Source organism: Myotis myotis, unplaced genomic scaffold, assembly GCF_014108235.1.
Source record: "Myotis myotis isolate mMyoMyo1 unplaced genomic scaffold, mMyoMyo1.p scaffold_m19_p_63, whole genome shotgun sequence".
NCBI lineage: Eukaryota > Metazoa > Chordata > Mammalia > Chiroptera > Vespertilionidae > Myotis > Myotis myotis.
Genome location: NW_023416372.1, coordinates 7,675 through 151,419, shown reverse-complemented (window position 1 = coordinate 151,419; position 143,745 = coordinate 7,675). Strand labels below are relative to the sequence as shown.

Sequence of the window (143,745 nt, the reverse complement as noted above, 5' to 3'; positions counted from 1 at the left end):
AAGGGACTGTGGGTGAAGAATGGACAACTGAAGCACAGCTTCCCAAAGGGGTGGTTCCTGTGAGGACGATGCCTGAGACCTGGCGCAGCTGTCCCCATGGTGTAGAACTCATTTAGGGGAAGACAAAACTGTGGTCCAGATGCTAAAGGCCCCAGTGAATGAGAGGAAACAGGCTTGCAGCAGAACGTGGGTGAGGAGGAATGAGGGCTGTGGGTGTGGGAGACACCCTGCTCTACCTGGAGGCAGCAGGGAAGAAACAGCAAGACCCTTTTACACTCCATGGCATTAAAGCTTGGCTAGACCAGCCAGAGTGGCTCAATTGGTTGAGCGTTGTCCTGTGCACCAAAAGGTTGCTGGTTCAATTCCCTGTCAGGGCACATACCTGGGTTGTGGGTTTAATACCCAGCTGGGGAGCATATGGAAGGCAACTGATCAATGTTTCTTTCTCACATCAGTATTTTTTCCTTCTCTTCTCCCCTCCCTCCTTCCCTCTGTCAAAGCATGTCCTCAGGTGAGGGTTTAAAAAAACAACAACTTGACTTAGAACAAATTCTTCTATATTAAGAATAGGGGAAGTCAGTTCTTTAAAGTAATTTTGTTTCTTACTGCTTGGCTGAGAAATCTGGGAATAGAAGGGACTTTGATGCAATAGAGGGGAGAAAATAGACTTGAAGGAGAGAACCATGTCTCATCCTGGCATCTCAACAGAGCCTTCTACCTTACACTTGATTACACATTTATGTTAAAATAAAATTAAAGTAACCTTAATAAAATACAAATTGCTATTTCTCTAACATAATAATTTACAATATAAATATCTCATCCCTAAGCCAGTATCTTAATAAACAGGGAAACACTAAAAGTGTTCCCTATAAAGTAGGAAATAAGACAAGTATGCCTACTATCTCTTATATGTTTTTTAAAATTGTGTTGGAGGTATTAGCCAATACAAGTAGACAAGACAAATCCATTAGGCAAGAAAATAGGTATTGGGGTTGTTTTCTATGTGTGGATGAAATGATTAAATAACTGATGGATCTAAAAGAATCAATGAAAAAATAAATATAGTTGGGGAAAGTAATTACAAATTATATCACAGACAAAGGGTTAATATCCTTATGTATAGCACGGCTGGTGTGGCTCAATGGATTTTCAGTCATTGACCCATTAACCTTGAAGTCACTGGTTTGATTCTGGGTCAGGGCACATGCCTGGGTTGCAGGCTCAATCTCTAGTAGGGGGTGTGCAGGAAGCTGCCGATTGATGATTCTCTCTCATCATTGATGTTTCTATCTCTCTCTCTCCCTCTCTTTTCCTCCCTGAAATCAATAAAACTATATTTTTAAAAACATATTAAAATATCCTTATGTATAAAGGATTTATAAAAAGAAAAAGAAAAATGCAAACAACCCCATATGAAAATGGACAAGTGATATGAACAAAAGTTCACAGAAAAAGAACTGCAAATAGCTCTTAACCTATAAAAAGATTATCAACTTCACTTGTAATAGAGAAATGCAAATTAAACTTGCACTCTAATGCCATTTCTTAACTATTAGATTGGCATAAGTTCCCAAACTTGTTGGTAGCGCTCTGGTGGGCAAAAGGGCATAGCCCTGTGTGTGTGTAGCCGGGGAGAGGTTAGGGGGTGATTTAGCAATGTCTAATGAAATTATACACCCATTTTTCCTTTACCCAGCAGTCCATTTCTTAGTATCCACTCCGGAGGTACACTGGCAAAGATACATGAAGAAATTGCAAAAGATTCTAATTGCAGCATTATTTGTAATAGCAAAATTGGAACTAACCAAACTGCCCATCAAAAGTGAGCTGGGTGAATAAATTAGGATGCTTTCACACAGTGAAGTATTATACAGGTATAAAAACGGATGAAAAACAGCTGTATATAGTACTATAAAGTTATCTCTAGAATGTATTTTGAAAAAAACAATGGATGAAAATGTGTAAAATGTGCTCTTTATATCTAAAAATAGGGAGTGAAGAGGGGAGGCAGAGGAGAGTGGGTGGGAAGAAATCAACCAATGAACTTGTACTCATATATGCATAACCCATGGGCACAGATAATGGAGTGGTGGGGATCTGGAGGGGGGACAGGAGCCAGCTGGGAGAGGTTAATAGGGGGGAAGAAGGACCTATGTAATAATTTTAACAATAAAGATTAAAATAATAATTATAAATAAAAATTAAAAAAAGGGTATGAAAATGTGATATATATACTAGAGGCCTGGTGCACAAAATTCGTGCATTTGGGGGGGTGGTGCCCTTAGCCAGGCCTGCACTCACTTGCAGTCCAGAAGTCCTTGGGGGATGTCCAACTGACAGCTTAGGCAGTTAGATATCCTTAGCGCTGCCGTGGAGGTGAGAGAGGCTCCCGCCACCACCCCTGCACTCACCAGCCATGAGCCCGGCTTCTGACTGAGAGGCATTCCCCCTGTGGGAGCTCACTGACCACCAGGGGGCAGCTCCTGCATTGAGTGTCTGCCCCTTGGTGGTCAGTGCGTGTCATAGTGACCCATCATTCTGTGGTTCAGTCGATTTGCATATTAGCCTTTTATTATATAGGATGTATATATATTATGTATCTTCATATTTTCAGAAATGAAAGGAATCACTATAAAGTTAGAAGATTTGTCAATAGGGAATAGGGTGAAGATGGTAGGGCTCAGACCACTTAGTAAAAGAAGCTGTTTGACAGATTTGACTTTGGAGCCATGTAAACATGTTACATGTTATAAAACAAAATGAAATGTTAAAAGCATTCCAGAACGAGTGTGTGATTCAAACCCTCTCACCATCCAGCCCTTTCACCATCCCTTGGCTCTCCACACATGGGCTCTGTTCCATCTCTGGGGGTTTGATTCCCAGAGTGCATGGTGCTTACATTATCATTTCAGCAGACTCAGCTGTGGAGCTTCCCAATGCTGTCCCTCTCAGATTATCGGCTAATAGGTCCCAGTGGTTAGTGATATCTATAAGCAAGTATCTGTATAGAATCTGGGGGGATTCCTTTTTATTGCAAATGCCAAATAGCCCTCATGTGTTTAGTCCATCACATTTTAAAACATACATTTCTTCGCTTGCTTATACATTTTCTGATAGGAAACTCTGCAGGGGTCATTTTGCAGTTAATCAATGTTGAAGGCGCTCATCCTAAAAATATTGCTGGAGGCTCAGAGATTAGGGTGAGGTGAGTACAGGGACATAATTCACTGTCTTAAAGGACTTGGCAACAGAGTGCAAAACAGAAATGTCAGCAGATGGTTGTGGTTAATGAAACCTCACTCTGTACCCATTTAATTCTCTACTTGAAAATGACACAATAGGCTCATTTTTGAGGGCTGCCTGATTCCTCCAGGGGATATTTGGATTCTGAATCAAGTCCTGAGCCTCATTCAGAACTTTCTACCACAGCCAACTTAGAAGCTTTGGTGCCAGGAATACTGATCTATACATGTCCCCAGTGCCAGCAACCCAGAAGCTGCGCAGTCTAAGCTGACATTAATTATCTACTACAAGTGTGCCTGAGGCCCGCTCTGTGCCGCAGGTCCGGGAGGCCCAGCCCCTCGTGGACACCCGTGCCCCGCTGTTTCTCAGCCACTTCCACCTGAACCTCAAGAAGCTGAAGGTATCTTTCCATTTTACTTCTTAGCTACCATCATAGCTAACTAGAAAATGTCAGCTTCAAAACCCAGGAAAATAGAAAAGGCAGGCTCAGTGAGGAATAAACAAGTCACTATCAAAGATAAAATGCTGTCTAGGCAACCAATTAACCTTGTCACGCTCCAAATGGAACTGGCGGGAATTGCACCAGGAATCTTTCTCTAGTCTTCATGTTGATCCATCATGCTTTGAGGAAAAGGGGGAGGGGGAGGAGAGGAAATTCACAGTGGTGATTTAGTTATTCAGTAATTAAGTAATTAGCATCATTTCTTTATACCAGGCCATTTCATGGCCACCTCAGAATATATATTTCTTGATGCTTAAGCCATCAAGTGAAACTAAGAATCACACAGGTTATGCTGATAATAATGCCCCCAAAAGCAAACCACTATGTGCTTTTTATGTTCCTGTTAAGTAATACTATCCTAAATTAGCAGAACAAAAACTATGTAACCACTTTCTAGCAAATCAACAGATCAATCAATGTAAAAACCTAAAACAAGAGGGCTGTTGTTTTCCCTGGGCTTAAATCTTTTCTTCTGAGCAGTATAAGATATCTTTCTTAAAATATAAAGTGATTTCCTCAGTAGCATCACTGACACAGGTCAGAGTTTTAGAGGATGACATACTTTCACAAAGAATCATATCATCCTTTCTGTGACTTTCACCCTGAGCATATGAGATTTGGCTCCATCCTAATGGTTTCCAATTCAGAGACCAAGGAGCCTGCACACATCACACTCATGCTGGAGCTTGGGGGCAATGGGAAACCCACAGGGTGCTCAAGTCTAAGGGGTTGAGGGATCCTCTGGATAACTCTGTGCACAGTAATAGCACAGATGCAGCTGGTGCTTGTAGAGCTCCTGTGTCTGCCCACAGCTGGAGGAGGAGAGGCTCTCCATCATCGACAGGGACAACCGCCTGCTGCTGGAGAAGGTGGCCTGCATCATGAGGACCAGGGGACAGACTGACAGCAGAGATGACTACACACACAGGAGGTAACTGGGGCCCAGAACCACCCGGAAGAGTTGCCCATGAGACAGAGTGAGGCATTTCCGTCCTCCCTTAACCACATGCCAGAGAATGAATGGCCTTTTTCTCTGTGGTCCATGTTTTACCTGAGACGTGACTTCACTCAGGAAGGTTTGGGGCAAGTGGAGTCGGCCTGGGTGTCAGGAACATCCTGTGCCTCCTAGTTGCACCCCACTATCCAGTTGCTGTCATTAAAATCTGGAGCTATGGGTCAACCTCCATTTTCCTTGGACAGTTTACATTAGATCTAGCATCACTTTCCACTTTAAAGACAGATATTTAATCTGAGTGTAAAATCACTGTTCAGTATTGATTACCTTAAAGCTGTGATGAAGGGGCCTAGTCTAACAGTTAATCCCCGGTATCACTCAGAGAGAAGCTTACCATTGTCCCCACTTCAGCTCCAGTGCTCTGAGATTTTACCCAGGGAGAGAAGCAGACCGGAGCACAGAGAGCTCCTGATCTCACCCCAAAAGGAAATAACATCATTTGCAGCCTAGTGTGGAGAAGTCCAAGCCTTATTGGACATGAAATAAAAGGCATCCCAACTGGGAAGAAAGAAATAAAGCTGTCTCTATTCACAGATGATATGATCTTGCATATAGAAAATCCTAAGGAAACCACTAAAAAAATAAGCTATTAGACCCAATACACAAGTTCAACACGGTAGCAGGATACAAGATCAACATATAAAAGTCTCTTGTATTTTCATATACTTGCAATGAACAATCTGAAAATGAAATTAATATAATTCTACTCACAAAAGTATCAAACAGAATAAAATACTTGTGAATAAATTTAACAAAGGAAGCGCAAAATTATATTCTGAAAAACTACAAAATATCATTGAAATAAAGTAAAGAAGATCTAAATAAATGGGAAAAAATCTCATGTTCATGGTTCAGAAGACTCAATATTGTTAAGATAGCAATATTCTCCAAACTGGCCTACAGATTCAGTGCAATTCCTATCAGAATCCCAGCTTACTTCTTTGCAGAAATTGACAAGCTGGTTCTAATCAGATGGAATTGTAAGGGACACCAAATAATCAAAATACTCCTGAGAAAGAAGAATAAAGTAGGATTTCAAACTGACTACTAAGCAATGGTAATCAAAACAATGTAGTACTTGCATAAGTGCAGACATTTAGAATATATTTAATAGAACGGTATAGTATTAAGAGTCCAGAAATTAGCCTATGTGTCTGTTGTCAATTTATTTTCAACAAAGGTGCCATGACCCCTCAATGGAGAAAAAATAGTACTATCAATAAATGAAGCTGAGACAACTCGTTATTCATATGTAAAAGAATAAAGTTGGATTCTTACCTCATCCCATATATGGATCAAAGCCTAAATGTAAGAGCTGAAACTGTTCAACTCTTAGAAGAAAACATAGAGGTGAATCTTCCTGACCTTATATTGGGCAATGATATTAGGTCTGACACCAAAAGCATGAACAACAAAGGAGAAAATAGATAAGCTTAATCAAAATTAAAAACGTTTGTGCTTTGCCCTAGTCCATTTGGCTCAGTGGACAGAGCATCAGCCTGCAGACTGAAGGGCCCCTGGTTCGATTCCAGTCAAGAGCATGTGCCTGGCTTATGGCTCGATCCCCAGTAGGGGTTGTGCAGGAGGTAGCTGATCAATTATTCTCTCTCATCATTGATATTTCTATCTCTCTCTCCTTCTCCCTTCCTCTCTGAAATCAATAAAGATATATTTAAAAATATAAAAATAAGAAAAATGTTTGTGCTTCAAAGAACATTATTAAAACAGTGAAAAGACACCCCACAAAATGAGAGTAAATATTTGCAAATCATATACATATATGATAAGGGAATTGTACCTAGAATATATGAAGAACTCTTACAGACTAATGATAAAAAGACAACCAAATTTTAAAAATGGGTAAAGGACCTGAATAGATATTTCTTCAAGGAAGATATACAAAAGACCAAAAAACACATGAAAAAATGCTCAATGTCATTAGTCACCAGGGAAATGCAAGTCAAAACCACAATATGATACCACTTTACACCCATTAGGTTGGCTAGAATAAAAAAGGCAGATAATAGCAAGTGTTGGTTAGGATGTGGAGAAATTAGAACCCTCATTCACTGCTGGTGGGAATGTAAAATGGTGCAGTCACTTTGGAAAGAAGTCTAGCTGTTCTTCTAATAATTGAACATAGAGTTGCCATATGATTCAATAATTCCACTCCCAGTTACATACACAAGAGAAATGAAACATGTCCACAAGTAAAACTTGTCCATAAATGTTTACAACAGCATTATTCATAATAGCCAAAAAGTGGAAACAACCCAAATGCCCGTCAACCGAAGAATAAACTATAAAGATGTAATTTTGTGACATCAATAACCAAAAAGATGAAGACAGTTATAACGGAACAGTTTTTGTATATCGCTGAAGTTAAGCTGGTATAAATTCAATTAAGAGTGTTATAACTTTAGGATGTTAAGCACAAAATCCCCATGATTAAGGACAAATCAAACAGCTATTGAATATACACCAAAGGAAATGAGAAAGGAATTTAAATGTTTCACTGCAAAAAGAAAAAAATCCAACACAAAAGAAGACAGTAATATGGGAAATGAGGAACAAAAAACTGTACAGCATATGGAAAACAAATAGAAAGATGGCAAAAGTTCCTCCTTATCAGTAAACGCCAGTGCCTCTCCTGTACCCCTTCCTTCATTTCAACACGCTCTGATGCTGCAGATTTCTTCACACATCCACGTCTTTAGCCCTGTTGTCACCCTGAGCATCAGCTGAACAGGTGACTTCACAAATCGTGACCTAAAAGGCATATGTGACTGTGGTTTGAAGCCATTCGATGACTCTACATTGCCTTCAACATAGGTCAGAACTCCTTGAGCTGCACACGAGCCTCTGTCAGCTTCCCACTGCCCTCTTGCCAGGTGTGCCATGCCACCTGGGATGGCCTTGCTCTCCTTGCTTGCCGGGTGACTCCCACTTTTCTTCCAAGCCTCTGTCCCAGCATTACTTCTGATTGCACCTCTTCCCACTACGGTCAGGAAGTCCTGAGCATTCCTCCCTCTGTGTCCCCACCTGCATCTGTAACATTGCATTACATTTTCTCCCCTACACCTAATCTCCCTTAATTGGGCCATGAGGTCCCTGAGTTCAGAGCTACTGGTATGTTAGTTCATCTCTGAAACCCAGCATCTCCCAATCTGGGCACCTGGAGAAGAATGGGCTATTAAGTGTTTGCCACCAAGAGCGTACACTCCCTCTCTGAGAGCCCCTCCTGCCCTGCTGGCGCTCAGGCTTCCCTCATGAATGCAGAATGAGAACTCTGTCCCTGGCTGTACCTCTCTCACTACTCCAAGACATATCTATGGTGTTTTTGTTGTTGTTGTTGTTGCTGTTTTTAGTCTAAACAGGGGGAAAAGAGAACAGAAACTTCGCAGAGTTCAAAGGAAAGCAATGTGCTGCAAAGAGAAAACAAAGTCAGTCTGGGAAGGATCACAGACTTGGAGCCATTGTATGGAGCTAAAAAATGGCAAGAAGACTGGGCAAGGACTGAGAAGTACCGGCACACCCTCGAGAAGTATCCTGGGACTGGGCAGACAGGCAAGGGAAAAGGTAACTGTGGTTTCTTTTTCATTTTAAATCCATAGCTATTTCAAATCTCCATTTATTTCCTCAGATTTATCAAACATACGGCCTCACTTATTCTTTGCTTGTTTAGGGCATTTTATTCTGTTGTCAACAAGCCTATGCCAAATGGTCATACCCTAATAATAGAAGACACGGAACAATGACTCAACTGATGAATTCCTCCACACAAACAAAAACTGTGAGGAGATAAAAATGAGCTCAGTTGACTGATTATAGGCTGTGGGAGAAAGATTTAGTGAAAAATAATAACTTAGCAGGATAGTATGCATAAAATCTCATTAAGAAATCAAGTAACAATTCTGAATTAGCTGCCACACACTGCTAGTACAGAAAAGCAAAGAGTTTGCATCCAGAAAAGCAAAGAAAACCAGTAATTTGAAAGAGCTTGCCAGATAATTTAAACTCTAAACTCTCCCTGTTCATCTTATCCTTTCTGGTGACACAACCATAATTCTGAATGGAAAACAAAAAGAAATTTTAATTTTGTCATTAATTATCCTGCTCATGAATGTCCCAATAAATCAAATGAAAGAGTTGTAAAATCTCTACTCACTCCCCATCTGGATATATAGCCATTATGCAGTGGAACATTTCAGCACATTGCTTTCCCTTGAAATCTAGTCCATCATAGAGAAAAATGCGTGATATCAAAGTTTAAACACACTCCTAGCCCCCACCCGCCACCCCCTGAACATGCTCCAGGCCCCACAGGCTCCCATCCCATGCTCCTCCCTGAAAGGGACTGCTCCTTTAGGTCCTTGCTATTCCCACAGGCATTGGAGTTGTTGGCTCCACCAGCACTTTTTTGCTTGCCTGGTAGGGACGTTGAGAAGCCAAATCCTTCCTGCCTGCTTGCCTTGGACATTTCTTATAAAATCTTAAGGCACAGAGGAAACAAATATCTTTTGCAAAGAAGCTTAACTAATAAGCAATTACTGATCACTAAGGCATTCAGACAATTAAGTTTGTTTTGCAATTTACATTGAAAACTCGAACATTTTGTTTCAAATCTTTATTTTTAATTTCATTAGTTGTTTGTTTAAACAAAAGTGGGCCATACTCTATGTAATTTTCTGTAAATTTCTCATTTTGTTCAATAACACAGTGATTTTCAACCTTTTTCATCTCATGGCACACATAAGCCAATTACTAAAATTATCTGGCACACCAAAAATAAACATACATGTTTTTGCTGATCTAACAAAAAATGGTATAATTTTTATTCATTCACACCAATTGGCTATTGTTGTGTTGGCTACTGTCATTTTTTATTTGACATTAAGGGAAAAGAGGTCAGTGCCCCTGACTAAATAATCAGGTATTGTTCCCTTCCATTTTCTAAAAATCAATGGAGGCTTCTTAACAAGATGGCTATGTAGATAAACTCGGTACTTGCTGCCTCCCACAACCACATCAGAATTACAATTAAAATACAGAACAACCATCATTCAGAACCACCTGAAATCTATCTGAAGGAAGTCCTACAACTAGAGCAGTGGTTCTCAACCTTGGCTGCACATTAGAATCACCTGGGAATCTTTTTAAAATCCTGATTTGCCGGGAGCCGGTCCATGCTTGCTGTTTCAAGGGACCTGGCATATATGGCATACTGTTCTTAATAATATGTTTGCTCACCTTCTTGGCACTATGTGTTTTAACCAAGGTCTCTGAGAAAGGTTGTTTCCCCAGGTAGGGATTTTCCCCTGAAGTTAGGGAGGGAATAAAACCTCTTAACTAAGTGCCAGGTGGGTAATTAATCACTTTAACTATGAACAATCATGCTTAAGCTACATAATCTTTACTCCCTGGAATGGAGATAAGAAACGCCCTAACCTTTGTAATAGAGATTGATAGGATTGAATCAACTGGTATAAATACAGATGTAATAAGACAGCAAGACACAGAACTTAGAATACAGAACCAAGAGAGATAGAACCTAGGCACAGAACCTACACAGAACGATCTCTAGAGACAGAAGAACTTTGCTGGAGAGAACATGGCAAAAGATCCTGGACTGAACCTGACTACAGAAATTGGCAAGAGAACCTGACTAGAACCTGGCTACAGAACCTGGCTGGAGAACCTAGCAAGACAACATGGCTACAGAACCTGGCTGGAGAACCTAGCGAGGGAACATGGCTACAGAACCTGGCTGGAGAACCTAGCAAGACAACATGGACACAGAACCTGGCTGGAGATCCGAACCAGAACTTTGCTGGAGAGCCAGACCAGAACTTGGCTGGAGATCCTGGCTAGAGATCCTGGCTAGGCTGCTGATCAACTGAACGCTGTCTCCGCGTCATTCCTTCTTCACCAACTCCGTCCACACCTTTGGGGACCCCTGGACCTGCTGGGGTTGGACCCCAGCACTGATTTCTGGGCCTCATCCTCTGGAAATTCTGTTTCTTTGTTACTAATGTTGTGGCCCCACCCCATAACAAAGAAACAGAATTTCCAGAGGATGAGGCCCAGAAATCAGGATTTTAAAAAGATTCCCAGGTGATTCTAATGTGCAGCCAAGGTTGAGAACCACTTAACTAGAGAATTAAAGAAGAAGCACATCAAGACTGGTAGGAAGGGCAGAGATGCTGGGTGGAAATCAGGAACTGCCTGGTCCCACACCCACGTGCAGTGGTTTAAAATTGGGAGGATACCTTGGCTTTGGAGGTTTCCTTGAGGAGCAAAGGGTCCCAACCCCACACGAAGCACCCCAGCCCCGGGTTGCAGTGCCTGAAAGAGAATTCCCTGAAAGTTCAGGTTGTAAAAACTTGGGGGGCTTGTGGTTGCTGGAGCCCAGGCAGTTCCTCTTAAAGGGCCGGCACCCAGACTTACTGAGCCCCACTCCCTCTGTGCTCCAGTGCTGGGATAGCAGCTTGAAAGGAACCTAGGACATTCAGGGAGGAACTAATTTGTCTGGAATCAGGGCAAGAGGTTGAGGGGCAGCTTTTTCCCAGACAGAGTGCTGGCAGGGGCCAGTGTTCCTTTGCTAATCCCTCCCTGCCACAGAGCCAACAGGCAGGGGCCATATCTGAATCTCCATCAACCTGGCTCACATTCCCACCAACCCTCATTCCCTAGACCCCACTCCTCCCTACTTGCAGGCTCATCCAAGCTATTTCCAGTGGCTTTTACATACAATTGACCTCTCTTTCCTCATTCCTCTGACTTTCCTAAAATCTCTCAAACAAGAAGCAGCTGGCCTCAGCATGCCCCTTATCTTTCTCGGGCTAAGATTGGAAAAATATTTTCCTAATGCTTTTACAGTTTTCTTGATTCACTTTAAGTAACAGAATTTAATAAATATGGAATTTTTATACATTGTGTAAGTTAGAGATCAAAGTTCATTTCCTCCACAAATTTATTGCAAGTTAAATAAAAAACAGTTTACATTATCAGAAACCTATCATATTCTTCATACTTCCTGCAAACTGGTTTCCAGAGGTTTACAGGGGCTTACGTGCCCCAGCAGTACACAGGGCATTCCTAGATCCTCGCTAGCAGGAGTCGCCTCCATGATAGCCACTGAAGTTGTTCTGGTCAAGTGAGCTCTCCATGTCCTGGCACCCTTTTCCACTGGGATCTTGTTATTTGCATTGCTATCTCTGCTGCCCTCCTTCAGTTTACATCTGTTGAATTTGTTTTTTGACATTTTTAAAATACATATATATTAATTGATTTCAGAGAGGAAGGGAGAGGGAGAGTATAGATAGAAACATCAATGATGAGAGAGAATCATTGATTGCCTGCCTCCTGCACACACCCCATTGGGGATTGAGCCCACAACCTGGGCCTATGCCCTGACCGATATCCACCACTGAGCCATTCAACCGCTAAGCCACGCCAGTTGGGTGACATTTTATTTTTTAGTATTTTTGTGTCACTTTATTTCAGGTTTGTGTCTTCTAAGAACACTGTGATTGTGCTTTTTATTCTAGTCTAAGAGGCTTTTGTCCTCTCCATTTTATCCAGTTATATTTATTGACATATAACATAAAGAAAAAACATTCAAACCTGTAAAGAATTGTTGTGAGTTTATTTGAGCCAATCTGTCAAGAATTGCTGGGAACCAGAACCTCAACAAGTTGAGATAATGCCCCGGAGAATGGCAGGTTACATCTATATTTATACACTAGTGGCCCAGTGCACAAAATTCGTACACATTAAAAGAGAATTAATTAGAGGAAATAATTTAATATTGCTATTTGCCTTTTATAATAGAAGTGTCAGAGATGAAAGAAAATCAGTAAAATGTACATGAAAATCTCCCTCCTGTCAGAGTCTGGGTCACGCCACAGGACCCAGAGTCAAGTCCCCGCCCACCCACGTGCACCTCAAAATTGCGTAAGACCCAGACACTGCAACCCCACCCCTGTCAAGCCCCGTGAGGCAGGGGGCACAGCCTCAGATCCCCCGTCAAGCCCTGCTGGGTGGGGGCACAGCCTCAGGTCCCCCGGCCCCAGCACTGGGGTGGGGGACATGGCCTCAGGTCCCTCAGCCCAGTCCCAGGTCCCCTGGCCCTGTCGTGAGGATGCGAGGGTGCAAGGGTGTGAGGGCACGAGGGTGCGACAACCATTTGCACATTAGCTCTTTATTATATAGGACTAGAGGCCCAGTGCACAAAATTCATGCATGGGGGGGGTGTCCCTCAGCCTGAACTGCACCCTCTCCATCTGGGACCCCTTGGGAGATGTTCGACTGCTGGCAGTCGGACATCCCTCTCACAATCCAGGACTGTTGGCTCCTAATCGCTCACCTGCCTGCCTGCCTGATTACCCCTAACCGCTTCTGCCTGCCAGCCTGATCGCCCCCTAACTGCTTCCCTGCCAGCCTGATTGATGCCTAACTGCTCCTCTGCCAGCCCAATCGCCCCCAACTGCCCTCCCCCGCAGGCCTGGTTGCCCCTAACTGCCCTCCCCTACAGGCCTGGTCACCCCCAACTGCCCCCCCTGCTGGCCTGGTCGCCCCACACAGCCTGCTGTTTGGTCGTTACTGTTACTGTGATGGCATCATGGACAATTTGCATATTCCTCGATTATTAGTAGAGATTGCAATCAAAGGAGGGATGAAGGTGGGCTATATAAAATCCATTGGTAGTGATAGACTAGAGAGGTGGGAGAAAGCAAAGGTGTAGGGGGGCGAGGAATCCTGGAATTGGATAAAAAGTAAAATGATAGACACATACTTAGGTAGGATCAGAAACAATTAACATGATAACAACTAAGGAATTTGTGGTATCTGTCCTGGTGCCCAGGCACATTAGATTGTGCCCCAAGGGGTCCAGAAAAAGGGAAGTTACAAAGTTACCCAGGCATTTCAAGGTTATGTTATTATAGATGCAAAAAGACAGGCTCAGTTAAGGCAAAGGTTGACCTTGTCAGTGAAGATACCGGCCTAGGATGTAACTACCCACCATCACTGCTTTTAGTTAAAGTTTAATTTCAGACCATCCTTTGTGGTTACTTTAGGTCTCTGAGTTTGTAAGACCACCATGCAGGCCTCCCCTGAGCTTGTCAGGTTAGCATGTAGCCCCTTTCGTCCACAGACATAAGTATTATGTTTGTGCTCATTTCTGATTTTTTTGTTTTGTTTTCATTTCCTTACTTCTTTCCCATTTATATTGTTTTCTTTAACAGATATCATATATATACATACACTCCGAACCTATGCTTCAAATCCATCCTTCATTCATTTACTTTGACTCTCTTGAAAGTCTCCTTTTACATAACAGGAAACAGATAAAGCCCAAGAGATGTTAAGATAAAGCAAAACAAAGAAAGGGAAAACAAGCCTCTAGAAACGGGGTTTCCTGCAGCTGCAGCCCAGAGACTGCATTTATTTGCAGTGTCACCAGCTTGCTGAGTGTTGCAGGTTTGGCCCTTGTGATGCAGCCCTAAGGAATGGTGCCTCGACAAAGAGACCTTGAGAAGCACTCAGTTCTGACAAAGACCACAGGCAAGCAGCCAGGGTGGCAGGCATCCCAGCACTGGGCCTGGTGAGATTATCGCTGCTCTGTGCTTTCCTTCCTCATGAAAAGACAAGCATGGAAAGCAGAAAGAAACAACTGCCAACTCATTGCCTCCCAAGTCGGAATTGTGATCTGAGTGCCCCAAATCAACAGGCAGCTCTGTCAGAAGTGACGTGATGTCACACCCTGCTTATAAGATTCCAGGGCCTTCTGCTTCAGGGTGTTCCTGAGGGAGGGAGGTAGTGACAAACACATAGGCAGAGAGCAGGGCTATGGAATTCCTCAGTAGAAAACCCCTTTTCCTGCTGTCAGGTCTGAGGGCTTTGAACTAGCCCTGCCTCCCAGCCTTTCAAACATCAGGCACTTAGTCAGCAGGAGGTGGGGGCGGGGTAGCAGGACATTTTTTATGTAAGGCTCTTCCCTTTAAAAAGAAAAACAAAATCAGCTACTTAAAAACTGCAGGTTAAGGGAGGAAAGAACTGTTTTATAGGACAAGAAAGTTGGAAAGTGGCCCAAAGAAACCCCAGTAGCCGCCCTTTCCCAGCCGTCTGAAGACCAGGTGCCACCTTCCAGGTCAGCTGAGTCTGGGACCTTGGCTGGTCCCGGACAGGCAGGATATACACAGTTTACCTTTAAATTTTCAGAAAATATGCCCTCTCTCATTGACTTGCCCTTTTTCCTTAGAGCCTAGATTCCTTCTCTCCCTGCAGCATCTCCTAGGCAGCGGTTCTCAACCTGTGGGTCGCGACCCCTTTGGGGGTTGAATTACCCTTTCACAGGGGTCGCCTAAATACATCCCGCATATCAGATATTTACATTACATAACAGTAGCAAAATTACAGTTATGAAGTAGCAACGAAAATAATTTTATGGTTAGGGGTCACCACAACATGAGGAACTGTATTAAAGGGTCGCGGCATTAGTAAGGTTGAGAACCACTATAAGGGAACGCTGTACGTTTCTTCATTTGCAGAAAGATTAAACATTGCTCAGCAAACAATTTCCGATCGTTTACAAGCAATGGGAAAGATTTTAAAGGACGGAAAATGGGTGCCACATCAACTGAACGAAAGACAAATGGAAAAGTCATCAGTAAAATGTTGCTTCAACGGCATGAAAGAAAGTCTTTTTTGCATCGAATTGTGACTGGTGATGAAAAGTGGATTTATTTTGAGAATCCCAAATGCACAAAATCATGGGTTGATCCAGGTCAACTATCAACATTGACTACAAGGCCAAATTGCTTCAGAATAAAGCATTTTTGATGTTTCTCTTGAAATTATCGTGTTTTCTTTGGATTACAAAATCCATATTATTAACCGGTTAATAATTAATCCACACTATTAACTGTTAATCATTAATCCGCATTATTAACTGTAATAATGTGAATTTTTGTAATCAAAGAAAACACGATAATTTCAAGAGAAACATCAAAAGTTCTTTATTTAAAGTAATGTCCATCGCTAGCTCCGCATGTCCCCCATCTTTCAGATAATTTGTGGATACCGTCCCAATAGAACTTTCCTTGTTTTGAGACAGACCTTTTCCACTTCTTCGTATGTTTTGAAGTGCTGCTCAGAAAGTGCGTGTGCCATCGATCGGAACAAGTGGTAATCTGAAGGAGCAATACAACAAAATAACATACATATCAAATCGCATATATATCAACATATGTGTAACTCCATCTATTGAAAATAATCAGCATTATTAACTGGTACATCTAGTATGTATTACTCTAATCTAGTGCCTCAACCCCAAATAACCCACATACCTGAGCAGGAAACAAAAATAAAACACAAGTGATCTCAAGGAGCAACAGTTGAATGTTTACTGATGAGTGCAGAGTGGCATGATGAGATGCAGGGGACGTGAGCTGCCTCCAAGCTCACTCAGCCCCTTGAACCTCCATTTCTAGTTTGTGGAGAGGATACGAACCCTGTCCCAGAACTCAAATCAGGTTTAAATAAGTAGTGTTTGCAAACATGACTATAAAAGTGCCTGGCATTTACTTGGCAAGCAATCTTTTTTTTTTCTTCTTTACTGTATGCATCTGCCACACAGAATAAAAACAAGAATAAAAAAAGTAACTAAAAAAGATATCTGCACCCCAAGTTTATTGTAGCACTATGAATAATAGTCAAGACATGGAAACAACCTAACTCTCCAAAGATGGATAAATGGATAAAGAAATTGTGGGGTATATATATATAACTCAGCCATAAGAAACAGTGAAGTCTTGCCATTTGAGACAACATGGATGGACCTCGAGGGCCTTATGCTAAGTGAAACAAGTCAGACAGAGAAAGACAAATACAACCTGATTTCCTATATGTTTAATTTTGAAAAACAAAACAAGTTAACAGATTAGTGGTTGCCAGAGGCAGGAGATGGGTGAGAGAAATAGGTGGAGGAATTCAAAAGGTTAAAATAAAAAAGTGAGGACAGTGCCTTTAATGTTTAAGCAAACCCTAAATTCTGTTTATCAAAAATCATTTATTAAGAAGATGTGGGTACAATAGCTAAGATTTGGAAACAACCTAAGTGCCCATCAGCAGATGAGTGGATTAAAAAATGTGTAACATCTACACAATGAAATACTATCCTATCTAATAATAAAAAAAACATGGTAATTGACCATACCTTCGCTACACCTCCCATTGGGTAATCAGCGAGATATGCAAATTAACTGCCAACAAAGATGGTGGTTAATTTGCATACGTAGGCACGAAGCAGCGGAGCTAAGACTGAAGGCGGCTCTGGCCGGAGCAGCAAAGGCTTGAAGGTGGCTCCAGCTGGAGCGAAGGCCTGGGTCCCGGGTGCCAGAGGAAAACTGGTGCCGGCAGCCAGGGGAAGGGAAGGCCTACTGCACGAATCTTTTCGTGCAACAGGCCTCTAGTGCCACTATAAAAAAGAAGGAACTTTTACCATTTGCAACAGCATGGATGGAACTGGAGAGAATTATGCTAAGCGAAATAAGCCAGTTGGAGAAAGATAAATATCACATGATCTCACTCATATGTGGGATATAATGATCAACATAATTTGATGAACAAGAATAGATCCAGAGACAAACGGCAGGGGAGGTGGTGGGGGGGGGGGTTAGAGAGCAACCAAAGGACTTGTATGCATGCATATTAGCATAACCAATGGGCACAGACACTGGGGTAGTGGGGGCTTGCCTGGGGTGGGAACCGCCTGGTGGGGGGGCGGTCAACCTGGGAAAAAAGACATATATGTAAAACTTTAGACAATAAATAATAATAAAAAAAGATGTGGGCAGGCAGTACCTTAAGACATTTACCACCTCAAGGATTTAGTGTATGTAGTGAGCATGTGCACATGTGTGTGTGTGTGTGTGTGTGTGTGTGTGTGTGTGTGTTGAAGAAGGGGATGTGGAAATAAGTGGGATAATGAAAAAGTAGAGATTGTTGTTAAAGTTATTTCAGTTACTGTATGAAACTATAGAACTAGGAATAGGTTGACATTTTTACATAGGTAGTTGGAATCAAGAATTTAATTATTAAAATATTCCTGTGTCATCAGTCACCAAGTGCTCAGTGAGAGCCTACTATATAGCAAAGACTCAGCATAGCTCCCAATAGGGATTTGTTGTTTCAGGCTTATAAAGTTGAAGATAATCCAATAGGTTCTATTTAAAGGTTTTAACCATTTAAGATAATGGAAAAAAATTTAATGTGGTTTATTTTAAGCCACAGGAACCCATCATTGTGTTTATTGAGGTGGCTTTTCTATTTACCCCTTGAGCTATATAGAAACTTTGGGAAAATTTTGTGATTATATTGGCCATGCCTTGGTGGGTTGTTTGCCTGATTATATCTTAACTCTATTGTGCAAATAAATACAACTCTAAGAATTCAACTAGCATTTTAGATGAAGCACTGATATGTACATTGTAGCCCCACACACTATGGAAGGTCAGGGTAAACGGACACTCTTCAGTGGAGGAAATGGCAGTGAGCCTTAATTTTCCCCGTTTCCAAGTCCAAATGATTCCATAGCAGAGAAGGAACCCCGTTCCACCTTTCTCCCCGAGAGACCTGCACACTAGGTCCCACTACTCCAGACTTTATCCACAGATGGTTCCCAGAACAGCCTTCAGGGAGGGATGAGGAAAATAAAAAAAATAAAAAACTCTGGGGTTTGGGTGACATCCTGAAGGCTCTGCACATCCAATACCAACAAGCAGACAACATTCAAAGTGTACGTGTAGATGCACCGGTTTAGTGTAAAAGGACTTTGATGCATTTTAGAAAGATATTTCAACACCATTATTATTATAATAAAGGATTACCTGAATATTTGAATAGACGTTTCTCCAAATAAGATGTATTGATGGCCAATAAGCCAAGGAAAAGATGCCCAATATTATCAGGGAAATATAACTCAAAACCACAAGACCTCACTTCACACCTACTAGTGGGAATGTAAGATGGTACAGCCACTTCGTAAAACAGCCTACTGTTCCTCAAAACATAGTTACCATAAGACCTAACAATTCCGGTCCTAGGTATATACCCAAGAGAACTGAAAGCATATGCCCACACAAAAACTTGTACAAAAATGTTTATAGCAGCATTATTTATAACAACCATATAGTAGGAATAACCCAAATGACTATCAACTGAGGAACAGATAAACAAAACGTGATATAACCACACCGTGATATATTATACAACCATACAAAGGAATAAAAATTCAGACACATGCTACATCGGGTAAGCTAAACCTTGAACACATGATGCTGGGCGAAGGAAGCCAGATGCAAAAGGCCACATATTGTAGGATTCCATTTATATGAAATGCCCAGAATAGGCAAATCCTTGGAGACACACAGTAGATTAGTGATTGCCAGGGTGGGAAGGGGAATGGGGAATGATAGGTAAGGAGTATGGGGTTTTGGGGGGAGGGGTGATAAAATTCTTCTCATATTGGATTTGCTGATGATTCACAATGCTGAATATACCAAAACCACTGACATAAGCACTTTAAAAGGATGAATCAGAGGAGAACCAAGATGGCGGCATAGGTTAACGCCGGAGTTTGCTGCTTTGAACAACTACTTCAAAAGTGAAACCAAAAAACAGAAGGGACATCACCCAGAACCACAGGAACGCTGGCTGAGTGGAAGTCCTACAACTAGGAGGAAAGAGAAACGCATATGGACACTCAGAGGAGGCACAGTGCTGAAGTCAAATTCTGAGGTGCGGAGTGCGCGAGCGGGCTGGCAGCGGAGGGCGCGGTTGGCGTTTTCAATCGGGAGGGAGTCGCAGACTCTGAGCTCCAGATACAGGGGAGTCTTTAGGGACCCAGACTCAAACGGGAGAAGCGGGACTGTCTGGCTTCGGTCAGAGCGAGTGCAGCTTTCTCTCTGAGCTTTGCAGCGGGTGCGGGGACTCAGAGAGGCAGAGCACCTGGGGACAGGACTGAGAGCCGCCATAACTGCTCTCTCCAGCCCACCCTGTTGATCCTGTGCGACCCGCCCCGCCCAAGCCCTGCACAGAGGCTTTTGCCGGATAGCCTCAGGCAAAGGCTAGATTAGCACCTCCCTAGAGGACAGAAGTTCTCTCACTGCTGACACAGCTGATTCTCATAGCCACTTGGCCTGGAGGTCAAACCCTCCCTGGAATTAGCTACAACAATCAAGATTTAACTATAAGACTGCGAACAAAGACCACTAGGGGGTGCACAAAGGAAGCATAACAAAATGCGGAGACAAAGAAACAGGACAAAATTGTCAATGGAAGATATAGAGTTCAGAACCACACTTTTAAGGTCTCTCAAGAACTGTTTAGAAGCCGCCGATAAACTTAATGTGATCTACAAGAAAACTATTAAGACCCTCGATCTTATATTGGGGAACCAACTAGAAATTAAGCATACACGGACTGAAATAACGAATATTATACAGACTCCCGACAGCAGACCAGAGGAGCGCAAGAATCAAGTCAATGATTTGAAATGCGAGGAAGCAAAAAACACCCAACCGGAAAAGCAAAATGAAAAAAGAATCCAAAAATGCGAGCATAGTATAAGGAGCCTCTGGGACAGCTTCAAGCATACCAACATCAGAATTATAGGGGTGCCAGAAGATGAGAGAGAGCAAGATATTGAAAACCTATTTGAAGAAATAATGACAGAAAACTTCCCCCACCTGGTGAAAGAAATGGACTTACAGGTCCAAGAAGCGCGGAGAACCCCAAACAAAAGGAATCCAAAGAGGACCACACCAAGACACATCATAATTAAAATGCCACGAGCAAAAGATAAAGAGAGAATCTTAAAAACAGCAAGAGAAAGAAACTCAGTTACCTACAAGGGAATACCCATACGACTGTCAGCTGATTTCTCAACAGAAACTTTGCAGGCCAGAAGGGAGTGGCAAGAAATATTCAAAGTGATGAATACCAAGAACCTACAACCAAGATTACTTTATCCAGCAAAGCTATCATTCAGAATTGAAGGTCAGATAAAGAGCTTCACAGATAAGGAAAAGCTAAAGGAGTTCATCACCACCAAACCAGGATTATATGAAATGCTGAAAGGTATCCTTTAAGAAGAGGAAGAGGAAGAAAAAGGTAAAGATACAAATTATGAACAACAAATATGCATCTATCAAAAAGTGAATCTAAGAATCAAGTGAATAAATAATCTGATGAACAGAATGAACTGTTGATTATAATAGAATCAGGGACATAGAAAGGGAATGGACTGACTATTCCTGGGGGGGAAAGGGGTGTGGGAGATGCGGGAAGAGACTGGACAAAAATCGTGCACCTATGGATGAGGACAGTGGGTGGGGAGTGAGGGCGGAGGGTGGGGCGGGAACTGGGAGGAGGGGAGTTATGGGGGGAAAAAAAGAGGAACAAATGTAATAATCTGAACAATAAAGATTTAATTAAAAAAAAAAAGGATGAATCAGTATAGAATTATGTCTCAATGAAGCTGTTATTTTTTTTAAAAGATAATATGATTAATTCTAAATAGATTAGAATTGTCAAAGAATTGAAATACTCCATTTCCCAAGCATTCTAATATAATTATATTTTACTGTCCTTGCCTAAGGAAAGTATTTATTTCCATTGTATATTTTTGATTCCAGTAGGAAATTAAACTGAACTTTAAGCAAGGCTACATTCAAGCCTGGATCCAAAATGCGAAGCAGAAAGGAGGACTCAGAACACAAACTGGGAGAAGAAGATAAGTACGAGAAGCAGTGACGAGGAAATGGCAAGGCCGCCATGGGCTCCCCGATGCCCAAGCCAGCGCTGGTCTGGGGGAAGCTGGCCAGGTCCTCTCCACTGTTATCACACCGAGAACAGCTGTAACTGTGCATGAGGCAGCACCCTACAACTGTGCATTTACACAATGTGCTTGACCGGATGATGCAGCAAAACTATTTTTTGTGCTTCTTAGACTGATAGCTGGAAACAATTATGCACAGGATTATTGGGAGTTCAAAAGGGTTTTTCTGTGTTTTGTTTGTGGTTGTGCTGTTTTTTGTTTGTTTTTTGAGGACTTGCTTTTATTGATTTTTAGTGAGAGAGGAAGGGAGGGAGAGAGAGAAACATCAATGTGAGAGAGGTTGCCTCCTGCATGTACCCCAACTGGGGATGGAACCTGCAACCTGGGCATGTACCCCAGCTAGGAATCAAACTCACAACCCTTCAGTACATGGGACAATGCTCCAACCATTTGAGCCACACTGGCCAGGGCAGTTCAAGGGTTTTGTATTATGTTTTTTTCTCTAGCTATTAATACTTACTCTGTTATGATTCCCAGGTGGATGTGTATAATTTACCCTGAAAACTGTGACTGTTACTTTAACAAATACCTACATAAATCAGATAAAAACTCCTCACCATGATGAAACTATAGCATGACTCCTGCATACATAACATAAGATGTAAAGAAATCAGCGGGTCTTGATTAGAGTAAGAACATATCTGGGTAAGTATGATTGTACCTGGCTGGGCATGACAAAAAAGAACACTTAGTCTCAGAAATGGTTCTTGTTTGTCATGCCCAGCCAGGTACAATCATGCTTACCCTGTTCCACAATAATCTCATAGTTAGGGCCTCAAAAAATGATTTAAATACTCGGTCTCACATTCATTCATTTATTTTACAAACTCTGTGTATGTGCCAGATACTAGGGCAGCCTGGGACTCAAGAGGAGGAAGACATATGTGGTCTCCACCTCACAGAGCTGGGCCCCTCCTTAAAATCACAGTATCTAATTACTTTTCCTATATTTAATTCATGCTATAGATTTGGGTTGAATTCTCTACAAAAAAAAAAAAAGAGAGAGAAGAAGAACGTACTTTTATTCCTTTATACACAAACCCTTTCAAGCATACTTGGTGATCAATAGCGAGTCTCATTTCAGGTTTCTGTATCTAAACGGAATCAACCCAGGTCTGTTCTCTTCCTTGCAGGCAGGCCTGTTAATCCATGGTGTTTAATCTTGAATCTGGAGTCAGATTATTCAACCTCTCTGAACCTCTCCTCGTAGAGCAAAGCGGAGCTGGAACCTGGCTCTCAACTGTGGGCTGGGCCTTCAGTGCATTGTAGGGGCCACCTTCAGAACCTCTCCTAGTTCCCCCGGTAGTAAAGTTTCCCTTTCCTACTGTGAAACTTCAAGCTGGGCAAAGTGCTGTGTGAAGAGTCCAGATCAGTGCTAAATTTGATAGAGAGATGGCCCTTTAGTAGCGATTGCTGACTTGATTTACAAGCCTTCATATATGCGCCTCCTTTTTAATGGTGGCAATTTTTGAGTTGACACCAGTGCACTTTCTGACTACAGTCGGTGTTTTTCACGCCTTGCTCCTCACCCCAATGAGCACATTACTCTGAGCTGTTTTTTAGTACCTTGGCTTCTGCGACCTTGTTCCAAAAAACCCCAATGCTATGAAATTTTAAAAATCTATCACAGAACTGGAAGCATTGCTATGTAGTCATGAGAACATAATCCTTTTTTTCCACCTGCCACTGCCCAGAAAGCTGACAGTTTATAAAGACGGTCCAATTACTACACGTGGTCAAGAAGTAGCTCTCTCTACTGGAAACCAGGCTTTTTACAAGTCTTCCGGTTATGAGGTGACTGCAGCTCTTTCCTCTCTGAACCTTGCTCAGAGAGTCTTTAGTTGGCCATTTGCCAAATGGATCTTATTCCATACACACCCCTTAGGGTGAAAATGGGTTATCCAGGAGCTCTGATTTTAAAGATAACTTGGAAAAGTAAAGTACATATCAGGTATGTTTTCACGTGAAGAAATGGGTTAGTCCTATATTACACTGTGCATCAAATTAGTTTAAATGTATAGAACTCTGAAATACTTTTAAACCACCATAAAGATAATAAACAGAAGCAGTGAGGGGGAGGGATGGGAGGAGGAAGGGGGAAGAGGAGGAAGAGAAGGGAGCCATGCCTGGAAGAGCCATACCATGCTGGGTGCTGTGTCCCAGGAGGGCACCGGGTGAGGCAAGGAGAGGCTTCATGGAGAAGGTGCTCCCCTCAGGGCCTGACCCTGAATTTGGGGGGCCCTCCTATATAACCCAGCCCCCAGTGCGAGTGCCACAATGCAGTGGCCACTCTCCCTCTTCTCAAGGACAGTGAGATATGGCCCTGCCAGAAACTCCAAAGTCTATTTGGGGCCAATTTTGTCAAGTTTTACATTACTCACCCTCTTGCTTGCTGCTAAATCAGCCAAAGGTGCCTGAAAGGACCATACAAGGCTTCCCTGGGGCTCCTATGTCCCCTGTCTCCCAAACAGAGAAGAAGGAGATCACGATCCAAGGAAGTCTTGTTTCTTTTGGCCTTGGAGTACATGAAGACCTCTCTGGTTGCCAAGTAGATACTAGTAGAGTCCTGAATGTGAGAGAATATTCTGGAAATGCAGGTGTGGGTGGCCCTTCCAGTGCTGAAGGTCTGTAACATTTTACTTCCAGAAATAGTGGTCTGGCCTGACGGTTAGACTTGCCCAGCAGAGGAGCAAACTCCTCTGAGCTAAAGTGGATTCCACAGGAGAGAAACCAAGATGGCGGCATAGGTAAACACCGGAAATTGCTGCCCCGCACAACCACTTCAAAAATACAACTAAAAGACAAAACGGACGTCATCCAGAGCCACAGGAAGGCTGGCTGAGTGGAAATTCTACAAGTAGAAGGAAAGAGAAAAGCACACTGAGACTGAGAGGAGGTGCGGAAGTAAAGTGCAGAGGTACGGAGGCGCACCCGGAAAGGGCTGGCAACTGAGGACGCAGTTGTCTTTTTCAATCTGGAGGGAGACACAAGCTCCCGACTGCTCTGAACTCCAGTTCTGGGTGAGTCTTTGGGGACCCAGACTCATATGGAGAGAAACTGGACTGTCTGTCATCGGGTGGAACTTGAGGGCAGCTTTCTCTCAGAGGTGCTTGCAGCGAATACCGAGGAACACTGAGACCAGGGGCCTCTTGGGGCAGGACTGAGGATCAGCCATAGCTGTTTGCTCCGCCCTGTTGATTCCCTGAGACCCCGCCCCACCCAAGCTGTGACAGAGGCTTTTGCATATGAATGACCTGGCCCTTTGCAATCTGAAAATTACCTAACAAACTGCAGCTGGGCCAGACAGATGAAGAACTTCCAAAAGAAGGCCCAAGACCCCACAGCAGCTTGCATTGCTTCTCAGCTGGGCCTCATCTAGGCACCTCCAAACCCCAAACAAAGAAGAGGACTCTGCAGATCTCTCCATAGCTCCTGCTGGGTAGCCTCAGGAAGAGGCTAAATTAGCACCTCCTTAGAGATCCAAGAGCCAGTGTACCCAGTGGTCAGAGTGGGAACATCCAGATTACAACTCCTCAGATCCATAAGGGACACACTCAGGGGGCAGACTCAGTGAGCACCAAAGCCCCACTGAAGCAAGTATTGCCCCATAAGGGTGTCTCCAGCACAGAAGTTCTCCCACTGCAGACACAGCTGATTCTCATAGCCAATTAGCCTGGAGGTCAATTCCTCCCAGTGATACCTACAACAATCAAGGCTTACCTACAACAAGACTGTGCACACAGCCCACAAAGGGGTGCCCCAAGAGTGTCCACCTCAGGTAATTGGGGAGGCTGAGCCACTGGGCCCTATAGGACACCTAGCACAGAAAGCCACTCTATCAACACAGGGAAGCAGCCAAAATGAGGAGACAAAAAAACAGGTCACAAATGACAGAAATGGAGGAAAGCAAACTACTGGATATAGAGTTCAAAACCACGGTTATAAGGTTACTCAAGAATCTTCTAGCCCTGACCAGTTTGGCTCAGTGGATAGAGCGTCAGGCTGCGGACTCAGGTTCAATTCCGGTTAAGGGCATGTACCTTGGTTGTGAGCACATCCCCAGTGGGGAGTGTGCAGGAGGCAACTGATTGACGTTTCTCTCTCATCAATGTTTCTAACTCTCTATCCCTCTCCCTTCCTCTCTGTAAAAAATCAATAAAATATATTTGTTTAAAAAAAGAATCTTCTAGAAACCGCTGATAAATTTAGTGAGACCCTCCATAAATCTAGTGAGACCCTCAAGGATATGAAAAAGGACCAACTAGAAATTAAGCATACACTGACTGAAATAAAGAATATTATACAGAGATCCAACAGCAGACTAGAGGATCCCAAGAATCAAGTCAAAGATTTGAAATATGAAGAAGCAAAAAACACCCAACCGGAAAAACAAAAAGAAAAAAGAATCCAAAAATATGAAGATAGTGTAAGGAGCCTATGGGACAACTTCAAGTGTACCAACATCCGAATTATGGGGGGTGCCAGAAGAAGAGAGAGAGCAAGATATTGAAAACCTATTTGAAGAAATAATGACAGAAAACTTCCCCTACCTGGTGAAAGAAATAGACTTACAAGTCCACGAAGCGCAGAGAACCCCAAACAAAAGGAATCCAAAGAGGACCACACCAAGACACATCATAATTAAAATGCCAAGAGCAAAAGACAAAGAGAGAATCTTAAAAGCAGCAAGAGAAAGACAGTCAATTACCTACAAGGGAATACCCATACAACTGTCAGTGGATTTCTCAATAGAAACTTTGCAGGCCAGAAGGGAGTGGCAAGAAATATTCAAAGTGATGAATAGCAAGAACCTATAACCAAGATTACTTTACCCAGCAAAGCTATCATTCAGAAGTGAAGGTCAGATAAAGAGCTTCACAGATAAGAAAGAGCTAAAGGAGTTCATCACCACCAAACCAGTATTATATGAAATGCTGAAAGGTATCCTTTAAAAAGAGGAAGAAGAAAAAAAAGGTAAAGATAAAAATTATGAACAACAAATACATATCTGTCAACAAGTGAATCTAAAAATCAAGTGAATAAATAATCTGATGAACAGAATAAACTGGTGAATATAATAGAATCAGGGGCATAGAAACGGTTGGACTGACAATTCTCAGGGGGGAAAGGGGTGTGGGGGTGCAGGAAGAGACTGGACAAAAATCGTACACCTACGGATGAGGACAGTGGGGGTGGGAGGTGGTAAGGGTAGAGGGTGGGGTGGGAACCGGGTGGAGGGGAGCTATGGGGGGAAAAAAAGAGGAACAACTGTAATAATCTGAACAATAAAGATTTAATTAAAAAATAATAATAAAGTGGGTTCCACAAACTGGGTTGTATTAAGAAACCAGGGGTGAGTATAGAAACAGAAGTGAAACTGGATCTTGCGACACGGGCTTAATCCACCAGGAAACGAGAGCGGCTAAGTTTAAAGATAAGTTGAAAAAAGCAAATTACACTGTGTTTTTCAGGTCCGTGGATGAGCCTGTCCTGAGTCACATTGAGTGTGAGCCATCCGCTGAGGCCTGGTTTTCTTCACGAAACTGCAGAAGCTCCTAGTATTTATCAACTACATCTGTTGTGTAGCGTTTAATTGTCTTCTCCCCTCAACATTCACTATAATATCCTAAAACACTGCAGACAGTAATACATTTTTAAGGACCACATTAATTTTTATGTAACCCTTAGTAAATTAGGGAAAACCACAAATAGGACCAATCTTCAAAACCCGACGCGTTTTGTGCTGTTGAGTCGGCTTCAACTCCTGATGACCCTGTGACTATGTTATGTCCGCTGTGTCCTGTCCTCAACAGCCTGGCACAGCTCCTGGAGACTCATGCCGACTGCTTCTGTGATGGAGTCAATCCATCTCATATTGGGTCTTCCTCTTGTCCTGCTGCCTTCTCTCTTTCCCAGAATTCTTGTCTTTCCCAAAGAACCCTACTTGATCATGATGTGCTCAGAATAGGCCAGCTTCAGTGTTGTCATTTTTGCCTCCAGAGATGTTTCAGGCTTAATCTGCTCTAGGACCCACTTGTTCATCTTTCTGGTGGCCCAGGGTATTTGTGGAGCTCTCCTCCAATACTGAATTTAAAATGAATCCATTTTTCCCTACCAGCCTTCTTCACTGTCCAACTTTCGCATCCATGCATAGGAATATGAGGGTGTGCACTTCTTTACTCCTGTCAATCTTTCCAATTCTTTCATTGCTGCCCTTCTGAGTCTCAGCCTTCTCTCGATTTCTTGGCTGCAGTCTCCATTTAAATTGATGACTGCACCAAGGTCAGAAAAATCTTTTTTTAAAATATATTTTTATTGATTTTTTACAGAGAGGTGGGGAGAGGGATAGAGAGTTAGAAACATTGATGAGAAACATCGATCAGCCGCCTCCTGCACCACCCCCCTCTCCCCCACTGGGGATGTGCCCGCAACCAAGGTACATGCCCTTGACCAGAATCGAACCTGGGACCCTTCAGTCCGCAGGCCAACACTCTATCCACTGAGCCAAACCGGCCAGGACAGCAAAATCTTTAATAATTTCAATTCAAATTCAAAAGAACCCTAGTAGTCCTTGTTGATTCTCAAGCTCTAACCTGGGCCTCATGACAAACTTCCAACGTCCCTAGCATGACCAAGCACCTGTCTGGCCAGGGACTTGCACAAAAATTGTATGTCTCAGGCCAGCTGTGGTCCCCCATAGAGGTTAGGGAAAAGCCAATGGATTCATGGAGAAGGGGCACCCACTAGTGGTGGTTTCTGGAACTGCATAGCCAACTTGAAGATGTTCCGATTGGTGGAAGAAGCAAACCACAAAGCATTTCCAAATCACTCAAGGACAATTTAAAGTTTTCTCTCTTTCTACAAGTTTGATGAGGAATTTTAAGGAGCCCACACTTCAACTCCTCTAATTAACATCTATTTTTTCACATTTTCCTCAATATCTTCATCAAATTGTAAATTGTAGCAGCAGAATTGATTGTTCTCAACCAATATGTACCAAGTAACCCAGGAAACTGAGACCTGATCAAGAATGCATCCAGTCACCAAGTGCTACTTTCATTGAAACCAGCAATTCCTCAGCACAGTTTATGGACTGTTGTTTTTTTTTGTTTGTTTTGTTTTTGTTTTTGTTTTTGTTTTTAAATATATTTCATTGATTTCTTTACAGAGAGGAAGGGAGAGAGAAACATTGATCAGCCGCCTCCTGCACATTCCCCACTGGGGATGTGCCCGCAACCAAGGCACATGCCCTTGATCGGAATCGAACCTGGAACCCTTGAGTCCGCAGGCCGACGCTCTATCCACTGAGCCAAACCAGCCAGGGCTGGACTGTTGTTTTATACGAAGTTTCTCCAAATTATGAAATTCAGTTTGGGGAAAAAAATACTTGATTCCCCAAGAATCTTAACAAAATCATGTGTAAAGAGCAGTAGGAGTAAGAAGGGGGAAACTTCCTTTTACCCTGCTAGATTCTGCGGCTGGCCTAAGAGCTGAGCTGACATAAAACAGATTAACAGGAGAAGAGCACACAAATTGATTTACTATTCTCACGTGCACATGGGAGTCTTCAAAAGGAAAATGAAAACCTGAAGAAACCATTAGACCAGAAGCTTATATATATTTTTGAACAAATAATGATAAATTGTGGGAATGTCACAAGACAAAGGGGCTTGAGCCAGGGGTGTGACATTGGATAGGAAATATATGGGGAAAATTATGGAAGTAAGGGTTAGCTTAGTAGGTGTGTTTGTAGAGATTCATCTTGCATTGCCTCCGTATCTGGTGACAATAATGTTCTCTTTTTCTTGGTGCAAGGAGGGCATCTTTCTCATTGGAATTTATCCCTCCACCCCCCCTCCCCCCACTCCACACCCCCTCCAGACATGGGCCTTGTTCCCGGAGCCCACTGCGATTCCTTCATGAGGCTCCACACTCAGAAACGTGCTTCTTTCACCACCTCTCCTCATTGTTTTTACAGCTCTGTCCTTTCCCTCTTTGTCATCCCAGCTCCTGGCTCAGCAGTGGACACATGAGACTAAAATAAACACGTGAATGAAGCAAAGAGAATACTTTATATTAAAAGATGCTTTCCTGAATTTGAAATTCAATCTAAGACTGATGACCACTCCTTAGCTAATCGTGAGGTTCGTGTCTGCTTAACACCACATCGGAGATTTAGTCACTTAATTTGATACATTTAGACAGTTAACAAGGTAACCAGCTAGAGAAGACATTTGTGAATTGGGTGTTTAACCTGATGTAAAAGCCTGGTCAGGCCTGCCACCTTCACATGACCAGCTGCCCACATCCACAGACTGCAAAGCTGCAGTGGGGCACCCGTCATTGTTTTGTCCTGCAGACAGTGTGGCAGGATGTGCTGATTGCTGGTTAGAACTAGATGCTCTGCCCAGGTGACGTAGCTTGCTGCAGGCAGCTCTGCAGTCATGCGAATGCTGCAGTTCCAGGAGGTGATGGTTGGAAACACGGAGACACGGTAAAGCCTCTCCAGGCATCCCTTTACCTGGCAAGACTTTACCTGCACAGGCCGAATAAGATCACTCCCCGCCCCAACACGAAGGCATTTTCTCTTGGTCAAGCTATCCCCTACACAAAGCAAACACCATGCTGATGTGCTCATGTTCCCAAGCCTCAAACCCCAGCAAGACTCAGTAATTCCCAGTGAGGACGAAGGAGCCATTTACTAAATCTGACAAGCTCAGGGGAGGCCTGCAGAGCAGGCCTTACAAACTCAGAACTGAAAGTAACCACAGAGGATGGCCTGAACATAAAATTTCCTAACTAATATACGTGGGATATAAAACTGAAACTCGCCGAAAACCGGTTTGGCTCAGTGGATAGAGCGTCGGCCTGCGGACTGAGGGGTCCCAGGTTCGATTCCGGTCAAGGGCATGTGCCTGGGTTGCGGGCACATCCCCAGTGGGGGATGTGCAGGAGGCAGCTGATCGATGTTTCTCTCTCATCGATGTTTCTAACTCTCTGTCTCTCTCCCTTCCTCTCTGTAAAGAATCAATAAAATATATTTAAAAAAAAATACTGAAACTCGTAAACACAGACAACAGTATGGTGGTTACCAGAGGGAAGCGGGGTGGGGGGGTAGTAAAGGGTAAAAGGAACCAAATACTAGTATATGCTGACAAAAGATGATTTGACTTCGGGTGGTGGGAACACAATGCAATATACAGGTCATGTATCATAGAAATGTACACTTGAAACCTATATCATCTTATTAACCAATGTCACCCCAATAAATTTAATTTTTTAAAAAATTCCTGACTAAATATGGGTCATGGTGGTTAGTCATGTTCTAGGTCTGTAGCTTCCTCGACAAAAGTCAGTCTTCAAGTGAGCCTCTCTATTGTCTTTTTGTATCTAAGATAAGGTATCTTCGAAATGTCAGAGTAATCTTCTTTTCCAGACCCCTCAAGGCACAACCACTGGCACCAAACCATGAGGCCCCAGAAGCCCCCTCTCCCCTGTTGTTATCTTGTTCCCCACACCACATCCATGTGCTATACATGTTCGTTGCCAACTATCCTGGACCCACCGACGTAAAAGAAGGATGCCTTTTCTACTTAGCTATTTATCCAGTCCGAGAGACTCCCCCATCCTGCTTTGCTTTCTCCTGCCCCCTTAACCTACCAATGAATTTCATGTAATCCTCCTTACATTTCCTCCTTTGATTGTGATATATAAAAAAAAACAAAAACAAAAAAAACTGCCATTCTCTGGAGCATTTTCTCCATTTGCTGAGATTACTATAACCTACTTCCCAGCAACTGTCATCAATCTTGCTTCCCAGCAATTGTCATCAACTCAGCTCAAATAAACTCAGAAAAATTCTCTACAGGTTTGGATGTTTCTTACACCGACACTGGTATTCCTGTAAAGTCCCATGCAAATGAGTTAGCTGTGACTCTCACTGACAAGGGAATGCCCCCAATCACGTGCCCTAACTTTGACCAATTGAATAAGTCAATAGGATTCCATAATGGAAATATGCTCAAACTAATATACCACATTCATTCAACTGTGAGAGGCCAGGTGAAACAAAGAAGTAATCAATTTTCCATTGCGCTAGTGAACACAGGGTCACAGAAGCAAGCAGTCAGTAATACTCTGAAGATTCGGAGATGATTATTTACCCCCAAAGACTTCCCCCAGAACTTGCATTTGCCTTAAAAACCCACAGTTAGAGCCACTAATGAGTCAGACAACAGAAGTCATTGTTGGTCAAACGTCCGAGCTTCCACTGTGTTTGGTACTGACGGGCTCTATGACATTGCACAGGCAAGCGATCCTTGCAGGGCTCACTTTTCATAAAGTATCATAAGCTACACACTTATAAACCAACAGATGGCTCCCATGTAAATGAACACGCATTTATTTCTCAAACATTATTTATCTGAATAGAGTTAATTCAGAGGACGGCTATTAATTGAGAAGATTCTGGGTCTTTCCTTATTAAGGGCCTCCGATCCTTGTGTCATCAGACAAAGCCTTTTTGTGGTGCTGGTGTTCGAACAGGTGGAAGGGCTTGCGCACTGAGCTTCCACCGCCTGCCTCTGCGGGAGACACTAGCAACCCATCAGAGCTCAGATGGATCCAACTGGCCAGTTTTTAAGTAGGTGTTTGGTTCAGACCCTTAGTCTCATGCCAACAGCAAGCACATCAAGACATGGAGAAATGCACAGTAAATTGAGATTTAATGTTTGGATAGAAGTTATTTCCAAATTTATAGAACTGTCATTGTAAAATGACAACAGACGTGTTTGCAAATCATTGATTTCTGAATAGTTATTTCCAGGGAGAGGGGAGGTGACCCAGAAAAGCACAAGATGCAGAACGAGTCATCTTCCTGGTGCTGTCTCAGCAAACCTCTGAGAGTCAGAGCCCACCCTGCACAACATGGCTGGCGCCCACAAAACAGGAAGGTGCGAGGTGAAAGATATGCTACACAGGAAGGGACTTAGAAGAGGGGGGAGTCTCATATGGATATTGGTTATTCCTTAAAGCTTGTTAGGACTTTGAAATGAAGTGTTCCAAGGTTTAGATTCTTCAGATAGTCGAATGTCACTGAGTCGTCTTGATTTGAGTGCTGTGGAGAGGATTCTGGAGCTGCCGTCAAGAGCTGAAAAGAACAAACTGGGGGGAAAAAAGAAGCGATAAATTGTGCCCTCAAGGGTATGTGTTTACATTATTAAATCTTTTGCAGCAAAGATTTTAAGACATGAAAACATTTTGAGAGCTTGGCTGCACAGAATGAAATAGAAGATGTATGAACTTCAAGCACATCTGGGTAATGTCAACATGATCAAGATACCAAGAGCTTGTAATTCAAACTAAATTCACTATTTTATTTTGTCTTTTAAAAAATAAGTTTGATGAAAAGAAAATTTAAGGCTATATTTGTGATTTTACTAATTACTCATCTCAAACATAAGACTTTAACTAGGACATTTAGGTTAATTAAAAAATGCTCAGTAAAAACTCTAAGCATGAAATCAGCTATGACAAATTGCCTGGCCACCTTTACTACAATAGAGAAATTCTAGGCCTATCTGAGGTCCCAGAAACTTTGTTTGGCAAACCTGCTTTTTAGTCATCCCATAGAGTTAAGCAGGCCAGAAGGTAAATAAAAACTGTCTTGGCACAAGGACCTCAAATGGAACTGGACAAACTGTCTAAATTTTTTGTGGTTAATCCTCATCTGAGGGTATTTTTTTCATTGATTTTTTTAGAGAAAATGGAAGGGGGAGGGGGAGGGAGAGAGACAGAGAGAAAAAAATGTCGTGAGAGGGACACATCAATTGGTTGCCTCCCACACATACCCCAACTGTGGCCAGGGATTGAACCAGCAACCCTGTGGTGCACAGGCCGAGGCTCTAACCACTTAGCAACCACTGGCCAGGGCAAATAGTCTAATTTTGAAGCAGACCCTGAGAAATAGCTAAGACAGATTTTCATGCTGCTAATTTGTGTCTCTTAGAATTATTAGCAAAACTTCTACTACTACTATCATTACTAATAAGTGCAATTAATAATATAATGTAGGGGCTTCTGGTCAAGATGGAAGAGTAGGTAAATGTGGTATTAACATCCTTCCAAAACCATACCAAAATTACAACTAAACTAGAATGACCATCCGTGGAAGTCCAACAACCAGAGATTTAAAGAAGACACCACATCGAGACTAGCAGGAGGGGCGGACATGTGGAAGGAGCTGGTCCCACACCCACTTGTGGTGGATAAAAATCCAGAGGAATATCTCAGTTGTATCCCCTAAGGAGTGAGGGTCCCTGCCCCATAACTTGCCCCCCAGCCCAGGGTTCCAGTGCCAGGAAAAGAAGTCCCCATGACTTCTGGCTGTAAAAACCAGCAGGGATTGTGACTAAGACAGCAGGCTGCTGGAGTCCCAAGCAGTTCCTCTTAAAGGGCCTGCACACGTACTTACTTGGACTCATTCCCTTTGAGCTCTATCACTGGGGCAGTAGCTTGAAACAGGGTCATATGGGGAGAAACTGAATTGGCTGGCATCATGGTAAGAGCTGGGGGCAGGGGCAGCTTTCTGGCAGAGGCCATTATTCTTTTTCTGAGCCCCAACCCCCTCACAGAGCCAGAAGAGGGGCACCATATCTGAGTCTCTATCAACCAAGTTCACACTGTTCACCCCTGGTGATTCCCTGAGACCCTGCCCCACCCAACCTGGGAGCCCACCCAAGCTGTTTTCAGTGGCTTTTCCATATGAACAACTTGTCTTGGCTCATGCTTCAGGCTCTCCTAAAATCTCTCAAACAAGCAGCGTCTGGCCTTAACATGCCCTATACCTCACAATCAGTGGCCCCAGGTCCACCACTATCAGCAGCCAACCTTGGTTCACAGCTATCATTTAAAATGGAAGGACATATAAAAGCTTCCCAGACAAGAAAAAACTAAAAGAGTTCATCACCACCAAACCAGTATTACATGAAATGTTAAAGGTTCTTCTTTAAGAAGAAGAAAAAAAATATTAAAAATATGACAATAAATACATGTCTATCAACAGTTGAGTCTAAAAAACAAAATAAGCAGAACAGAAACAGACTCATAGATACAGAGAATATTTTGACAGCTGCCAGATGGGAGGGGGGGTTGGGAGTATAGGTGAAAAAAGTGAAGGGATTAATAAGTATAAATTGGTTGTTACAGAATAGTCATGGGGATGTAAAGTACAGCATAGGGAAGATAGTCAATAATATTTAAATAACTATCTATTGGTGCCACATGGGTACAAGAATCATTGGGATGATCACTTAGTAATTATATAATTTTCAATCCACTGGGTTGTACACCTGAAATGAACATACTAATGTATGTCAACTGTAATTAAAAAATAAAAAATGATTTAAATTAAAAATGTATAATGTAATGCAATTCAATATATAGATAGACACAGTATGGGGCAAAAGTAGGTTTACAGTTATTCACATGGAAAATAATACAATAATAAATAATAGTACAAGAATAAGCTCTTTCATGTATTCACAACTGTAAACCTTCTTTTTCCCTACCCTACATTATTTATAATTACAAGAATATGTTTCTGTATTATTCTAAGCACTTTACATTAATTATCTTACATGCATCAATCCTATAAAGCAGGGGTGGGGAACCTTTTTTCTGCAAGGGCCATTTGGATATTTATGACATCATCCATGGGTCATACAAAATTATCAACTTAAAAATTAGCCTGCTATATTTGGTCAAACATTTAATTAACTCACCCTTAATGCCTTGCCAGGGCCAGACTAAATCATTTCCCAGGACTTACATGGCCCACGGGCCGGATGTTCCCCACCCCTGCTATAGGTATGAGCTATTACCATCCCCCTTTTACAGATGAGGAAAATGACACACAGAGAGGTTGAGAAACTTCCCCAAAATCTGAACCAAGGCAGTTTAACTCCAGTGCCCCCTTTCTCACCAAACAACACACTTGTCGCCCCCATGGTGTGGCCCTGCAGGATGGTTCTGTTTTTTCATAGGTCTTCCTTGGCCTTCATTTTTATTACACTTGTGCCTCTGGCTGCATTTAAGAGATTTTCCCTCCCCACCCCATAGCAGTCCTCGAATAAGGAGTAGGTAAATCACTTGGCTACAGTGTTGGATAGAAAAGATGGTCCTGGAAAAGGTTGTCCGTGTACTTTGAGTTTGTTTCCAGTTGGAAGGGTGAATTTTCTTTGATCCGTATATATACCTAGTTGTAATAAAGACATTCCTTTGGGTGGCTGACATGGTTAGGTAATGTGGTGGGAAGAATAACAGCCCCCAAGGTGCCCACGTCTAGTTCCTGAACTTGTGAATATGCTACCTCAAATGGCAAAAAGGACTTTGCAGGTGTGATTACGGATTTTAAATGAGGCGACCATTCTGGGTTATTTGGAGGAGTGCACCATAATCACCAGGTCCTTGTAAGAGAAAGAGAGAGGCAGGAGGGAGGCTCAGAGTCAGAGAGAGACTTGAAGGTGCTACTCTGCTGGCAATGAAGTTGGAGGAAGAAGCCACGAATGAATGCTGATGGCCTCTAGAAGCAGAAAAAGGCAAAGAACTGTACTCTCCACTGGAGCCGCTTGAAGGAAAACAGTCCAGTCCACACCTTGACATGAGCTTGGTGAGATCCATTTTAGATAGATCCATTTTAGATCCATTTTAGATTGAAGGTTAGGGCCACCCATGGCTAAGAGAGTGCCTCGGAACCAAAATGAGAACTCTGCCAAATGTTTACAAGCTCAGGGGTGGTTTGACTAATGGAGGAAATTCTATTTATGTTCCTCTTCTCACATTCTACCCCAGCATTTGCCCTCAGATTCTGTCTAAACTGATCTCACAGAATTCTTGGGGAAGGCAGGCCAGGGTGATCAGACATCATCTGGGGAGTGGAAGGGGGAGAGGCATTTGTTGACGTATGGGAGGGGAATTCTGGCTAAACTGACAGAATTCTTAGTAAAATTGGATGACACATAAAAGAACATGCAAGTCCAAAAGTCAGGCCTGTTGGTAAAGAGTTCAGCCTTTTTCCTGATAAGGGAGCTTGCGTAAGGTTTGGTGGATGGGAGAATCTTTGTCCGTGGAATCATACAGCGTGGGGCCATTGTGACTGGCTTCTTCCACTAAGCGTGCTGCACGTGTCAACACGTAATTCATGTTTATTGCTGCATAATATTCCATTGTATGGATCCAAAGTTTGACTAGATCAAGTTTTTTTTAGTTTTTGTTTTTTTATCACAGTGTTCTTTACCTTTCGGGTTTGTATGCCAAAAGACAATCTGAAAGAGACACTTGGATGCGACAATAGTAAAAGTTTATATACATCAAGTGAGCGCTTATTAACCCTCACGATCAGTCTCTGCGGTGGGTACCGTTAATTTTCCACGTGAGAAAAACGCGGCACATCGGAACCGGGGAACTTACCCAACACCAGGGAAACGAGGCTGAACTCAAAGCCAGGCCTGGACCCCGGGTGCCCGCGCCCCGCCGAGAACCAGTCACCGCGTGAACGATGCGGGGACATGTAAATGGGCTGCACGGGCTCGGGCACCCCAGTCGCAGAGCAAAGGCGTCCAGGTCACCCACAGACCCCGGCCACCCACGGCTCAGAGAGCGCCTCGGAACCAAACAGCGCGACGCCAGTTTCTGGCGCCGGAGGGGACGCCTTTGCGGAGGACTTCCGGGGAGCGGCCTGGCCGGGAGCGGAAAGACCTCGGCGGCTGCAGCGCGGGTCCTGTCAGTTCAGCCGGGGTTAGGGCGATCGCGGCGCGGGGCTGGGCTCCGGGTCTGCTCCGCGGGCAGCGGGAAGGAAGGCGCGCGGTGGGGGGCGCTCGTCCGGACCCCCGGCAGCGGCAGCGCGGCCATGAACCTGGAGCGGCTGCGGAAGCGCGTCCGGCAGTACCTGGACCAGGTGGGCGGGCCGACCCGGGGAGCGCGGGCCGCGGGACTCGTGAGGGGAGCCCGCCGCGGCCCTTTTCCTCCGGGGGAACTGCGGTCTGGGGTTCGGTGGTGCAGGGCTCGGCCGGGCCTGGGCTGTCTCTGCAGCCGGGAGGACCAGGGACCCGGAAAATGGAAGAAAGCCCCCTAAACGCAGGGGGAGCCTTACCGGCACCCGAGGCCCGGCCGGCCGCCGCCTGACTCCCGGGCACACAGTAGGTGCTCACTGCCGACTTGCTGCCGAGTGGAAATTGAAGCATTATTTTAGGAGGAAAGCTGCAGGGTGGCCTTTGAATTTCGCTAGCTAGTAGAAAATGTGGGAGAAGTTGTCATTCTCATGGGGCCGAATTTAAGCGAAATAAAGATACCGACAAGCCCGTGGCCTCAAATCAGCGCCGGAAACTACATCTGTGTTCCCTGCACCGCCCTGCAGTGAGCAGCCAGCAGCGCTTACGGACAGAAGCGTCTCCAGAATCAGCAGCATCAGTTTAATAATCTAGGTCCTAGATTCTAGGATGTCACTTAAGTTTTAGTAAAATGCACGCTCTCCCAACAGATTGGAAGCCACGGGAGGGAGGGAAAGCCTGTTCAGTGAGACGTCCAGGTTGGGTTGTGAGACGCTGCTGCCGGGTGTCCGCAGGGCGCCGTTCGGTTACCGGGAGCCAGTGAGCTGCACACATGCTCCCGAGCACTCTCCGCTGGCGCCCGGGGTGCTGTGCGGGATGAGACAGGCCTGGGTCCCGCCTTAACATTGAGCAGATTTGTAACCATCTACCTGGCAGCATTCCTCCTCCCACTTGGGCAGCTGAGCTCCTGATTTGAATCCCGGAGGACTGAGGCAAGGGTTGTAGAGAAATTGAGAACCACTGCTAGTGACTAGCTGCTGCAAAATAATCACCTAAATGTCCTACTGTTTTAAGATACCTGCTCATAATTTTGTTCTGTTTTTAAAACTATTCTTTCCCATCCTCGCAGCCCCCTCCTTTGACAACTATCAGCTTGTTCTCTATATCTAAGGGTCTGTTTCTGTTTTGGGGTGTGTTTTTTGTTTTTTGTATTTTTTTGGATTCCATTTACGAGTAAAACCATACGATATTTGCCTTTCTCTGTCTGACTTATTTCACTTACCCTCTAGGTCCATACATGTTGTTGCAAATGGCAAGATTTCAATCTTTGTTTTTACTGCTGAGTAATATTATATACATAGGGTGTCCCAAGGAATGGACACACACTTGAGCAGCTGATAGCTCAGTTCTGAAAATGAAATGTATTTTAATAAACACAGCCTTTATAATTATTCAGAGAGTGTGCATACATTTTTTGGGATGCCCCCCCCCCCCCAACCGCCCCCCACCACACACACCGTATCTTCTTTGTGCACTCATCTCCTGATGTCCACTAGGTTACTTCCATATCTTGGCTGTTGTGAGTATCCTGAAATGATCATAGGGGTGCACGTAACTTTTTGAATTAGTGTTTTGGTTTTCTCTGGATAAATACCCAGGGCTTGGCCAGAAGCAGCATTGCTGGGTCATAAGGTAGTTCTGTTTTTCATTTTTAATGGAAACTCCATATTGTTTTTCACAGTGGCTGCACCAATTTGTAATCCCACCAACAGTGTACAAGGGTTCCCTTCTTATCCACATTCTCACCAGTACTTTTTTGTTGATTTATTGATGATATCCTTTCTGACAGGTGTGAGGTGATATCTCATTTTTATTTTAATTTGCATGTCCCTGGTGACTAGTGACCTTAAGCAGCTTTTCATGTCTATTGGGCATCTGTATGTCCTCTTTGGAGAAATGTGTATTCAAGTTTTCTGCCCATTTTTTAATGGATTGTTTGTGTTTTGGGTGTTAAGTTGTATGAGTTCCTTGTATTATTTTGGATATTAACACCTTATCAGATGTATCGCTTGTGAATACTTTTTCCCATTTAGTAGGTCGTCTTTTCATTTTGTTGATGGTTTTCTTCACTGAAAAAACTTTATTTTGATGTAGTTGAATTTTGTTTATTTTTTCCTTTTGTTGCTCTTGTCCAAGATATATCTAATAAGATATTGCTAAGAGTGATGTCAGAGTTTACTGCCTATGTTTTCTTCTAGAAGTTTTATGGTTTTAGCTCTTAAATTTAAGTCTTTAATCTATTTTGAGTTTATTTTTGCGTGTGGTCTGATGTCTCTCTCTTTTTTTTTGGCATGTGTCTTCATTTTTCCTAGTACCACTTATTGAGGAGACCATGTTTACCCCATTGTATATCCTTGCCTCCTTTGTCATAGATTAATTGACCATATACTAGTAAGTGAGGATTTATTTCTGGGCTCTCTATTCTAGTCCATTGATCTTTGTCTCTGTTTTTATGCTCGTACCTGCTGATACATTTTTGCAGTATGTAAGTTTATTTTTAAACATTGCCTTGTTGACCTGTATATATAATGATCTTACAATAATTTTTTTAATTATACCATTGAACTAAAACTTACCTAGCTGAGATATAAGATAAAGATATAATTGATAGACCCCTACTACATGTAAAAAAAGAATCATATTCTAATAGTATTAGATATTTGTTTAAAAGTTGAAATAACAGGGAAATTATCACTTTTTTCTTATACAGCAACAGTATCAAAGTGCTCTATTTTGGGCCGATAAAGTAGCTTCACTCTCTCATGGTAAGTGACAAATCCTATTTTTTTAAAATTTCTTTATCTTTAAAAATCTTTCTATTTTACCTTGTACCTCTGACCAATTATGTAATTTTTCCCTCCAGAGGAACCCCAGGACATTTATTGGTTGGCTCAGTGTCTTTACCTGACAGCACAATATCATAGAGCAGCTCATGCACTTCGGTCACGAAAACTAGATAAAGTAAGTGATTGTATGAACGTTAAAGCTTTTCAAAGCTTTTTAAGAATAGTATCCTTAAATTAGTATCATAGGTGTTTGTTTTATGTGAAAATTATTTAAAAGGATTTAATTTGGCTATTCCTAATCTCAGTCACTTTGTTTTTCCTTCCCCATCTTTAGTCACCAAGTTTTGAAAATTCTGTTTTCTAAAATAGCTCTGAAATTATGGATAGTCCTTTCTACCTTGTTACCACTCATACATGTCAGGCCTTTAATTTGTCTGTTTTGTTGTTTTCGTCTCTTCTCTTGTCTCTTTTCTCCAGTAACATCTTTCCCACTCCCCACCTTCCGAGTCCAGTTCATTTTTTAAACTCTCACAGGGGTGGTCTTTCTGAAACACAGATCTGGTGGTGCCACTGACATTATCGTTCAGTGATTTCCCATTTCCTACAGGATAAGATCAGATGCATGAATAGACTCCTTTATGATTGCTCACCAGTCTACTTCTAACCTCCTACCATCATCAGCATACGTAATATGCGCTGAATACTTGTACTACCTTGTACTAGTGGCGATTATTCAGACTCAGTGCCTAGAATGCTGAGTAACTCCTCACTTACCTTCTCCCCTGCAGATGTTTTCTTCCTCAAGTGGCAAGTACTCTTTATGCCCTCTTTCCGTTTGTGAAAGAAACTGCTGTGTTTGTGTCTCCCCTGCTGTAACCTCCCAGAGGGCAGGCCCTCGCTCCTTTTTGACTCTTCAGTGCCTAGTAAACAGTAGGTTTATGGTGTGTAGGGGTTAAAAAAGGCTGGATTTTTTTTTCTCTCTACAAGAGTAAAAGGAGAAATTATGAAAATAGCGTTATTTCATCCTCATAATTTTCTTTTAGAGTGAAGATGCACAGTATCTTGACCACTATTTTAATAGATTAATTTCTTTTCTAGTTGTATGAATCTTGCCGCTACCTTGCAGCTAGATGTCATGTAAGTATCCTATCAGTTTCCTTTTTATTTGGTAAAAGTTCAATTATGTGAATGTTATGCATTCCTCACATATGTGTAAGAATTCTAATGACAGAGTTTGGCAGATTAGTATTTTGTGAGGAAATGTTCTTTTCTTTAATATTGCTTGCTATAAAATATTGATTCTCTGCATGCATGAAGATAATTCCACTTTAGACATTAAAGTTTTTTTAAATATGTTTTTATTGATTTCAGAGGGGGAAAGGAGAGGGAGAGAGAGATAGAGGCATCAATGATGAGAGAGCATCATCAATTGGCTGCCTCTTGCCTGTAATCCAGGCATGTGCACTGACCAGGAATTGAACCGTGACCTCCTGGTTCATGGGTCAGTTCTCAACCACTGAGCACACTGGTTGGGCTAGACACTTTTCAATTTAAGTAATGAATGGGTATAATATTCATTAACCTTTTAAAATCTACCAGAGGTCCAGCACATGAAATTTGTGCACTCAGGGTGAGGGGGGTCCCTCAGCCCTGCCTGCGCTCTCTTAATTGCCTCAGGAAGCCAGGGAGCGGGCCTAAGCTGGCAGTCGGACATCCTTAGCGCTGCAGCAGAGGTGGGAGAGGCTCTTGTCACCGCCACTGCGCTCGCCAGCTGTGAGCCCGGTTTGTGGCTGAGCAGTGCTCCCCCTATGGGAGTGCACTGACCACCAGGAGGCAGCTCCTGTGTTGAGCATCTGCCCCCTGGTGGTCAGTGCGCATCATAGCAACCAGTCATTTTGCTGTTCGGTCGATTTGCATATTAGTCTTTTATTATATAGGATAGTATTGTCCTGGTCAGATGGTTCAGTTCATTGGAGTGTCATCCCATACACCAAAAGGTTGTGAGTTCGATTCCCGGTCAGGGCACATACCTAATTTGCAGATTCAGTCTCGGTCAGGGCAGATAGAAGAGGCAGCTGACCGATGTTTCTCTCCCATAGTCTCTTTTGAAAAAAAGTCCATGAAATCTACAGTATTTGTGTCTATATTTAGTGTTTGAAGTCATGGCTGACGAACGGTATTTCTGTTTTCTACATAGTATGCTGCGAAAGAGCATCAGCAGGCTCTCGATATTCTTGATATGGAGGAGCCTATCAACAAACGATTATTTGAGAAGTACTTAAAGGATGAAAGTGGCTTGAAAGACACCCCCAATGACTGGGAAATGTCACAGTCCTCAGTAAGTAATACTATACCAAAAATGCTTCAGTAACATCAGTAAGAATTAGCAAGCATATTGGTTGCCTACTAATTTGCCCACCGAAATTCAAAACGATTTTGAGACCTTTTTGAGCCATGTTGGAAGCAGTAATAATCATGTTCTCAGATGCTTGAATCTGAACTGACTTGAGATCTTCCTTCCATTTGATGCCTTAAACTACTCCCCACAGGTGGCATAGTCTTTACCTTACTGAGTTTCAACAGTGTTTGTACCTACTCCCAAGAAACTTCGGTGTTTTATTTATGACTAGAGGCCCGGTGCACGAATTCATGCCCACTGGGGTCCTTCGGCCTGGCCTGTGGGATTGGGCCAAAACTGGCTCTCTAACATCCCCCGAGGGGTTCCAGATTGCGAGAAGTCACAGGCCAGGCCGAGGGACCCCACCGGTGCACGATCTGGTCCGGGGAGGGACTCAGGAGGTTGGCCAGCTGGGAAGGAACCACGGGAGGGCTCCAAGGCATGTCCTGCCCGTCTCGCTCAGTCCCAATTGGCTGGACCCCAGGAGCAAGCTAACCTACCGGTCAGAGTGTCTGCCCCCTGGTGATCAGTGCATGTCATAGCAATTGGTTGACTGGTTGACTGCCCCCTGGTAGTCAGTTCACGTCATAGCGAGTGGTTGAGTGGCCTTAGCATATTACACTTTTATTATATAGGATACTTGTGTATTTCAGTTTGTATACTTTCTATTTGCATGAAATTGCAAATTCCTTGCTGGCAGAGGTTATATAATAATAGGTGACATCCATATTCAGATTACTAATCTGGACTGTTATTCCTTTTTTTTTTAACAGTTTTCTCGATAAATAACCCACATGCCATGTAATTCATTCATTTAAAATGTACAGTTGCTTGGCTTTTAGTATATTCACAGAGCTGTACAACCCTCACCACAATCAATTGTAGAAAGAAACCCTGGACTGTGTAGCTGTTACCCATCACTTCCCCCATTTTTCCAGTTATTTTTTATAACTGTTAATAAGGAACTTGTAAGTCACCTCAAAAATGTATTAATACTATACATTTTTAGGTGTTTCTCTCTCTTTTGTATTGTTTGTCTATTTTATGTAGTAAGAGTGCACATTCATTTTTCTGCTAAGAAATGCATTTGTGAGAGAGCTTGGTATTATTATCATCTTTGGACTTCTTATCCATTAACTTATCTGCTAAGAAATACATGATTTATTTGTAATGTATTATTAAAATACTTTTTTAAAAATAACTTATTGGACACTGCATAGGTCTAAGATTCTCTCATAAGGTCCTCCAGTGTTTTTTAAATTTTGATCTTATGATGAATGTTCTTCAGTCCTGTACCAGTTTTAACCTTTAAGCTCAGTTGTGTGTTTCTTGACATTCAGATGGAACATCAATCAGATTTTTACATTCTCTTGTTGATGATGATAGTGAGGTAACTACTGTGTAAGCACCTTACCATGTGCTGGCTCTACAGAGACTATCACCTCTACTCCTCACAGAGCCCTTTAGATGAGAAAAGGAAACGGAGGCCAAGAGAGGTTACATCACTTGTCCAAGGTCACTAAGTGTCAGAACTGGAATTTGAACTCAGGTTTGTTCAGTTCCAGAAAGCCATGCTCCTAACCACTATGCTACATTGCTGCCAGTTTTCTAATAGTTACTAAGATCCTTTCATTGAGATCTACCTGTTAAACTGTTAAAGTTTGATTCAGTATATTGGTGCTGTTTGCTGTCTCAAATCCTTACTCTATTTGAGAAAAACAGGTAATGAAAGAAGTAGCAGTGACACGTTCACTATAAAGAAATGCTGAAGTGAGGAGAACCTAGGGAAGATGGATTAGAGAAGTTTCATTTGCCTTTATGTTTCTATTTATACTATGTCTGACAGTGGGGTGGAAAAATCCTTTTAGATTAAAAAAAAAGTCCTGGGCCTTCAGATTATATAACATTTTTGATAAATTAAGTTTAAAAGTATTGGCTTAGTATGTGACTCATCATATTTTTCCAACAGATAAAGAGTTCTATTTGTCTTTTACGAGGGAAAATCTATGACGCTCTAGATAACCGAACCCTAGCTACCTATAGCTATAAAGAAGCTTTGAAGCTCGATGTCTATTGTTTCGAAGCATTTGATCTTTTGACATCACACCACATGTTGACAGCCCAAGAAGGTTTGGAAACTCAGGTGTTTGTATGTTTAGCACAATTGATATTCTTTTTGTGTGTGTTTTTCCCCTGAAATCTGTGAGTCAACAGCAGGCTATGTACAGATTTAGATTTAAACAGACCTATTAACTTCCTTACTGTCTTCAAATATGAAATGCATGACAGAATACAATACTGGGCAGTTCCTGTTGCAGTCAGAATCTTGAGGGATTGTGATGTGGTGAGACCATATTTTTGAGAAGTGATTTGAGGTAATATAAACAAGATTTCAGTATCTAATTACGTGGCTCTCAACCTGACTGCATTTTAAATCCCGAGGAGCTTTAAAAACCTCAATGTACAGGTCCCAACTCCAGACCAGTTGAATCAGAATCTCTGGTGGGGAGGCTGTGGCATGGTTTAAGGCTTCCAGATGATCCTAAGGTACAATAAGGGCCCAGAACCATTGACCTAGAGCAGCGATTTTCAACCAGTGTGCCACAAGAAAAATTCTAAAGTAATACCTATTTAGTCCTCTTCTTCCTTAGATTGTCAAATAAGAAAATGACAACAGCCGGCAAACACAATAGCCATTTGGTGTAATGAATCAAAACTTAACCTATTTTTTTATCAGATCGGCAAAAAAAATATATTTTTTGGTGTGCCACAGAATTTTAGTAATTAGATTGTATGTGCCATGAGATAAAAAAGGTTGAAAATTACTGACCTAGAGCATCGGCAGTGATGTGAGGTGGATAAGCAAGGGAAACAGAGAGAAAATGGGGTTCTTACATTAATGAGATTCAAACATATTTTAGCCTAGTGCAGTGGTTCTCAAACAGGGTGATTTTTGCCTCCTAGGGGACATTGAGCAGGATCTGGAGACATTTTTGATTGACATAACTTGGGCATGGGGAGGGAGGGAGGAGGTTGCTGCTGATTGCTAGTGGGCAGAGGCCAGAGATCGTACTAAATATCCTGTGTGCTTAGGACAGCCAACACAACAGAGAATTATGCACACAAAGTGCAGTGTGCTGAGGCTGGGAAATGGCCTGGTGGTAGCATAACCCACCAGGTAGTCCTCATCACCTGGGCCTGAACCACTGTCTTAGCTTTCTCTAGTACACGTTGATCTTGTTATTTTCTTTTTTGAGTTTGATTATTTAGACCAAGAACTATAGATAAATATTTTTTGTTGCTGACTCAGCCCCCCCATAAATATTGTGATGACATTTTTTCTCAATGTTTTTAAGAAAAAGAACTTCTTGAATCACTACCTCTTAATAAGCTCTGTACTGAAGAACAGGAATTGCTACGTTTTCTATTTGAGAACAAATTAAAAAAGGTAAGTGAAGACACAAAGTTAGTATTTGCATTATGCAAGTATCTTATTTCTTTCATTCAATTTGGCCTCTATTCTTTTACTAGTTACATTTTTAGAAATTTTTATTAATCTAGCACATTTGCAAGAATAGATTTAGATTATTTAAAATATATGATTTTTTAAAAAACTTCCAAAAATATGTCTTCCTCCCAGGTACTCCTTACACTAAAAGACTGAACTATCACCCTAACTCAGTGGTTCTCAACCTGTGGGTCGCGACCCCTTTGGCAGTCAAACGACCCTTTCACAGGGGTCTTAGGCGACCCCTGTGAAAGGGTCGTTTGACTGCCAAAGGGGTCGCCTAAGACCATCCTGCATATCAGATATTTACATTACGATTCATAACAGTAGCAACATTACAGTTATGAAGTAGCAATGAAAATAATTTTATGGTTGGGTCACAACATGAGGCTGTATTTAAAGGGCCAGAAGGTTGAGAACCACTGCCTAACTGGTTTGGCTCAGTGGATAGACCGTCAGCCTGCGGACTGAAAGGTCCCAGGTTCGATTCGGGTCAAGGGCATGTACCTTGGTTGCGGGCACATCCCCAGTAGGAGGTGTGCAGGAGGCAGCTGATTGAATGTTTCTCTCTCATCGATGTTTCTAACTCTCCCTCTCCCTTCCTCTCTGTAAAAAATCAATAAAATACATTTTTTAAAAAAAGATTGAGCTATCAGATAAATGGAATGATGTTGCATGAAAATGAGGATTTTTTTCGTATGCATCCTGAACTTCTACTTTGTAAAATACTTCCTATCATGGAATTCTGTGATAAAATTGAGAATAAAATTAAACTCATTGGGAGGAGTACTGATGAGTCTTGAAGTTAAAAATGTTTCCAGAGGCTCACATGTGTCCTTATGTAAATCCTTTAAACACTTGGGTCAAATTGAATCTGCCTTTTGACTTGGTATAGCTCACTGAGTTTACGTTTACCTTCCTCTGTTTCAGTATAATAAACCGAGTGAAACTATCATCCCCGAGTCTGTAGATGGTTTGCAAGAGAATCTGGATGTGGTAGTATCTTTAGCTGAAAGACATTATTATAACTGTGATTTTAAAATGTGCTACAAGCTTACTTCTGTGTAAGTATATTCGCTTATTTTTCCATAGAACATTTCATCTAAGATATGCATGGGGCATGCTTTCTAAGTAATCTTGAACTAATTGATGGTAATTAAGTTGCCTTTATTACTTTGCAGAATACGAAAGAGGGTTATTCCATTAACTGTGGGGTATACATGTCCCTTGTTTCACTCTTTGATAGTCTGCAAGTTTGAAAATACCATTCTGGAACTAGTTTTATAAAATCTCTTCTTTGTTAGAGACTAATAAAATCCAGTAGGTACTAGTGTTCAGTCAGGCTCACTGACTAGCCAACCATCTTACAAGTTTTCCAGTGTACATAGTTCAAACATGTTCTTTTCTAAATCACATGTACCATTTTAGTGGATCTTTAGGGTTGCATAAATCCTTGAATTCACAAAAATTTTAATTGATAAATACTTGTGATCTATTTTATATTTCACATTGTTTTTTATTCTAAATAATTGGACTACTTATTTAATGTTACAGTTCTGTTGATTTAAAGTAAATGTAGGCGATATTTATTTTTATTCCTTCCAAATTGGAATTTTCCTTTTCACTTATAACCTAAAATGTGTTAAGAAAGTAAAAGAATTATTATAATTCACAATATTGTACATAATGCTATAATGACTACTTAATCATAACTAATTATGAGTATTGTACTGTTTCTGGGTTAGTAATGTGTTACTTTAACTTTCAGAGTAATGGAAAAAGATCCTTTCCATGCAAATTGTTTACCTGTACATATAGGGACACTTGTGGAGCTGAATAAAGCAAATGGTAAGAATTTTTCTGTTAACTCTTGAAATTCTGTCTTACAAGTCCTGGATAGTTGAAGTCATAGGTCATAACATAATGAAGTTCTATAATAAAAGTAACAACTGGAAGAAGAAATGCTTATCAAAGCAACCAATGGTGTATTCTGTTATCTCAACAGAACACTCTATTTCTTTATCCCTGCTTTCTGCTCCCTTGTCTCAAAAGTAATTTGTGGTTTAAGTGTTAAGTGGCAGTTCTGCCTTTTTTTTCCTTTTTTCTGTAAAATTCTTAAGCAAACTGATATGGCAAAATTCAGTAACTTTTTAGAAGTTGGAAGCAGGCAGATTTTTTTGCTTGGGTTTTTCATATCTTAACATTTAGAAACATTTAGTTGTGTTTGGACTGCATTCGCCTTTAAATCTTTTAGGCTGAATAATGAGTCCTGTCAAAAGAAAGAGCCAGCCACTCTTAACTCCAGATCCCTGCCACTTCAGTGAGGTCTGTGACCGACAGCATCGCATCTCCTGGCAGCTTGTTGGAGATGCAGGTGCTCCAGCTGCCCTGGTCTAATGAATCCAAGGCTGCATGTAGGAAACACCATCGTGACATGCCAAGGACTCACATATTATTCAGGAGGAAATCATAAACTTGAAAGTTTGGTCAACCAAACTGGTTGTGGGTGATTAAGATGGTCCATGATAGGCCCCTGGAGTAAGAGACATGAGTTGTTAAGATAGGTAGGTGCTTTGAAATCACCTCTTAAGGACCATGAAGTGCTTTACCATGTGTCATTCTAATTTTCAAGTCACTCAGCAAGTGCTCAGTGCCTACTTACGGGTCGGGCACCAGGTAAAGAATTGTGTCTAGGGGTGGGGGTTTGGATAAAACAGCCATAGTATCCTACCCTTGAAGTTTTTGTATTTTATTGGGTAAATTAATTTTGATTCTAAAAAGAAAAAAAAAAAAAGAATGAAATCATTGCTGTGAGAACAACATTTATATGATTGTGAAGAGTTATGACTGGGGAAAGTCATGTCTTAAAATTCATTTGATGTGAATAATTTTTTTCTTTTTTTTTTCCTAATGTAGAACTTTTCTATCTTTCTCATAAATTGGTGGATTTATATCCTAGCAACCCTGTAAGTAAATATAAACAATTTTTTCTTACAGTGTTTTTTCTTACTTGAATTTAAAGAAAATGCTTAACTAGTATTTAGACAGCTTATATTTAAATGTAACCAAATGTTTTATTTTGAAGTGTTGGAGCAGAATCTCCTAATGCTTATGATAATAGAAGCAGCATTAACTTTCTCAATCCATGAAGGTATTTTTTTTAGTGTATTGAAACATAACTTAAAACAAAGATCTTTTTTTATTAGAGAAATTATACAGTATATGCTTATTATTAAAAATACTCAACATACAGAAAAATAAAATATTAAAAGTCAAAATCACACTCCCACCTCTCATAAGTAATGCTAGTAAATGCTTGGTAGCTTTCTCATGTTGCATACATAAGGTACCTTACTGGATTGTGCACTGATTTGAATCATCGTGTCTTCCAAACTGCCATGGATCAGAACTAAGACCTAGAAATTGAAAGTGGAATCAGAAACTGTCCTTAAAGACAAAAGTCAAGAATCAGGGCCCAAGTCTCAGTTTACAACCTAGACCAGTGTGAAAATAATTTATAAAGAGGCAAAACTAGTGCAAGAGATGTCAGCTAGCAATATGGAACCAGAGTTAGGGAAGATTCATAGTGCAGGTGAGAGGTCAGGACTCAGAGTGTGTTTGAAATAGGAAGTATTCAGTAGCCTCCTCTTGTGTTCAGTGCTTCAGGGAAGTGATTGAAGGCCTCTTGAGGAAGGGCTGTGGAGATTTGGTTCTCCTCTAACTTGAACTAGAATATGGGATGGAACACCTAATCCACCCTCTGGCGTAAGTTGCTAGATATTTTTAATTTAAAGTTCAGATCTTTGGTCATGGTAAATTTTGAACTTTGTAGGTTTCTTGGTTTGCAGTGGGATGCTATTATCTCATGGTTGGTCATAAGAATGAACATGCCAGAAGATATCTCAGGTACGAATTTATTGTCTTCCTCACTCTGTAATGAACCTGTAGAGAGATTTTTTTGCTCATCTGCTTTAATGCAATAAGTAGAAAGTGTTTTAAAACTAGTGTAAAAGAAAAAATGTTTTCTTTGGCAGATTTAGTTCAGTTGCATTAGTTATATACCTTGCTTTTATATGATGTCATGAGGGAGACAAAAGTAATCAGTGGTGTAGACCTTGTTCTCAAGGAACTTGTAACATATTTAAGTTTTTATTTATAAATGAGAAATGTGAAATAGTAGAGAACATTATAAAATAGTTTGAAAGGTTCTGTTTTTCATTTACAGAGACACTATTAACTGCTTACTTTTAGAACGTCTTTTGTTAATTAGTCGTGAAGTTACATAAAACTTTACATGAGATTAGGATCAGTAAAAGTGACTATAATACAGAATTCTTGGCATAGTGAACTGGCTTATATAAAGATCTGCTGTGGTTTTAGTTTAAGGAACTCCATGCAGCCCAATCAAACTACTTAACCAGTATTATTCAATTATTCAATTACAGGAAAATGTCTGTTTGTGAAAAATTAATTACTAAAGATTAAAAATATAAGGATATTTGTGATTTCCTCCATGTAAACAAAATAGAAAATGGATCTAAGAGAAAACGTGTGAACTTTGGACACTGACTTGAATGCTCATCCAAGTTCTATCACTTACTAGCCACAGTCTCTTGGGAAAGTTAATTCCTCTATTTTTTTTGTAAAAATGAAAATGATATAATACTTGTATCCCAGGATTGTTGGGAAAATTAATAAGTTGACTTGAAAGGATCCTGCTCTAGGAAGAAAATAGGGAGAGTTCTCTGGTTAGTGGTGTAAAGTATTTTAGAAAACCTTACTTGTGCTCTTTGCTGGAGTAAGAAGATGATGTGTGTTATAATTGTTCTTTGAGCTATGCTTCTTTGAATTACTGTGCTTCTTCAGTGATGGACTCTACATGAAACAGGGAACATTTGGGTGAAAGAAAACTTAGAAAATAAAACCTTAGGAAGTGTGAATCTCACCCTTTATATTTTCCATGTCTTGTAATGTTTGTTTTATTTCCTGTTTTGGGTCACCAATGGGCCACTGATTGAAGACTGACCGTTTAAGACTATATAGTCCTGTTCATGGAACCACGGTGAATCTCCTAGCACCTTCTGTAGGATGTCAGTCTTCCAGCCTCAGTATACTTGTCTTTAAAATATAAATAATAATTTATCATGCAAGTTATTAGGATTAGATGATGCATATAAGGCATCTATCATATTGCCTGGCACAAAACAGGCCCTAAATGGTTGCTACTACCACCATTTACCTACTCAGTTGTGAAATGAAGCTCCTGGATTAAGTAATATTTATAAATTCTATACAGAATGCTAATGGGTTCAACTATAGTACCTAAAAAGTGTGGACCTCTCCTAAAATTTCTTAAAATTTTGCTTGGTCTAGTAAATATTTTTTTATCCTATATAATAAAAAGGTAATATGCAAATCGACAGAACAGCCGAACGACTGGTCGCTATGACGTGCACTGACCACCAAGGGGCAGACGCTCAACACAGGAGCTACCCCCTGGTGGTCAGTGCACTCCCACAGGGAGAGCACCGCTCAGCCAGAAGCCCAGAAGCAGGGCTCATGGCTGGTGTGTAGTGATGAGCCTCTCCCGCTTCCATGGCAGCGTGTTAAGGATGTCCGGGAGCGGGCCTAAGCCATCAGTTGGACATCCCCTGAGGGCTCCCGTACTGTGAGAGGGCACAGGCTGGGCTGAGGTATCCCCCCCTCCCCCGAGTGCACAAATCTCATGCACCGGGCCTCTAGTTTCAAATAAATTAACACAAATGTTACATTAGTGTTTCATGTATTGACAGCTCATTTATTTAATTTGAATGTCCTTGAAACCATCAGCTTACATAAAATTGACAATTTAAGAATAAATATTATATTAATTTTATGAAGTTTCTTATTTTAGTAAAGCTACGACACTTGAGAAGACCTATGGGCCTGCGTGGATAGCATATGGACATTCATTTGCAGTTGAAAGTGAACATGATCAAGCAATGGCTGCTTACTTCACAGCCGCACAGCTGATGAAAGGGTATGGCAGAGCAAATTGATCAAACTGCACGAAAAGATTTTTTGCTAACAAAATGAAATTTCTATTATTATTATCACTGTCATTTGGTTGGTAAACTAAAGAAAATATCTTCCTTGCATCTAGCTAAGGCTTGTGATTATATAATAACTATGGAAATGGAGGGAGGAAGCAGCTGGTGTAGTGATTTTGCCTAGCAGTTTTATCTTAACCAGTACAAAAGGGAACTAGGAAATTAGGCTAAGGCAGTTCTCAACCTTCCTAATGCCGCGACCCTTTAATACAGTTCCTCATGTTGTGGTGACCCCCAACCATAAAATTATTTTCATTGCTACTTCATAACTGTAATTTTGCTACTGTTATGAATCATAATGTAAATATCTGATATGCAGGATGTATTTTCATTGTTACATATTGACCATAATTAAAGCATAGTGATTAATCACAAAACAATATATAATTATATATTTGTTTTCCAATGGTCTTAGGTGACCCCTATGAAAGGGTCGTTCGACCCCCAAAGGGGTCGCGACCCACAGGTTGAGAACCGCTGGGCTAGGGAACAAATGAGGAAGGAAGCTCTCTTTCACATGCTCATTTGAGAATGAAATTATTCATTAGCAAAATTATTTATATTTTGTTTATGTCTAAAAGGTATTTGATGTGGCTTAATGGTAGTATAGGACTATATTTGCCAATGTTCTAGATTGAAATCAACATTAAATATATTTTATTTTACATGAGATTAGGATCACTAATATAATAAGTTAATGTAAGTGTACCCTAAGAGTGTGTTACTTTGGAGAGTAAAGTATTGTTATTTACTCCTGTTGACTTTTCTTGGATTCAAAATTAGTTACACCTTGCAGTGTTCTTTCTGTGTTCGCTGTTCTCTGCCTCCATCTCTGTTCAGAGGTCTGGGCTGGAATCAGACTGTTTGGGGATCTTGGCAAGTTATTTACCCTCTTGAAAAATAGGAATAACAGCAATACTCACTCGTAGGCTTACAGTGAGGAGTAATTGAGATAATACCAGTTAAAGACTTAGGACAGTGTCTGCCATGTAGAAAGAACCTTGATAAAAGTTAGCTACTTTAATTTGTTTGTTTGTATTCAGGAGCAGGATCACATATTTATCTGTTTTGAATTTCATCTTGTTAGATTTGATTTACCTTTTCAGACTATCAGACTCCTTTTGGTACCCAGTTTGCATCAAAATTATTTATGATCCTCAAGTTATTTATTTTTTTTTTTTAGTTATATTAAATTTGATATATGACTTTTAAATCTAACTAGTCATCCATGAAAACATTGTAAAGGAGATAGTTCCCTAACTATATTAGTTTGCTTAGGCTGCCATAACAAAATATCGCAGATTGGGTGACTTAACAGAAATTCATTTTCTCACAGTTCTGGAGCCTGGAAAGTGTAATGCCCAGGTGCAGATAAGAGCTCTCTGCCTGGCTTGTAGATGGCTGCCTTCTCACTGTGTCTTCACATAGTGGAGAGAGAGCTTTGGTGTATCTTCATTTTATAAAGGTCCCAGCATTATGATCTGATGATCTTATTTAACCAATACAGTCATGTTGGGTTGTTTGGTCTTAACATATTAATTTCGGGAGGGATACATACATTCAGTCCATAACACTTATAACTAGAAATAATCCTCCAGATTAAAATTGTTCAGTTGGTTATTGATCCTCTAAGTGATCCAGGTTTCTCCATCCTGTCCACCAAGATGTGTGAAACCTCTTCCAGTGCTTTGCTGAAGTGTGGCTCCAGTGTCTGCATATACCCTTAGTCTGTCAATCTGTTAAGTTGTCAGAAAAAAAAAAAATCTCAATAATTTACTATGAGTTCTTTCTCATCAGCACATGCTAGGGTCTGCTATTTATGTATTTTTTTTATATTCTGGGTTCTCTAAAACCCAGACTAGTTATTATGAGTTGTTAGTTGCTAGCTAAGAATAAAAACCAGTGATAACTAATGATCTGATTAGTACTTTTAATGTTCCCCAATCTAGGCAAACTTTAATTAAATTTTCAAATCAGCTTCTCAAGATAAGCATTACTTTATTTTACTTCCCTGTCAAAATAGCGTTGCATTCTCTTAATTTGCCCTGTGTCTGGGTAAATGAAATTGTGTAAATATTTTAAAATGTCCTTTATGATTTCTTTTTTGAGCCATTAGTTATTTAAGAGTGTGTTGTTTAATTTCCACATATTTTTGAATTTCCCAAATATCCTTGTTATGATTTCTAATTTAATTCCATTGTGGTAGGAGAACATACTTTCTGTGACTTCAATCCTTTTAAATTTATTGAGGCTTGTTTCATGACCTGACATGGTCTATTCTAGAGACTGATCCAGGTGCACTTAAGAATTCTCCTCTTGTAGGGTGCAATATTCTATAGCTGTCCCTTAGGTCTAATTGGGTTATGGTGTTGTTCACATCTTTGATTTCCATGTTGATTGTCTGCCATCATTGCAAGTGAGGTACTGAAGTCTCCAACTATTATTTTTGAATTGTCTCTTTTCCCCTCTAATTCGGGCAGGTTTTGCTACATGTATATTGGGTCATGCACTGTCTCTAGTAATAAATTTTGTCGTAAGTGTACTTTGATATTAGTCTAGGCCAGCTGTGGGCAAACTGCAGCCCGCGGGCTGGATCAAGCCCGTTTGAAATGAATAAAACTAAAAAAAAAAAAGACAGTACCCTTTTATGTAATGATGTTTACTTTGAATTTATATTAGTTCACACAAACACTCCATCCATGCTTTTGTTCCGGCCCTCCGGTCCAGTTTAAGAACCCATTGTGGCCCTCGAGTCAAAAAGTTTGCCCACCCCTGGTCTAGGCACATCAGCTCTCCTTTGTTACTGTTTGCATGTTGTATCTTTTTCCATCTTTTTGCTTTCAACCTGTTGTGTCTTTGAATATAAAGTTTGTCTCTTGGCAGCAGCAGGGCCAGACCCGGTAGTGGCAGTGGCAACAATTGCCTGACCCCTCCCCTTCCCGCTCCCTGGCAGCTTGCTCTTTCCCCTCAGTCAACAATGAAGGGGATAAATGATCCAGAATGCACTGTCCCTATCAAAAAACAGGAGAAAAGAGTTGCAGAGCTTAGCCTGAACCTCAGCTCTACATCCGAGGATGAACTTCCCTTCTCTGTCAATCATGCAGCAAAAGTATCTACTACAAGCCTGACAGTGACACCAAGGGGAAGCAACGCAGCTCTCTTGGTGATGCATTCAAAGCAGACTCTTTTGTGGAGGGAACTTTTTCCCGCTGTTCCATGTATAGCAGCATCTCCCAGAAGCCAAATGGGCTTCAGGAAAGTGAAGGATTGGGTAAATACAGTCAGCGTAGGAAGGACATTGTTGAGGCCTCTAATCAGAAAGGCTTGGGTCTGACATTGCAAGGCTTTGGCCAGAGGTTGAATCTGGACTGGCAAGATGAGCCAGAGCCTAGCGCCTATGAGCAGGTGTCATGGTTTCCAGAATGTACCACTGAAATTCCTGACACTGAGGAAATGAGTGATTGGATGGTTGTGGGAAAGAGAAAGATGGTTATTGAAGATGAAACAGAGTTTTGTGGGGAAGACGTGCTTCACAATGCGCTGCAGAGTAAGAGTGTGTTTGATGTCCTGGATGGGGAGGAGATGCAGAAAGCTCAGACCGGGCCAATCCCTATGAGATGATCCAAGGAGTCTTCTTCCTAAACAGGGCGCAAGGAGGATGGCTAACATGGATTTTGTATTTGGTCACATTTTTACAAATCCGAGGGACTCTTGTGGGAAACCACTGGTGAAGGACTGGGAACAAAGGCATAGATTTTGAGCTTCTGTACTGTGCTGACATCTGTGCAGGCCCAGTTGTCTCCTCAGAGTATGTGCTGTGGAGGAAGAAGTGGCACGCAAAGCGCTCTGGAATGGCTCTGCAGGGCCCGAACAACTTTAAGCCGGAGGCCTTCTACTCAGCTTCCAGGGAACTCTTTGAATCTTACTATGGCGAGAGTGGGATTGATGGAGACATCACCCGTCCAGACAACATCACTGCTTTTAGGAATTTTGTCCTGGATAACAGATCGCAAGGGTGTCCACTTTTTGATGGCCGATGGGGTTTTCTCTGTGGTGGGACAGGACCTACAAGAGATCCTCAGCAAGCAGCTGCTGCTCTGTCAGTTCCTCGTGGCACTTTCTGTGTCTGGACAGGAGGCCACTTCATCTGTAAAACCTTTGACTTGTTCACACCATTCAGCATGGGGCTCATCTACCTACTGTGCTGTTCATTTGAATGAGTATGTCTCTTTAAGCCCATTACCAGCCGTCCTACCAACTCAGAGAGGTATGTGGTGTGCAAGGGCCTGAAGGTGGGCATAGATGACAGGATTACCTCTTCTCAGTCAGTATTAAACTCAACCAGCTGCAGAACACTGATTCTGATGTCAACCTTGTGGTTCCTTTGGAGGTGATCAGGGGAGACCATGAATTTACTGACTACATGATACAGTCCAGTGAGAGTCACTATAGTCTGCAGATCAAAGTTCTGGCCAAAATCTATGCCTTTGTTCAAGACGTGACCCTGAGCCTCGGCAGGCAGAGATCTAGAAACAGTGCCTTCGTCTTTCGGGGTTCCCAGACCAGGCTTGAATCGCTCCTGCTTCCTCAGACCCAAAATCTAAGTTCTTTGACCTAATACAGGGCACTGAGATTGACATCTTCAGCTCTAAGCCCATGCTGCTCACCTCCAAAACCTTGGAGAAGATCCGCCCAGTGCTCAACTACTGCTGCAGGGTGTCTGGCAGCGAGCAGAAATTCCTCCTCGGCCTGGGGAGGTCACAGATCTACACATGGGATGGCCGCCAATCAGACTGCTGGGTCAAGCAGGACCTGAAGACAGAGCTACCCTGGGACACTTTGCTCGCTGTGGAGATTGTCCATGAGCTGAAAGAGAGGGGAAGGCCCAGCTCGATGTCCTCGTGCTGAATGGCAGTGATGTGCAGGAGCAACACTTTAACCAGTGAATTCAACTCGCTGAGAAATTTGTGAAAGCTGTTTCTAAGCCTAGTTGGCCTGACATGAATCTCATCAGGATGAAGGAGGTGTATAGGCTGGAGGAAATGGAGAAGATTTTTAGCAGGTTGGAGACGAAGATCATTAAGGGCTCCAGTGGCAAACCGAAGCTCAGCTACACCTTGTGCCCACTGGTCTCTACATTGTTAGGACAGTGACTGAGCCATGGACTATGGGATTCAGCAGAAGCTTTAAGAGGAAGTTCTTCTACAAGAAAACCAAGGCCTCTACCTGTGAGCTCCCTGCAGATGCCATTGCCCCATTTCACATCTGCCACTATGGCTGGCGCCTCTGGGAGTGGGGAGATGGCATCCGTGTACATGACTCCCAGAAACCCCAGGACCCAGACAAGCTGTCCAAGGAGGATATCCTCTCCTATATCCAGACACAGCGCCTGAGGACGCCCACTCCTGCTGAACACAGTCATTCAGAGTCAGGGTGCCTTACCTAGGCCCCACAGTACTGGTTCCTTCCCCATCTTGAAAGGGACAGGGGAGCACAGTGATTGCAGCCTGCCATGGGGGGTGGGTGGTCTCCTCTCCATCTCCCCTGAAGAACTCAGTCAGGGGCCTTCAGAGGACACTCACATGTTCCTTCTGGAACCCCTTTTAGACTTCCCTTCCCAGAGACCTGCCTGGGAACTTTCTCCCCTGCCAAAACTCAGCCTGAAAGAGCTGCTCCTACAGGCGGTGTGGAGTCAAGGCCCAGGGCATGTGGGGCTAGTGGAGCATGTGTCAGTGAGCAGCAGGGCTTTAGCTCTGCTGTTGTCTCCTGTATCCTGTAAACTCACTTTTCTGAGTTCTCTGCACTGCCCTGAGGGTGGCCATGCCTCAGCTTTGCCCAACTTTTTACTGTGCCAACTCTAAGTGGGTGAAGGTCTACTGTCGTGAGCTGGCCAGGAGCAGCTGCTATATAAATCAAGGTTTTGTTTCTTTGAACTTGCTCTGTTTTGATGCCAAGTTTGGAGAATTTTCTTGTCCCCCCACTGCCTTGGTCTTCCCTGGCGTTCTTCTCAGCCTAGACCTCTGACAGTCCTGCAGACTGGGAAGGGAGGTGTGTGGGCTCACATCCCTGACAACACATCAGGATGCAGGTAGCACTGTCTGTGGTAGTGGATGTGACCACCTCCTGGGGTGATAGAGCCTTTCAGGGCTGCATCCCCTTTTGACCCAAACCTTGGGCAGCTCTAGAAGAGGAAACACCCTCGAAGCCCTGCCTTTTTCTGTGTCCCAGCAGCAGTGGCCCCACTACAACAGAGGGTACCTCTGGGGTAGGGTTGCACACAGCCCTCTGGCAAGCATGACACCCTCATTTTCCACAGCCACCTTGCTACCCTTTACCCTCTTATCTTCCCCAATAAAGGGCATTCACTTTTTTGTTTAATCCTCGCCCGAGGACATTTTTCCATTGATTTTTAGAGAGAGTGGAAGAGAGAGGGAAAGACAGAGAGAAATATCGATGTGAAAAAAACACAGCGATTGGTTGCCTCCTGCATGAGTCCTGACCAGGGCCTGGGCCAGGGAGAAGCCTGCAACCATGAGGTACATGCCCTTGACCAGAATTGAACTCAGGACCCTTCAGTCCGCAGGCCAATGCTCTGTCCACTGGGCCAAACTGGCTAGGGCAAGGGCAGTTACTTTTGTCATTTTATGGTCACTCTGTTTCTTCTATGTGGTGGCTGAGGAGGAAGAAGGGAAGCTGGGCATGGGCTTTGGGTGGGGAGGGCACTCATGGTTGTTTTTGATGGGAAATACCAGTCAGAGACATGCATACAGGCTCTTTAGAGCTCCATCTCTGTGCTAGACTGGTTTCCATGGAGATAGGGCACTGAGGTTCCCTGTGCGGTTGGTTGGAATTGGCCCCACCTGGGGAGTAGTGTCTCCAGCAAGCATCCACCGGCTTGGCAGCAGCACTGCTAAAATGCTGTATTTCCACCCAGTTCAGGGTATATCAGTGTGTCTTGCAAAATCTTGGGTCATTAAAGATAAACATATTTTTAAAATAAATGAAGTTGTCTCTTGTGAACAACATATAGTTGGACTGTGGTTTTATTATCCTGCTGGTTTCTTGTCTTTTGGTGGAGTTTTATATATTTATGCATAATATAATTACTGATAAGGTAGGGTTTATTTGCCATTTTGCTCTGTTTTTTATGTCTTTTGTCTTCTTTGTTCTTCTGTTTGCCAGTATTGCCTTCTTTTGTGTTAGATATTTTGTAATGTACCATTTTAATTCCCTGTTTTCTTATAATTTTGAGGAATTTTTTTTGTGTGTGTGATTATCTTGGGGACTGTAAGTAACATTTTAAAACAATTTTGTTTGGATTAATAACAACTAGGGTTCTTTCCAACACCAACAACCAATTCTCTGATTCTCCAGACACCAACTGGAACCTCCAAGTCAATTCATTTCTCAAACTGACTATCCAGAGTTAGTGCACACCTCACAGGTTAAGTAAGGGCTTAGTCCTACAAGACTGCCCCTCCCCACTTCAGGTGCCAATCACAAGTCCCAGGCCAATGATACTTCTGACTGACTGGCTACAAATCTGACACACATCTCTGTGTGTTCCCTTACAGACATCTCATTCCCCGATTTCCTTTTAAGTTTTTGGCCAGCCTCTTGTTTGCCTCAACTGGTATGGCTGCCTCAGGTTAATATTAAACAGTTACCACTGATTGTTTTCAACAACTGCCTGGGAGAGAGCTTATCTCACTGAGTTGGCTATGAGTCAGGTCAAAGAAAATCAAGCTATGAATGGGGGTTTTCCAGGGAGCTGACAGATGGGTGACTTATTAGTGACAGTTCTCTGTGGCACATATCAGGATCTCCAAGCTCATTCTCCTCCAGGGGCTGCTGGGCTGCTGATGTTCTAGGCTAGTGTGTGGAGCTGAGAAAAGGGAGACAGGAAAGGAACAAGTTAAAACATCATACAATCCGTTGTTCTTGCTGAGACTCAGCTGTTTCTCTAGAATAAACACTCCTCACATTGTTGTAAGCCTTTGGTTAACTTCCAGAGTTCTGAAAAAGTTTATTTTGATGATTTTTGGCAATGCTTTTGTTGCTTTCATGGAGAAGTAGATTGTATTCTGCCATTTCAGAAATACATCCTCCAGGTAAAAATTTTTAAAGCATTCTTCCTGACCTTTCTGTAGAACATAGATTCTTGAGTCATGATTCTAGATTTGAACCAAAGCACATACCAACCTTTCAGTCAGTATTATTGACATTCTTAGATCCATCTGCAAAGAAAAAGTATGTTTTCTCTGCTTTAATGTAATCACTGTACTTTGTATGTAAAACTATCTCAGAGAACATGAAAATGGACTAGACATGACATAATTCAGAACTCTCTGCAGTGGAACTGATAATAACTGGTATATTGGAATCTACACAGGAAGAGCCATTTCAGTTAGAAAGTCAGAAGCAGCTTCATGAAGGGAAGCAGAACTTTAACACAGTCATGAAGGATACATGGTACTGAGTCCATAAAGGAGAACGAGGAGGACAGTCTAGAATAGGGCCATGACATTAGCATAGTGTAGGAAAACAGTGAGCATAGACCCGTTTTTCTGCTTTAGAGGATTTTGGGGGTTTACTGTTGAATAATGAGATATAAAGGCTAGGTTGCTGAAAGGTTCCAGAAGTGGCAGCTGATTAGACTAAAAGTCCATTTGACATTCTTTAAATATTAGTAAACCAAGTAAATGCTCTGTTTTTGCCTATATTTAAGTTATTTTGCAGACAGGATTTGAAGCCAATAAATTAATTTCTACTGGATTATTGTTTTTGGTGTTGAATATATGAAAATTTCCAATATTTTTAGGTGTCATTTGCCAATGCTCTATATTGGATTAGAATATGGATTAACCAATAACTCAAAATTGGCTGAAAGATTCTTTGGCCAGGCTCTAAGCATTGCACCAGAAGATCCTTTTGTTATGCATGAAGTTGGCGTGGTTGCATTTCAAAATGGAGAGTAAGTACTGAAAGGCCAAAAGCCCTTCTGTTTCCTTTTTATTAGTATAATAAAACCTCAATCACTAGAGTTTAACTGCTCAGAGTGACCCTTCAGTAGATTTTTAAAAGTGTATTCTTTAGGAGAAGGGGGTGTATAGTTAAAAAAAAAGAAATAGAAAGTGTTATCTTGGATTTCTTTAAAAATGCTAAACCTCTGGTTTGGTCCCCTTTAATGTGGGCTATTACAAGCTCCTAAGTTCTGAGATTGGACTGTTGTCGCTGTCAACTCACTTGAGCCCTGCAGGATGGCCTGGGCACTGCAGATTTCTCAGTCATCTATCTCCTTGTTGATTAGGAGTTGGAGTCATGCATTTGAGAAACATTCTCTACAACTTTGGAATGAAAATGTTTTCTGTTTAGCTTCCAGTTAACCTCAAAATTAAACTAGGATGGCCTAACCTGAGTTTACTGGTCAATTGAGGCATTAACTGTAGCCTTGAACATTTATAGAATAAGTAGGTCAATGTCATTCTCAAAGAGAAAAATATGTATAGCTCTTTGCATTAAATTATACATGAATTTAAAACAGTAAATTAGTACTTCTGTAATGGTTTGTTGTGGCGTGAAAAATTGGGTTACCTAGTATTTATAAAAGAAAGTTTGGAGATTTAAAAATAATGTATAATAATATTTTAATATACAGTCAACTCATTTTTACCCCCAAAGTCAATCAAGGTGCTTTCACATTGTGCGGACATGTGCGTTTTCCCAGCTAAGGTCAAACAAATGATGTTTTGCCTTCTTATTTCCACTTTCCTACTTAAACAAGTGTTCTTTTTTACATTCAATTTTGTGACACGTTTTTGTGCTTTTTGTTGGTAATTTCACTGTTTAAAATGGCCCCCAAGTGTAGTGCTGAAATCTGTCTAATGTTCCTAAGCACAAGAAGGCTGTGTTGTGTTGTGCCTTGCAGAAAATACATTTGTTAGATAAACTTTGTGAAGGCATAAGTTACAGTGCCTTCAGTTCAGTGTTAATGAAGCAACAATATATGTTAAATTAGGCATCACTAAGCACAAGCATATATAAAACGGGTTATAGGTTGAACATTTGGTAAAAAATGTGAGCAGAGGTTTGGGAACCTAAGCCCTGTATTTCCACTGGGAGCAGTAGTTCTGACTGCACTAACAGTGTGCATGGTGGGTAGAGAACACAGAGAATAATGAGAATCGACTGTATCTCCTAACATCTTGAACTCCAGTGATATTAATGCCATAAATTCATCATCTATTACAATTGCTATTGCAAATAGTACATTGTAATGTACTACTTACAGAGGTTTACCTCATTTCATTTTTTATATTACTAAAAAGAGAATCAAATTTTTCTTAAAATGTTTATTAAGTTTTCTAACTTTGAATAACCTGCAATCTTTTTTCCTTCTATTTTAGATGGAAAACAGCAGAAAAATGGTTTCTTGATGCTTTGGAAAAAATTAAAGCAATTGGGAATGAGGTATTTTATGTAATATCTATAAATACGCACACTCGTAAGTATGTGTACTATTGAATGAGGAAAATAATATAGATAATCTGTCTTGCTTAGAAAAAAGTAACCTAATATCATATAATAACCTAATATTTATCATAACAATTGTCAGGCAATGAACTGTTTTACTTCATGGTACAAAATGAATTTGTTTCTAATGGAGAGGAGGGTAGGTGTTGGCTCTGTGCTCTAGTTTTGATAGGTGGGAGTAATCAGAATATATTTGATGATTATTTGATACAAGGAATGTGTGATGACTCGTGGAAACTGGTGGGCACTGCAGCACATAACATAATATGTCCTCTAGCACCCAAAAGAGCCTCATCTTTGATAAATGGTTAAATATAGCAGCTGATCCCACTGAAATGGGGCTAAGTGTCATTCAAATTCAGACTTATTATTGTTTTTTTGTTTGTTTGTTTGTTTTTGTTTTAATTGCTTAAAGTATTACAAAGGGTATTACATATGTGTCCCTATTATTGTTTTTCCTCACCTTGTACTTAACATATATTTAGACTATTAACTATTTGAAAAATTTACTAGGTTCTATTGTATGAAAGATGTACCCCATGAATTTGCACTCATGAATTAACCTTCCATCTAGCATGGATGTGTATATACTATATTATTTTAACAGGTTTAGATATTGTAAACTTCTGTAGATAAGGAATTTGCATGTTTCTACTCTCTGGTTCCTGAATCTTTTTACTTGTACCTATTTGGTTTTATTCTATTCTGTTTGCCACTTGCCAGTTACATACTTGGGCATACTTGCCCACAGTCCACATCTTCTTTGGTTGTAGTTCCTCCTTGCTGAGACAGATACAGCTCCCTTGGGCTTCCTGTCAGGTGGCAGTTCACCTGTCCCCATAGACACCGCTTTGTTTATTTTGGTCTCTTCTTACTTGTCATATGAACTTAAAAACACTGTATTTCTGTGTGTTTGCACATGTATGTATATAAACAGGTTCTTCCACAGCACAGTCTTGGATGGACTGGATAATACATGTGTTTTTGTTAATATAGGGTTGCTTCTTAGCACCTTGCCAGTTTTCATACAATTGAATACCTTAGGACCTTGGTACTCAAACTGGACCAGCCGTATCAGCATTACCTGGGAGCTCATTAGAAATACAGAATCTCAGATCTACTGAATCAAAATCTGCAGTTTTAGCAAGATCCCCAGGTGATTTCTCATGTACAGAAAAGTTTGAAATGCACTGTCTTAAATGACACTTAAAATTTAAACTATATTCTTTGATGATCAGAAGGCATTTTAGGAGTCTACAGAAATTTGAAGTAATGATTTTAAGTACAAAAACACAATACCATTAAACTCAGAATTTCCATTAGAAAGTTATATGAAAAGGGGAAAACATTGTTTGACCTTAGTTAATCAACTGCTAAAAATGTCAAAATAGCCACAGGAAAGCAGTCATGCTGAAGAATCACAAAGGGGCCCTAGCTGGTTGGGCTCAGTGGATAGTGTCAGCCTGTCAATTTTGGTCAAGGGCACATACCTCAGTTGCAGGTTCACAGGAAGCAATCAATCGATGATGTGTCTCATATCGATGTTTCTCTCTCTTTGTCTCTCCCTCTCCCTTCCACTCTCTCTAAAAAATTCCTCGGGTGAGGATATTTTTAGTGGTAGTTAAAAAAAAAAAAAAGAAGAAGAAGAAGAAGAAAAAAAAGAATCACAAAGAGTTTGTTTTCATTCAAGTGGGCTGTGCCTCCCAGTACCAGGCTCAGGAGAGTTAGAGAGAGTGGCTCAGACCTGTGTATTCATTTACAGATCAGACTTACTTAATGCATATTGACTGTGCCCTAAGCTCTAAGCTAGGCATTGAGAGGCAAGAGGGAATTTGTTTGCTATTTCCTGCCCTCAGATCGATTGGGGAATTCAGATAAGTAAATTGGCAATAATTTTGTGGTACAAAAGGGTTGTGATTGCGGAAATAAAGAAACCCACATAGAAGGGCAGTTAACCCAGATTTGGGGGTGGATCAAGAAAGCCTGGCTACATCATACACCTCAGTCCTAAAGGATGGTTGATGTTAACCAGGCAAAAGTAAGGAATAGGGTATTTCAGGAATAGGGAACGGTGTGTACAAAGTTGGAGCTAATTTAGTATGACTTGGATTTTGAGTTCACAGAGAATGTCAAGAAATGGGGCAGAAGCTATTAAGGGTCTTGAAGGTGATGTTAAAGTCTGCACCTTATCCTGAGGGGGGTGGGACAACAAAAGGTTTAAGAAGGGCAGCATGGTCAGACTTGTCTGATTGGGGCCCAGACAAGACTTTTTAATGGGTGGTTGTAATTATACCAAGAAGGCTGATAAACAAGCCTTGGTGATTCCTTGGAGGGGTCAGGTATGACATGGGTGCCATGTACTGTGAGGGCACTCAGGAGGAGGTGTGGTTAGGGAGCTGGGATGGCAAGAGAGCGACGATAAGAGTTTAGCATGTGGCTCATTGAATTTGAAGTGCTTGTGAGATGTCTAAGTAGAAATATTTAGTAGACAGAATATAAAGCTCTGAGCTGGAGATATAAAATTTGAACTTCTTCAACATAGATGGGCCCTAAGACAAATTGTGCTAATAAAATAATGTTCTCGGGGCCCTGGCCAGGACACCTATAAGAATCAAACGATGAATGCAAAGATGGGTGGAACAACAAATCGATGTTTTTCTCTCTCTCTCTCTCTCTGTAAAATCAACCAATCAGTAATTTCTTTTAAAAATGTGGTTTTTTTAAATTGATTTTAGAGAGAGAGGGAGAGAAAGAGAGTAACATCAATGTGAGAAACATCAAGCGGTTGCCTTCTGTCCCTGTCTCTCCCCCCATCTCCCCAACCCCCTCACCCCAGTCTGGGGACCCAACCCCCAGGGACCAAACCCTCAAGGACCAAACCCACAACCTGGGCATGTGCCCTGATCAGGAATCAAAATGGCGACCTCTTGGTGCATGGGGTGATGCTCTACCAACTGAGCCACACCAGACAGAGCGATACATAAATATTCAAGTAAAATAATAATAATATCCTCAGGAAGTCTCAGTAGTAGTAAAGAAAGATGGAAAAAACAGCAAATACTCCTGCTTAGTGCTGTGCAAGCACCAGGAGAGAGTCCAACTCGCATAGATGAATGAAATAATGCAGTGCAAACAGGTCAGGCGGAAAAGTGACATCTGGAAGTCATGGGTTTGATGTTGCTGTGTTTCAGGTAACTGTTGACAAATGGGAACCTTTGTTGAACAACTTGGGGCATGTCTGCAGAAAACTTAAGTAAGTGAAGTATTTTCAGAAATATTCTTGTGACTGAAAGTGAACTTAATTTTCATTGTTACATTCTTTAGCCTTTTCCATATTTTTGTGGAAAAATAGTTGTTTTTGTTATCGTTAATTTATAATAATATATAATTTTCAGTAATCTTATAATTTTTAGTAATAATTTTTAGTACTATATCAAGAATTATAATCACTTTTATTTTCTTAGATTAAATAATTTTTAATGTTCAAAATTAATTTAGAAGAACTGGTAATTATACCAGTTAGTATAAAACCACTAGAGCCCCAGTGCACGAAATATGTGCACGGGTAGGTTCCCTAGGCCTGGCTGGCGATCAGGGCCAATCAAGTTCCCCACTTTCCCACCTCCCTGCCTCCTTCCCTCACTCCCTCAGCACCCTGCAACCACTGGTTGCCTGCCATGGTCCGTGCCGTCCCCTGTCAGTCATCGCACGTCATAGCAAGCAATCGGAACTCCTGGTCAAACTCCTGAGGGGACAATTTGCATATTAGCCTTTTATTATATAGGATGTCTACATTCTATCTCACTGTTTTCCGCTTGATAACAGTTTTGTGGTGTGAGAAACAGATGGCAGTTGAAAATAGATTCTTTGGTCCTAACCGGTTTGGCTCAGTGGATAGAGTGTCAGCCTGCGGACTCAAGGGTCCCAGGTTCGATTCCAGACAAGGGCATGTACCTTGGTTGCAGGCATATCCCCAGTAGGGAGTGTGCAGAAGGCAGCTGATCAATGTTTCTTTCTCACCGAGGTTTCTAACTCTATTCTTCTCCCTTTCTCTGTAAAAAATCAATAAAATATATTTTAAAAAAATGAAAATAGATTCTTTAGTTAAATGAATTTGGTAGACTCTAGGTTACTCAAAATTTAATGGGTTTTCTGTTTCAGGATTTCTTGGGAGTCTTTACTATGTATTATGAGCTGCAACATTTCCCAAACTTTATTGAGCACAAAACCTTTTTTTCAGAAAAGATTTTACAGGGAAAGTATTCCAGAGAACTTTTGAAAATGCTCTTCCAAGTAACTCCTTTTGACCTTAAAGCAAACCTCTTGAGTTGCCTTTCACCACCTCTGGTGTAGGAGGTTTGACTTCACATAAGGAGGCCTTGCCGTGTGATAGGGCACAGGCCTAAGTGTCAGGGATTAGGTGCTGGCTCCAGTCTCCTATTAAGCACCAGGAGGAATGCAGCAATACCCCTGCAGGAGCACCCTCAGCTGGCTGAGCGAGCAGGCAGGAAAGTACATGTCAAGGAGGTGTTAAGATACGCAAAAGTGGATATGAAGTACCGTTATCAGTTAACAGTCTAGACCAGTGGTTCTCAACCTTCCTAATGCCGCGACCCTTTAATACAGTTCCTCATGTTGTGGTGACCCCCAACCATAAAATTATTTTCGTTGCTACTTCATAACTGTAATTTTGCTACTGCTATGAATCATAATGTAAATATCTGATATGCAGGATGTATTTTCATTGTTACAAATTGAACATAATTAAAGCATAGTGATTAATCACAAAAACAATATGTAATTATATATGTGTTTTCCGATGGTCTTAGGCGACCCCTGTGAAAGGGTCATTCGACCCCCAAAGGGGTCGTGACCCACAGGTTGAGAACCGCTGGTCTAGACTGTTATTCTAGTACAGTGATGGCGAACCTATGACACGCGTGTCAGAGGTGACACGCAAACTCATTTTTTTGGTTGATTTTTCTTTGTTAAATGGCATTTAAATATATAAAATAAATATCAAAAACATAAGTCTTTGTTTTACTATGGTTACAGATATCAAAAAATTTCTATATGTGACATGGCACCAGAGTTAAGTTAGGGTTTTTCAAAATGCTGACACACCGAGCTCAGAAGGTTCGCCATCACTGTTCTAGTATAGGAAAGTATTTATGTTTTAATAGGTATTCTCATCTTAGACTTAGAATTTACTACTTTTACTGTACTCACTAATTGTTTTATCTCTTTCTTCCCATTCTCCTCCCCTCCCCAACTCCCTCTCTCTCTTCTCTCACAGAAAGTATGCTGAGGCATTGGATTATCACCGTCAGGCATTGGTGTTAATTCCGCAAAATGCATCCACCTATTCTGCCATAGGGTATATCCATAGTCTGATGGGCAACTTTGAAAATGCTGTGGACTATTTCCATACAGTATGTCTTTTGTTTGTACCTAATTTTAAATCTGGTTAACATTTACCACTTTACAAAAAAAGAGATCTTTTCTAGGCAATGTTTTGATACTTTGCCATTTTAAAATTCTTTAGGTGACCTTATATTTTATTCTTTGCAGAGAAAAGTATGTTGTGCAATATTCAATAAATTAGAAACAAATGTGAGACTTGTCTTATGTGTGCAGTGAGATATAGTAGTGTCCAGTGATGTCTGTCAGCCCAGTCTGAGCCGGGCGTTATTCTAGGCAGGGAGTTTGTGTTGCACAGTGAGAACCCTTTGGAAATGCTAGTGGGTTTTTTTAGTCCATTTATGAGTTATAATTAATTTCCTTAGATCACTTAAACATATGAACAAAACAATATGCATTTATTACAAGGAAAGAATCTCTCCTTAATCTATATGCTGTGCTTCATCAAATCTAAGATGCCATTAATAAGCAAGTTGACCACAAAAATAAAACAATCACTGCCACTTAAACTTTAACATAATTATTTCCTGTCAACTGTTTTGTACTTAAAACATGCTCTATTGGATATATTAGCATATAGATTTTTTTCAGGGATCACTCAAGTACCAACATAAAAAGAAAATATAAGGGAAATAAATAGTTAAGATATTCAGTTCTTCACATTCAGAGTGTGGTTCTTCTAAATCACTTTTGTACCAGGTGATAACCCTGTTTTCCCAAAGTAGTGTCGTGGTGCCAGCACACCCTGCTATTGACTCAGGTTCCTTCTCCAGGGGTGGGGAACCCTTTTTCTGCCAAAGGCTGTTTGAATATTTAAAACATCATTCATGGGCCATACAGAACTATCAACTTAAAAATTATCCTGCTATATTTGGTCAAACATTTAATTAACTCACCCCTAATGCCTTGGCAGGGCCAGATCAAATTATTTTGTTGGTCTAATATGGCCCACAGGCCAGATGTTCCCCACCCCTGTTAGCTAAAGACATTGACTCTGCAAATTTTATGCTGTCAACAGAAAGTTTTAGACAACAGCCACAAATCATATATCTTCTGTGTCTCCCCTCACAAGGTTTGTGATCTGGCCTGTGCCATTAACTTGGCCACCAAATCACAGGGCTCCATGTGGACATAAAGTTTTTAAAAATTTTTTGGAGGAGGGGAATTTTAAACATAAAAAAATACAGAGAATAATGTAATGACCCTTCACATACCATCACCCAACTTCAACATTCATTAACTCATGGCTACTCTTGTTTTAGCTGTATCCCCACTAACAACCTCCTTCTACTCACACCTGAGATTCCCTAGAGTATATTGAATTCAGTTTAGCAAGAATATTTTAAAATAAAAGAGAAGAAAATATTTTTTCTTGTAATAACCATGCTGAATCTTTTCTGGCAGGCCCTTGGACTTAGGCGAGATGATACATTTTCTGTTACAATGCTTGGTCATTGCATTGAAATGTACATTGGTGATTCTGAAGCTTATATTGGTAAGATTACAATTATTATTATTGATTTCATAGTCCATTTTATAGATTGTTATATATCTCTGTTTCGGTTTCTCAAAATTTTGTGTGAGGTTCTAGGTTTATTTTTCCTACCATTCTAACTACATTAATATCAAGAAACTCCCTTTTTTTTTGTTAGAACAATGCTGTGAGAATTAATGACTTATTAAGTATTCATTGAGTTTAAAGTTGGATATTTGCTATATGCAAAATACTATTACAGAATTTGTGCAGAGCACTGTGATATATAAGAATTAATTTAATTGCATAATGGAAAAATCTTAGAGACATTTTTCTGATAAAGGGCTCTGGCCTTAATACTTTATAATGCAGGATATAGCATATTTATATTTTAGTAGAATATTAAGTTGGTTTACATTCACGCTACAGTGCTCATAATTCTTTAAATTATTTTTTAATGACAAGCAAGTCATAAATTTGGATGGCATTGGTGTACTTGGATACTCATTTATTTATAAACATTGTAAGGTAAAGAGGGTACAGTGAGGTTAAATCTTGAGATGTGGACTTTGGAATAGGCAAATATTTCTTTAACAGAACATAAAATCATAAAGGGAAAAATGTTATTTGGGCTTCAATACAATTACAATCTATTTGTCAAAAACACAAATATTAAGAGAGTGAAAAGGCATGTGATATACTGAGAGAAGTTATTCATAATACATAGACTTGTCAAAGAACTTGTGTCTAGAATACAAAAAGTCCTACAAATCAGTAAGAAAAAGTTTAATCAAAAACAGGCAAAATACTTGAACAGGAGCTTCACCAAAGAGAATATCCATATAGTTACAAAGCAAATGAAGATGCTTAATATCTTACTTATTAGGGAAATGAAATTAAAACCATAATGAGATAACACTGCCCATCTGCCAGAATGGCTAAAAATTAGAAATACTGATAGTACCTAGTGTTGGTGTAGTATAGATACAGTACAACTAGAACTCTTGTATGTACTTTATTATCAGGAGGGTTATAAACAGATAAAACTGTTTAACATATCTACTAAAGTTAAACAGGCCTATTATATCAGTTATCTGTTGCTGCTTAACAAACCACTCCAATAAAAATGTATTATTTTTCAAAGTTGGCTCTTGATGGTCTCATTCAGTTATGCATCTATGGTCTGCAGGCATTTGGCAGGGCTGATGATCTGAGATGGCTTCATACACAGGTGGGGGGCCTCAGCTGACACTGCTGGGCCTCTCCGTGGTCTTTTATCCCAGTTCTTCATAGCATGGTGGTCTCAGGGTTCTAAAGGACAAGAGGTAAAATTCCAGCCCTCTTTAAAGCTGGAAGTTACACAAAATTACTTCCATCACATTCTCTTCATCAAAAGGAGTCATGTGATTAAGTGCAGTGTCAATCTGGGAGGGGGTTATTCAAGAGTGGCAAAGGTGTCAGGAGGTGTGACTTATTAGGGCATTACTGACCTTAATATGTAGTGTTCTACTCCCAAGTATATGCCCAACAGAAACAAGGGCCTCAGTAAGCCCAAGTTCACACATAAGATTGTTCTTAGCTTTATTCTTTTTTTTTTTTTATAAAAATATACTTTTTATTGATTTCAGAGAAGGGAGAGGGAAAGAGAGATAGAAACATCAATGATGAAAGAGAACCATTGATCAGCTGCCTCCTGCATGCCCTCCACTGAGGATCGAGCTCGTAACCTGGGCATGTGCCCTTGACTGGAATCGAACCTGGGACCCTTCAGTCCACAGGCTGATGCTCTGTCCACTGAGCCAAACCAGCTAGGACCTTAGCTTTATTCTTAAAAGCATCTAATTGGAAATTACCAAATGCCCACCAATAGGTGAATGGAGAAATCAATTATGGTATATTTATACAAAAAAATACTACACAATTAAAATTAAAAGGACTAACTACTGAATCACGTAATATAGATGAATCTCACAGATTTTGACCAAAAAAAACAATATTTACTGATTAATTTCATTTATATGAAGATTAGTAATAAGCAAAACTAATCATTGATGATGCAAACATCAAAGCAGTGATTACTTCTGGCTTAGAAAGGGAAGTATTCACTGGAAGCTGCATGAGGTAGTTTTCTTGGAGCCAGCAGTGTTCTGTTTGGGTCTGGTGGTGATTATGTGGATTTATACATATGTGAGAATTCATCCAGCTGTGCACACTTTGTGGTTTGTAGGTTATGACTCAGTTTTTTAAAGTTAAAAAAGGAAAAAAGAAGCTTGACTTCTGGCATCCTGAAGAACCTAGGTTGAAATCTCAGTTTTGCCACTCAGTAGCCCTGTGGTTTTGGGGCACATCTGAGTATGTTTCTTCATTTGGCCAAGTTGTGAGGCTTAAATGCAAAATTCCTATACAGCTAAGTGAGGTCTGGAGATACAATACTGAGTAAGGCAGATATTTTGCCTGTGTTCACAAAGGTAATGATTTTACAGAGGAGATTTCCAAGTCTACCATTCACTACACTTAGAAGTCTCCTCTATGATTTTATGTCCTGTACTACTTTTTATTTTATTGAGGTATAAGTGACATCTAACATATAAGTTTCAGCTATACAACATAATAATCCAATATTTGTATGTATTGCACAATGAGCACCACAATAAGTCTAGTTAACATGACACTGTACATAATTACAGAATTTTTTTCTTATGCTGAAATTATTAAGATCTACTCTCTTAGCAACTTTCAAATATATAATACAATATTATTAACTACTAGAGGACTGGTGCACGAAATTTGAGCACTCGGGGTGGGGGTGGGTCCCTCAGCTTGTCCTGCGCCCTCTTGCTGTCCAGGAGCCCTTGGGGGATGTCCAACTGCCGGCTTAGGCCCAGGGCTAAGCCGGCAGTTGGACATCTTTAGCGCTACCACGGAGGTGGAAGAGGCTCCCACCACCACCACTGTGCTCGCCAATCATGATCCTGGCTTCTGGCTGAGCGGCACTCCATCTGTGGGAGTGCACTGACCACCAGGGGGCAGCTCCTGTGTTGAACGTCTGCCCCCTGGTGATCAGTGCACGTCATAGTGAGCGGTTGAGCAGCCTTAGCATATCATTAGCATATTATGCTTTGATTGGTTGAACGGACGACTGGACACTTAGCATATTAGGCTTTTATTATATAGGATAGTCACCATGATGTACAAAATAGTACAAAATAAAAATATATTTTTAGAAGGCTTATATGTCATTATCAAAACACCTATTAGTTTGTACTGTGTAAAATTGTCATGTTTTTATGTCAGAAATGATTGAATGTCATACATCTGTTGAAAGTCCTTTTTTCATTCTAAAGATTTTGATATGTGGAAAATATATTTCCCTTCACTGTGGCTTTTATATGCATAAGACTTGTGTCTATATACCAATGCCAAAATGCCAACAGGCAGTTCTTATCTACCAGTCGAGAAAAAAACGCCCACAGGTTCCTTTCATTATGTAAGTGGTTTTAGGAACGGGATGGCTATTGAGCCATGCTAGAGCTTGAAACTGCATGTACTTCTAGAAGCCTTCCCAGTTGTCTCTTGTGATAATAAAATAAAAAAGGAGGAAAATGATTGAAACATTTTTTCTTTCTGAGCTTTACTTGTACTCTTAAAAGTACCATTTGACTTAAATGATAAAGGCTGTGTTATGTAATAATGGAAATGATAGTGAAATAATGGAATTTCTTATTTTGTTCTTATTATGGTGTTTCTTTTTAGGAGCAGACATTAAAGACAAATTAAAATGTTATGACTTTGATGTGCATACAATGAAGACACTAAAAAACATTATTTCACCTCCGTGGGATTTCAGGGAATTTGAAGTAGAAAAACAGACTACAGAAGAAACAGGGCTTACACCACTGGAAACCTCAAGGAAAACTCCAGATTCCAGACCTTCTTTGGAAGAAACCTTTGAAATTGAAATGAATGAAAGTGACATGATGCTAGAGACATCTATGTCAGACCACAGTACGTGATTCCAAATGGGTCCTGACTTTGTTTTGTCCTAGCGTAGAGTAGGTCAGTCAGTGTTCTTCACATCCGTGTCATGTCTTAAGAATTTCCCATTTCTTAACATGAATCCAGACCATACTTCTACATTTAGGAACAGAGACCGGCCTTAAGAGACTGCATAGCACACCTTTGCAGCAGATATTTTCTGATCCTACAAAACAGTTATACATAGTGGAATAAAGAAGGTAAAGCATCTATTATGTCTTTTTTTTCTTTTTCAATAAACTTTTATTTTGGACTGGTTTTTTATTTAAAGAAAAACTGCAGATAGTACAAAGAGCTATATACCCTTCACTAGCTTTCCATTGTTAACATCTTACATTACCATGGAACCTTTGTCATAACTAAGAAACCTACATTTTTATGTTTCAAGTGACTGAACTCCAGGCTTTCTTTGTATTTCACCAGTTTTTGCATTAATGTCCTCTTTCTGTGCCAGCATCCCGTCCAGGGGCCACACTACGCAGCTGTCCTGTCTCCGTAGGCTCTTCTTAACTCAGACAGTATCTCAGACACCTATTGTCTTTCCTGACGTGGAGGGTTTTGAGGAGGACTGATCAGATATTGTGTAGAATGTCCCTCAATTTGAGTTGTTTCGTGTATTTCTTATGATTGGACTGGGGTTATGGATTTAGGAAAAAAACACCCCAGATATAAAGTAATTTTCTCATCACATCATGATTGGGGTACACGATATCAACTTAACACAGATGATATTAACCTTTATCTCTTGGTTATGATGGTGTCTGCCAAGCTTCTCCACTATAAAGTTACTGTTTTTCCCTTTCCAGACTCTATTTTTTAGAAGCAATCACTAAGTCCAGGCGACCCTCAGTGGCACCAGGGGGTTTTAAGCTTTACCCCCTGGAAGCGGGTATATTTGCACATATTATTTAGAATTTTTCTGTAATGAAAATTTGTTCTCATTTATTCAGTCATTTACCAGTATGGACTCATGGATGTGTATTTTATATTTTAGGTTATGATCCCATGCAGTATTTATTGTTTGGCTTTAATTATTTCAGCTTTGGCCATTGGAGATCTTTCAGCTTGGCTCCTGTGACATATCCCATCCAAACCCACAACCTTGGCAATCAGGATGCTCTAACCAACTGAACTATTTGGCCAGGGCTAACCACCAAAACTTTTTATTTTAACCTAAATGCATCCCAGATATTTCTACCTTCTCAATGTGGAAATACAATGGCTAAGGTAGAAGAAAATATCCTATATAATAAAAGGCTAATATGCAAATTGACTGAACGGATGAACGCCCGGTTGCTATGACACGCACTGACCACCAGGGGGCAGATGTTCAACGCTCCACGGCAGCGCTAAGGATGTCCGACTAACGGCTTAGGCCCACTCCCTGTGGGCTTCTTGACTTTGAGAGGGTGCAGGCTGGGCTGAGGGACCCCCCTGAGTGCACGATTTTCATGCACTGGGCCTCTAGTATATAATATATAAGGCAAAAAAATACTAGCTCTCATTTTGTGAGGCCCCCCACCAATAAGGCCTTCTATAAATGAAACTGAGCACTGTAATAAGGCAGCCAGGCCCCATTCTCTCTCAGTTCATCACAGAGAATGTCAGTTGAATGCAATGATGCACTTAAGAGACCATAGCCTGCCCTCTATTTAGACTCAAATAGTGTATTTTTTTGCTTCAAATATATTTTTATTTCAGAGAGGGAGAGAGAGAAACATCAATGAGAGAAAATCATTGATTGGCTGTCTCCTGCATGCCCCTTACTAGGGATTAAGCCCACAACCCAGGCATGTGCCCTTGTCTGGAATCAAATCTGGGAGCCTTCAGTCTGTAGGCCGATGTTCTATCCATTGAGCCAAACGAGCTAGGGCTTGAGTTTTTCTTTTTAATCGACTTTCTACCTCTGTCAGGCATCATATGTACCTGCCTTTATGCCTCCCCTTCTCTTTAGCTGAGGTTAGAAATTCAAATGACTGAACTTAATATAATCATTTTAGAAATAAAAATGAAGGTACTTTTTAAACAGTTTGCTCACTAGACCAAAATATTCATTTAGTTTCTTCATTGTTCATCTATGATTTTTTTAGGTTTCTGGAAAAGCAAACTCCTGATAGTGAGCCATTACAACATTGACTTTAAGACACAAGAGGCAAAAGCTTAAAGACATTTGACTAAGCTGCTTTTCAGATCAGCAACACTTTAATACCATGATTTAGACTTGAGTGTGTCAAAAAGGCAATGTGTAATTGTACTGCCAGGTATTTTTCTGTTACTACCCAATTCTCTAGTATCTCATAACGATGCATAGTTTCCTAAAAAAGCATCCTTATTGCCAACTTTAAAGTGGTCATGCTGTCATCTTCAAAGGAAAATGGGAGTGATATGGTCTCCAGCTGCCGTAAGCCACTATCATCCATCAGTTAAGACTTCTCCCAGTATAACAGCCTTTCCTATGACAGACATGTACCTCAGGACTACATTTATGGGTGGAGTATTCAATTAAGCCAGTGATTTTCAACCTTTTTCATCACATGATACACATAAACTAATTACTAATATTCTGTGGCCCACCAAAAAATATATTATTTTGCTGATCTGACTAAAAAAATAGGTATAATTTTGATTGATTTACAAAATAATATTAGTAAGTACCTACACTTTTTGCTCCAAAGTTACTTTTTAAGAAATCAGGTGCCTATACTTGGATATAAAAATTTCTGGTACCAAGAATTAACCAATCAGATGCAACCATATAGGACATGACCAATAAGATGCAACTCTATTATATGACCTATATATTTATGGTTCAAGATGGCATTCACACTGAATGGCTATTTTTTTTTTGGCTGTTGTTATTTTTAAAAAATATATATTTTATTGATTTTTTACAGCGAGGAAGGGAGAGGGATAGAGAGTTAGAAACATCGATGAGAGAGGAACATCAATCAGCTGCCTCCTGCACACCCCCTACTGGGGATGTGCCTGCAACCAAGGTACATGCCCTTGACTGGAATCGAACCTGGGACCCTTCGGTCCGCAGGCCAACGCTCTATCCACTGAGCCAAACCAGTCAGGGCCATTTTTTTTTTAAACAATCTAAGGGAAAGGAGGTCAGTACCCTTGACTAAATAGTCAGGTATTGCATGTTTTATAAATTCTTGCAGCATGCCTATTGAAAATCACTGAGTTAAGCAAAAGCAAAGTTACTGTATTCATGCTGATATTTTGAGGTGATTTACTACTGGTTTGTTTTGGATATATTACTCTGCATATGTAAAATAGAATATTTAACAGGATGGGTAAATCTTTACATTTTTAAAGACTTTTTTTCATATAAAATCATAACCTATTTTACCAGTGTATTTCATTTACTGTATCTTGACATTTGTATTATAAGATTTTATTTAAAGAATAATTTCAGCGGACAAACCTGAATTCTAAAATCTCATTTTTGTTCATTCATTTCTCAGAACTTTGTGATAATAGGCAGTACAGAATTAGAGGGGTCTTTTAAAATTTAGAGTAGTGTATGTTACTTGGGGGGAAAACATTTGGACATTTTGCTGGCTGGATTGTCAAGAAATACACATCCAACAAACATGTGAGTGCCTATAAGTGCCAGATACAGGCCTGAAGTGGACATGCAGAGTTCAATAAAGACATTAATTCCTGCTTAAGGAAAGGCACAGTTTTGGGTTGTAGGGAGTGTCCCCTAAGCATTGAGGACAATGTAGTAACTAGTTAATGGAGGGTCTGTTAATGATTTGGGGGGATCTCAAATGAATTGACCGTGGCTGGGAAGGCATTTGGTTGGGCTGAAAGGACTTCATAATAACATAAGCCACGGCTTCATAGTGGTGGAGGCAAAAAAATAGGGACACCAGAAACATAAGGCTTCTTCATGATTGTGCCTATTGAGAAGCTGAGGACGAGCGGTCTTTTCTCCATTTGATAATTTTGGTGTTATTTGGCAGAGTAATAAAAGAATTCCCTTGGAGCAAGAGTGCTTCAAAAAGAATAATGTGAGGTGTGAGACTTAGGATCCTTTCTGTTATTACGCCTATCTAGAAATCTCACTTCAGAGCTCAAATTAAATACTGTTAGATGATTATTTAATCTGAATTATAGTTAGAAATTAGAGCGGGAAGGCCTGCAAATAGCAGTTTTTAAAAAGATAGTCCAAATATATGCTATATGCTCTGTATTTAAAGACTTTCTATACCAACTTTGATATAGAAAAGAAAACTGGGTCTAGTTTGTACAACTTTATCAATAGGTGTGTTTTCAATAGTATATCTTTACACTTTATAATACACTGAAAACAGCTCCTGGCCCCTTTGTGGAGTTTTAGAGAACTCAGTTTGGGGACTGTTTTTTAAATCTTTTGGCCCACTAATATATTTCCAGTGTGTTCACAGGGTTTAGTGGTTCAAGGAGCACTGGCTTGCAGTAAACCTGGATTTACTCCCAGGGTCAACCAGTGGCTCCCTTGATCTCTTAATGCCTCAGTTACTCCATTCTCTAATTTCATTTTTATTTTTTTTTAATATATTCTATTGATTTTTTACAGAGAGGAAGGGAGAGGGACAGAGAGCCAGAAGCATCAATGAGAGAGAAACATCGATCAGCTGCCTCCTGCACACCCCCCACTGGGGATGTGCCCGCAACCAAGGCACATGCCCCTGACCAGAATCGAACCTGGGACCTTTCAGTCCGCAGGCCGACGCTCCATCCACTGAGCCAAACTAGTCAGGGCTCTAATTTCCTTTTTATTTGTACTTGAAATTCTTGGGAGAAAGGTACTATGAATTAAAGTATAGCCAACATGTATAAAGAAAAAGAGAAATGAGAAAACGATGAAAAAGTGTTTCATTTTAAAATGAAGAACTTCCATGTATAAATTATACTAACCAAATGTTAATGCCTGTATGAAAAATAAAAATATACAAATGTGAACCTGGCCTAGTTGCTGTCCTATTACTTGAGAGCCCTCCAAAAGTTGAGTAAAAACTACATTTGAAAACCTTACGTCTTGTTTTGTGAATGTCGTGGGTCTGAGCTATTAGTTACTCTAATCCAGCCAGAACCACCATCCATCCAGACAGTGGTCAACGTCGACACCTGAACTCCTAAGGTACGGACAGCTAAAACGAACTTTTTATGCCAGCCAACTCATGCTCTCACCTCTGAAGCATTTATTTTATTCCGTAGAGAAAAGCCACCGATTTGTGCAGTTTGTCAATCGATTCACTTTTCTTAAATAGGATTGCTAGTCTCTGGTGAAACTTTCAGATTTCCTTGGAAAAGAAAAAAAAAATAGCTGTCAATAGTTTATTTAGCACGTGTGTGTAACGTTTAGCCAAAGGGCCTGCTCTTCTCCGTGGGAAACAGATGCAGCCCTGCAGGGCCAAACGCCCTCCGGTCCTCAGTGTCCCGGCGACCGCAGACGAGCTCCGCCCTCGGACCCTCCGAGGTCCCGGCAGCAGCAGAGCGTGGGCGGTCTGACATCTCCCCTCCCGCTGCTTCCCGGTGAGCGAGCACCTGGGCATGGAGGGGTGGGTGCGCGGGCTGCGGCGCCCGGCCCGCCGCAAGGCCACTAACCCCCGGGGTGTCTGCAACCCCGTGTGAGGCGCGGCGTCAGAGGTCTTGCGCGGGGAGCCGGGAAGCCGGCCTGAGAGCCACACGGACGGGGGAGGGGGCGGGCGGTGTCGGAACCAGGGGGCGGGGGTGCAGTGGAGGCGGCGGCGTCGCAGTTCTCGCGAAGTTTAGGCCCGGGCGCGAGGCGGCGGTGGGTCCGCGGCCGGGGCGGGATGCGCTCGGAGAAGGAGGGGGCCGGAGGCTCCGGCGTGGCCGTTGCTGCGCGGAGCCAGAGCGGAAGGGAGAGGACGTCCGCCGCGGAAGTTCACGTCCCCCGGGAGTCGCCTCGGCGAGAGGCAGGGGCCCCGCCGGCCTTGTCCTCCAGCGGTGCCGGCAGCGCAGGCAGACCTCGCGAGGAGAAGAAGACGGTCCTGAGCAAGGTGGGCGCGACCCGAAGCCTGGCGGGGTGGAGAGGATGGGGGTCCTGCCGGCGTGGAGGTGCGAGCAAAGTCGGGAGGAGAGTCCAGAGCCCGGCGGGAGGGCGAGGGAAGGACGCCGGCTGGGCGGAGCGGGGCTGGGCTCTGCCGCCCTCGCTACCGGAGGCGGAGGGTTTCAGCGAGATGGGGCGGGAGAGGACGGGGTGGTGCGAGTCAGCGCCCTGGGAAGACTGGTCCTGAGCGAGGCGGGGGCGGGGCGAGGGAGGAAGACCTTCCTGACCGAGGAGGAGGCGGGGCGAGGGCGAGGGCGGGGCTGGGTGGGCGAATGTGAGAGTGGGCGGGGCCAACGGGTAGGCTCTCGGGGCGGGGCCAAGGTGCATTCCTTGGGCTGGTGGGCGGGGCCGAGGAACTGGGCGGGGCCGAGGAACTGGGCGGGGGCACAGGGTCGGGGCGGAGCTGCTAGCGTATCAGCACCGCGGACAGCGGCCGGGCAGCGAGTCCTGAGCCCCTCCTGCAGCCAGAGTTTTCCGGTTTGGGGAGAAAGAAACGTATTTTCAGTCTCTGGAGGTGGACGTGTCCCATTGGGGCTGAGACGCTGTGCTCAGCAGCTCCACACGGTCGAGGTCCTGGGCCGGAAGGGGCACGAAAGAAGGGGTACGGCTCGGGGAAGGTCCTGTCAGGTCCTGGGAAGCTGGGAAGAGAGGCTGGAAAAGCCTGGTGGGCGGTGGGAGAGGACCCGCAGTGTGGACACTCTGGACTGGAGACGAAAGGTGTCCAATGCAAGTGGCATTCCTCTTGGCAGTAAGAACAGACACACCGTTTATTTGTTACCGCTGCTAACAAACATTCTAGCATGGATACATTCCCTGCATGGGTCTTACCTTCTAGTGTGGCTTAACCCTGCAGAGAGAGTGTAGGAGAAGCTATTATTTTTCACCTCGGGCACAGACATACCAATGGGTTGTCCAGTGGTAATGAAATGATTATATGAAAAAGAACTGTTATGCACAGCCTTTTCTGACCTCAGGGATCCTTTTTCAATTATTCACGCTTCATTACCCTATGACAGCCAAGTTCTCATGTACGTTTTTCTTAACTTTTCCTAAAGTGTTTTTGCTAGACTCCTGGATTAGATTTTCCTCTGAGCATGAATACAGGTCGCCAAGCATTGAAATAATTAATTAAAGCTTAATACCGTAAGAGTGAAACAAAACCCAACCAGCTTCCTTTCCCCAGGTAGTCATCCGGCGCCTTCCACCCAGCCTCACCAAGGAGCAGCTGGAAGAGCAGCTACACCCACTACCTGCACATGATTACTTTGAATTCTTTACTGGGGATCTCAGGTGAGAAGCTGTTTACCAACATTAAGAATCTTAGAGGCATTGTCTCTTTGTTGCAAATTATCTATATATATAAAAGTCTAATGACTGAACAACTGGTCGACCAGCTGCTATGACCACCAGGGGGCAGACACTCAATGCAGGAGCTGCCTCCTGGTGGTCATTGTGCTCCCACAAGGGGAGTGCCACTCAGCCAGAAGCGAGGCTCATGGCTGGCCAGCGCAGCTGCTACAGTGGCAGGAGCCTCTCCTGACTCCACCAGTGCTACTGAGCAGTAGTAGCAGGCGTGCGCAATGGGCTGGGATGAGTGCGAGTGGCACAGTGCCCAGACCCGGCTTGGGCTCCTCCTGGGCTACCTGCCACTTGGCACACTGCTACATCCCTCGGGGGATGTCTGACTGCTGGTTTAGGCCAATCCCGCAGGCCAGGCAGGGATCGGGCCTAAACTGGCATCCGGACATCCCCAAAAGGGTCCTGGATTGCAAGAGAGCGCAGGCCAGGCTGAGGGACACCCCCCTGCCCCTCCCCCGCCCTTCGTGCACGAATTCATGCACTGGGCCTCTAATTGTAGATAATAGAAGACATCTCCATTTCCCACATGTTCCCAGAAATCAGAGCAGTCCTTTATTTCTGCAAGTTATTTTAAGTAGGCAGATCATTAAAGGCCTCTAAAATAGATTTGAAATATGCCTCTACTGGCATCACCAGTCTAAGAAAACAAAACCAGACCAAGTAACAACATATTACTTAATTTTTGTTTTTGAATATCAACAAACCATATTTCATGTAGCTTTTTAAAGTAAAATGTATTAAGATATAACAAAGTAAATTGAATGTACAGATGTATAACCTGATGAATTTTCACAAGAGAACATGCCCATGTAACTAAGACCAGATAAAGAAACAGAAATCCCAGACCCCAGAAGTCCCACTCTGCTCCCTTCCATCACTGGCACCCAGACTCCACTCCACTCCTCTCAGTTTATATCTTTTTCAGCTCCCTTTTACAACTTGGGAGATGGATGACTCTGACAACACTTTTTATTTTCAGATCTCGCTGAAACAAAGAGAGTGCTGAGCTCAGGTTAGACCTTCAACAGGTGACAGTTCAGCTGTGATTTAGTGATTTTCACTATGTTTTTATTATTATCTTTGTTATCCTTTTTATCTTCAATATCATGGGTTCTTATTTATGGTAGCCATAAAACTTTCCTTTTGAATAAATACATTAAAATAAATAATGTCAGTCTATTCAACAAAAAATAACCTCTAATAGATAAATATAAATATGGTTTAAAAAAACATAAAGATGATATTCAAATAACTAAAATTTAGGAAAACGTACAGTTAAAGGAGGGCTGACACTGGACCCCGACCTGCTCAGATTGGAATCCCAGACCCACCTTTTAACTAATGGCTCCCTCTGAAACTACCTCGTTTCTCTGGGCCTCAGTGTACTCATCTGTGACATCAGGTTAGAGTATCTGCCCTGAAGGAAATTGGTGGTTGTGAGTTAGCAGAGAAAGGCTTAGTTCTGTAGACCCTGTTCACTGTGCTACAGTAAATACTCTAACACCTAAAAATGATATCTAAATCAGTAAACAGTCTTTTTCACAATATAACATTTTATTCTGTGAAGGAATTATAACTAGATTGTATTGCAGCCACGGTGCAAGATGAGGCGTGACTTTGCTTTTCAACCCCTGAGAACCAGTATTTTAGCCCTGGCTCCATGCAGTAGAGAAACTAACCTAGAGTCTTTCCCAAGTCATTAAAAAGATATCAGTTAATGTTTTGTTTGTTTGTGTGTTGTTGTTTTTTGCTAAAGAATATCCAGATTGTTGTCATTTACTGAGAGATGAATCTTTTGACAAAGAAGTTTTATCTGAAGTAGTTTTGTTGTATTCAGACAAGGAAAACAAAGGCAAAATTAAAGAAGTCCTATTTTTTACTAACCATTTTCACTGTTATTTCTCATTTCAGTCTTTATCCTCATCTCTACTCAAGAGCATACATTAATTTTAGAAATCCTGACGACATTCTTCTTTTCAGAGATCGGTTTGATGGCTATATCTTCATTGACAGCAAAGGTTGGGTCATTGGCTTTTTAAACCCTTTGTTACAATCTTTAAGTACATTAATTACATTATGCTGGAATATTTGTGAGTGTTAATAAAAAAGCTATCAGATACTAATCTAAAGTAAAGCAGAAATATGCATCATGTTATTGTGATTATATGCTTGTTAAAAATTAAAATGATATATAAATGGAAAGGATTCTAACAGTTGTGTAATAGTGATAACCTATTTATGTATTATCGTTGGAGATTGAAGTTTTTCCATATAAATGTGCTTTCTGGATAAGTGAACTTTGCTTTTTATGTCTCCAAACTAAATTATTTTACCCATGTTTGATAAAATTTTCTAAACTATATTATATATTTATATCAGCATCTTCCTAAACAGAATATTCTTCACAATTATGCCATTTCTGGATGAAGCCATGAGGGAAGGGATTGTAATAGTGAGCATCAGTTTTTGACCCTGTTTAACAGGGTTGTCTGCTGAGACAATGTAATTTACCTCTACGTTAAATGGTTCCAATTCTCTGTACTTTTTAGATTCTACTTATGACATTTTTTTCTATTTCCTCCTTTCCTGTCAGACTGTCAGCCATTGTGTTCACTGCTATCATGTGTGTACACTTTTAAGAGCTTGTTGTTTTCTATACACCCATCACCAACCAACCTCTTTCCATTTCACCCCACCCCCAACTACTGACAAGAGTTTTCTTCCCTTCCACTGTGGGGGGCCGGGGGTGGGGCGAGGTGGTTAAAGAGTGACTAGATTGAAACTCAGACATTTTTGCTGTGAGTAAAAGCAAGTTTAGTGCTTGAACTATTTGACATTTCTGTTGAATGCTCATTTATTCGGTAATTCATTCAAGTGCCTCTTATCTTTCTTCTTTAAAAATTGTGGTAAAATACACATAACATAAATTTACCATCTTATTTTTTTAAGTGTGTAGGTCAGTAGTATTAAGTATATTCACATTGTTGTGCAACCAATCTCCAGAACTCTTTTTAGCTTACAAAGCTAAAACTCTGTACTCATTAAATATCAACTTTCCCCATTTCTCCCCCCCGCCCCAGCCCTGACAACAACCCTTCTAATTTCTGTTTCTATGAATTTAAATACTCTAGATACCTCAAAGAAGTGAAATCATACAGTATTTGTCTTTTTCTGACTGGTTTGTTACACTTAGCATAATTTTTTCGTGGTTCACTAATGTAGTGTTTGTCTTCCAGACAAATGAGAGAATTACAATATCATAGTCACCTGGTCATTCCTGACAAGTCCAGAGTGATTACTCAGTGGGTTCAGTATGGAGGTAGAATGTGCTATTTTTATTATTTTTATTAAGCACATAGCAAGTTCTCCCAGTGATCATGTCTATGTGCATGCCCCTCCGCCCATATCACAACAGAATGAATTTGTAGTGACTTTCAATCTGAACTTTTTTATTTGAAGCAAATCTTACTTGAATATTATGTATACACTTTGAAGGCCCCTCTTTTAGCCACGTGTCTATTCAAAAGCAAAATAATTTTCTTGAATTCATATGGCAGGTTAATAATTGAATTAACCTTTTAAAATTAAAAAGATTTAAATGTGACTAGGAAACTGATTTAAAGATATTACACTCTTTAATGAGGAGAGGTAGGCTTAGTGAGGTATAAGTAACATATGGCAGAATTCGTCATTTTAAGGTATATAGTGTGATGAATTTTAAATGTATTCAGTCATGTAATCACCACTACAATGTGAGGAATCGTTTTATTTAATAAACAATAGTTCTCCTTTACTTAAATGTGGAGTCTGACATGCTAAGGTTGCACTTGCTTAAAAGTATAATTAAATTATAGTTTAACCACTAACATTTTCATTGTTATGTTCAATCCTTAAGAAAGCTAGATCATTCTTCTACAAAATGAATATAGTAGAATTTCAGAATGATTTTTGGAATTTTTGTTGTTGTTGTTGTTAAAGGGCTAGAATACCCTGCAGTGGTAGAGTTCGCTCCATTCCAGAAGATAGCCAAAAAGAAGCTGAAGAAAAAAGATGCCAAAACCGGAAGCATTGACGATGGTGAGTCCTTTTTCAAAGGCTGGATTATGAACCTACTAAATTAAATACAATGATCAAATGCAGTTTATCTCCTTTATATGGGGAGGAGTGTATTTATTTTTTCTCTTTAAATGTACAGATCCAGAATATAAGAAGTTTTTAGAAACTTACTGTGTGGAGGAAGAAAAAACTAGTGCCAATCCCGAAACTCTTCTGGGAGACATAGAGGCAAAGACAAGAGAACTTATTGGTCTGTTTTGCTCATTTCACCTCTTTACTGTTTTAAGATATGTATTTATAGAGTATATACGTATTTCTTCTTTTTTATGACTTTCATAAAAAATTGACACCTTTGACAGGTTTGGCAGAAATGTAGAATATTTCCTACTTTTGACAAAAGCGTTGCAAGACAGCAGCTTGGGGAAATATTCTGAGTATCTGTGGATGGGATAGCTTGAGCTTTCAGTTACATTATACTCACCTTGTTTCAGAGTTGTGGCGTTTGAACAGTAGAAAAGACATTTGAGTGCTCTGTGCCTGGCTGTACTCGGGAAGGAGCGTTATATCTCAAGGTTGGAGTCAGTATCTTTTCAAAGACCAGCCACTGAAATGAAATGCGTGGCTTAAGTATGAGATCATCTTTCTGTTGTTCAAAAACCTATCAGGCCTCCTGAGCAAGCCAAGCAAACAAGTGGATAAACCCATTCAGAATACAGAATCCAGTTTGAATCAGGCCGTCAGCCCTACACCTGCAAGTGGTGTGTCTTAGAAATAAGTGGTTATCTCCTAGTAGCAGTCTCCAGAAACTCAAGAGTAGACATGAGACACCTTTTTCTAATTAAGTCTCCTTATTTTTTAAAGATTTTAAAGATTACATTGAAAACAAGTATTTAAAACAAAGGAAAGAGATCTTATTTTTTAGTTAAATACTTTATTACAATTATTTTGTTTTAGCTAGAAGAACCACACCTCTTTTGGAATACATTAAAAACAGAAAATTAGAAAAGCAGGTATGTCTGGCCTTTTGTGCATATGCTTTATGTTTCTGCCACATCCACGCAGACAGTTTACGCACAGACTTTTCCACCTCCTTAGAGGATTCGAGAAGAGAAGCGAGAAGAGCGAAGGCGAAGGGAATTGGAAAAGAAACGCATACGCGAAGAAGAAAAACGAAAGAAAAGAGAAGAAGAAAAATGTAAGAGAAAAGAAACAGATAAGCAAAAGAAAGCTGCTGAGAAAGAAGTAAGGATTAAGGTAATTTGGAGACCTTTCATATCTTTTTTCCAAAAATAGTTCCGCTGTCCTAATTGTGCCTTTTCAGTATTTTAGCTCACTGGAAATAAAGGAACATTTTTAATTTGTCTAGTCTTTTTTTTACTATAGTTCCTTATCTCTATTCTTTAATAGTAGTTCTCAAACTGTGTTCCCTGAGCCCTTGGGGCTCCTTGAGCATGCTGTGTTTGGAAGGACTGAGTGGGTGGGAGGGTGGAGGAGGACCAGCCTCCTGAGTGTGAACAGAGCACTTCACTCAGAGGAGCCCTGCATTTAAGTACCATAGATTGGGCTCCTGCTTACATTTTATTTTAATGAAAATATTTCCTGACTAAAAAATACACATTTGAAAACCATTGGCTCAATGTACACTAGCCCTGCCTTATGAAGGCTGACTCGTAGAACTGGGTTTCTCACGGAAATGGTTTCTGCATCTCTTGCCCAATTTTTCCTTTGCCTGAGGCATTCATTTAGGAGGGTGGTTTCGTGTACAGAGGGAACTTTTTGCTATGTAAAATATGTTGCCCCAAATTACAGTCAGCCCTTCCTTGTTAGTGTTCTGCTCAGATGTGCTTAGGTTTCAACCTAACATGCTTCTTAACTCACTCCATGAAGGGAATAAGGTGCCTTATAGGACTTCATTAAAATTGTGTGATAGAAAAGTAATCAAAGGTCAGTGCTTGCAGGAAGATAGAGAGTAGAAAGGGAAAGGATGGGGAAGAGATCAGTCTCCATTATTGTGCCATAGATTAGTTTCTGATCAACTAAGAAGTTGATCAGAAACATTGTTTTCATTATCCATGAGGAGAAAACATGCCAGTTCTTTAAGGGAAGCAAAGCTTTTTCTAGGCCTTTGCTTCTAAAACAGTTTCTCCCATATGGGGTGTCCTAGCGACGGAGGGAATGATTTCTTAACAATATTTCTACAAAAACACATCAGCATTTGTATCAGTCAGGACTGCTTAGGTTATGCTGCAGTAACAAATAATTTCAAAAATCTCATTGGTTTCATAAAACTCAAGTTCTCTTCTTGTTCATGTCACTTGTCCATTGTGTATTACTCATTGTAGCCATCCAGTGACCCAGGCTGATGGAGGATACATCTTGGCATTTGCTCCTACAATCTTTATGACAAGGGAAGGGAATGTGTATTTGGCAGATTGCACACTAGTACTTAAATCTTCCATGTGGAATGAACACATCCCGGTGCCCACATTTCACTGGCCAAAAAGCAAGCCACGTGACCCCACCTAATCTCAAGTAACAAATAAAATGAAACCTTAATATTACAGGAAAGGTCTTTGTCATTGTAGAAATTCAGCTCTGTCATGACCAGGGACAAAGTAGGTATATATTTAATGCAAATTTAATGGTCACAGGTGTGCGAACACTAACCTTTTCATTTTACTTTCTGAACAAAGAGTTGTAGCTCCCTCAGTGCCTAATGCTTCACATTCTCAGAAACACTTTTGTCAATATCTGAGAGTTTTCTGGAAGAATCACTGAAACTTGTAGCCTGTAATTTCAACTATGTATAGTTTTATAGTTATTTTTTAAAATATATTTTATTGATTTTTTTACAGAGAGGAAGGGAGAGGGATAGAGAGTTAGAAACATCGATGAGAGAGAAGCATCGATCAGCTGCCTCCTGCACATCCCCCACTGGGGACGTGCCTGCAACCAAGGTACATGCCCTTGACTGGAATCAAACCCGGGACCCTTCAGTCCCCAGGCCGACGCTCTATCCAGTGAGCCAAACCGGCTAGGGCTCAACTATGTATAGTTTTAAGTAAGACTTCAAGTATTGGGAGTACAGCATGTACTTACTCCGTTTGGAGAATGGGATTAAAATCCAGAATAAACCAAAGATACGAAAACAAATTTAAGTCAGTAAAAGTAAATATAGGATCCTTCATAAAGAAAAAAATGAAAGACTTAAACACAGCAAGAGAAAGTTATATAGTCCAAATCTGGTAGAACAAAATCTTGGTTGGACCCAATGACGTGAGTAGCCCACAGCTCCTGTTCTGAGGAGAGTCTGGTGTTCTAACCCAATAGTTCACATGTGACCCAATAAGCCTTTAAAAAGCATCTTTGCTCAATTTGGGCAGCTCTGACTTATGAATGATTTGGAGAATTTAAATTAAAAAAACAAAACTCTGAAAAACAAAGTCTGTGAAGAAATGCCAACAGAATTAGTATTAATACCCTAAAAATAGAATAAAATTTGCAGAAGTAGATCTTTCATTTATGTTCTACAAACTGACTTTTATTTCAAAGAGCTGGGGAACTAACTGGATGGGAGGCGCACATAAAAGGCATACTAAATTAAACACATCATAGCAACCTTCTAGGTCTGTTTGAAGAAAGGGAATAATAATTTTTGAAAACACTGAAACTGTTCTAAAAGCCATTAATATAAAGCAGTCTTTAAAAAAAATTTTTTTTTCTTATTACAAAAGATTTTGTATTGATTTTAGAGAGGGAGAAGAGGGGATAGGGAGAGAAACATCTGCGAGAGAGAACCATCGATCAGCTACCTCGCGCATGCCCCCTACTGGGGATTGAGCGTGCAACCCAGACATTTGCCCTGATTGGGAGTCTAACGGGTGACCTCTCAGTGCACAGGACAATGTTCAACCAACTGAGCCACACCAGCAAGGGCAATACTTGTTTATTTTTAAAAAACTAGAACCTGTAGGTGAAAGGAAAGAAACTCATTTCAGTTCTGTCACCTAAAAATAATCACTATGAACACAGTGTTGTAATCTTTCTGGACATTTTCCTACTCGTGTGTATCAACATAGAAATAGAAGTCAGATCATTCTTCTGTGACATTCCTTTATTCGTTAATACCAGCATTGAGGCGCCACATTAACTATCCTACATCATTTTTCACAACCATAAAATGTTTTATTGACTGAACGTTGCCCTAGGTGTTTAACCCAAAACCTGTTCATTGGACCTTTATCTTTGTTTGTATTCAGACATTTGGGCTCAATATTGGTATATAGTTTAAATTATTTATTAATACACTCTTAAAGTGACATTTTACTAACATTATAATTTCTCAGCTTCTTAAGAAACCGGAAAAGGGAGAGGAAGCAGCCACTGAGAAACCAAAAGAACCTGGAGAGGACATTGAAAGTGGAGAGGGACCGTGGGAAGCCGGTCCTGGCTGCGCCGTGGGGAAGGCCACGCCCCGGGAGAGCCTGCTGGAGGAGCGCAGGGAAAAGTGAGCCCCACGCTTCTATTTCTTTGGCCACGTTCAGCATCACAGGATGGTCATCCATCATGGTCCTATATCCTTTGTCAGCACGAGTGCTCATATTTCATAGTATTCTTGGAATTCTTGAATGCTTGTCCACATTTTTGTTTCGTTTTGGTCATGCTAGGAACTTGGTAAACCCGTTTAGTCTGTAGCCTCAAGTCTATCTTTGAAGCAGAGAAATATCTTCTGTATTTCCTTTGGGTTTCTCTTGTTGCACTTTAGGTCTTCTGGATCTTCTTCCCGTCTCCTTTCCTTGAGATATTTATCAGTTTGTAATTTTTCTGTGTCTTCTGAGATACCATGCCCATTTGGTCTTCCAGACCTTCAGTTCTCTATGGAATTATGAATTTGAGAACTTGGTCTTTCAGGTGCTGAAAGTCTTCCTGTCCTAAAAAGATAGAATTCTAAGTGCTGTAGTTCCTTTGTGGGAGTTGTCGGCCCTCTGGCCCCATGGACTTTGACACACAGCTGTAGAACCTGGTGTTGTGACCCATAGGTCTTTACCTGCTCATGACATGAGCTCACAAAAGGACCTGGGCTTCTCTGGGAACAAGACAGACATAGCAGTCTGCTCAGGGTCCAGAGAAAGACCAGCCATTCACTTGTCCAGAGGTAGGCCCTTCGTCCTGCCCCTGACCCTGGGTTTGGTCATGTTCCAGTCAGTAGGGCCACATGCAACTGGGCTTCTTGTCCCCCTGACCCAGGGTTCCTGCCCATGCCTTGCATTTGGACACCTGCAGAGCCTCCTGGAGGCAAGGGCTGTTCCGCTCACAGGAGTGGCTGGAAGTGGATTCAGGTGCAGTAGGCAAGGTCATGGGATTAAGCTGCTATTTGCCCAGGAGCAGAGTAATCTGAATGATTTATGACTGCCTTCCTTGCATATAGAGTTATGTAAAGTTTTCTCTCCCTCTTTTTGGTGGGTTCTAGTTTATTGGTTTGTATATAAAATTAATTTATACATGATATCAAGTCTGATGTCTTAGAATTATGGTTTATGTTACAGACAACGCAGTTTCTTAAGAAGCTGTCAACCGGTGGTCTGCAGATCACTGGTGGTCCGTGAGGTCCAAAAGGTTGGCGACCGCTGGCTTAGGACACAACACTGCCTTTTGTCATGTTTCTGGCACCAGTTCACGCTTTGCTTATAGATCTTTTTGTCCCCACCAGTCCTGCCGCTTCTGTACGTGAGGGGTCCACAGGTGGTATGTAAGGACGTTTGCCAGCGGTTGGTGGAGGGAAAGACTTTAAGATCCAAATGAGCTAACCAGCCACTTGTTTACTTACTGTTCATTTAATAGTTTGACATATCCACAAATGTTATTAAATTTCAGGTAGTTTTAACTATGGTTGAAGCAGCAACTAAGCGGTCACTGTCAGCTCTGCCTCATGATGGATGTGCATTTGGGATACTTGGAGTCACCTGACCACGTGTAGTCTCATTTACTTTATCTGCAATGAGGGGGAAATATATTTATTTTGGAGGTTTACTGAGAATTTTAAAAATATGTGTAATTGGTGCCTTAGCATATCACTTAATACATATGTGTTACTCAAGTATAACAGGAAATATTGTTAATACTTGTAATTGTAATTGTAAATATTGTTAATTGATTCATAGTTTTTATTGAATGCCTGTGCATGCAAATTTGGCATTAAGTGATGGGCAGACTTACATGTTCCTTGCCTTTTCTGGAACTTGGAGTCTGGAAGGGAAGATAGGTCATCAACAAGCAGTTTATGAAAGGTTACTGATCATTTGTATTAAATCACAGGTCACAAAATGACAGTGATAAAGAGCAAAAGGATATGGAGAGAAAATTTCGAGAAAAAGAACTTGAAACACAAAGATACCACTCGGATGACAGCAGAAAGCTTAGAGCTCACTACGAGTTTGACAAGTTTTCAAGAAGAAATGAAGAAGAGATGAAACCAGGGAAAGGATTCACCCCAGACAGAGGGAAGACGGGGAGCCAGGACCGTGGAGTCCCGGTGGAAGCAGCAGAGAGACCAGGGAGAGAACAGAAGAGTGAGGACAGCCCGGCCCCCAGAAAGGAGAGAGTGCGAAACAAGGTTCTTTTCTTCATTTGGGATAATCCCTCATTCATCTGTCTGTGCTAAAAGTATGAGCTGTACTTTTGCAGGCTTATGACTGCTCTTCCAAACAGAAATTCTTTAATTTCACCTAAAAAAGGAAAATCTACACAGGTGCCTGAGGTGCGGGATCTCTACTCTGGATCCTGCGTTATCTTAGAGGGTGCACTGCCCTGAGCCTGTATTTGCTAAAGCAGTTATTCTTGTCCACTTAGTGGGCACCAAGTGCTGAATGACAAATAAAAAAATAGAACCAGCCATCTTTTCACCAGGAAAAAAATAAGCTTTTATTTATTATAAAACTAGCACTTTCATACTATTTGCTTGAGAAGAAATAATGGAATATTATCAGATTTACCACTAAGACAGTAAGGAAAATATTAACATTTCATGAAGCTTTCTTTTCCATTATTAACAACATCTGATGATTAATGGACAATCAGATGGCTCATTAACACCCAGAGGTAAGACCCGCACAATCAGATTGAGAATGCCCACTTAGCCCAACAAACAGGTTTTCTTTCAGAAATTTGAGGTTAATTTGTATTCAGATCTCATTGTCAGGGAGAAGCGCTATAAATGCGTTCATCTCCCTTCCCGGGCCAGGCCCCATGATGCTGTCAGTCCCCCAAAGCCTGCCCTCCAGGTGAGCAGCTGGGTCTGAGGCTGCGGGTCACACCCACCTCCTGCCATTCCAGACCCTTGGCAGCCACTCTGTTCTCTGTCTCTGTGACTTTGTGATTTCAGGAGCACTACATAAACGGAAACAGAGATTGGCTTTTTCACTCAGCATGATTCCCATCAGATCCATCCAAGTTTCAGCGATGTTGATTTTCTAAGTATTTCCAGTAAAGCCAAGGGAGATCTTCAGAAAAGCCAGCACCTTCTAGCTTCACCCTTGACTGGTCAAGTCTGTATCACAAAGGGTTCCTGTAGCTGCCTTGACCTTGGGTACACCAAGTACAGCCATGAGTCTCATTGATGGGGGCTGTTCCTGTGAGCACTCGTTTTCCAACGGAGTGATTTGGGTATTTGCACAGCTGTAGGTGTGGGAACTTGCGATGACTCCTGTCAATTAAGTTTGCAGTGTGGTAGTAGTGATAAAGTGCTTTGTGGGTAATAGCTCCTTTCGTACCAGACCTGGCAGGTTATGATGTGTTTTTAGGGTCAGTTTCAAACTCTGTACACGTTACCCTGGTGAAGAACAGAGCCACCTTGTTGGTGCGGGAGATGGTGGGTTGTCAAGCCTGCATCTTGGCCTACACAGGGGTCCTATTGAACCCTTTCCCACTCTTCTCATTGGTCAGGCTTATATTAAGAATATTATGATAAATCCAGGTGGTGACTGTGGGGCCTCCACACACAGCCTTGGAGTGGGTAAAGCGAGTCGCACTGTCCTTGCACTCCCGGTGGCCTGGAAAGGCGAGGGCTGCTGGTGCTGTCATACGCGCAGGCAGGGAAGGAGCACCGAGCTGGGATGGGGTTGCTGCCTCCCTCTCTTGGAGCGCTGGCTTTCCTGAGGAGCAGTTGTTCCCACTGGGAGTGTAGGTCCCAGCCTTCAGAATCACACTGTCCTTCCCTCATTTCACTGTCCTCGTGCCTGGAAGCTATTTAAGTGCATTTTGTGTACTTTATTCAGTCTCTGTTTTTATTCCACCACCTCTAAGAGTTTAATAAGATGATGGGTATTTTCTGTTAAGGGGACAGTTCAGAAATAATCCACATGAATGTTAATAACTGTTTCGTTAAGCGCTCTAAGAGGCCTCCTAGGGGCCGTGACTCATTTTGTTTCAGACTCAGGTCCGCTGCTTGGCGACTATGTGGGACTGAGATGTGTGTGTTGACTTGTCATCTCTCAGACTGGCAGGAGAGGGCCATGGTGTACTGTTTCCACAGAGTGTTGTAGGTTTGAGCAGTAACATAGTAACTGTATTTTCATGGCTTTTTATTGCCTTGAAATGCTTGGTTTCTGAGAGAGTGCTGTGAAAAAAGGCTGATTTTTAGCTGTAAGACTGATAATCTTTAGATATTTAAGATCTTCAGTCCCTAGAAATAGTGATGTTGTTCCCTCCTGCATTGCCAGCCCTTGGAAGAGTAACCCACCCTTTTATCCTAGCAGGACCGGCCGGCCTTGCCACTGTACCAGCCAGGAGCTCGCATGAGAGCACGCGAATGTGGTGGAAGATTCTCGGAGGAGGGCCGAGATGGGAGGAGGGCTGAGGCAGAAGATTCAGCAGGGGCTGGCTCCAAGAAGAGCAAAGAGGCAGAATGAGTCAGCGGGCATGCCACGGTTGTGACAAGGGTGAGCTCGTATTCCAAATTGCATGGATTAGAAATGTATACAAGGGTCTGGAATATAACCTGCAAGGTGAATCTACTCCTTACGAAGAATCTAGAAACTGGTGGCATAGAAACAATCTTTTAAAAAATTGAACAGAGTTTTCTTTGATTTTACCATTTCTAGTAAGAACTTCTGTGTATCATTTAGCCACAACAGAGAAAACAATCTCTTTGGGAAAGTAGAAGAGTATGACCAGAACAGCATGAATTCTGAAGCACTTTAAACATGTTGTAGGAATAACTTACACTTTGTATTTTATACATTTGTAAGCAAATAATCTGTTGGGATTTATATCTCATTGTGCTTCTTATGAGCCCTTGTTTCTGGGAAGTGAGCAGCTCTCATTCCAGTATAATCCTGGTAATTCAGCCACCTATGCGCCTTCTGTCCTAAGATTCCAGGAAGTCTGTTGTACTGTAGCCCCGTGGATAGGAACCTAACACTGTGAAGCCCCACAGCTTTCATTATGGCCCTTTTAACAATCTGGCCACTGACTTGATCAAAATAGTTTGACATTCTGTTGATGGATGTGCTTGTGGTTTATAACCATTATAGTTTAAGAATTGCTAACATAAATGGCGTTATTTTGGGACATGGATAATTTAGGTACAGCATTTAGGTTTTTTCTTTTTGCAGCCTGAGGTAATTTTAAAGTGACTTTATGTAGCTTTCTGCAAGTATGCATTCTATAATATTTTTCCTTTTAGTGAAGTTTTAAAACGTCTGGGTATTTTTGGCGCTGTGTTTTGAACCTAAATAAAAATTTTAGTAGCTATAGATTTGAAGTCCAGTTATTGTACTTTTCCTACATAGAATTTTACACAATATAATTTTGCTTTTTAAAATGTACTTTAACTACATGAATATTTTGTTGTTATATTTATTCCTTATTAAATAGGAAATGTTTGTCAAAAAACTAAGAACGACTCATCATTAAAAACATCCAGTTGTTGGACAGTTTTATGGCATTGCTATGTTCTTGTTCTTTACCTGTGAGCTCCAAGAACTTAGTGGGGGAGGGGAGAGAAGGGCTTGCTGTGGATTCAGCCAGGTCCAAGTGATCAGAGGAGCCAACCCTGGCTGAAAAGGCTAGATAGTAACATTTTACAATTTGCAGGCTATATGGTCTCTTTTACACCTACTAAACTGCTGTTGTGGTGAGAAAGCAGCCAATACATAAATGAATCCAATAAAACTTTATTTATAAAAACAGGTAGCAGGCCATATTTAACCCGTGGACCATCGTTTGCTGACCCCTGCTTAGAGGATGCATTAGACTGGATCTCCTGAACAGTGAGCAGCTGCGGTCCTTGCTGCTCATTTTGGCTTTGATCTGGAGATTTCCAGACCTGAGAGATCAGGACATAGTAAATCTTATTGCTAAGGCCCCCATCTTGGTTCTACTGGCTTATTGGCTTGTTTGTATTTTCGTGATCAAAGACATGGAGATCTTTAGAGCTCATTTTCAAAATTTGTGTTTTAAAACAATAGCTCTCATACATTTGGGTCTTAGGAACTATTTACATTTTCAAAATTATTGGCAGCCCCAGAACTTTTGTCTATCAACTAGATTACATCTACCGATGTTTACCGTATTCAGAATTAAAACAGAAATATTAAAGCACAAGAATACATAAACACATGTTCCACTTACTGCCCTAGTAATAACATCGCCGCATATTACGTAGCCTCTGGAAAACGCCACTGTACACTGAGGAGAGGATCAGAGTGAAAAGGAGAGTAGTGCCTTAGTCTTAATATAAAAGTAGCTACACCAAGCCCAGCCAGCGCGGCTCTGTGTTTGCGCGCCAACCTATGAACCAGGAGGGCATGGTTCCATTCCCGGTCAGGGCTCAATCCCCAGCAGGAGGCGTACAGGAGGCGGCCGATCAATGATTCTCATTATTGATGTTTCTATCTCTCTCTCTCTCTCCCTTCCTCTCTGAAATCAGGAAAAATAAAAATAAAATTAAAAAGTTGTTACACCAAGGGAGAACCAAGTAGGTTAGTCTGAGACACACTCTCACCATAAACCCCAATCCTGGCAAGACACCATACAACCAGAAGGAAACCCCCAATTACCAGCTTGTCCTTGAGGAGAACCTAGGGTCCCCATATCTTGCATCTACTTTTAAGGCCCTCACCTGAGGGATGGGCCCCCAAAACACCTAGCTCTGCAAGTCAGTGGGGCTTGCATCCATGAGACCCACAGGACTGTAGGAAACAAAGCAGCAGTTCTCAATGAGTGCATGGGTACTTGCTGTTGCTGTCACCCAGGGCACAGCACAGAGGAGCAGACAAACATGTCCATCTCCCAGAATTTTCCTGGAAGAGCTGGGAGTACAAACTGCTGCCCGGCTTCTCATTAGCACACATCCAAGTACTGATGCAATCCTCCCTGGAGCTGGGGGCCGCTGGTGGGCCCTGTCCCCACCTTCTCCCTCCAGCTCACTCCAATGGTCAAACCAAGTTGCCAGCACATCTCTGGAGGGAGCTCAGGTGAACCTGGCGGGATGGCTTTGCTCACACAAGTGCACCTGGCGGGATGCCGTTCGCTTACGTTGGTGAACCTGCTGAGACCTGCTGGGCGGAAACGCCAGGTGAGGACCAGTTTGTACCCTAAAGCAGTGGTTCTCAACCTTGGCTGCACATTAGAATCACCTGGGAATCTTTTTAAAATCCTGATTTCTGGGCCGCATCCTCCGGAAATTCTGTTTCTTTGTTACTAATGTTGCGGCCCCACCCCACAACAAAGAAACAGAATTTCCGGAGGATGCGGCCCAGAAATCAGGATTTAAAAAAGATTCCCAGGTGATTCTAACGTGCAGCCAAGGTTGAGAACCACTGCCCCAAAGGGTTCCTATCTACCCCCGCTTTCCGCCAGCGAATCTGAAACGCAAGCCTCCTCCTCGCGCAGGACCTTCTCGGTTGGGCGCGACCAGGCCGGGGTCCCACGCCGGGGCCTGGCAGGAGCAGCGGCGGGCAGGCTCCCGCTCGGCCAGGGGGGCGAGGACGGCGAGGAGGCCCCCGCACCCCCGCCGGCGCGCGAGAACGTCCAGGAGCTGAGCGGGGACACGTCACTTCCGGGGGCCAGGCGGGCTGCTCCGCGCGCCGGCGCACTTGGCGGAGGGTGGGGATGGGGGTGGGGAGGAGGCGGGGAGGAGGTGCCCCCCGATCGGCGATCAGATTGGCCGATACGGAAGGGCGCGCGTGGCCAAACTCTCTTCCCATCAGCCCCGGCCCTCGGGTCCTGCCGCCACGCGCATGCTCGCGCGCCCGGAGCCCGCGCCTGCGCTCTGCCGCCATTCGGAAGGCCGCCGCTCTGCAGGGCCTCGCGGCGCTGCCCGGTACGGTGAGCCCGGCCCCCCGCCGACTTCCGCGGTCCCGCGGTGAGGATCGGGGTGAGCAGGCAGGGGCGTCGTCCGGGCCCGCACTCCCGCCCGCGTCTCCGGGAAGCCTTGGGCGCCCACCGAGGAGGGGCCTGCACCCCGTTAGCTCCCGCCCGGCTGGCGGAAGGACCCGCTCCCCAGAGGCCGCGGGCGGAGAGGACGCCGCGGGACTGGAGGGGGGGCGGGGAGTAGGTAATGTTTTATTTAAACCCTGCAGGGAATTCGGCTCTGGCTCTCGGGGGCGTGCGTTCTTCTCGTTTCGGCCCCGGATGCAGGGTTCTCCGCCCCTAGACGGCGTGGGCTTTTGTCATTGTTTGAAAGACAGCTGGGCAGTCCTCAGAATGGGAGAAATGTAGTCGTGAATCAGGTAAGGGATTCGTGTCCAGAACATGTAAAGAACCTAAACTCAACAACAGAAAGCAATCCAGTTCAAAACTGGGGACAGGACTGTAGGTATTTCTCCAAAAAAGATACACAAATGGCCGGTGAGCACATCAAAGGATGCGCCTTCGCCATCAGTGATGAAAATGAAAACCAGAATGAAGACCGTCTCACACCCATTCGCATGACTATTCGGGGGCAAATCACTATTGATGGCGAGGGTGTGGAGAAATGGGAGCACTGGGCAGTTGCTGGTGGGCATGTAACGTGGTGCAGCCAGGAGCCGTGGCCCACCGCTGAGTAGTGGTTCCTCGGAAATTTAGACAGAGAGTTATTATATGATCCAGCGATTTCACCCCCAGGTGTAAACTCCAAAGAATGGAAAGCAGGGACTCAAATGGACATTGCGCACAGGCGTGCAGAGCAGCCTAACTTAAAGTAGCCAAAAGGAGGAAACAACCCAAATGTCTGTCAACGCATGAGTGGGAGACACAATGTTTTTCACCCTTGAAAAGGACTAAAATTCGGTGACATGCTGTAGTGTAGATGTGCTAAGTGAAATAAACCAGGCACAAGAGGACACATGTACGATTCCACTCATAGAGGCAGAAAATGGGGTAGAGATTACCAGGGGCTGGTGGGGGTGAGGGGAGGAAGGGAAGTTACTGTTCAGTGGGTGCAGAGTTTCTGTATGTGGTGATAAAAAAAATTCTGGAAATGGATAATGGTGATGGTTTTCCAATATTGTGAATGTACTTAGTGCCACTAAGTTGTGCTTTTAAAAATGGTTAGAATGGAAAATTGTGTTATCTTTTACTACTGTTTTAAAGAGTGTATAGGAAAAGGCAAAACTACAGAGACAGTAAGAAAAAAATATCAGTGGCCCTAACCAGTTTGGCTCAGTGGATAGAAGGATAACCTGCGGACTGAAGGGTCCCAGGTTCGATTCTGGCCAAGGGCATGTACCTTGGTTGCGGGCGCATCCCCAGTAGGGGGTGTGCAGGAGGCAGCTGATCGATGTTTCTCTCTCATCAATGTTTCTAACTCTCTGTCCCCTCTCCCTTCCTCTGTAAAAAATCAATAAAATATATATTTTTTAAAAATCAGTGGTGTTTCAGAGCACAGGGAATTGTTATGGCAGTGAAAGTATTCTGTGAAATCTGTAATGGTGGATAGTTGATATTTAGGAATTCCATCCTATATAATAAAAGGCTAATATGCAAATTGTCCAAGTGGTGGAATGATCAGTCACACGCACTGGCCACCAGGGGGCAGACGCTCAATGCAGGAGCTGCCCCCTAGTGATCAATGTGTTGCCACAGGGGAGTGCCACTCCGCTGGCCAGAAGTCAGGCTCACAGCTGGTGAGCGCAGCAGCAGTGGCAGGCGGTAAGGAGTGAGGGGTCCCAGACTGCGAGAGGGCACAGGCCAGGCTGGGGGATACCCCCCCCCAACCCGTGCACAAATTTCATGCACTGGGCCTCTAGTAGAACTATAAAACATGTAAAGTGACCCCTTAATGTGAACTGTGGACTTTAGTTAATATTGGTATTTGTCATTTGGAACATGTACCACACTAATACAGGATGTTACTAATAGGAGAAATAATAGGAATTTCAGTGCCTAGTCTCTACCCAGCAGCTGAATTCTGGACTCATTCTGAAACACCCCTGTGGGAAAGGCAGCATTGCGTTACAAATAGATCCAGAATCAGGAAGCCAGGGTCTTCTGTTGCTTCTTTGGACCTAATTCGTGTGATCTTTCACAAGTCACTTCTCTCACTGAGCATCAGTTTTCTCAATTATAAAGTGAAGATGTTGGACTCAAGTGCTTTGAGGATCCTTCCAGTCCTGTCCTGATCATTGGCTTCCTGTTATGGAGGGCACCTCCCCCACAAAGCAACTTATTTGTCTGTGATTGAGTAGTTCATAAATTTTGATATGTTGAACTGACATCGGTTTTCCTACTGGCTCCACTTGTTGCTTCTAGGGCAGCTTACATATTATCCATAATTCTCCCACTTTTGAAGTTAAGTGCCTGTGCTCACAAATGACATGTTTTCATGCCCGCCATCCTGCTTGCTTTCATTTACAAGTTTCCTAGTGTTAGGGACTCTCTTAAAGTGCCCTTCCTGCCCAGAGCTGGAGACAGTGATCCACTGGGATATTCTGCCAAATGCAGAATATGGAATGCAGTTCTCTATAGTGCTATGTTCTGCAATTGATATTTGGGTTCTAAATGTTTGATAAGTTTTGTTTTGTTGATTTTGACTCATTGTATTGGCTTTTCAAGATCTTATGAAATTCCACTGTATTAAGTTGGTCAAGATAAAATAGAACTTGGATAGATAGCAGAAGTTTATTCTGATCACCACATGCTCATTATTTGCCTTACCTTGAGCAAATTAATGTCTAAGTTTGAGTTTCTTCAAGTATAAATTGAAGTGTTAAAGTAGATGGTCCTTGAGGTCTCCTCTTGTTCTAAAATCCAATGGCTCTAAGACTAGATCATAGCTTGCGTCTTTTCTAGTTTTAAAATTCTGTGAATGTAAGATCAGGGCTCCAGTCTTTATGACAGAGTGTGTGAGATTGAACAGATACTTTCTGAGCATATATCATATGCCAGGGAAATGCAAGGGTTACAGAGGGGAATGGTTAGTCCCTGCTCTCCAAGAGCCCACAGCCTGGTATGAGATGACCATTCTGTAGAGATGTGTATACAGCAGGGGGGCCAAGGAAGATTGAAGAGGGTGGAGATATTTCCAGTATTTAAGAAACAATCCCTCCTAAAGGATGGAGGAACTTGCCTGATTACTGGGTGGCAATATGTGGATGTGAAGGAGAGGAAATACCTGTATAGAGGCCCAGAAGCTTGAATTGTCAGGGAATTACAGGTGAGAAGAAGGCAGTGTAGTCAGGAGCTAGATTGTGAAAAGCTTTATATACACTGTTCAAATTTTGTGCTATAGGTGTTCGAATTACCTTGAGAAATTGTGAGCAGGCAAGTCACATTAGGTTTTTATGTTTGGAAGATGACTGGTAGCAGTATGATGAATGGATAGGAAGGAAGTAAGACTAGTGGCAGGGAGATAAGGTGTCAGAACTAAAGTAGTTGACAAGTTTTAGGGAATAGAGGGAAGGATGGAGAAGGGTTTGGTTATATACATGGTGGATTATTAAAGTGGAATTAGACAGGGATGATGACGTGGATAGTATTTGGTGTCATTTCATTAAAATAAGTACCAGGCTGATTGGATTGGATTCTTCACTGTTGGGGGTGGGGGGCACAATGGTGAGAGAAATAGGCAGAAGTCTATTATAGGGGGCACAAGATATCATAGAGATGGGATTTTGACTGCCCTTTATGTTTTTATTTTTAGGTTCAACTTCTCTTCTTTGTCCTTCTTCATGTGCTCCAGCTGTTTTCTGCCGTTTAGTAAAAAAGCCATGTAAATTGCTGTCCTTTGAAGACTTTTTTAAAAACTTCTAGTAAGACAGCTGGTAAGTCTACTAGGGAGAAGCATGTTGGTCTTTATTTCTTTCTCGCTGTACAAGTACTTGTCTTGGATTTATAAAGTGTTATTCTACCTTCTACCAATATTTCTTTTCCTTTTTTTTTTTTTGCTTTTAACATTTCTTGCTTTTTAATGTTTAGGAGAATATTTTATGATGAGAATATTTTTGAAAGGTTCTTAGAGTTCTTAAGGAAAACCTCTATAAAAGCGTACACAGTCATATATATAAAATGATGTATGAACATGTGCTAACTTTGGAGTTTGAGAGGTAAATTCTGTAACATTTAAAAGATGTGTTTTACATACACTTTTTTTAATTTTAATTTTTTTTAAATTCTTTATGGTGAAAGTTTTACATATGTCTCCTTTTACCCCATTGACCTCTCCCCACCTGCTCCCATCCCCCTATTGTCTGTGTCCATTGGTCATGCTCATATGCATGGATACAAGTCTTTTGGTTGATCACTTACTCCCACCCCCACCCTCCCTGCCTTCCCTCTGAGGTTTGACAGTCTGGTCTGTTCGATGCTTCTAAGTCTCTGGATCTGTTTTTGTTCATCATTGTTCAAAGTATTATATATGTCCCCTTTTTACCCCCATTGGTCCCCTCATGCCCCTCCCCTCCCCACCCCACTTTCCCCCTTCGATCACCCCCAGGCCTTCAGCACCCTGTTGTCTGTGTCCATGGGTTATGCATATATGCATACAAGGTCATTGGTTGGTTACCTCCCACCCCCCCCCTTCCTCCCTTCTTTTTTTACGAGTTTGATAATGAGGCTTAAATAATAGGCAGGTGTGAGTAATAGAAACTTTGAGATTGGCCAGAAGAGTTTTGGTAGCAAGAGAAAGAGGGAGGGCCATTTGGGAAAGATAGGGAATGAATGATTTGGAAGTCTGAGGAGCCATCAGGATGTAATACAGACTGAAAGGGAATGAGAAAGGATGATGTATTTACTGAGTGGCCATACGTGAAGGGTGGAGAGCTGGTGAATGGACAGATTTGGCAGGCAGCAGTTGAGGACAAAAGTAGTCCAAGAAACTGAGGTGGCTGGAGGATGTTTGAGGCAGGAGCAGCTGGAATTAGGCTAAATGGTATTAAAAACAGGAACTAAATTGCAGGAGTATCTATAAAATGTAGGGTTAGTATAAACTTTCCAAAAAGGCAAAAAAGGGAGAAATTGAGTCAATGGAAAGTAGAAATAAGGAGAAGAGGTTGTAGAGCTTTGCCTACTGAAAGGGACCACAAGACTGGGATAACAGTCGGGAAAGAGTATGTGCCCAAAAGGAGACCAGCTCTCTACTGTTGTACTGTGTTAGAGACGTCCATTTATGAGATGTGGTTTTGTTTTATTTTGTTTTTTATTTGAGAAGTTTGCCAGAAGCATTTTAAAAAATTTTCCTGACTATAAAACTGTGCTCAGACATTTCTGTGGGAATAGAAGAAAAAGTGCTTTGCCCTTAAGGTTTATAATCAAAGCCCTGTATTATACAATTACTGGACTTTTTGATGATTAATAGATTATATGAGTTACTATTGGTAAAAGTTGATGGGCAGCATATAGGAAAGGAAGAAAATTGTTTTGTTAATGGGACTATGCTTTATGCAAAGAGGAGAGATGAAGCTAAGTAAGTGCTGCTTTGAAATGAAAAAATAAAAGTACTTTCTCCAAACTGTATATGAATTACTGCTTGAGAAGTTAAGAAAAGTTCCTATAGTTAAAAGTTTGATTTCTTTTATATACAAGGACAATTTATAAGTAATTAAGAAAAATGGACAAAGCCTATCCTAGAAAAGAAATATACATGGCTAATCAGCAAGGAAAAATGTCCATTTCTCATTAAAGAAAAGCACGTTAAAACAGTAGTGAGGTACTGGTTTTCACCTAAGAAATAGTAAAGATTAGAAATTTAACGATACACTCAGTGTTGATGAGGAATTTGGGGAATTGTCCCTCATGTGTACATTATTAATTGGTATGCAATAGTGCTGTGACTTTTTGAGAGTTTGGTATAATGTGTCAATTTTAATGTAACTAGCCTTTGAACATGGTAATCCATTTCTAGGAATTCTCCCTTCAGAAGTACCCTTACATTCAAAGATATGTACAAAGAAATTCAGTGCTTATCTCTGTATGTAAAAATGTCCTAGAAAATGCCCTCTAATTCAGCAGAGCTCCTGAAACCTCTACCTGCCAGAAACTTGGCCCAATTTTGTTTCTAGAATCACAAAACCTACTCTTCTTGCTTTGGAACTTCAGAAACCTGGCCCTGTAATTTCTCTTGAGCCAGAGGGACACCTTCTTTTCCTTAAATGAAAGCAGATTGCAGAACAATATGTTTAATATCCCATTTGTATAGAATGTATTTATGCATTTGTGTATAGTATACATAGAACATTTCTTCAATCACATGTAAATATGGGGCTACCTGGGGAGTGATACTGTGTGAGTATTATATACTGTATGAATGAGTATGTTTCAACTGAGCTTTTGTTACTTTTATCACCTAAAAAGTCTCACTTAAAATTTTAAAAAGTTCTATTTTCTGGCAAGCAAGTTCCTGCCTCCAGGCTGTCCTCAATCTAAATTGCCCTTTGCTTGGTAAGGGCAGCATCTCTGCTCAAGTAATAATTTTAAGCCTAGGATGGCATGTTATTCAAAATCTCTGCTTGAATGTCTCCTTGACAGCTTTCTTTATGTTGCCCTCTACACTCTCACATCCTTACCAATGAAAGCACCATATTGCAAAACACCCTTTTACCCCTGAGTGCTTAGAAAAGCATGGGACACAAAATAATGTATTTATTAAATAAATGAATCAAATACTTTATATTAAGATGGATAAAATATAAAATATGCTGTTTTTTGGTTTTTTTTTTTAAGATTTATGAGCCCTGGTTGGGTAGCTCAGTTGATTAGAGTATCATCTTGATACAACAGGTTGTGGGTTCGATCTCTGGTCTGGGCACATACAAAAATCAACCAATGAATGCATAAATAAGTGGATCAAGTCTTTCTCTCTCAAAAAAATCAATACATACATAAATTTTTAAAAAATTTATGGAGTTTTCATAGTTACACTTAATTTAACAAGTGATTTTTGAAATAGATTTAAAGTTTCTTGCTCAGTCTTAAATAGCCTAACTGGTATTTTGATATTTACTTAGCTTTGTACACAGATAGCTTGTTGATATTTGGGGTTTTAGAGTCAGGGTATATAGCACATGAAGTACATGATTCTGGGGTAAGGCTTGGGTCACTAATAGCTTCATAACCTGGTTAAGTCACTAATCTGAACCTCAGGTTTTTCATCTCTAAATGAACAAAATAATACTTGAGTCAGATTATTAAGAAGATTAAATAGGATGATGTATGTAAACCTAGCAGAGTTCCTGCAACTCAGTTAAAAATTAGTTGCATTTTTTCTTAAACATCTTTTATAGATATATTATTGAATAAATGCATATGTGCGCCATCCTATGCTTAAAATTATGCAATTTTAGAATGGGCTAGAATAGCAGTTCATTCAAGATTATGTTCCCTGAAAATAATTTATTTCTACTTTATTTCAGCACTATTGAAAGTTTTTAAAGAGTATAACTGTGTGTGTTGTAACAGAAAGAAAAATGGAAGTATTTCAGGAACTTCGTAAACCATCAGTACGTTTGGAGTGTGACCACTGTAATTTCAGAGGCACGGATTATGAAAATGTACAAATCCACATGGGCACCATCCATCCAGAATTTTGTGATGAAATGGATGCTGGTGGGTTAGGTAAAATGATATTTTACCAGAAAAGTGCAAAGCTATTTCATTGCCATAAATGCTTCTTCACCAGCAAGATGTACTCTAATGTATACTATCACATCACATCCAAACATGCAGCCCCAGAGAAATGGAATGAGAAACCAAAAAATCAGTTAAACAAAGAAACAGATTCTGTGAAAAGCCCTCCTCCTCCTGAACACCAGAAAATGCCTCCTAATTCAGAACTCCAGAAATCTGTACCTGCCCTTTCCATAGAAACAGAGAAACTTGACCCACTTTTGTCTCCAGAATCACCCAGACCTACTCCTCTTACTTCCTTGGAGCCTCAGAAGCCTGGCCATGTTTCTCCTGAGCCACAGACACCTTCTCTTCCTTCTCCTGAGCCACCAAAAACTACCCCTGTTTCTTCTCCTGAACTTTCAAAATCAATCCCTATTGTTTCTGAATCTCAGAAACCAGTCCCAGTTCCTTCTCCAGAACCACAGAAACTTGCTCCTGTATCTCCTGAGCCAGTAAAGGCTGCTCTTATTAATCCCAAACCTCAGAAACACTCCCATTTCCCAGAAACATTGGGGCTGCCTTCAGCCTCCTCTCCAGAGTCACCAGTTCTTGCTGCTTCTCCTGAACCTTGGGGGCCGTCCCCAACTGCATCTCCAGAGTCTCGGAAGCCAGCCCGGACAGTCTCCCCTGAGCCTAGGAAGCCATCTCCGTCAGAGTCTCCAGAACCTTGGAAGCCATTCCCTGCTGTCTCTCCAGAGCCTAGGAGACCAGCCCCAGCTGTGTCACCGGGTTCTTGGAAGCCAGGGCCACCTGGGTCCCCCAGGTCTTGGAAATCCAGTCCTTCAGCATCAGGACCCTGGAAGCCAGCTAAACCTGCTCCATCTGTGTCTCCTGGACCTTGGAAACCAATTCCTTCTATATCACCTGGACCTTGGAAACCAACTCCTTCTATGTCCCCTGCTTCCTGGAAGTCTTCGTCAGTCTCACCTGGTTCCTGGAAATCACCCCCCGCATCTCCTGAGTCGTGGAAGTCTGGCCCACCAGAACTGAGAAAGACAGCTCCCACCCTGTCACCTGAACTTTGGAAGACGGTTCCCCCAGTGTCTCCTGAGCTCCGTAAAGCAGGACCCCCTTTGTCTCCTGAGCTTCGCAAACCAGGCCCACCATTGTCCCCTGATATTCGAAGTCCAGCAGGATCTCCAGAGCTCAGAAAACCCTCAGGATCGCCAGAGTTTTGGAAGCTTTCTCCTGATCAGCGGAAGACTCCTCCTGCTTCACTTGATTTTCCTGAGTTCCAGAAAAGTTCCCGTAGTGGTTCCCCTGATCTCTGGAAGTCTTCCTTTTTTATTGAACCTCAGAAACCTGTCTTCCCTGAGACCCGGAAACCTTCTGGGCCATCTGAGTCCCCTAAAGCAGCCTCCGATATTTGGAAGCCCGTTCTTTCTATTGATACTGAGCCTAGAAAACTCGCCCTGTTTTCTGAGCCTACCAAAACAGCCCCTCCTGCTTCTCCTGAACCACGAAAACGCGCTCTTTTTCCAGAGCCCCGGAAACATACCCTTTTCCCTGAACTTTCCAAATCTGCTATGTTCCCAGAATCTCAAAAGGCAGTTGAATTGGGAGATGAACTGCAGACAGATGCCATAGATGATCAAAAGTGTGATATTTTGGTTCAGGAAGAACTAGCTACACCTAAGAAACTCTTAGAAGACACTTTATTTCCCGCCTCAAAGAAGCTCAAGAAAGACAACCAAGAGAACTCTGATGCTGAGCTTAGTAGTAGTGAATATATAAAAACAGATTTGGAAGCGATAGAAAGTAAGGGCCAAGAATCAAGCAGTGATCAAGAGCAAGTTGATGTGGAATCTCTTGATTTTAGTAAAGAGAACAAAATGGACATGACTAGTCCAGAGCAGTCCAAAAATGTACTACAGTTTACTGAGGAAAAGGAGGCTTTTATCTCTGAAGAAGAGATTGCCAAATATATGAAGCGTGGAAAAGGAAAGTATTATTGCAAAATTTGTTGTTGTCGTGCTATGAAAAAAGGTGCTGTTTTGCATCATTTGGTTAATAAGCATAATGTCCATAGCCCTTACAAATGCACAATTTGTGGAAAGGCTTTTCTTTTGGAATCTCTCCTTAAAAATCATGTAGCAGCCCATGGGCAAAGTTTACTTAAATGTCCACGATGTAATTTTGAATCAAATTTCCCAAGAGGCTTTAAGAAACATTTAACTCATTGTCAGAGTCGGCACAATGAAGAGGCAAACAAAAAGCTAATGGAAGCTCTTGAACCACCACTGGAAGAGCAGCAGATTTGACTTTTGAAAACAGTGGCTACATGCTCTACAAAGTTGTTTGTTGAAAGTGTAGTTGAATAGCCTAGTTGGGTCAGTAGATGTTGCTATGTATGGTGTATAGTGTTTGTCTCAATAGTGTTCACAGAATAGACATTTGTTATCTTTTTCATGGTCTCTGTTTATGTTGCTATCAATTCAGACTGTATATTCTAGATGGATAACATATCTAATCTCTTTTAAGTATATTTGAATAATATGAAGATATAGGCATTCATTTAATAAGCAAGAGCCAAGTTGTACTCAATTTAAAATAATCTAGTTAAAAAGTGTATCTTTTTTGTGAAACTCATTTCATACCATGGAAATTACTAGTTGGAATGTTTAAGAATTAGGCAAGACATTTTTGAGGGATTTTGTTCTTTTTCCTTAAAAGTATTTTCCGATCATAAAAGTTATTTTGAAGTTTCTATTTGACCATTTTTATAAATCTTGAACAGAGAGTTTCTAGATGTTTATTAACTTTTATGTCTTGGAAAATTGGAGTCTCAGGGTTGCTGATTTTCTGCTAAAAGGGAGAAAATTGAGTAAGTATAAAAAACTATTTGCAGCCTTCTCCTACAGGAAACTGAGAAAGGTGAGTATGATTTTAGGTCTTGTCCTTAGTTGTTTGCGTTGGAGTCTTCCATTCTGTATCTTATCCCGAGATCTGGCCCTTCACTTCCCTGTGAGCTCACACCAATAGATGATCCTTAATTGCCAAATGTGTTAGAGATGTACCTCCTACTCCTGGGCCTTATGTGCCACCTGTTGGAGCTTCACATCAGGGTAATGAGTAGGAATTGAAAGTCTTCCGGAGTCACCACAGAAAATTTTATAAAGACATTTCTGTTTGAGAATGTATCCATTTTTGTTTTTAAAGTTGTTACTGTAAATACCTTGAGCCTGTTCATGGATTATTCTATTCTAAAATATTTTGTTCAAATGTGTATCAACCGAATTAAAAACAAAGGCTTCATGTCGCCAACATCTTCATGTGTGTGTTTTCTTTTTCATTGTATGATGTCCAATTTCTGTTACTCTTTCCTGTTTCCACTTGTTCTCAGCATACTAATTTTTTCATATCTGGAGCAGCATTTTCTCAGCTCTGTTTTCTCAAAGTTCCGTGGTCAGGTAAGTTAGGGAATCACTATACTAGGTGTTCCTTGTGGAGAATCTCATCAGTGCACATAATTTATTAAAGGTTGTTCAAATTTCAGTGTTTATCCTGGCTGTTTCATTTAAACAATGTGAAACATTTCATGCTGTTAGGATTCTGATGTATAGCCAGATTGAAATACTAGCTTTAGTTGAGCCATTTCTGGACATTTTTGAACAGGAGTGTTTTTTGTTTAATGGCATCCAAATTAACATACCAATTGGGAAGACAGTGTTAGGTAATACTGGGAAGGCCTTCGAAGCTTCAGATTTGTCACTTTGGTGAGCATAGTTAGGCAGGGAAAGCACTGAGTAGTTGTCAATTTACACTGAACACCTTAAGAACAAGTTTCTAGTCCTGAAGTTTCCTTCTAGGGATAATGCCAACAAGTTGGACAGATAAGATATCTTTCATATACAGTTGTCGTTTTCGTTGTACTGATTTGATTAAAATTATGAATGGAAAAACAAAGGGTCTTCAGTACCCAGAAACCCTTTTGAAGCCTGCAGTCTCAAACCAACCATAGTATGTGCATAGATTCATAAATACATTTAAAGAAAATTATTGTGAGCCGAAACCGGTTTGGCTCAGTGGATAGAGCGTCAGCCTGCGGACTGAAGGGTCCCAGGTTCGATTCCGGTCAAGGGCATGTACCTGGGTTGCGGGCACATCCCCAGTGGGAGGTGTGCAGGAGGCAGCTGATCGATGGTTCTCTCTCATTGATGTTTCTAACTCTCTATCTCTCTCCCTTCCTCTCTGTAAAGAATCAATAAAATATATTTTTTTTTTAAAAAAAAAAAGAAAATTATTGTGTAAAACTAGCATTACTGTAACTCCAAATCTTGTTTTCTATATAATTTAGGAAACTAATACATTTAAAAAATTTTTAGTTTGTGTTTTGGGGCACACAATGTGTAAAGATGTAATTTTGTGACATCAAAAATCTAAAGGGGTTGGAACAGCTGTAAAGGAGCAGAAATTTTGTATGTTATTGAAGTTAAATTGCTATAAATGCAGATTTGAATATTATAACTTTAGGATGTTAATCTTTATGGTAACCACAAAGAAAATTGCTATATAGTGTACTCAAAAGGAGGTATAGGAATTTAAACATTTCACTACAAAATCAACTAAACACCAAAGAAAAAATACAAGAAATGTGAACAAAAAGATAAACATGCTATATGCTTTATATGGTACTAGAGGCCCGGTGCATGAAAATTTGTGCACTCGGGGGTGGGGGGTTCTCAGCCCAGCCTGCGACTTCTTGCAGTCCAGGACCCCTCAGGGGATGTCTGACGGATGGCTTGGGCCTGCTCCCTGGGGGTATTGAGCCTAAGCTGGCAGTCAGACATCCCTCTGGCAGCCTGGGAGCCCTCAGGGGATGTCCACTTGCCAGCTTAGGCCCGCTCCCTGGGGAGCAGGCCTAAGCCTTTAGTCAGACATCCTTAGTGCTGCTGCAGAGGCAGGAGAGGTTCCCACCACCACCGTTGCGCTGGCCAGCCATGAGCTGGCTTCTGGCTGAGCATCACTCCCATTGTGGAAGCGCACTGACCACCAGGGGGCAGCTCCTGCATTGAGCATCTGCCTCTTGGTGGTCAGTGTGCGTCATAGCACTGGTCATTCCACTGTTAGAGTCAATTTGCATATTACCCTTTATTATATAGGATAAGGCATATAGAAAACAAATAACACAGTGTCTCATTTAGTGAATGAGGCGGAGGCTTTCTACTTCATCAAGAAAACTGGATGCCCAACCATGGCCTGAGGGCCATTCATGAGCCCACCTTATAGGAGGGAGCAGGGCCTTTTCTAGAGAGAGTGGGGCTCTTTCTTTTCTGCCAGGCAGAACTGGCTCTGATGAATGACCACTGAAGGTTGACCAGCTGGCCAGGGTGAAGCAGGTGGGAAGTGACAGGCTCTACTGACTCCCCAGTGCCTGGTACATTGTAGGCACTCAATAAATACTAGTTGAGTACATGAGTGTATGGGCTTTTCACACACATGCAAGTGAAAGGCAGCCAGGAACTTGACACTGGCCAGATGAATTCCTTGATGCATGGCCAATGTATAGTGACAGTGCAAAGCCAAACCTCTTCCAAACAGTTTTGTTCCTGTGAAAAGGGGAGAGGGGAAAGAGGGCTCTGTGCTTCAGGCAGGCTGCCCTAAGAGTGAAGGTCACCTGCTCTTGCAGGTGAAAAAAAGCAGGGCATTGAGCATAGAAACCGGCCAGGTCTTGGATACTATTTGTGGTTGTTGGATACTGGAACTGCAGGAGGAGCCCATGACTTCTCTCGTGCCCAGCGATCTGTATGAGATTGGAAGCCAGGCTCCCTCTCCAAGCAAGGACTTCCCCCACCTGGTCATTACCAAAACTGAGGTAAGGCACTGACAAAGGTAAGTACATGCTTTCTTGGACGTTATAGCTTTATACTTGATAAGCACATACTTCCTCTTGTGCTGGGAATAACAAGCACAGTGGTTAAGAGCTTGGTTTGTGAAGTCAGACATACCTGCCTCGGTTGCTTAGTGGGGATGGCGGGGGGAGGGGGTTGTGAAGTTGAACTTGGGCGTGCTGTTATCCTCCTCTGCAAAATGGGGTAGACTTGTAGGACCTACAGCCTACGACAGCATAAAGCACTCGGAGCACTTAGTAAAGTACTTGATACATGGAATGTGCTTAGTAAATGTTAGATGCTGTTGCAAGAACTTTGACCTCTAGCAGGGAAAATAAGTCCATATTGAAAGTTCAGGGTTTTATGGCTTATCTCTTCTTGGCAGTGAGTTAGGGTCTTTGGGAATTTCATACCAACAAACATCTGGGTTATGAATAGCCAATTTGAAATATCCATGGTGGACTCTGCCCTGGGGTTGGAGCTCCAGAGAGCAAAAAGTCATTTCTAATTTTCCATATGCACCCTTCCTGCTGTCACCACAGGAAGAAGACCACAGGTCCTGGTTAAAACAGCTGAGGCACCACTTCCTCATCCACACTTGCTGCCGTCTAGTCTGGGCAAGGCACTCAGACACCTAGCACTGTGTTACTCACTTTTAATGGAGTGCCTCTCCTTCTCTGAATGAAGAAACCTGCATGCCTTAATCCTGGAATATAGGAGTCTCTCAAATATTTGCTGAATGAGGAGAGGATGGCACATTCTTTGCTACCCAGAATTTCCCCATGGTCTCAATGTTACTGAGCAGTAGTTTTCAAACCTGGCGCTACCTTGGAATCACCTGGAGAGTTTAAAAACTGGTTCTTGGGCCCCACCCCAGATCAGTGAAATCTTTTTAGGTACCAGGCACAGACCCAGGTGTTTTCTAGAGTCTCACATGCTTCCAAACACAGCCAAGGATGAGAACCATGGTTATAGACCAGCCGTGGGCAAACTACGGGCCCGTTTGAAATGAATAAAACTAAAAAAAAAAAAAAAAGACCGGACCCTTTTATGTAATGATGTTTACTTTGCATTTATATTAGTTCACACAAACACTCCATCCATGCTTTTGTTCCGGCCCTCCGGTCCAGTTTAAGAACCCATTGTGGCCCTCGAGTCAGAAAGTTTGCCCACCCCTGCTATAGACCATATTGTTAGGGGCTCAGTCTTGGCCACAGCTCACCTCTGCTGTGGGAAGGAGACCTGCCTTTAAGTAAGGGGGCACCTTAACTCTTCACTTCAGTTTTTGTGGTCTTTAAAAAGGTAATATGACATCTAATTCATGGAGCTGTTATTTTAAAAAAGTGGTAAAACGTGTTTGTGCACATTGTAACCACATTGAGTCACATTTGTAACTGAAGCAGGAACATCCTGTTATACTGCATTTTTAGTTATAAAACTCAATATTTAAATGAACAGAAAAGAGGCCAAATGAGTTCAGTTTTAAATCATGATCTCTCTACACTTGGGGCGGGAAGAGGGTTGAAATGAAGCCAGACTGAGTCATGTGGGTGCCAAATGCAGTTAATAGGTTTATTCCCCTTCAAGCTGATAGTCTTTAAATATTTGCTCAACATTCATTCAGAAGAGGTTCAGTGCCAGTTGGAGGAGGACACAGGTGCCTTCTGCTGTCCTAAGCAATTCAGCTTTAGTCTCGGAACAACTCTCAGAAGGCAGAGATTGTTTAGTCATCAACCACTGGTCTTGCCCCGGGGGAACCTTACCACCACCAAGCATTCCTATCAAATAGTCCTATCACATGGAATTGTCTCTCTGAGAGGAGCCTGGTGAATAGAATTTTTACCATCTTGACGCATCTCAAATATAGCCAGTCCTCATCTTCATCCAACTCTGCTTTGCAAAATAGAGGCCTGGCTCAGGGCCTCTGGACTCTAAGCGGTGTCTTTGGGAGTTAATTGGCAGTTGCTTGATCAAAAAATCATGTTTATTACCAGTGGAAAATTCTGCCCACATTTCACTTATGGAGCTTCCTGTTACTTGTGAAGATGTGTTCCTTTGGTGAAAGAGAAACACAGAGGTGGGAACTGGCCTGCCCAGGGCTCCCAGCTTAGTGGAAAGATGACAGCCTCCACTCTCTTCACCAATCCTCTTCCACTCCAAACAGCAGTGGAATTCACACGAGATAGATTTCAAAGCAAGCAGAAGGAACCATGAGACTATGTAGCTATCCAAACGATGAATTACAAATTTTTGTTTTTAAGGAGTCTAAACTGCCATATATTATTGCTTTAAGTAGTAAGCTGGAGTAAGGATGGCATTTAAGGCTTATGGGTAAGTGAACAGATGGCAGAAAGAACCAGTGATTGGAAACAAGACTTGAGTAAGACCTCATTCAGTTACAGGTCTGTTGGCCTTTGGCACATTAAATGGTTTGTCTCTAACACACCTGAGATGATAGTACCTGCTTCATAAATTGAATTGGAGGGCATAAAGGAATAAGACTAGAAATGAAAAATAGGGCTGTGGGCTTGAGATCAAAGTATGATTTCTACAAAGCCAAAAACAATGAATACCTTTCAGAGTTAATCAGCTTGCAAGTGCAGAATGGGTAAATGCGTTATTTCAAAGAAAAATTTGGTGAACAGCAGTTTACTATATAGTTGGCAAAGGCAGCCTGAAATAACTTTGCTAAGTTACAGAAAACTAGTTAATGGGACTATAGTCATGCACCGCATCACAACATTTTAGTCAACAATGGACCACATATACACTGGTGGTCCCATAAGTTTAAAATGGAGCTAAAAAATTTCCATCACCTGTTACATCATAGCTGTCATGACATAGAACAACACATTATTCACATGTTAGTCATGACGCTGGTGTCAACAAGCCCACTGCACTACTGGTCTATAACAGTATAGCAGTACAATTGTGTACAGTACATAATGCTTGATAATGGTAATAAGGAGCCATGTTACTGGTTTCTGTATTTATTATCCTATGCTTTTTATCTTTATTTTAGAATATACTGTTTCTACTTATAGGAAAAATAAGTTTGCTGTGAAACAGTATGTCATGTTACACAGCAGCAGCCTCCTACATCCACCTCTTGTGTTTCCTGTGTCTCTTGATTGCACAATTTCTCTTGTGTTTGATTTAGTCTCGTGTTATTTTTTTAAATTTAGTGTAGCCTAAGTGTACAGTGTTTATAAAGTCTACAGTAGGGTACAGTAATGTCCTAGGCCTTTAAATTCACTCACCCCTCACTCACTGACTCCCCCAGAGCAATTTTCAATCCCACAAGCTCTATGCATGCTCTATAAGTATAGGGCACTCTATAAGTGCCCTATAACAGGTGTACCATTTAAAAAATCATCTGCACCATATTTTTACCGTACCTTTTCTATATTCAGCTATGTTTAGATACACAAATACTTACCATTGTGTTACAATTGCCTATAGTATTCAGTACAGTAACATGCAGAAGAGGTCTGTAGTCTTGGAGCAATAAGCTATACCATCTAGTCCAAGTGTATAGTAGGCTACACCATTTGGTGTTTTGCAAGTGCACGCTATGATGTTCTCACAAAAATGAAATCACCTAATAATGCGTTTCTCAGAATATATCCCCGTAGTTAAGCAGAGCATAACTGTATTTCCAAAATTCATTCTATAAAACATATAGGTAAAATGTTATTTCTTCCTGATAAAGTGCAATAATCTTTAAAATAGTTAAATCCTATTTTTGTAAAGTATATTTCCCAATTATAATCATTCTTCATTCAATTAAATATTTTATTATTTCTACCTTCCACTAATTAAAAAAATACTTATATGCTAGTTGCCAGACAGAATAGTTTATAGGCAGTGCATATATCTTACTGTTTTATGTATTTATTTATAAATACTATATTTTTATTGATTTCAGAGAGGAAGGGTGAGAGAGATAGAAACATCAATGATGAGAGAGAATCATTGATCAACTGTCTCCTGCACGCTCCAAACTGGGGATGGAGCCCACAACCTGGGCATGTGCCCTTATCGGGAATCATGACCTCCAGGTTCACAGGTCGATGCTCAACCACTGAGCCCAACCGGCTGGGCTAGCTTACTGTTTTATATCACTATCAAACATATAAAATGTTTGATAGTGGTATAAAACAAAATTAAAGGATTTGTTTATAAGTTTTAAAATAAATCTTAATCATTCCCAAAATGCTAGAGTTTGATATACTCATATATTTGTATTTATTGAAGAAATGAACTCCCACTGTTGCATCTTTTGTTCCATCAATAACTCGCAGTTTTAGCTACACATTATATTATATAGCTTTATATCAGGTAAAAAGAAAAAGACTATTAGCAGTTTATATATAAACTATTTTAATATTTGCTTTGATTAATTATACACTATTGAAATAGATATTTTTAATACCTATGACCTTATGATGGGAAATCCAAACCTTTAATTCATGTGCATATTTTTATTGCAAGGAATTTTATGCTCAGTAGGATGAAATAATGTGAAATTGAAATGTGAAAATTATTTTAGGACATATAGGAGCAAAAGTTTTGAGGACCACTTGTTAAGGAAACAGCAGTTGGCTAAGTGTAAACATTTACCAGTTTCAAACAGGGACAAGTTGTCCCCAATTCCTCAGCCTGGTTTTGTGCTTTCTCTGGTCCATGAGAAAGTCTGACATTACTTGGGTATCTGATAACTTCAGGCTGTGATTCAGTGGGCCCAGGGAAGGGCTCAGCAGCTTTACTTATTGGCAAATCCTGATGAAAGGATGCCAGAGCAGATGGCTGATCCACCTGGGACAAGTGCTTCCCAGGCTGGAGCCTCGAGTCAACACCCATGGACTGGCCAAAGGAGTTGGCCAGATCCTGTCTTTATTTAAAATCTTTATATTTTGTTCATCATGGATTTTAGGGGGCACTAATTTAGATTTTTTTAAAGTATTGCACTGAAACAATATTTATAGTAACTACTGAGTTTTGGGGTTTTTTTGTTGTTGTTTTAATATATTTTTATTGATTTCAGAGGGTAAGGGAGAGGGAGAGAGAGAGATAGAAACATCAATGATGAGAGAGCATCTTTGATTGGCTGCCTCCCGCACACCCAACATGGGATTGAGCCTGCAACCTGGGCATGTACCACGACTGGAAATTGAACCATGGCCTCCTGGTTCATAGGTCAACACTCAACCATTGAGACATGCCCCCCAGCTCGTGTGTGTGTGTGTGTGTGTGTGTGTGTGTGTGTGTGTGTGATGTGAATATGTGAATGCCTTTCTTCTCTCACCCATTTCTGGACTTGTTTTGAGAGCTGGTTCTCTATGGCCTCCCTGGTGAACAGCACCTATGCCAGCCTGTGTGTCCGTGTGTTTGCTTCTTTGGGTAGGTTATCTGGAAGTCAGGGATGGTTTCTCCCCATCTGGAACAAGAAACAATCCTCCCAAGAGAAGTGAGAAAACTCCACAAAGATTTCCTGCTGAACAAGCAGCTGCACGGCAAGTATCTGGCTGCAACAGAGAGGGCTTTGTGATAGGCCTGGCAGTTTTAAGTTGTCATAGGCACCTGTGACTGTTCCTTCTTCTCTCTTTAAAGAGCCTTTTGTTCCTGGCACTAGAGGCCTGGCTGGGACCTGTGAGGGAGCCCAGGCACTGCCCCAGCTTGACTGATCTCCAACATCTATAGTTTGCAGCAGCTCAGGGCAGGGCTGAAGTGCAGCCCATGGAGCCTCCTGTCTGGTGGCTGTTGGGGATCCTCCATGGGCCACATGGCCAGCTGCTCTTCTTGTTCTATCCAGGGAGTGTCACATGAGTGGAACCGATGAAGGGTACATTGATTTGTTTACTCAGTAGGCATTTAAGTACCTACTATGTCAGGAACAGCTTTAGGCTCTAGGATATGAAACAAATGAAGCAGCCTCCTGTGGTACTCAGAGACAAAGGGGAGCAGTACCTGTTGTATGAGGGGTGCTGGGACACTGAACTGAGTCTAGAATGAAGAATGAGTTTCCCAGGAAGGCCCAGGTACTCAGGGCAGTGGGAAGTCTGTGGTCCAGAGCCTCCTGCTCACACCCTCAGGTGCCGGTGAGGCTGGGGAGCCTGACGAGGTCAGGAGGTCTGGATGGGGCACAAGATGCTGCACCTTGAATCAGCTCCCGTGTGAGGAGGCAAGGGAGGGGTTTCTCTGTAGCCGAGGTTGGCCAGATCAATAGAAGACAAAGGCTCAAAGAGGTAGCGGTGGCAATGGAGGCAGCATCCAAGTATTGGACACAGAAAGGGAGGGGAGGGAGCACCAAAGAAATGTCAGATGTTCTCAAAGCACAGGTCATCTCAGAGTCCAGGTTCACAGCAGTGCCATCCCTAAATTGGCCCCTCTTGGTGACTCCCATGCTGTCCCTCATGCCCTCTATTTGAGACAGTCCACTTCACAGTTCTTCACAAGATGTCTGACCTGAGGTCCTGGCCAGCATACTTGCCTCTGCATCTCTCTGACAGAGGCACACCCTTGCCAATATAGCATAGTGTCAAACTTGTGGATTTTTGCTAACCTGACATAGATACTTACAGGAAGAAAAGTCACAGAACAAAGTTGTAAGTTCTTACAACATTCTTCAAGTGTAGCTATCTTTCTCAATAGCTGAGGATCTCTGGGTCTGCGAACTTATTCTTGTCTAGAAATTGATTGAAGGGTCATGTCTTTCTTCATGGTAGTTCAAGTGAAACCCACATTCACATGATCTGAAATAGGTTGTTTTTTTTAAATATATTTTTTATTGATTAAGATATTACATATGTGTCCTTGTCCCCACGTTACCCTCTACCCCCCCCTCCCCCCGCTCATGCCCTCACCACCCCATTGTCCGTGTCCATTGGTTAGGCCTATATGCTTGCATATAAGTCCTTTGGTTGATCTTTCCCCCTTACCCCCACCCTCCCCTACCTTCCCTCCAAGGCCCGACAGTCCAATCAATGCCTCTCCGTCTCTGGATCAGTCCTTGTTCATCAGTTTATGTTGTTCATTATATTCAACAAATGAGTGAGATCATGTGGTATTTATCCGCTCTCCAGTTCCATCCATGCTGTGGCAAATGGTAAGAGTTCCTTTTTCTTCTTCCTCTTCTTAAAGAATACCTTTCAGCATTTCATATAATGCTGGTTTGGTGGTGATGAACTCCTTTAGCTTTTTCTTATCCGTGAAGCTCTTTATCTGACCTTCTATTCTGAATGATAGCTTTGCTGGATAAAGTAATCTTGGTTGCAGGTTCTTGCTATTCATCACTTTGAATATTTCTTGCCAGTCTCTTCTGGCCTGCATGGTTTCTGTTGAGAAATCAGCTGACAGTCGTATGGGTACTCCCTTGTAGGTAACTGACTGTCTTTCTCTTGCTGCTTTTAAGATTCTCTCTTTATCTTTTGCTCTTGGCATTTTAATTATGATGTGTCTTGGTGTGGTCCTCTTTGGATTCCTTTTGTTTGGGGTTCTCTGTGCTTCCTGGACTTGTAAGTCCATTTCTTTCACCAGGTAGGGGAAGTTTTCTGTCATTATTTCTTCAAAAAGGTTTTCAATATCTTGCCCTCTCTCTCCTTCTGGTACCCCTATAATTCTGATGTTGGTACGCTTGAAGTTGTCCCAGAGGTTCCTTACACTATCTTCATATTTTTGGAATCTCTTTTCTTTTTTCTTTTTCGGTTGGGTATTTTTTGTTTCTTTGTATTTCAAATCTTTGACTTGATTCTTGGGATCCTCTTGTCTGCTGTTGGATCTCTGTAAATTATTCTTTATTTCAGTCAGTGTATGCTTAATTTCTAGTTGGTCCTTTTTCATGTCCTCCATGGTCTCACTATACTTATTGAGGGATTCATTAAATTTATCAGCGGTTTCCATAAAATTCTTAAAAAACCTTATAAATGTGGCCTTGAACTCTATATCCAGTCATTTGCTTTCCTCCATTTCTGCCATTTGTGACCTGTTTCTTTGTCTCTGCATTTTGGCTGCTTCCCTGTGTTGATAGAGTGGCCCTGCGCACCAGGTGTCCTGTAGGGCCCAGTGGCTCAGCCTCCCCAGTTACCTGCGGTGGACACTCTTGGTGCACTCTTGGTGCCTTCGTTGTTGTAGGATCACTGGGAGGAATTGACCTCCAGGCCAATTGGCTGTGAGAATCAGCTGTGTCTGAAGTGGGAGAACTTCTGTGCTGAAGACACCCTTCTGGGGCAAGACTTGCTTCAGTGGGGCTTTGGTGCTCACTGAGTCTGCTCCCTGAGTGTGTCCCTTATGGATCTGAGGAGTTGCCATCTGGATGGTCCCCCTCTGACCACTGGGTACAGTGGCTCCTGGATCTAAGGAGGTGCTAATTCAGCCTCTGCCTGAGGCCACACAGCAGGAGCCACCAAGAGGCTCAGCTGTGAAGCAATGCAAGCCGCTGCGGGGCCTTGGGCCTTCTCTTGGAAGTTCTGGGTCTGCCTGACTCGGCTGCAGTTAGGTACATTCACATGCAAAAGCCTCTGCCGCAGCCTGGGTGGGGCGGGGTCTCAGGAAATCAAAGGGTGGAGAAAGCAGCTATGGCCGATTCTCCGCCCAGAGTCGCGTGTCTCAGTGTCCCGGTAATGGCTGCAAGCACCTCTGAGGGAAAGCCGCCCTCAAGGTCGCCCGCTGCCCGACAGACCAGCTTCTCCCCGTATGAGTCCTGGGTCCCCAGAGACTTGCTGGAACCGGAGTTCAGAGCTGACGGGAGCTTGTGATTCAAAAAGACAGCCGCGTCCTCAGGTGCCACCCCCTTTCCGCGCGCACGAGCCGCCGTACCTCTGCACTTCACCTCCGCAGCTCCTCTGGCTCTCAGCGTGCTTTTCTTTCCTTCTAGTTGTAGAATTTACACTCAGCCAGCCTTCCTTTGTTCTGGATGATGTCTGCTCTGTCCTTGGCGGTATTTTTCAATTGTTGTGGGAGGCGGCAATTTCCCGGTGTTTATCTATGCCGCCATCTTAGTTTCTCCCTGAAATAGGTTTTTGCTATGCAAACCAAGCAGGAATCTAGTGGGTAGTTCATCCATTTCAGCCGGGGCACTCCATAATCACTTGGCCCTAGTGATCAGCTCTCACATCAATGTTTCCCTCTCCAAAAATCAATAAAAATAGTTTTTAAAAACCAGAAATTTACTCTCTTACAGTTCTGGAGGTCAGAAGTCTGAAATCTGCCTGTGGGCCACACTCCTTCTGGAGGCTCTGGAGGAAAACCTGTTCCCTGCCTCCCCCAGCTTCTGGCTTCTGGTGGCTGCTGGCATCCTTGGCTTGTATCAGCATCTCCCTGATCTTTAAGTCCACATCTTCCAACCACTCTTGTGCTCCATCTTCATGTCTCTCTCTCTTTCTTAATCAATCTCTCTCTCTCTCTCTCTCTCGCTCTCTCTCTCTTTCTCTCTCTCTCTCATCTTCCCCTGTTTCTCTTTTGGAAGGACACAGGACTGAATTTAGGGCTCACCAGGACACTCCAGGAGAGTTTCCTCACCCCTAGATCCCTAATCACATTTGTAAAGATCCCTTTTCCCCTTCCATCTAAAATAACTTTCACAAGTTCCAGAGATGAGGATGTGGATGTCTTTTGGGGGCCATTTTCCAGTCTACTACAGAGCCTACTCTAATTGTAGCCACTTACATGTTTTCAGAGATAATGGTGTTTTCTCACTGGAGTATTTTCAATGGTTTGGAGAATAAAGTATAATTGGGCCCTTGGGGGCCATAAATAGGAGGAAGAGGGTAGGTAGCACATACTCAGTTTATTCCAGCATCACTATCCCCAGAAATCTCTGAATTCTGATGGGAATTTTTGGCATCTCAACTTCACTGGACCATCACGGAGTTTAGGCTGCTCTTAACCAGTTGAGTAAACAACTGTTTACCTTTCTGATGTTCAACTTTTTATTATTAATAATTTTTAATCCTCACCAGAGGATATGCTTATTGATTTTTAGAGAGAGGGGAAGAGAGAAATTGCTGCAACCTTTTGCAGCAAGGATTCAGAATCTGGAGAAGGGGCCACGTGCAAATGGCTATACTAGATAAGAAATATAACTTTGGAAGGCATTTGGGGAACCAGGCGGAGGCCCTTTTCTAGGTGAGTGGCTCTCCAAATCTCTGGACCCATAGCTTTTTATTTACTAGAATACACATTTGCCCTTTAGCAAAGCAAACATGCATATCAAAGGTAAGGTTTGATAAGCAGTAGAAGAATATCAGGTTAGGGGATTGCCCTGAGCCACCATTGTCTTGACAGAACAATGGTGCATAGCTTTTACCCCTTGCTAAAGCCCAAAGTCCATCAGCCTTCTGACTGACCTCTCGCATTTATTATGCTAACTGCTTGTTGGTCTTTGCCTCCAGCAAGAAATAGACATTGATGTGAGAGAGAAACATTAATAGGTTGCCTACCATACTTGCCTGGACCAGAGGAGATTGAACCTGTAACATAAGCATGTGCCCTCGCCAGTTATTGAACCTGCAATCTTTTGATGTACAGGATGATGCTCAACCAACTGAGCCACACAGGCCAGGGCTCTCTAATGTTTAAAACAACACACTATCCATACATTCAGCCCAACCTAGTATTATTTTCTTTCTTCTTATAGACTCCTACATTTGTTCTCCTCATTTTTGCTGACATGACTTAGTAAAGTGTTGTGTTCTTTTGTTGTGGAGGCCACCTCCTCCCAGTATCAGTGCTATTGGCCACCTCAGGTCTATAAACAGTGGTGGGATTGGGGGAGCAAGAGCAAATCAGTTTTCCTGGGGAGGGAATGGCATGGGATGATCAGTTGAATTTGAGTATTTATAAGTCTGGAGATTCTGAGTCTGAAGCCTCCTAAATGTCTTCATTCTGATGCATAGAGTCCCATTCTTTTTTTTTTTAGAGTCCCATTCTTTCTGGATTATTGAACCAACCTTTACCCAGATATTTTGTGGCTATTTCAATGCTGTTTCTATAAGACAAATTATATTAGCAACTGCATAGCAAGTTCCAAGTCTTGGGTTTTAGGAATTTTGACATTAGCCTGGCTGGCATGGCTATGAACAGAGGGTCACAGATCAATTCCTGGTCAGGGCACATGCCCAGGTTGCAGGCTGGATCCCCAATGTGGGACATGCAGGAGACAGCCAATCAATGATTCTCTCTCATCATTGATGATTCTATCTCTCTCTCCCTCTCCCTTCCTCTCTGAAATTAATAAATATATATTTTTTAAAAAGAATTTTGAGCCCTGACCGGTTTGGCTCAGTGGATAGGGCGTCAGCCTGGGGACTCAAGGGTCCCGGGTTCGATTCTGGTCAGGGCATGTACCTTGGTTGCGGGCACATCCCCAGTGGGGAGTGTGCAGGAGGCAGCTGATCGATGTTTCTCTCTCATCGATGTTTCTAACTCTCTGTTCCTCTCCCTTCCTCTCTGTAAAACATCAATAAAATATATTTAAAAAAAAAGAATTTTGACATTTTGTTTGCTGTTTGTACTCAAGTATAGTGCTGTTAGAAATTGATACTCTACCTGACAATCTTGACTTCCTTTTGTCTTTCACACTGTTCTATGGCAGTGGCAATGCAGTTCCCCAAACCTGACTCATAATGAACAGTTTATTTCAGTTGACCATAGGTAACCAGCCATTTTCCCATAGACTATGGCTGCCAGATTCTCATTCCTGGCTATTAATGGGATTTCTATTCAGGGCAGTATAACTTATTTCCCAAGTTTCCTTTGGTTATTGTTGCCTCTAACCCCCTCCCTGTTTATCAGTTTTCCTTTGGAGTTCTTGGTTTTAAGCAACAGAAACCAATCCTAGCTGACTTAGCAGAAAAGGAAGGTTATTGAAAGGGTCTCAAGTAGCTCAGAGAATCAATTGGAGAATGAGATGAGATTCAGAACCAAAGGAGAGAGACACAATGCAGAAAGCACACACAAGGCCCCCATGGAGTCACTGTTGTCACTCTGTTGGGTGCCATTATCACCCTCACTGCTTGCTGCTGTAGAAAATAGCCCTGAATCAATCACCCACCACATCACCTCTGCATTAGGGGCATGGGCAGGCACTCCTCATTGGTTGAGCTTTGGCCTTCTGTTGTCAGGGGCAAGGGACCCCAAATGTTTATTCCCAAATTTTACTTCTTCTAAACAGATCAGTGGACTTGGTGAGAAGGTGATTGATAAAATAAAAATACCTGCATTTTCTGTCCACACCTTATTTCAGAGTGGGATTACTCACAGGTTAATGTATAAACATTTTAACTTTTAAAATTATTCTTTTGAGAATCTGATAAAAGTTAATATAGATTGTTCCAGAGAAAAATGTATGATATACCTGTTGACAATATGGTGATACTAATTTAGGGAACCCATGGAGGATCAGAACAACAATGTCACCACAGCCCCTAACGTGGATTTCAGGTAAAGAATTCCTGATGGAGAGGATCTGGCTCTGCCATTTGTGACTTGGAGGGTTTGAAGAAGATCATGACCTTTTAGGGGTTCTCATTCCTTTTGTATGAGAGGAAGGGCTTGAGCCCTGTGAAGCCAGGGATGGGTCTGCTTTGCTCAAACTGTATGCTTGAGGCCTAGAGTAGTACTAGCCACACAAAATTTGGTGAAAATTTGATGAATGAATGAATGTTCACAGATGATAAAAAAAACTGTCTTTTCAAAGAGCTACTGTCAGGCAAATTGTAAAGAATTTCATAAATGTGAGATTCTATTGTTTCACTTAAGCAAGCTAGGATTTCTTAATGATGACCATCTTTTCAGCAGAAAAACTGCTTTATTATAACAATAGGTATATCCTTCATGAAGAAGCATAGGTGCTTTTTAAACCAAGTGGCTTTTTTTTGAGAGTGGGTGGGATTGAATTGGCCTGTCATAACCTCTCTCACTCTCTCTGATATTTAGGGCAGATGCAGAAAGCGTTTGGCGCAGAAGTACTGAATTATTCTTTGAATCTGTGTCGGGGAAAATTTGATTTGTTAGTTCACATGCCTGACAACAAAATCCTGCAGATTTTCTCCGTTCTTAACTTGGATGACATTGGGAAGCTATAAAAAAAAAACCTGCAAAAATTCCAAAAGGTAAGGCCTTAAAATATTTTTTTAAAATATGTTTTATTGATTTTTTACAGAGAGAAAGGGAGAGAGATAGAGAGCTAGAAACATCGATGAGAGAGAAGCATCGATCAGCTGCCTCCTGCACATCTCCCACTGGAGATGTGCCCGCAACCCAGGTACATGCCCCTGAAGGGAATCGAACCTGGGACCCTTCAGTCCGCAAGCCGACGCTCTATCCACTGAGCCAAACCGGTTTCGGCTTAAAATATTTTTTTACTGATAAATAATGCACAAAATGGGCAATGCAACATTTTTTTTTAACTTATGACTTAAAAAACAGATTAAGTTGCCATTCAAGAAGGAAAAGTAGTACAAATAGAGAGAACCATAAAGTGGTCATATGCTGTTTGGTGGTCTGGTTTTCTTTTTAGAATATGGTGATGCTAATAGAGGCATATTTCAAATCTGTTTTAGAGGCATTTATTGATCTGCCTACTTAGAAAGAACTTGCAGGAGTAAAGGTCTGCGTCTGTTTTTACTGCCAAGAGGAACTCTGCCTGCGGTGGACACATTTCGCCTCCAGTCCACAGCGTCACACCTCGGGTCCACCTGCAGGCTTTCCAGACTCTCTAGTTTGCAGGCTTCCCTGGACCTCACGGGACCCTCAGGGAGCAGCTACCCCCTCTCATGCCTCCTCAGGGCCCCGTCGTCGGCAGTGAGGACAGCTGCTGCCCTAGCTGGTGAGTCCAGCGTCCCAGCCCCAACAGGACACCCATCTCCACCTCCACAGGCTGAAAAGAATTTTCTTTCTCCCCAAACCAAGAAAGAACTGGGAGCTCGGGCACCGCTGCCCGGCTGCTGTCCGCGGTGCTGAAGCGGTCGCCTCCTTTGCCCCGGCCCCTGACCCCCACAAGGGATCGCACCACTGTCAGCTCCGCCTCTTTCTTCGCCCCGCCCCTGCCTAATTCAGGGCGGGCTATTTCTCCAGTTTTCACTGCCCTGCCACGCCACGCCACGCCACGCCCCACCTTGCTGAGGACCCTCCTCTATCTAGGTTTGCAAGCTCGGCTCTGCCCGCCCCGCCCTACCCAGCTCAGGATCTCCGCTTCCTCTCGGGCTTTGCCTGCACTATGCCCACAGTCACATAACGAGGTCGGAGGTGCCAGGTGCACTCCCCGCGTCCACCCCCGGCAGAGCTGAACGTCTACACCCCACACCCGTCGTGGGTACGCCGCTGGCTCCTTTCCGGGCCTAAACTTCACGAGCCCTAGGCCCCCGTCGCCCCCACTCCTGCCCTCACCCGCATGATGCTCGCCCGTCCCCCTTGGTTCAGCCCCTCGTCCACGTTGCTCCCACACTTGCGCACCCCTTCTCCCCCACCCCCCACCCCCGCCCCGGTCCCGCGACTTCTCATCCCCCTCCCCCCCCCCCCCCCCCCCCCCGGTTTTCACTGCCGGAGACACGCGAGGTCAGAGGGCTTGCGGGGCCAGGGCTAGGAGTCCGGAGGCCTGGCCACCCAGGGTGGGCGGTGGACCTGCACCTCCGACCAGCCCACTGTTCTGTGGTCAGGGTGGTTGACATGTGGAGAGTGCCCGCATTATCCTGCATCCCGGTCTTGGAGGCTTTGGGGATGGATGAGGGGTCGAAGGCTGCTGCCTTGGCAGGTCAGGGGTCATCAGGAAAATCAGGACCAGAGGACCTTTGGCTCCAGCAGGGCTGAATCTTGTTTCCCGCGCGAAGAGCGGTCGGGCCCTTTGGGTACACATTGCTGAGAGTTACGTACACGTGCTTCATAAACTTTACAGCTGTTTATTCTTGTCCAAGGAAATCTGGGAGTTTCAACAGAGAATAGCAACTGCATTTAAGGAAAATCGAGGGATTGACAGACAACACAAATCGGTACATGGCTTTTCTATATGGAATAGAACAAATGTACCAAAATCTGTTAACTTCTTTTGGCTTTTAAAAGTGTCATAAGATACACTTTCTAGTCAGTTGAGTTTGCTAGCTTAAGTACTATTATGACCTTCGAATGTTTAGTTTTGCAAAGTACTGTAGGCAATTTTATGTGACCCTCAAACATTTATCACAGTAATAGCAAAAGATCTAGCTATAGTTTTAGGACATAAGAGTGACATCACAGAAAGCGGCAAAGGAGGAAGCTCCAGAGGACCAGTTTAAGAACACATTTAATTAAATGTTTCTCAAAAGCTACTTGCAACAGTGCTATTTTAATGAATGGAAATGATTACTCCAATACATGTCATAATGTTTTAAGTATATATTTTATAAAGATATTTTAAAAAATCTATTTGCAAGATGTATTCAGAACAGTGTTGTTTCAGTGAATGGAAGTGATAGCCACTCATATTTATTTATTTATTTATTTATTTATTTATTTATTTATTTATGTGTTTATTTATTTTTTCTTTATTGATTAAGGTATTAATCCCCCCATTGCTTCCCCCCCCCCCACTCATGCTCTCATCCCCCTGTTGTTTGAGTCCATTGGTTAGGCTTATATGCATGCATACAAGTCCTTTAGTTGATCCCCCGCCCTTACCCCCACCCACCCCTACCTTCCCTCTGAGGTTTGATGGTTTGATCGATGCTTCTCTGTCACTGGATCTGTTTTTGTTCATCAGTTTATGTTGTTCATTATATTCCATAAATGAGTGGGATCATGTGATATTTATCTTTCTCTGACTGGCTTATTTCACTTAGCATAATGCTCTCCAGTTCCATCCATGCTGTTGCAAATGGTAAGAATTCCTTCTTTTTTACCGCAGTGTAGTATTCCATTGTGTAGATGTACCACAGTTTTTAATCCACTCATCTGCTGATGGGCACTTAGGCTGTTTCTAAATCTTTTCTATGGTGAATTGTGCTGCTATGAACATAGGGGTGCATATATCCTTTCTGATTGGTGTTTCTGGTTTCTTGGGATATATTCCTAGAAGCGGTATCACTGGGTCAAATGGGAGTTCCATTTTAGTTTTTTGAGGAAACTCCATACTGTTCTCCACAGTGGCTGCACCAGTCTGCATTCCCACCAGCAGTGCACAAGGGTTCCTTTTTCTCCGCACCCTCGCCAGCACTTGTCGTTTGCTGATTTGTTGATGATAGCCAGTCTGACAAGTGTGAGATGGTATCGCATTGTTGTTTTGATTTGTATCTCTCAGATGATTAGTGACTTTGAGCATGTTTTTATATGTCTCTTGGCCTTCCTTATGTCTTCTTTTGAAAAGTACCTATTTGGGTCCATTGCCCATTTTTTTATTGGACTGTTTATCTTCTTTTCGTTAAGTTGTATGTGTTCCCTGTAAATGTTGGAGATTAAACCCTTAACAGTGATAACATTGGCAAATATGTTCTCCCATGCAGTAGGCTCTCTTGTTGTTTTGTTGAAGGTTTCTTTTACTGTGCAAAAGCTTTTTATTTTGATGTAGTCCCATTTGTTTATTTTCTCTTTAGTTTCCATTGCCCGGAGCAGTATCAGTGAAGAAATTGCTTTGGCATATGTCTGAGATTTTGCTGCCTGTGGATTCCTCTAATATTTTTATGGTTTCCCATCTTATGTTTAAGTCCTTTATCCATTTTGAGTTTATTTTTGTGTGTGGTGTGAGTTGGTGGTCTAGTTTCATTTTTTTGCATGTATCTGTCCAATTTTCCCAACACCATTTATTGAAGAGACTGTCTTGACTCCATTGTATGTTTTTGCCTCCTTTGTCAAATATTAATTTAGCATAGTGGTTTGGGTCGATTTCTGGGTTGTCTATTCCATTCCATTGATCTATATGTCTGTTGTTGTGCCAGTACCAGGCTGTTTTGAGAACAGTGGCTTTGTAATACAGCTTGATATCTGGTATTGAGATCCCACCTACTTTGTTCTTTTTCAGGATTGCTGTAGCTATTCGGGGTCTTCTTTTTTTTTTATTCCAGATGAATTTTTGGAGAGTTCGTTCTAGGTCTGTGAAATATGCCATTGGTATTTTAATGGGGAGTGCATTGAATCTATAGATTGCTTTGGGTAGTATGGACATTTTAATGATGTTGATTCTATCAGCCCATGAACACGGTATGTTCTTCCATCTGTTTATGACTTCCTCTATCTCTTTTTTCAGTGTCCTATAGTTTCCGGTCTTTTACCTACTTAGTTAAGTTTATTCCTAGATATCTTATTTTTTTTTTTGGTGCAATGATAAATGGGATTGCTTTTTTAGTCTCTCTTTTTTTTTTAGTTCACTATCGGTGTAAAGAAATGCCATAGATTTCTTGGCATTAATTTTGTATTCTGCTACATTGCCGAATTCATTTATTAAGTCTAGTAGTTTTTTGATGTAGTCTTTAGGGTTTTTTATGTACAATATCATGTCATCTGCGAATAAGGACAGTTTTACTTCTTCTTTTCCTATTTGAATGCCTTTTATTTTTTCTTCTTCTTGTCTGATCACAATGGCTAATACTTCCAGTACTATGTCAAACAGGAGTGATGAGAATGGGCATCCTTGTCTTGTTCCTGTTCTTAGGGGAAATGGTGTTTTTGCCCATTGAGTATGATGTTGGCTGTGGGTTTGTCATATATGGCTTTTATTATGTTGAGGTATGATCCTTCTATTCCCACTTTGCTGAGAGTTTTTATCAAGAAAGGGTGCTGGATTTTGTCAGATGCCTTTTCTGCATCAATTGATATGACTATGTAATTTTTATCTCTCAATTGGTTTATGTGATGTATCATGTTTATTGATTTGTGGATATTGCACCATCCTTGCATCCCCTGGATAAATCCTACTTGGTCATGGTGTGTGATCTTTCTGCTGCACTTCTGGATCCGATTTGCTAGAATTTTGTGAGGATTTTGGCATCTATGTTTATGAGGGATATTGTCCTGTAATTCTCTTTCATTGTGTTGTCTTTATCTGGTTTTGGTATTAGGGTAATGCTGGCTTCATAGAATGAGCTTGGAAGTTTTCCTTCCTCTTGAATTTTTTGGAATAGTCTGAGAAGGATAGCTGTTAGTTCTTCCTTGAATGTATGGTAAAACTCCCCTGTGAAGCTGTCTGGCCTCGGGCTTTTGTTTGCTGGAAGCTTTTTGATGACAGCTTCAATTTCTTCCATAGTTATTGGCCTATTGAGATTTTTAGATTCTTCCTGATTCAGTTTTGGAAGGTTGTATTTTTCTAGGAGTGTGTCCATTTCCTCTAGCTTGTCTAGTTTGTTGTAATAGAGTTGTTCATAATATTTTTTTAACAATCTTTTGTAGTTCTGTGGGGTCTATTGTTATTTCTCCTCTTTCATTTCTGATTTTGTTTATTTGGGTCCTCTCTCTTTGCTTCTTGGTGAGCCTGGCTAGAGGTTCATCAATCTTGTTTATCCTTTCAAAGAACCAGTGCTTGGTTTCATTGATCTTTTGTATTGTTTTTTTTTGGTCTCTATGTCATTTATTTCTGCTCTAATCTTTATTATCTCCTTCCTTCGGCTCACTCTGGGCTTTTCTTGTTGCTCTCTTTCTAATTCTTTGAGTTGTAGAGTTAGATGATTTACTACCATTTTTTCTTGTTGTTTTTTTGTTTGTTTGTTTTTTTTGTGTGTGTGTGTGTGTGTTTTTTGAGGTAGGCCTTTAGAGCTATAAACTTCCCTCTCAGGACTGCTTTCATTGTATCCCATAGGTTTTGGATTGTTGTGTTTTTATTGTCATTAGTTTCCAGGATGTTTTTAGTTTCTTCTTTGATCTCTTTGGTAACCCAATCATTGTTTAATAGCATGCTATTCAGCTTCCTAGTGTTTAAATTTTTTGGATTGTTTTTATTGTAGTTTATTTCTAATATTATGCCATTGTGGTCTGAGAAGATGCTTGATGTGATTTTAATCTTGAATTTGGGGAGACTTTGCTTGTGACTCAATATGGGGTCTATTTTTGAAAATGTTCCATGTGCACTTGAGAAGAATGTAAATTTCGTGGCTTTGGGGTGAAATGTTCTGAAGATGTCAATTAAGTCCATCTGATCTAGTGAGTCATTTAGAATTGCTATTTCTTTGCTGATTTTTTGTCTAGAAGATTTATCCAGTGATGTCAGTGGTGTATTAAAGTCCCCTACTATGATTGTATTGTTGTCAATCTCTCCCTTGATATCTTCAGGGGGTTTTTTTTTTTATGTATTTGGGTGCTCCTGCATTGGGTGCATATAACTTTATCAGGGTTATATCCTCTTGTTGTATCGATCCCTTTAGTGTTATGAAGTGGCCTTCCTTATCTCTTGTTATGGCCTTCACTTTGAGGTCTGTTTTGTCCAATATAAGTATTGCCACCCCAGCTTTTTTTTCATTTCCATTTGCCTGATATTTTTTTTTATCCCTTCACTTTCAGTCTGTGTGAGTCCCTAGCTCTGAGGTGGGTCTCTTGTAGAAAGAATATATATGGGTCATGTTTTTTAAATCCATTCAGCCACTCGATGTCTTTTGATTGGAGCATTTAGTCTATTTATGTTTAAAGTTATTTTTTTTAAACTTTTCATTTAAAAAAATATATTTTATTGATTTTTTACAGAGAGGAAGGGAGAGGGACAGAGAGTTAGAAACATCAATGAGAAAGAAACATTGATTAGCTGCCTCCTGCACAGCCCCCCACTGGGGATGTGCTTGCAACCAAGGTACATGCCCCTGACCAGAATTGAACCTGGAACCCTTCAGTCTGCAGGCGGATGCTCCATCCACTGAGCCAAACCGGCTAGGGCTGTTTAAAGTTATTTTTGATAGGAACTTGTTTGTAGCCATTTTTATTTTTTGTGCCTGTGCTCCTTCTTACCTTTTTATTTCTTATTTTTACACCAGTGCCTTTAGCATTTCTTGCATTGCTGGCTTGGTAATGATAAACTCCCTTAGTCTTTCTTTTGTCTGTGAAGCTCTTTATTTCCCTTTCAATTTTGAATGATAGCCTTGCTGGATAGAGTATTCTTGGATTCAGTCCCTTGCTTTGCATCACTTTGTAAATTTCTTTCCATTCTTTTCTGGCCTGATGTTTTTCTGTTGAAAAATCATTTGATAACCTAATGGGAGATCTCTTGTATGTAACTTTCTGTCTCCCTCTTGCAACCTTTAAGATTCTCTCTTTGTCCTGAACATTTGCCATCGTATTATGATGTGTCTTGGTGTGGGTTCATCTTGTTTGGGACTCTCTGTGTTTGTGTGACTTTTTTCTTCCCCACCTCAGGGAAGTTTTCTGATATTATTTCTTCAAATAGGTTTTCTAACCCTTGTTCCTCTTTCTGTTGTTCTGGTACCCCTATTATTCGTATATTGCTTCATTTTATGTTGTCCCATAGCTCCCTTAGACTCTCCTCCTGTCTTTTAATTTTTTTCTCCAATTGCAGTTCAGTTTGGATGTGTTTTGCTTCCCTGTCTTCTAATTTGCTAATTTGGTCCTCCGCTCCTCCTAGTCTACTATTCAAACTTTCCATGGTGTTTTCTATTGCAGCTATATCACTCTTCATTTCTTCTTGATTCTTATATAAGTTGTTGATTTTTTCATCCATCCGGTTTATGAACTGTATGACCCTTATTCTGAATTCTTTTTCTGACATATTGCATGCCTCTGTTTCACTTGGCTGCCTTTCTGGCAATTTCTCATTTTCTTTCCTTTGGGGGTTTCTTTGTCTACCCATTTTTATTCTCACCAAGGCATCTAGACGTCGAGTCATGCAGGGGCTGCTCCTTGGGTGGCAATGGCTCCTTGGGCTGCAGTTGCTCCTTGGGCTGTCATGGCAGCAGCTGCTCCTCAGTTAGCAGCAGCTCCTCTGGTGGGTGCTGTTCGCAGCAGTGGTGGCTCCTCTGGCTGATGGGGCGAGGCTGCTTGCACAGCTGCTGCTCCTCGGATGGGGGGGGGGGGCTGCTCATGAGGCTGCTGCTCCTCAGATGGGGCTGGGCTTCTCACGTGGTTGCTGCTCCTCAGATGAGGGAGGACAGCTCACGTAGCTGCTGCTCCTTGGATGGGATAGGCTGCTCATGAGGCTGCTGCTCCTTGGACAGGGGCAGGTTGGTCTCAGGGTAGCTGCTCCTCATACAGGGGCGGGCTGCTTGCGCAGCTGCTGCTCCTTGGACAGGGGACAGGCTGCTTGTGTGGCTGCTGCTCCTCAGATGGGGGCGGGCCACTCACCCAGCTGCTGCTCGTTGGATGGGTGTGGGCTGTGTGTGGCTGCTGCTCCTCAGACTGGGGTGGGCTGCGCGGGGCTGCCACTCCTCAGTCATGGGCAGGCTGCTCATGTGGCTGCTGCTCCTTGGATGGGGGACGGGCTGCTTGTGCAGCTGCTGCTCCTTGGTTGGGGGTGGGCCACTCACCCAGCTGCTGCTTGTTGGATGGGTGTGGGCTGTGTGTGGCTGCTGCTCCTCAGACTGGGGTGGACTGCACAGGGCTGCTGCTCCTCGGATGTGGGCAGTCTTCTCGTGTGGCTGCTGCTCCTCAGACTGGGGTGGGCTGCACGGGGCTGCCACTCCTCAGTCATGGGTGGGCTGCTCATGTGGCTGCTGCTCCTCAGATGGGGGCAGGCTGTTTGCATGGCTGCTGCTTCTCAGATGGGGAATGGGCTGCTTGCACGGCTGCTGCTCCTCAGATGGGAGTGAGCTGCACATGCGGCTGCTGCTCCTCAGTCAGGGGCAGGCCACTCACCCAGCTGCTGCTCGTTGGATGGGTGCAGGCTGCCGCTCCTCGGACACGGGCAGTCTGCTCATGCAGCTGCTGCTCCTCTGACTGGGGTGGGCTGCTCGGGTGGCTGCTGCTCCTTGGACAGGGGTGGGTTGCTCCTCGGATGGGTGCAGGGTGCGGGCTGCATGCAGCTGCTGCTCCTTGGCCAGGGGTGGGTTGTGCAGGGCTGCCGCCCCTCAGTTGTGGGCGGGCTGTTCGTGCGGCTGCTGCTCTTTGGATGGGGGTGGGCTGCTTGTGTGGTTGTTGCTCCTCAGACGCCGGAGCGGGGGGGGGGGGGGGGGCAGGCCGCTCACACAGCTGCTGCTCCTTGGACAGGGGCAGGCCACGTGAGGCTGCCACTCTGTGGCCTGGGGCAGGCTGCTTGCGGGGCTGCCACTCCTTGGACAGGACAGTAGCGGGCTGTTCACATGTCTGCTGCTGGCGTGGTCACAGTGTCCTGGGCAGCTGAGTCTCCTTCGCCAATTTGGGGTAGATGTTATTCATTTCAGCTGCTCATTCTATCTGCTCCAGGACAAGGCTCGGGACTTGTCCATCTATTCTGCTGCCATTTTGTCCTCCCCCCGCATTTAGTGAGTTTTAAAAGACCATCTAACATGTTTCTAACAATCCACTTCACAATGCATTCAACACAGTTATTTCAGTGAACTGATGTCATAGACTTTCTGTAATGCATGTCGTGAAGTGTTGAAGGACACTTTATAAAAATATTTTTAGCCGTGTGCTTGCAGTATGTATTCAGTATAGAAATTTTCAGTGAATGGAAGTGATACCCTTTATGCATACAGTGACGTGTTTAAAATACGTCTTATAATGGTGTTTCTAGCAAACTACTTACAAGGTGCATTCACCACAGTATTATTTTAGTATGTGAAAGTGATACCCACTCTAATACATGTAGTGAAGTGTTTTAAAAACTTATTTAATAAAGATGTTCTAACAAGCTAATTGAAAGATATGCATTAAGCACAGTGTTACTTCTTCGACTGAAAGTTACACTTATTCTGTAATGCGTGTAGTGATATGTTTAAGAAAACATTTATAAAGATGTTTCTAACAATGGACTTGCAATTGCATTTAGTGTTATTTAGAGAATGAAAGTGGCACCCAATCTGTAGTGCATGTTGTGAAGTTTTTAATACACTTGTTACAAAGATGTGTCTAACAAGCTACTTAAAGATGCATTCAGCGTGCTTTTATTTCGATGGCTAATAGGTATGATATAAAGTGTTTAAGAACAATTTCTATAAAGTTGTTTCTAACAAGCAACTTATAAGATGTAATCAGCAAGTGTTATTTCAGTGAACAGAAATGATACCCATCTTTAATGCATGCCACAAAGTTTATAAGAATATATTTAATAAAGATGTTTCTAAAAAGCTACTTTCAGAGGCCGTCAGCCCTGTGCTAATTCATTGAATCCAAGTAATAGACACTAAGTAATGCATCTAATGAGGTGTTTAAGCTCACGTTTAATAAGGGTGTTTAACAAGTTACTTGCAAGATGCATTCACAGTGTTATTTCAGGGAATGGAAGTGATACCCACTTTGTAATACTGGTAGTGAAGTGTTTAACAACACATTTTAAAAAGATGTTTCTAATAAGCTGCTTGATAGAGGTGAATATTCAATAGAGAGTTATTTCAGAGAATGGAGCTTTCTAATGCATGTAGTGAAGTGTTGAAAAACACATTTAATAAAGTTGCTTTTTAACAAACTGCAAGATGCACTCAGCAGTGTTCTTTCACTGCATGGAGGAGACAAGCTTTCTGCAGTGCATGTAGTAACGTTTTAAGAACACTTATAAAAATGTACCTACCAAGGTACTTGAAAATGAACTCAGCACAGTGTAAAGTCCATGTACATGAGTGATACCCACTCTATAATGCATGTATTAAAGTGTTTAAGACATTTAATTAAGGTGTTTTCTAACAAGCAACTTGCAAGATGCATTCAAAACTGTATTTCAGTGAATGGAAGTGGTACCCATGCTTTAAATGCATGTAGTGAAGTGTTTAAGAACACTTCTTTTAAAAGATGTTTTTAAAAGCTACTTGCAAGATTCATTCAGCACATGTTAGTTCAGTGAGTGAAAGTAATTTCACTCTGTAATGCATACAGTGAAGTGTTTACAAACACTTTTGCAAAGAAGTTTTAATTAGCTACTTATAAGATGTGTTTAGTGATACTTCAGTGAATGGACGTGATACCCACCCTGTAATGCATAGTGAAGTTTTTTCCCCGCCCTCTTTCCCTTCCAGAACCCCAATTGATTCTAATGTTTGTCTTTCTGTTCAAATCCAAGAGCTCTCATAAGCTTTCTTCACTCTTTTAAAATCTTAGTTCCTTCTCTTCTTGTAAGCATATTATTTATATTTTCCTATCCTCCAAAACACGTATTCTTTCTTCCATCTGGTCTTCCCTGCTACAGATGCTCTCTATTGCACTCTCCATCTCGTTTATTGAATTCTTCAGCTCCAGAATATGTTTCATTCTTTTAAATAATTTTATTCTCTTTGGTTAATAACTTCTGTTCATCAACTTTATTAAATTTATTGAGTTCATAATTTTTCGTTCTGAATTTTCTTGTAGCTCATTAAGTTTGTTCATATAGCTATTTTGAATTCCTTATCTTTTAGATTGCAATATTTCTTCCTTTGAGCTTAGCTGTCGAAGAACTATCATTTTTAAAAAATCATATCTTCTTGATTTTTTAAAATAGTGTTTGTAGCTAAGTGCTTCTGCTTTCACATTAAGTGGCATACACCGCCTTAACTAAGCTTTTTTTTTTTTTTTAAATATTTTATTGATCTTTTACAGAGAGGAAGGGATCATTGATGCCTCCTGCACACTCCCTACTGGGGATGTACCTGAACCAAGGTACATGCCCTTGACCGGAATCAAACCTGGGACCCTTGAGTCCGCCGGCTGACGCTCTATCCACTGAGCCAAAAACGGTTATGGCTTAACTAAGCTTTTTTATGTCTTTGGCTCTCACCATTTACCAGGCTGACTATTAAAACTTTCTGTTATATTCCAACAGGTGGCACTATAGCTCCAGTGTGCGGTTTTTCCTTCGCCCACAGTCCGTGGACTGTTTTCCTAGCACACTCTGTCTCCTGGAGCTCGCTCTCACTTATGCAGTAGAGTGGCGTGCACGCACAAGTAGTCAGCAGCAGACTGGGGCAGGGGGCGGGCTTAGCACTTGGGGTTTTAGGGGTTCCCGGGCTAAATGGGTACTCCCAGAGGAAGTTTTGAAGCAAATATCAGTAACCACATTTTTTTTTTTAAGTAACCACATTCTTTAATCTTTGACATTCTTACCTGCCTCCTTCCTTCTTTCCTCTCTGCCCCTAGTCATGCAGGTCCCGCCTCAGAAATCCAGGTGCTGCTGGAGAAGCATGGGTTCTCCACTTGTAACCCGAGCAGCTGGAAGCGGGGTGTCTCTCACCACTTTCACTTCCTCCGGGGAGATGTCGCTGCCACCAAGCAGCTTAGCCCCCTGCAGTGTTTCCCTGGGGTGGGTGCAGCGCTGGCAAGTTTTCCTCTCTCCTGTTTCCACACTTCTCTCTCCCACTCCGATGGCAGGCTGGGGTCTCCCCTCAGGCAAGCTGGACCTCTACACATTCTCGCTCGCCCTGCGTATCTGCTCAGGTCCGCACTCCCCAGGTTTCCCCATCACAGCAAGCGGGTGGATCCTCAGCCCTCGCTGGGCTTGTTCATGTTCTGATGCACAGGTGCGCCACACCCCTCCCAGGTCCCTTGCAGTAAGGTGTGGCCGGCACTTCTGGTTGGTTATTCATATCTCATTACTTGTTTTAAAACTAAAAGGAGAGAAAAGAGGAAGGATTTATGCCTCCATGATGCCTCTCGTTTTTCTTCATGCGGGCGTTTATAGCTGTAAACTTTCATCTTAGAACTGCTTTTGAAGTTTTGGTTAGTAGTGTTTCCACTTTCTTTTTGTAACGATATTTTTTGCTTCCTTTTCTGACCCATTGGTTGTTCAGGAATATGTTGTTTAACTTTCACATACTTGTGCATTTTCCAGCTTTTCTCCTGTTATCGATTTCTAGTTTTATACAGCTGTGGTAAGAAAATATGCTTGGAAAATTTGTTAAGAGTTGTTTTGTGGCCCAACATGTGATTCATCCTGGAGAATGATCTGTGTGTGCTGGAGAGGAGTGTGCATCCTGCTGCTTTTGGGTGGGATATGTAACTTCAGGTCCAGTTGGTCTACAGTGTTGTATCAGACTTCTGTTCCACCCTGGCTGGAGTGGCTCAGTTGTTTGGGCTTTGTCCCATGCATCCAAAGGTTGCCGGTTCAAATTCCAGTCAGGACGCATGCACTCGATCCCTGATAGGGGATGTGCAGGAGGCATATGTTTCTCTCTCTTCTCCTCTCTCTAGCAATCAATAAAAAAATCTTTTAAAAAAAGAGACTTCTGTTCCCTTATTGATTTTCTGCTTGGATAATCTACCCATTGTTTGAAGTGGGGTATTGAAGTCCCCTACTGTTTTTGTATTGCTGTCTATTTTTCCTTTGGCTTTGTTAATATTTGCTTTATATATTTAGTTGCTCCAATTTGGTAATGGTAATTTGCCTTTGCAGGATCACTGGAATATAATAGACAAATAGTAGCCACCCTCATCCCTCCTACAAGTATACAAACATGCATAAAAAGGAAGATGAGCTGATTGAGTACTCTTAAGTGTCAGTGCCAAATGGCATCATCTCATGTCATTTTATGTTGCCCAAGATGAGAATTTATGAAAACCTAGCTCTTTAGCCATTGTTCTTATCTAGTTCTAAATTAACGATGCAGTGAGAGCTAAAATAGAAAATATTCTGTTCATATTACTAACAGCAGAACAAGTGAAAATGTTTCCTGTTCCATAATTTTTTAAGGACCAAGGTTCCAGGCTGTGTTCCCTGGTTTCAGTTGGAGTGGTTGTTTTTTTCTTTTGTGTTTGTTTTAAAATGCCATTCCTGCTGTGCTTAGTCATATTTTCTTATGTAAAACCAAGTATCTTTTTTGTATTCTAGCTAAAATTGTTCTCTATAAATCTTGGAGATGTGGCCCTTTTGCTTAGCACTAATCTTCCTTTATGAAATCCTCATCAATACTACCACTACCTCACTTTGTGTCCACCCGTCCAAATAGCCCAGCATTCCAAGTCTAGTTCTAAGTCTCGGTGGTGTTTAGGAAGACACAACTCTCTGAGGCCACCCAAGGTCTCAACATAGAAGTGATTCCTCCCACTTCCGAACTCCTGTAACCTTTATTGTCTCTGTAGTCACTGGAGGAATTTCATTTTCAGCCTTTTATGTCCATGTTTCAGCTAGACTGAAAGTTCCTCCGAGTAACAATCACAGCTCCTATTCACTTCTTCACAGTCCCTGCTCATTGCAGAATCATTGTCAATAGGTGTTACATTTATTATCTAATCACATAGCTTATGAAACTTACAGCCTCATGGGAACTTTCCTCCCAAATGCCCACCAATGAAACTCTTTGATTAACGCTAGAAAAACGGATTTGTTTAGGGCCTTGGAAGATGCAATATTGCTAAATGGCAACCTGTCCTCTACACAATCAACCTTTACCAGTTGCATGATTGTGTTCCTTCCCCCTTCTTACCTACGCCCCATGGCTTGAAATGGCAAAGGCCATAATTAACTTGTTCCAGAAAAGTACCATAGATGCCTGCTTTAACTTGTAAGCTTCCGTTGGCCACTCAATTCCTCAATCCAAATGAGATTATGTACATGAAAAATGCAAATTATAAAGGAACATGTGAGTAAATTCCAGTGTTTTTAATGTCTGTGGCCTATAACCATCAGTCCATGAAGAAAGATTCTCATCCAATCTCCGGAAACATCTTGATTCTTAATTAAGATTTCATAGGAAATGGTGAGCTGTCCTTCAATTAGTCTTATTTAACATTTATAGAATCTGTTTGTTGCGTTTGACCTGGGTTTGAGGAGTAGAAAACCGGACAAAGAAAATTATAGTGAAAACCTTAATGTTGTTTAGAACTCTGAAGTCTCAAACCTAAAAGAACTGAGCAATTTTCCATATGGTGTTTTGGCTTCTGTTAACACTCTAAAAATTAAATATGGCCAGGAAATAAAACAAAAAACAAAAAAAACCCACCCATAGCATAGATGTAGATATAACAAAAGCAGATTTAAAAAAATAAAAACCCATTGCTAACCGTAGGGCTGATATGCTCTTACTGGTGGTATTTCAAGGCCTCCTTTAACTGCTTTCTGTGGTTAAGGCACAACATGCCAATTAATTGTTTCTAAGTTATCTTGCCTCAGGACTATTGTGGTGAGGCATGTCATGTTGTGGAAAGTTAGATGTGAGTCAAGAGCACAGTGTGATTCTCAGCTTGTTATGTTGCTCTGTCAATGACTGGGCTCATTTTCCTGAAGGGCACCACTTCACAGGAAAGATCGAGAGTCAGGAAGAAACTTGTCACCAGTCACATGTAGGTTAGAAGCAGAGAAACACTTACACTAGATCTTTTGATGCTTAGTTCAGTCAGGAGTCATCATTTCATTTCAATTCAGTACAAATCAATAGATATTTATTAAAGTCTTCAATGTGCAAAGTACAGAACTAGGAACTAGGTGATTTGAGGATGAAAGAGACATTCTCACTTACACATTCCCAAGCTATATCTGCTGTCCCTCCATATTCCTGAGTCTAATTTACAATGATTGCCCTCCTCAATTTGGTCATACTCTCTCCCATCCATCTTCCACTATTCCCCTTTATTGCAGCTGGAAGCCCAGCTTCATGTAATGTACCTCCATCCTCATCTCTTAATGTTAATTCATTTTTCAAGCCTTTATCTCTCTGAAACCATCCCAGCCCATCCCTCCCATCACCGAGTTCCCAACTGCCTACTCCATGTGAGGCTCCCTGTTGGCATCATTCCTATGGCACTTAAAACACACTGTCTCGTAGTTTTGCCCAACTTTTCCTTCATATGGCACATTACCAGCCTCACCTAGTGCTATGCCAATGCCCAGAGCATGATGGGTATTGCCAAGGGCTGCCCCAAAGGTGCAATACTAAATGCGGAAACTGGGTGGGCAATGTTGATGCTCCACTGAGAAGCAGGAATCAGTGATTCTTGCATTTTCAGCCAGCCTTCTGTTGGTTTACTCTGGGTGTCTTAGTTTCTAAAATGAGGATTAAAGACATGAAGTTGGGATTTCTTTGATCAACAAAGGAAGGAAAAGTATAAAGGAAGGATGGTGATATTAGTCTTACTTTGGTCTTACTTGGTCAACACTTTCAGTTTGAGTGTTAATTTCTCTGCTCATAAGTGATATTACACAGCAATTTCTCAACTCATTCCAAGAATAAAAGAAATTTCCCTTCTAAAACAAACCTGCCCCATTTGAAGAGAAAGGGGTCCAAATGATTGCTTTCCCTTTTAATGAGATTAGACTTTGAAGGGACATCTATACTAATAATAGGGCAATATGCAAATTGGTCGGGATGCCATCACATAATGACCGATCAGCAGGCTGCATGCACAGCAGGCTCTGGTGGGCAGGGACTTGCAGCGTCGGGGATGGGGCGGGGACTTGCAGCGTCGGGGATGTGATGGCAGCTGCCGCTTGCCCAGGGCCGGCCTGGCTGGCAGTGGCAGCAGCAGAGGCGTGATGGGGGCGTCGCCTTCCCATGATCCCCGGGTCCCCTCCTGCAGAGGGAGGCCAGAGGCAGCAGCAGCAAGAGGGTGATAGGGGCAGTGCCTTTCCCTGATCAGTGGTCACCTCTGGCAGAGGGAGGCCAGACTGCGGCTTAGGTAGGACATCCTCTGAAACCTATACAATTTTATTTAAAAAGTCACCCCAATAAATTCAATTAAGAGGAGAAATAAACCCATTTCTCTCCTGCAGCAGCAAGGTGTTGAAGTAGGACCTCCTAGACGTGGGGTGAGACCAAACTTGCAGAAGTCTGGTTAACTCCAGGGGAGACTCCAGTGGCCATCGGAGCATGAAAGTGCTGAGTTTGAATGCTGAGGAGAGGCAGGAGCTCCTCCAGAGCCACCCTCCCACCAAGAGCAACACTGCATGGGCACAGATGTCCAGCACAGTGGACTCTAACACATAGGGGTGGAAAGCGGCGACCTCTCCTAAGGGGGTAGAAAGCAGCGAGCGAGTGCCGGACTACTCCAGTTGAGCGGGTTTTGGCTGGAGAAACCCCTTTCTATCCAGCATCACCCTAAGTAGTGAGGTGGGACCCCCAGGTCTGGGGGAGGAAGGAGAAAGTGTAGGAAGCAGTTAAGAACATCAAATGTGGTTCCTGCTGTCTGTCAGGACTTTGGCAGGAAATCCACACACAAGCACAAGCCTCTGGGAATAAGCCACTAGAGCAGTGGTTCTCAACCTTCCTAATGCCACGACCCTTTAATACAGTTCCTCATATTGTGGTGACCCCCAACTCTAAAATTATTTTTGTTGCTACTTCATAACTGTAATTTTGCTACTGTCATGAATTGTAATGTAAATATATATTTTTTTAATATATTTTTTATTGATTAAGATATTACATATGTGTCCTTGTCCCCACGTTACCCTCTACCCCCCACCCCCCCCCACCCCCGCTCATGCCCTCACCCCCCCGTTGTCCATGTCCATTGGTTAGGCCTATATGCTTGCATATAAGTCCTTTGGTTGATCTTTCCCCCTTACCCCCACCCTCCCCTACCTTCCCTCCAAGTCCCGACATTCCAATCAATTCCTCTCCGTCTCTGGATCAGTCCTTGTTCATCAGCTTATGTTGTTCATTATATTCCACAAATGAGTGAGATCCTGTGGTATTTATCCGCTCTCAAGTTCCATCCATGCTGTGGCAAATGGTAAGAGTTCCTTTTTCTTCTTCCTCTTCTTAAAGAATACCTTTCAGCATTTCATATAATGCTGGTTTGGTGGTGATGAACTCCTTTAGCTTTTTCTTATCCGTGAAGCTCTTTATCTGACCTTCTATTCTGAATGATAGCTTTGTTGGATAAAGTAATCTTGGTTGCAGGTTCTTGCTATTCATCACTTTGAATATTTCTTGCCAGTCTCTTCTGGCCTGCATGGTTTCTGTTGAGAAATCAGCTGACAGTCGTATGGGTACTCCCTTGTAGGTAACTGACTGTCTTTCTCTTGCTGCTTTTAAGATTCTCTCTTTATCTTTTGCTCTTGGCATTTTAATTATGATGTGTCTTGGTGTGGTCCTCCTTGGATTCCTTTTGTTTGGGGTTCTCTGCGCTTCCTGGACTTGTAAGTCCATTTCTTTCACCAGGTAGGGGAAGTTTTCTGTCATTATTTCTTCAAAAAGGTTTTCAATATCTTGCCCTCTCTCTCCTTCTGGTACCCCTATAATTCTGATGTTGGTACGCTTGAAGTTGTCCCAGAGGTTCCTTACACTATCTTCATATTTTTGGAATCTCTTTTCTTTTTTCTTTTTCGGTTGGGTATTTTTTGTTTCTTTGTATTTCAAATCTTTGACTTGATTCTTGGGATCCTCTTTTCTGCTGCTGGATCTCTGTAAATTATTCTTTATTTCAGTCAGTGTATGCTTAATTTCTAGTTGGTCCTTTTTCATGTCCTCCATGGTCTCCCTATACTTATTAAGGGATTCATTAAATTTATCGGCGGTTTCCATAAAATTCTTGAAAAACCTTATAACCGTGGCCTTAAACTCTATATCCAATCGTTTGCTTTCCTCCATTTCTGCCATTTGTGACCTGTTTCTTTGTCTCCGCATTTTGGCAGCTTCCCTGTGTTGATAGAGTGGCCCTGTGCGCCAGGTGTCCTGTAGGGCCCAGTAGCTCAGCCTCCCCAGTTACCTGGGGTGGACACTCTTGGTGCACTCTTGGTGCCTTGGTTGTTGTAGAATCACTGGGAGGAATTGACCTCCAGGCCAATTGGCTGTGAGAATCAGCTGTGTCTAAAGTGGGAGAACTTCTGTGCTGAAGACACCCTTCTGGGGCAAGACTTGCTTCAGTGGGGCTTTGGTGCTCACTGAGTCTGCTCCCTGAGTGCGTCCCTTATGGATCTGAGGAGTTGCAGTCTGGATGGACCCCCTCTGACCACTGGGTACAGTGGCTCCTGGATCTAAGGAGGTGCTAATTCAGCCTCTGCCTGAGGCCACACAGCAGGAGCCACGAAGAGGCTCAGCTGTGAAGCAATGCAAGCCGCTGCGGGGCCTTGGGCCTTCTCTTGGAAGTTCCGGGTCTGCCTGGTTCGGCTGCAGTTAGGTACATTCACATGCAAAAGCCTCTGCCGCAGCCTGGGTGGGGCGGGGTCTCAGGGAGTCAGAGGGCGGAGAAAGCGGCCATGGCCGATTCTCCGCCCGGAGTCGCGCGTCTCAGTGTCCCGGTAACGGCTGCAAGCACCTCTGAGGAAAAGCCGCCCTCAAGTTCGCTCGCTGCCGGACAGACCAGCTTCTCCCCGTGTGAGACCTGGGTCCCCAGAGACTTCCCGGAACCGGAGTTCAGAGCCGTCGGGAGTTTGTGATTCAAAAAGACAGCCGCGTCCTCAGGCGCCACCCCCTTTCCTCGCTCGCGCGCGCTGCCGTACCTCTGCACTTCACCTCCGCAGCGCCTCTGGCTCTCAGCGTGCTTTTCTTTCCTTCTAGTTGTGGAATTTACACTCAGCCAGCCTTCCTGTTGTTCTGGATGATGTTTGCTCAGTCCTTTGGGGTAATTTTCAATTGTTGTGTGAGGCAATAATTTCCCGGTGTTTACCTA

The 143,745-nt window shown here is 42.0% G+C and overlaps 4 protein-coding genes, 1 long non-coding RNA gene and 1 pseudogene across 17 annotated transcripts in view; 5 read left to right on the top strand and 1 right to left on the bottom strand.

The window, feature by feature from the left end:
- The window catches only part of CFAP97D2 (CFAP97 domain containing 2), a 6,864-nt gene extending 2,181 nt beyond the window's left edge, over positions 1-4,683 (top strand). The window contains exons 2-3 of the mRNA XM_036315902.1: positions 3,566-3,646; positions 4,561-4,683. Coding sequence (XP_036171795.1) covers positions 3,566-3,646; positions 4,561-4,683 — 204 coding nt within the window. The remainder of the gene's footprint in view (positions 1-3,565; positions 3,647-4,560) is intronic.
- A 27,690-nt stretch (positions 4,684-32,373) lies between these two features.
- Positions 32,374-37,302, bottom strand: LOC118659637. The gene is made up of 2 exons (XR_004968653.1): positions 37,135-37,302; positions 32,374-32,829 (listed from the first exon to the last, which is right to left on the bottom strand). It is a non-coding gene; the product is annotated as an uncharacterized LOC118659637 (long non-coding RNA).
- Positions 37,303-37,427: 125 nt separating this feature from the next.
- Positions 37,428-74,050, top strand: CDC16 (cell division cycle 16). Of its 2 annotated transcripts, XM_036315878.1 has the most exons (18): positions 37,428-37,621; positions 40,264-40,318; positions 40,417-40,514; positions 41,438-41,476; positions 42,537-42,677; positions 44,707-44,866; positions 46,094-46,185; positions 47,176-47,309; positions 48,014-48,093; positions 49,162-49,211; positions 50,078-50,151; positions 52,139-52,264; positions 61,156-61,308; positions 62,741-62,804; positions 66,059-66,120; positions 68,164-68,299; positions 69,693-69,783; positions 73,516-74,050. In XM_036315878.1, the coding sequence occupies exons 1-18, from the start codon at positions 37,574-37,576 to the stop codon at positions 73,773-73,775; spliced, it is 1,863 nt and encodes a 620-aa protein (XP_036171771.1). In that variant the 5' UTR covers positions 37,428-37,573; the 3' UTR covers positions 73,776-74,050. The 2 variants fall into 2 exon arrangements, with proteins under 2 accessions (XP_036171771.1, XP_036171772.1); XM_036315879.1 differs by lacking the exon at positions 61,156-61,308.
- On the top strand, positions 55,023-58,770 carry LOC118659634 (annotated as a pseudogene).
- Positions 74,051-79,540: 5,490 nt separating the features above from the next.
- Positions 79,541-95,220, top strand: UPF3A (UPF3A regulator of nonsense mediated mRNA decay). Of its 3 annotated transcripts, none has more exons than XM_036315880.1 (10): positions 79,543-79,817; positions 81,051-81,157; positions 83,138-83,244; positions 85,205-85,303; positions 85,422-85,532; positions 86,237-86,292; positions 86,378-86,536; positions 89,629-89,789; positions 91,598-91,895; positions 94,033-95,220. In XM_036315880.1, the coding sequence occupies exons 1-10, from the start codon at positions 79,611-79,613 to the stop codon at positions 94,186-94,188; spliced, it is 1,461 nt and encodes a 486-aa protein (XP_036171773.1). In that variant the 5' UTR covers positions 79,543-79,610; the 3' UTR covers positions 94,189-95,220. The 3 variants fall into 3 exon arrangements, 2 of the variants coding, with proteins under 2 accessions (XP_036171773.1, XP_036171774.1); XM_036315881.1 differs by having other exon boundaries at positions 79,544-79,817; positions 94,036-95,220; XR_004968652.1 differs by lacking the exons at positions 86,237-86,292; positions 91,598-91,895; positions 94,033-95,220 and having other exon boundaries at positions 79,541-79,817; positions 89,629-89,724.
- A 2,211-nt stretch (positions 95,221-97,431) lies between these two features.
- On the top strand, positions 97,432-108,637 carry CHAMP1 (chromosome alignment maintaining phosphoprotein 1). Of its 10 annotated transcripts, none has more exons than XM_036315893.1 (4): positions 97,432-97,604; positions 97,864-98,013; positions 101,406-101,526; positions 105,112-108,637. In XM_036315893.1, exon 4 carries the CDS (start codon positions 105,166-105,168, stop codon positions 107,626-107,628), a length of 2,463 nt encoding a protein of 820 aa, XP_036171786.1. In that variant the 5' UTR covers positions 97,432-97,604; positions 97,864-98,013; positions 101,406-101,526; positions 105,112-105,165; the 3' UTR covers positions 107,629-108,637. The 10 variants fall into 10 exon arrangements, with proteins under 10 accessions (XP_036171786.1, XP_036171785.1, XP_036171784.1 ...); XM_036315892.1 differs by having other exon boundaries at positions 97,432-97,646; XM_036315891.1 differs by having other exon boundaries at positions 97,432-97,658.
- The last annotated feature ends 35,108 nt before the right edge of the window (positions 108,638-143,745 follow it).

What these genes read in the sequence shown, in the direction of transcription:
- CHAMP1 (XM_036315896.1), top strand. Translation starts at nt 105,166, where the DNA reads ATGGAAGTATTTCAGGAACTTCGTAAACCATCAGTACGTTTGGAGTGT.
- UPF3A (XM_036315880.1), top strand. Translation starts at nt 79,611, where the DNA reads ATGCGCTCGGAGAAGGAGGGGGCCGGAGGCTCCGGCGTGGCCGTTGCT. An exon ending in AAAGACAAGAGAACTTATTG is followed by an intron (nt 85,533 to 86,236) that starts GTCTGTTTTGCT and finishes ATTTTGTTTTAG; the next exon opens with CTAGAAGAACCACACCTCTT. An exon ending in AGGAGAGAGTGCGAAACAAG is followed by an intron (nt 91,896 to 94,032) that starts GTTCTTTTCTTC and finishes CTTTTATCCTAG; the next exon opens with CAGGACCGGCCGGCCTTGCC.
- CDC16 (XM_036315878.1), top strand. Translation starts at nt 37,574, where the DNA reads ATGAACCTGGAGCGGCTGCGGAAGCGCGTCCGGCAGTACCTGGACCAG. An exon ending in CATGCCAGAAGATATCTCAG is followed by an intron (nt 50,152 to 52,138) that starts GTACGAATTTAT and finishes TTCTTATTTTAG; the next exon opens with TAAAGCTACGACACTTGAGA. An exon ending in CATGTCTGCAGAAAACTTAA is followed by an intron (nt 66,121 to 68,163) that starts GTAAGTGAAGTA and finishes CTTCTCTCACAG; the next exon opens with AAAGTATGCTGAGGCATTGG.